Genomic DNA, 144,179 nt, shown 5'->3' on the forward strand with positions numbered 1-144,179 from the left:
TATAGTCGTATCGTCCGCGTGACCACAGTGCAGTGGCCTGAATAAAACTCGAGCTTCCCATCTAGTGCAGGCGACTAATATGTGTACTTCCGCGATCATTTTAAGATATATAACAGTAAATAGACAAATTTTAATATTCATATTTATATACATCTTTTTCTAGAAAGGGTGTGTGTGGCTTAATATGCCGCACATCACCAAATTATATCGTTATATACGTTATAAAGATTCGCATGCAACCCCACCCCTTATAATAATAATTAACAACGACGAATTAAAATTCATTCAGAATGATAAGTATATTAGATTAAATAAGTTATTGCGGCATTTTAACAAAAAATCTGTACCTAAAAGTCAAGATTTGGAATGTTTAGAGTTCAAATGGGTGTGTTACTACAGAATAATAACGAAATATTTATTTATACAAAACATAAATATACATAAATTTAACAAATCGTCCCCAATGTTCCTTATACACACCTCGGGGAGGAAATAATTATTAACTAGGGCACGGGAATGCTAATGGCGAAGGATGATCCCATATTGAATAGCGGATTCCAGCGCTCAGGTAAACACGTGCAGCGCGCCCTCACGTGCACGCCTGGGGCAGAACGCCCTGGGAAACAGGCGCTCGATGACTGGCGATGTAATATTAATGGCGATGATTCAGGGCGTGATTGATAACAACAATGTACGGGAAGCTGGTTTGGCCCTGTCGAGTGAAACAAACACAAGTCAACCGGTCTGTCTTCAAAATCCTATTAAACGGTTAATTACAATATACATAAAATATTTTATGATATGAATTTAACATCTGTTGTACCGTTATGTTATGGAATATAGTGATAATATTGACATTATATATTGAGCATACACCCACAGTTATCATCAACCTTGTTGTATCGGACATTTCATGCGAAAACATGTTATTAAATACATTGTTCGTTTTGGGGGGCCTGTCAAATTCATCGTGGATCTGTTATGAAATACTGTTTGTCTTGTCAAATTCATCGCCCACGTGTTATGAAATATTGCAGTAGATGTGTATCATACAATTATGACATATTCATGGCATGTGAGATTACCTATCATACTTTCTCAGCTTGCTTCGCTATCGTTATGTTTAAATGTGCGTGTCAAAAAATATCCAAGGCACTTTTAGATCAGCATGATGTATACGAACCACCACGAACAATTGATTTCCTGCAAGCGAACGACAACTGCGTAATTAACACCAAGGTGGTTAATCCACTAATGGAGCAGAGTGGTAACTAATTACAATGTGCTAATTACTGTGACCCGTAAACAAAGGTCGTCATCTATCAGTCATAACAGTTATATTAACTCGTGTGTATTCCCATATTTACGATATTGCTTTGGGTATTAAAACGATTTGGTGAGCGGCCATTGGCGGTCAGTTGGAAATGTCATTAACACAATTATCCCATTACACAAAGAGCGTCGCTGTCTCATGCCACGGTTTCCTGTCCAGATACAATTGTTAACTCTTCAAGTGTTAATAAATTTCATGATATGTAAGTTTGAAGAATTACTGTTAAATCTAAGCCCCTGATTAAACCATTTTCAAGGCTGTTAAATTTAATCTGCAGAGATATACACGCATAGATGTGATTGACATAGACGTGGGGTTATTTTCACTTAATGCTGGATATGTTTAATTAACCTTTAAAAGTATGTCTGTCACAAACAAAATGTTTACTGAAGGCTTTTTTTGTGTCACGGGTTATTTATAACGATCTAGTTAAACATTGACTCAAGCGCATCTACTTGTCTTAGGCGGGGAGGTCAGAGTTACCGCTCTTTGACTGCGAGAAACACTCTTATATTTACTTTGGCATTTGCCCGCATTTGATAGCCCCTGATAAAGTAAGATAGGGTCCCTGAACCCTAGTCACGACACGGGTGGGTTGGCTGCGCTGGACCGTAGCAAGGGGGTGGAGGCATTGACATGAATATTCATGAGCTTATGACAAAGGGCCAGTTGGACAGCTTATGAGAAGAAGCCTGCGAACGGCGCTTCACCAGAAGCCGTGTGAGTGTGGTTGAGTGAGTCAGAAAACTCGGGTAATTCTGGATAATTGTCTTCAGCTGCGCTCGCAGGCAGCTCGTTGCCTTTATTCTCGATCTTCGCACAGAGGAGCCTGGTTCGCAGTCAGCCAACGCGTGCAGTGGGTGACGGTAGTTCGCGAGCTCGCCGCACAACTTTTGGAGTAAAAACTTGGTGGCGCGAGTTGGAAAGTACTTGTCGCGCAAGAAGTAACCGTTCACAGCTCAACATGGGGAATATAAGAAATCTTTACGTGACACTTCTTGTGCTTGTTGTGTGTGTGTTTTGTTATGGACAGGAGACTCACCAAAAGTTCAAAGTCAAACTTGCGGCGTTGTCAGCAACGAAGGAACCGATTCAAGCCACCGAAGAACCACGATCGGGCCTTCGGTACCACCACAACCCCCGCACGTGCGGAGAAGCCGATCTATGTTGTAATGGACAGAACAATACATGTTTTGTGTTCGGTCGCCGTCTTGATGGCAACAATAATGAATCCAGGTGCTATTGCGATTCCAACTGTCTTGTGATGGCTGACTGCTGCGTCGACTACCACGAACACTGCAAAGGTATGTGGAAACTTTATTTATCAATTGTGTTTTTTTCATTACCGTTTTTTGTATCGGCGAATCGAGTAACACGTCACATAATCACTCCATCATTCAACAGTGTATGAATTCAACGCACGCATCAAGCATACAACACATGCGACAACATGAATGATAATTTCTAAAGATTACTCCATTCACTCAATATTTGCTGTTATTAACGTGTGTAAATATGACCCAACCATATCAAGAGGTTTTCCTTCAGTGATATAGCACAAGAAACTCTCCATACACTTTTAACAATGTGCAACATAGTTGAACAGCTGAGAAAACGATTAAATATGAAGCCGTATACCACATGTTAGCAACATTAACACATTTTAGCCCCTCCTCACCCATGTAAACTAAAACAAGATCTTAGTGGTGATAACTGTGTGGGAGACCCCCAACGTGGACAGTCTTAGCAGACTAGCTCCCATCCTATAGTAACTGTTTACCATTAGTAAGCACAGCAGTCGTCAGTCTCTCTTCAAATAAGCGCTTGGAGTTAGAATAAATAAATATAGTGAACTTTCTTAACAGGCACAGCTTATGCCATGGAGCAGTTAACTCTGGAAATGCACCCTTCTAATATTCAAAGCATCCTATGCTTATATTCCTTCTTTCATTTTTGATTAAGAGTACCTCAGTTCCCAAATACTGAGGTTAGACTTTTGTTGGTTTCCTGCAAAAAAACATTCAGTATAACATTATTGCCTTGCGACACATCCCTCCACAGCTATAACCCCACCCCCCAATCTCGACCCCCCCCCCTCCCCATCTCCGTGCCTCCTACTCCCATCTCCGTGCCCCCTACTCCCATCCCCAATACTTTTCTCCAATTCCCCAATATTCCTTGACACTCATCTCTCTCGTACACTGATAATCTAACAGCCTCTCCCTTTACCCTCACCCAACACCCATGTACACCCATACAGTGCCATCCTAAATCCTTTAATCTACCCATATCCTATTGTTCCAAACCAGCCAATGTTGTGTCTTATCTCCAAGCTTTGACCCCCATTGATTTCTCAATCTCCCTCCCCCATATTCCACGAACCCCTCCCATAATCTTCCGCCTGGTGAACTGCACAGTATCGTCTGAGACTGCCAACATATGCATGTGTACGTCTGTCTGACTTCTGTCTACCTAGGCCAAGCAGAACGTGGATAAGGCCGACATTTGTTGCTTTTCCCTGACTTTGAGTTCTAAGTGTGTCAAAGCACATGTCCTGCTATAAATAGCTTTAACAGGAGATTGACAGATCGGTTGTTGGCCCCCTGAAAAGGGAGAGATGAGTTCAGTGGTTTGTTTAATCTTACACACTTTCATTGAGCATATTGAGAAATAAGGTGGAGCTATGTCGAAAAAATATGAAATCCACTGACTGAATTATTTGACTCACTCAGTAAAGATCTACAGCAATGTCATTTGAAATGTTTAACTACAGTTTTGAAAATTCTTTAGAATGGGGAATGTTGCTTTAATTCTGAAACTTTCCAAACTTTGGGATAAAGGAATCAGTGTTCAGTCCCAGACGACTGGAACCGTTAACCAACCACAGGAGGAGGACATAAATATACCCCTAAGCTGGAACAATATTTATTACAAAAATCATTGTGTGCACTAGACAGTTAAATGTTTGAGCAAACTCTCTTTATAATACAGAGTTGACACTTCATATTTAATGCTGGGTGGTTATATCGCTTGTGATTTTACAGGATGTTGAAGCTGGTGTATAAAGTATATAAATGTGGAGAGAGAGAGAGAGAGAGAGAGAGACTGTGTATTGAAGAAGACAGTTGTCACAGGAGCAGAGACCAGTTATTCTGAACCAACCATCCTGTGTAGATTAACCCCTTTAACCCCTGTGAAACCTGACATTTGATCTTGGGGGGGGGGGGGGGGGGGGGGGACAGATGATCCTGTGGCTATACGTCTGCCCTCCCCCCCCCTACCACCACCCTTCATACCAAGATGCTAGTTCCTACATAAACACTGCTTCACTAAACGTGAGCACGTATGTTGCTAATCAGCCAGACATGTTTAGTGTTTAGTCAAATAGCTTTTCAAACAAATCTAATGTGACTGTCTATCAGTGAAGCCAACATTACTTATCTGCTCCAGTTGGTGTTTGGTGGACTTGTTGAGAGAATCGTTGAGACTCGCCAAGATAGTACTTAGCCCATTCTGGGTCAATAACATCACAACCTAGGCATATTCACACCATCGAGGTCACAAGGAAACTTAATTTTTTTTAAAGCAAAGATAACACCTTTTTTGTCTATTCAGCAAGTTCTGAGGTCAACCTTGCATTTAAAATCATGGTTATTTATTCCAAAGATTTTCTTTTGCGGATGGCTCTGATTTGTTAAAAAAATTCAATTACACATTATAACTTATTATTCCAGAACATCAAAGAGTCCCATGCTGTTTATTGTAACTGGTCTCAGCTGATTTTGTTTAGTGTCTCATTTTCTTAAAATTCATTAAGGAAACACCAAAGCTGGGCTTGAATTAATGGAGGTTGGATGGTGAATCGGAGAAAATGTTAAAACTACTGATTTCGTGACACTACTTCTGATGAATGAAAAAAAAAGAAGTAGTTTGCAGTAACTGTTTGGGAATGTTAAAAAGTAATAAACGTCAGGATGAAGATACAGTGGCCATGTTTCTATGTTTTGTGGGCCCACAAACAAAATCAGTCTTTATAGAGAGAGTTTTATCTTGAAGCAGATTAATGGGAAACACATGAGAGGGAGGAAGGAGGGACCGTGAGGGGAAGGGGTCACTTAATTGTATTAGGCTAGATTGGTTTTCAATTCCCTTCAAGGGACCACTGGGTCGTTTACATGAGAAACTTCACATTCTTTCTAAAGTTTGTGCAAATAAAGCATGCTTCATTTCAACTGATGACGAAATGAATACCGTCATGTGTTTCACTGGGACTGTTTAGAGATTTAAAAAATATTTCTACCATCTACTGACTCCAGAGTGCTGAATGAAGGATGTCTAAGTGACTGTGATATATCTGTATTGAATGCATATTTGTTTTGCATGCTAAATCACCGATAGATGCGGCTGAAGTTGTTTCAAAGTTTTTAGGAAGCAGGGTTCAACATGCCAAGTCTGTTACTCCCAGAGTCCATTGTTTGTTTCCACTCTTTTTTGGACCAAAAAAAATAATTTTTTTGTCAGGGTTCTTGTTTAATTGGTAGGTAGGGAATGTTATAATTGTGAATTTTAGGTTAAACTATTTGGGGAATCTGAAAAAAATAATGTTTAATTTCAATTAAATATTGCTTTTTTTAGATTCCCAAATAGTTCAACCTAAATTCACAATTTTTTAAAATGACTACAATGAAGGAGAAAGAGTATATATGTGGCCATTTTTGTTGCTGACTGGCAGAATGGGGTTAATAAAAAAGTGCAACTTCGAAATTGAAATGACCAGGAATAGAACATATATACTACTCAATCTGAAAGAATTGGGTGGTCTTTTATTTCTTTTGAGTAGTAGAAACAAAATAGGACCGGATAATGTTTGGGTCGGTCGGTTTGGGAACCAAATCAAAATGTCACGTGGCCTGGCCTACAAATCAAAGATGGTGTAGATGAGCTGGGTCAACTCTTTGGGGGAAGATGGGCTGCCGTGTACTAGTAAAAGGTTCAGGCTTATCTCTGAATGAGCTGCCGCTCCAGGAGATCCTTCTGAATTTGGGCGAGATAAGGTCTTATTCTAGAGCTCTGAAACTAGGTCATCAGTTCCACCCAGTGGCACCAGGAGGATACACAGGTTGCTTTGTTTGAAGTTTGCTACAAGCACTAGATACCATCACACCCTAGAGAAGGTTCATCTGTGTGATGTTGATCCCGAGATGTACAGTGACAAATCATCCCATACCCTTAAAACATTACAGTGAATAGCTCTGTAATGTCCTTTTTAACCCAGTTAACGAACAAGTTTCTTGTGGTGACCTCTGCCGAATACTCAATGTCTGTGGTAATGTTTTTACCGGGTTTATGGTCTTGGAAACCACCTGATTTATTTCATTGAGGAAATCTGAGCTGGGCATCCTATCCAAGAGTAACACCAGATGACCCGTGTATAGTGTCTCTCAGAATCTAGACTAACATCTAGTCTCTGAAATGAACCTATGGTACGGATAAAAAACAGTTGTTAAAATACACTTATGAAATGAAATATAAAGGAGCCTAGAGATTCTTTTCATTCACTGCAGTAATCTAGACTTGCTAAATATTATAGACTTGCATGGGCTGTATTGAATATATTTGTTTCAGGGTCTGTATGACAGACTAAAAATCTACAAGCTTTGTTTGGTAATGTGACCTACTGAGAGATAAAGACAACTTTATTATTTCATGCTAAAATAGATATATCATAATCAGTGTTTAAAATTATGGGGGATCCTGGTTTGCTTCTATGGTATTTGAATGTAGGGATCACTAAATGTTTTAGCATTAGGGCAAAGACAAGGGCACTCTGAGTTTTGTGTATTATTTCTAACCTAGTACATATATACTGTACATACCTGCCATGGTAGGTGTGACTTGTGCTGTTTGTACATTTTGAGATAGACGTGTGGCAAGGGGTTAAAGAAGAGATGTGGAGTACTTGTAATAATTTCTCTCAAAGCTTCACAAGTAGGAACAAGTCGCTTGTAAGAGCCTTCAAGTGGAGTGTTTTATAAATACAGACAGGTGGTCAGACGGACAATAATTTATTTACAGGTTTCAAACCATACAATAGAACCATACAATTCTCATATACATGACGTTTATTTCAACCATCTTAATTAAAAGCATTGCATTCAAGTAGAAACATCAACTACAGTGTTAATTCGAGTTTTTTTTGTAAAGACAGGCTGTCAGACGGATAATCTTTTATTTACAGGTTTCAAAGCACAACAATAGAACCACACAATTCTCCCGTTCATGACTCTAATTTCAACCATCTTAATTAACAGCATTGCATTCCAGCATTAACAACAGTCACAGTGTTAATTGCCTGTGTGACATTTCCGAGGAACAACTTGCAAAGAAGAAATATTTTATGGATAACAACTTCTTTAATATGCTACATAGTGACGTTTCGGTATAGATCCTTATACCATTGTCAAGCGACTTTGTCCCTTTCTAAGAAATGCCTATCAAACAACAACATTGCAGCAAACAATATACAAGCATTGCAACCTAAGGTTAAATTGAAGTGTATGACTGAAGTCAATATACAGGTATGTTTAACATGTGCAATTAACATAAAGATAACACTAGATTCGGTTTACTGCAGGCGAGAGACCAAGGTCTGTCCACCATGGTCACAATAGACGGTAAATCACAGTTTCAGTGTTAATCAAACAGCAAGCCGTTAACATGGTCAAATATTTGTCCGTAGATTGATTAAGTATATTGCCCCTCCATCTATTCCCCCAACCGTTAACAGACCATGTAATTGGTGTTTGTGTTTGGGAGAGAGACTTATCTCGCTCAACAAAACGTTGCTGTACCTATCACCTTTGTGCGGAACTGTTATGGTTGGAGATGCAATCGCCTTTTGACACAAGAGTGTTTGTAGTGGAGGGATTAGGTTATCTCGCTCTGCCTAACTGGGGGATTTCAATCTGTTCTCAGCTGCCTAACTGAGGGATTTTAATCTGTTCTGAACTGCCTAACCGTGTAAGATTACATCAGGTGCCATTGAGATCATTTCGTTGCTGAATCAGCTTTCGACACCTTAGAAATAGTTTTCTGAGAGAGAAATAGTTTACATCTATGTGTTGATGTTTCACGAGGGATGAATACTCAACTGAGGTGGGAAAGAGAAAACATTGTTCTTAATTGTTGATGGTCACATATTTTTGAATGCAAGTAAGGATTCAAGCATCCAGGGCCTATTTTCACAAATGACGTTCGTCATTACTCCAATACTTGAGAATATGCTTATGGTTGTGATGGCTCTCAGGTCGCTTTGTGAAACAAGGCCTTAATTCTTTTGTAATATTCTTGACTACTGAAACTCAAAGCTTTGTTCCCTGAGCAGTGTTAGTGCTGGAGCTGTCCCAGCTCCCATTCTTAAACTCAAGACTTAGGACAGTTGTAGCGCTAAGATTGCTAAGAGCTCTTTGTGAAATGAGGCCTTGGAGGCAGACTGTTTCAGAAATCAGATTAATGCAGTCAGGATGTCGACCCCATCCTCAGAGAGTCTAAGAAAGAAATCCAGCTAAACCAGAATACAAGCTTGTATTAAGTCCCGCCAAGATGTCGACACGTTTTGCGATCTTGTGTCCATCCATCACACAGAGGAGGTGTAAATCTTGGCCACATCTCCCCTTACAGTACTGTTATAGTCTCATTTAGTTGATTTATTCTTTAAATTCAAAATTAATTCATTCACATACATAGATTTCCATCCCATTTTCCAAAATGTTTAAATTCACATGCGACGACTGCGTCCAATAAGGTCCTTCAGCTAAGTGAACTTGTGTATCGTCTTTGCCGTGTTGATGACATCCTGTCTAGGGAATTATATGCTGTTATACACCAGCTATGCTTCGTCCAGGTTCTACTGAGGGTGAACTCCATCAGTTCCATTAAGAAAGATGTAGAAATGTGGTGCTACATGTATCATTCAAATATGCGTGATGCAGATGGATTTTATGGGAGGTGATTCATCAGGCTCTGAAAGAGGGAGATGTATATTTGAAAGAGCCTATTTAGCTAAACATGGGGACTGTGCTTCCCTTAATGCAGAATGGAAGCAAGCCGATGTATCATTATGATGTGTCGGATGTGCTATAGAAATGCTATCACAATCAGCCATCCTTGGATATACTCTGTAATGTGGATGTGATATCTGGTCATGTCTTGAGCTGTAATTGTGTGATGATGTAGTGTTATGTCACAGTCATCCATTGTCCATACAATGAATATATTTATTAGGGCTTTAGCTTTACAATTCCAAACTTTTGGTACATGTTATACAGAAGGAATAATCTACCTGAAGTTTGCCATTGACAAGAGAACAGCCCTGTATTGTGGGTTAGAATAGGACCCAGGAGCCTATGTTTGTCATAAGAGGCAACTATGAGTCCCTGCTAGAGGCAACTTTGGGTCCCTGGCAACATATGCTTGTCCTGAGAGGCAACTTTAGGTCGCTGGCAACTTGTGCTTGTCCTGAGAGGCAACTTTGGGTCGCTGGCAGCTTGTGCTTGTCCTGAGAGGCAACTTGGGTCCCTGGCAACATATGCTTGTCATGAGAGGCAACTTCGGTCGCTGGCAACTTGTGCTTGTCCTGAGAGGCAACTTGGGTCCCTGGCAACTTGTGCTTGTCATAAAAGGCAACTTTGGGTCGCTGGCATCTTGTGCTTGTCCTGAGAGGCAACTTGTGCTTGTCATGAGAGGCAACTTTGGTCGCTGGCAACTTGCGCTTGTCATGAGAGGCAACTTTGGGTCACTGGCAACTTGTGCTTGTCATGAGAGGCAACTTGGGTCCCTGGCAACATATGCTTGTCCTGAGAGGCAACTTTGGTCGCTGGCAACTTGTGCTTGTCCTGAGAAGAAACTTGGGTCGCTGGCAACTTGTGCTTGTCATGAGGGGCAACTTTGGTCGCTGGCAACTTGCGCTTGTCATGAGAGGCAACTTTGGGTCACTGGCAACTTGTGCTTGTCCTGAAAGGCAACTTTGGTCGCTGGCAACTTGTGCTTGTCCTGAGAGGCAACTTTGGGTCACTGGCAACTTGTGCTTGTCATAAGAGGCAACTATAGATCCCCAGCAACCTATGTTTGTCATAAGAGGCAACTAAGGTCCATAAGAGGCAACTGTAGTCGCAGATGGGTTTGGGTTTGGGTCCAGTTGGCCAAGTGTCAGGGTCACAGATAATCCCCCAAGATGTGCCCGAGCTCCTCTCATCTCCCAACCTCAAGTCCTAAAGTCGACAGTCTTCAATTGCCGCATCACAGTTTACCTGACCACCTCATTAACTCACCATGTCCAGGTAGACAGACTATGTGAAGTATGGTTTGCAAGACCAGATCGGGTGTCTCACCCAAATGTGTCTACAGGTGCAACAGTGTCATATAGCGGGCACAGTTGTTTGTTTAATTTAGGAATCCTAAATTAACTGTATTAACTTAGACTGGCGTCCATGTTTGATGTGTTTTCCAGTCTGTAGAGACCAGGTGTAAACAAAGTCGGCTACTCTGGTAAACTTGGAGTAATTACTTGTGCTAACTTCAAAGAAGCTATGATGAGGTTACCTTCATAACTCAAATATAATTCTTTGTGACAGCTTAAGCATATATGATCAATATAATATTCTCTGCCCAAAAATATACACAAAAGTAAAATCGTAAAAACTGACAGAGTGTTACCGATATCCATACAGAATTAATACCAAAAATATATCAGTCATTTCTATTGATTGGGATTGGTTTGTGTGGAAAAATAAGGTACTGCAGAAATTTGGTGAAAAGATGGAAAAATCGCAAACACAACCATGTGAGAGCCTGGCGCCGAACCACACTAACGTGACATGCATGTGCAACATCACTTGTTGGGCTATTAAGACGTTGGGTTTTCATTTGCATTCTATCACAATCTTACACCAAGTAAACATCGAAAACATGCCACGACTGACGGAAGCCAAACGCAACAACACCATCGGCTGACTGCATACAGGCGAATCATCTTCAGCTGTAGCCAGGTTTTTCCACAAGGCACCAAGCACCATTACAAGACTGGAACCATTATAAGACACAAGGGACAACACATGACCTCGCTAGATCGGGTTGACCACGTATCATTACAAGAGCACAGGACAGATTCATACGTCTGCCTCATTTACATGAAAGAACCACCACGGCCACCTCTACAACTACAGCAATACCAGGATATCAGCCCAGACATTGAGGAACTGTTTGCTTGCTAAAGGTATTCGCGCTAGAAGACCAGTTTGAGGGATCGTTTTGACGGACCTTCGTCGTCTGCTGCAACTTCAATGGTGTTGAAGTCATCGAGTATGGCCACAACTGAGATTGGGACAAGTTTAGTTTAATGATGTCACATTTTATGCCTTGCCTTGCGGATGGGATACATCATGTTCACAGGCGTCGCTGGGAATGTTATTCCCGAAACTGCAGGAAAGTTGATTTAGAGGTGGTAGTGTGATGATGTGGGCAGCGATCTCCTACACTGGTAGAACAGACTTAGTGCAAGTTCAAGGAAATTATACGGCACAATGTTACACGGATGAGATTCTTCAGCCATGTGCCCATCCCATTATTCAACAAGTAAACATCATTTTCAAACAAGACAACGCCCTACCTCACACGACAAGACTGACAACAGCCTTTTTCAGGAATCACAACATCAAGGTCCTCCCATGGCCCTTCAGGTCTCCAGATTTAAACCCAATCCAACATTTATGGGATGCACTGGATCAACGACTGGGAGAATGTCAGCAACAAGCACAGAACCTCCGACAGTTGGCACAAGCACTGCAGGCAGAGTTGGTGAACATTACCAAGGGCACAATTCAGGATCTGAGTGCTTCCATGGGATGACAATGCCAGTCAGTTTTGGACTCTAATGGTGGCCATACAAGATATTGAGCACAGATGACCTTCACCTTGAAACATCTACTGTTCAATATGTGCCTTATGGAACCTAGGTCAATGAGAATGATGTGTGCCAATTTTGAAAAATAGATTACCATCTGTTGATTATTTATATGATCTATAAAATATACATCTAAAATCACTTTTGCAGGGTTTTTGCAGAGTATATATTCTAACTTGTTTTGTGTACTCATTTCAATTGAAGGTACAATGTGTGAACAATTTCTGGTGTCCCCTGCCATGATATTGCTGAAATAACATAAAACCATTGCTCACTCATTTCAATTGAATTGTGGGTCTTCAGCAACCCATGCTTGTCGTAAAAGGCGACTATGCTTGTCGAAAGAGGAGACTAACAGGATCGGGTGGTCAGGCTCGCTGGCTTGTTTGATGCAGGTCATCTATCCCAATTGGGTGGATCGATGCTCATGATATCAATCACTGGATTGTCTGGTTCAGACACGATTATTCACAGACCACCTTCATATAGCTGTAATATTGCTGAGTGTGGCATAAAACAACAAACCAACCAATTGAAATGTGAGAAATTGGGATGGAATAAAATCATTTCTTCAGCTGATGTAACCATTATGTTCTCAACAAGCCACACATGCAAAGCAAATCTTAGGACCTTTGTTTGCCTGGCATGAGATGCAGCTACATGCAGAGTTTACATCCAGCCTTCCTTTTCCCAGAGCACACCATGAATACTTGTACACCCAATCACAGGATAGAGACGGCAACAGTTACGTAACTAATGAATGAAATTATTACCCTCCGCAGTGATGGTTAATCTTCCCAGGGTCTTCTCGCTCTTGGAAAGGAAATAGTTTCCTCTCAATCGGAAATAATTTCTCAGAGGTTGAAGTGTCTTCTGTTGAGGACTTGCTGAGTGGGAACTCCTGACCCTGTGTGTGTGACAATGCTAGTGTTATTTACTCCTATCATTAAAGGATAAACTTTAACCCAGGGGTACCGAAAGAAAGATTCACACGTTTGTTTCACTTGGGGACTCGGTGTGAAGTGAAGTAGTGGCCTTTGAAAGTGGTCGTCATTACAAGGCACACAAGGGACCAGTCATTTATTACAGAGGGAGGAGGAGGTTGATGCACCAATGTACTGAAAATAATTTTTGAAAAATAAATGACCCCCCTCATGTCCTGTTTTTGTCCTGTGAAAAGACAAAATCAAAAGCACTTTATATTTTATTATAACATGTCCATATTTTATTACCCTTCCCACACGTATAAATTATTCTTCATGACCCTCCCTTGATTGCCTCTGACCCACCACTATAATAAATGACCGGTCCCTAAATACGGCATGATAGTGTTAAAATAAGATGTTTCTATGGTTTGCCGTATTTTTCCATTGGCCCTATTTTAAAAAATTCCAAAGTTTGATCATTTATTTCATATCCTGAAATATTGCCCCAGTTGACCTTATCATGTATCTGTCTTCTGATTCAGGAATTTTTTTTTAAGGTTTCAGATAGTTCATTTCTGAGTGTGTGAAATCACACAGATGTTCCATCAAGGGTATATTACTCAACTTCGGTGACAGGGGAGATGAAAGTGAGAGAAGAATGGTGAGGGATTAGGATTGATGATGGATGATGATCACATCCCTTCGATCCTGAATCTCCTGAACCGATTCCCATCACTTACAGTCACGGTGGAGATGGGAGATTAACGCCATTTGAAAAAATCGGCCCACTGCAGTGATTTGAGAACAATTCATCATTAGGCCAAATTATTGGATTTATTGTTTTGACGAGCCTTGCATAAATTATGCAAAAGTGAAAAATGGAAAAATTGATTTTTAATTTGAACAAAAACATGCTTATTTGAAACATGTGTCTGTTGGAAGATATGCTGTGTTAAAACAATCTAGCGCTGCCATTTCCATGTTTACAGTAACATTTTCTCAGATTTATGTTTCTCCATTTTTGGTTACATTTTCATTGTTTTATGTTGCCGATTCCATGTGTATTGTAGACATATGTATTTCAGTCTATCAGTTTTCATTGGTTGGTGAGGGGCATGGGTGGCCCAGTCGTCTAAGGTGCCGAGATTCGCTGTGCTGAGTTGCGTCCCTTGGGCACGCCAGAAACCTGTGATCGTGTGTTCGAATCCCAGTTCGCCTCGATTATGTTTCTAGATTTGTCAGCACCATACCCGTGCTTGTGGGTTTCACCGAAGTGGTAAATGTCTAAGACCTGCATCACTTTGGGTTTTCCTCCCACATTAAGCTGACACGCCATGATATAACTGGAATACTGTTAAAAGCAGCGTTAAACCCAACTCGATCACTCACATTGATAGGTGAAACCCTTGATCTGTCCTAGGAAGGGTGAGGTTCCAACTGAAAAGTCCTCTGATAGAAGGACTTGGCTTGTGGTTAGCAGCAGATAAAACTCCACCTCACACCAGATTTAGAGGCATCTTTGTGGTTCCTGGTCTTGGCTTGCTGCTTCATGTTTCTGTCATGGAGTGCCCTGGTTTGTGTAACCATGGCTTTGTGAAGCAGATATAGGGATGAACGGCTATTGTGATATTTGCACTTTAAATATATTTCTTAGATATATTTGTGTCCAGATTTTCAGATTCATTTGGCTGGTATTTGAATCAGAAGGGCACCATTAGACTTGCACAAGTCTCTAAGGCAATATTTATTAGTTTAAACCATAAATTCTAGATTATGTAAATAATAAGATCAAGTTGTCCCTATAAGTGACTGCAGTCCTTACTGTCCACATGTCTAGACTTGCTATTAGGAGGCTAGAGTTACGACATTTCCAAGGACTTTTCTTTCAGTACAGCCTTGGAGCAAGGCTAGGACACCATGAATGAATGCCTTGACATGATCAAGTTCAACTTGCATGGTTTCTATGAAAACAGCCAGTTGTCTAAGGCTCCGCAGTTGTGGGTTTGAATCACAGTTCGCCCTGATTGTGTTTCTAGGTTTGTCAGCAAAATGCCCAATTTTTTATTTTATTTATGTCTTTAATGTTACTCCTTTTTTTAAACTATGGTAAAACATATACTTGATTTTCGTCCAGTCAGCATGCTCAGTGTTACAAGGGATTCTGTGGCATTTGATTGGCTGCCCAAGCAATTGTTTGAGAATTTATGTTTCCATAAACAGAAAATAGGAACTGTTTCCTGATTGGCCGATAATGGTATGGGAGGGGTCATGTTGCATCATTGCCCTGAACGATATCACTGATTTTGTATTGTTCTCTACAGTTTTTTGTTTGATTAAATAATCCGTCTTTGAAGTTGTCTGTTGACATATTTCTTTATGGTTATGTAGTTTTGTGGTCTTGAAGTCCATACTAGCACTCTGATCTATATCTAAACTATCTGTATTTTCAAACTACAGATACGTCTCTACTTTCAATCATACCCAAGACTCCAACACTGGCCCAGTTTACCATATTTCTTCTTCATATTTATCAAGTTTTAATACTAGTTATTTAATCAGTTTTGTTATTTTGTCAGTGTTAGATTGTTTTGTCAAATCAGGATGTTGTTTTCATGGTTGTAAGAGCTGCTATCAAGTTCATCTTTTTGTATATATAAGTATATAATGACAACCCACTTTGTACCAAAATATCAAATAACTACTATCAAAAACTGCACAATTATCCACAGAAGTTAGAGAGATGCTCTTTCGGTATTATACATGATCTTTATACAATAGGCCAAACAAAAACGGAACGTGACATATGGGCATTTTAGTGCACGTTTTGGAATATCCTTTTCATGGATGACAACAGCGATTCTTTTCGACCATCCTTGGTACAGCTATAAAATATACATCGTGACCTGTGGAGTACTTGATCACACTACTTGAACTTAAGTTCCCGCTGAATTGGGCCATCTGTCAGTATTATTGAGTCTTGTAATGTTTCCCTTGTATGTAGGTATAAAGCTATAAAGTTAATCTGTGACAGGATTCTGCAAGTCGGATGTGTTGTTCCTTCATCTGTGGGTTCAGCATCTGGTCCACACTTCTATTGTTACACCCCTCGTAAACAAAAACAACAGCTTCGTCTCATCTGGGAGTCTGCCTGTACCGGAATCCTTTCATATGGAGGCACAAAGACTTCCCTTGATTGAAGTCAGATAGTGGAGAGAGTCAGCCGTAATGCCCCACTTGACGGTGGTTACGACTGTTTAACTCCCAGCTGGAGATGGACCCGGACCTCATGGTAGATGTCACATGATATAACTGTATTGTGGCTCTAATCCCTCACTGGAGCTGTTCTCAAAGGAGGGTCTTAATGAGATTATCTGGTTAACGAAGGACTAGAATTACTATCACAAGCATAAGATTTGTCTTATTTCTTCTGTTTATGTTGAACGTAACATGGAGAAGTGATACTAAAATTTTCGTTGAGAATCAACCATTCACATTCTTCGTCTGTTTTTACACTGCATTATTATTAATAATAGCCCTGAGAGAGAACTTGGTGCAAGTACCAAAAACATGAGTTTCATGAAAAACAATGAAAGCAGAAGAAATGACTGATTATTTAGGACTTTTAAACCCATTTGTGTAGATTTTACTAACAAAATTGATCACTGCCTTCTTTAAGAACAAAAAGGGCATGAATGTGTAATATCAGGTCTGAAATGCTCTATTTGAATTCCTACACACGCCACGCCACGCCACGCCACGCCACGCCACACCACACCCAACACCACACGCCACGCCACAGCCAACACCACACCCAACATCACACCCAACATCACACCCGTCCCCAACACCACACCCAACATCACACCCGCCCCCAAAATAGTCCCACCAGCCATTCAGCCCACTGACACAGGCCCTGAATCTTCCTACCAGCGAACAACTGCTTACCCCCATCTTGAACCTCTCAGAATGTGGGATAAATGTTCACATCGTTTGTTGCGGTGACCTGCAGGGGAAAACTGGGGTTCGTTGTTTATTGTGATTTGGGTGGAATTGTCAGACTTTATGAAACAAGGATCGGGTGAGACTTTCATCCCTCTGGTGTGGATCTGTGAGTTGAATCCTGATGTTGGTAACATGAGGAGAATGGCATTATGCTTTGCAACTGAAGAAGTTATATGTTAGGACTTGGATATCCCTCCATTGTTGTTATGTAATCGATTCTATGATGTTTTGTGATTATTTAAACAGGCTAATGATTCTGTTTATGTCTTCTCAGACAGCTTTAATGGGAGGTTGTTGTATCCTATCGAAGATGTTATTGATGTTATTAAGTAGAAGGTGGAACCTTGGCTTGTTGAGTGAGTGTGTAAGTTAATGTTGTTTTTTTGCCACAACCCCCAATGTTCAAGTGTCCCTGCAGCCTGTGAATATTTAAGTCTGGGTCAGATTAACCAGTAGATGAAGACCTGGACAACAGTCCATGCCACAGTACTGTGTTTGTTATGTGTGACCCCCTCTGTGGTCAAGTGGAACTGTCCATGCCACAGTACTGTGTTTGTTATGTGTGACCCCCTCCGTGGTCAAGTGGAACTGTCCATGCCACAGTACTGTGTTTGTTATGTGTGACCCCCTCCGTGGTCAAGTGGAACCGTCCATGCCACAGTTCTGTGTTTGTTATGTGTGACCCCCTCTGTGGTCAAGTGGAACTGTCCATGCCACAGTACTGTGTTCGTTATGTGTGACCCCCTCCGTGGTCAAGTGGAACCGTCCATGCCACAGTTCTGTGTTCGTTATGTGTGACCCCCTCCGTGGTCAAGTGGATAGAGCACCTGCCCAGTGATTTGAAGGTTTGTGCTTCCATCTCCATCTGCATCATACCTAAAGACGTTAAAAGTGGGTACGTGTTGTTACCCTGCCTGGCATGGCATGGCATTAAGGGGCTAAAACAAGAACTGGTCGGCTCGGAGTCAGTATGTTGTGTCTGAGTAGGGTATCCTTGTTAAACTGTGGCATGGTACCTTGGTGGGCTATCGTTATTCCGGACACGCACGCACACACGCACACACACACACGCACACACTTTTCAACCCAATCCTTATTCTTGCCAGCTCTTGGTGACATATACTCCCTGGAATCTGTGGGGTTCTGTTTTCTGGAACTATTTCCAGGCAGCTGATGTGTGTCATGAATGACTTGGCAACTTTCTGACAGACAGACTTGGCCATGTGTGTACAGCAGCAGGAAGTGCTGTGGTCGGCATATTTGCTCTGTGTCTACCAACATTTGTGTTGAACCTCGATTGAAATTTGTCTTGAGCTTGACTGGGCAGGGAGGGGTGGTGTGCTACACAAGCTGAAGGGTCAGGGTTACTCACCTAGGACAGGTGCACGGAAGTGAATGCACTGCTCAGGATAAGGTCAGTGCATTAGCAAAATAATGTAATTTAAAAAAAATTTTAAAAAAATCCCAAAGCATTTCAAGGAGCAGAGAGTCTGTATTCTCTTAATGAAACTTTTTTTTCTCTTGCTTATGAATTCCTAGTCATAAATAATGTATGCCACTCAAAAAAAGTTAAAGGACACATGACTCTTTTATGCCATGACAGATGAACCATAGTTATATGTAAGAATCAGGTGTTCTTTAACTTTTATTTATATACACTGCCTCATTACATGATGAAGTAGACTGTCGTTTAGGAATAAATGCTTCCCAGGCTACAATTAGATGAATTTTCGGAAATGCCATATATTTTTTGTCTAATTTCAAAGTTGAAGTTAACACAAATTACAAAGTGTTTCCGCCCGAGTAGACGTGCGTACCATGTACTGACTTGCCTGGGAGGAGGTATCCATCGCTCTCTACCAGATGGTGACACACTGCATGGGTTATTGCAGCAGTCAGATGGAAGCAAGTCTCCGATCAAAGTCTCAACACATCAGCCCCCCTGCCTTCAGCACTGGTCGAGACCTTACGTCCCAGCATGCATTGCTTGTACTGCATCTCTTCCTGCATCCCCTTCCACTGCTCCGGATGTATCAATGTCTGTTTGATGTAGAGACACGTTTTAGCCCTGAGATTTGGTGTGATTCCTGACCCACAAATTAGTGAACTCCCTTCATATTGTGGGTCAGATATACAACCATCTGTCTGATGTTCTTCCTGCGGATCCGATTTCACCTATTCAGCAGTTTATTTCAAACTGAAGTGAGTGGCGAATGTTCCTTTTGATGGTAAAGGATATTTACCGTTTTTAAGTAGCAGGAATCGTTTTTAAGTAGCAGGAATCGGGTCTGTCAGATAAAGTAACAGCAACTTCTTTGGATGTTAGTGAATGAGAATGAATGATTACACTGTTATTAAATTTGTTCCTGCTGTTACCAAGGCCTGTAAAGAATTAAGTTTAGGCTAGTGGTTGATAGCATGAGCATTGATCCCCGCCCTCATGTCATGATGACCTCAGTTGGTCCAGGGCCACATTGAGACCACCCAATCCTCATTAGTTGTCTCCCCTTGAAGATCCGGGTTCAAATTGGTCTTCTGCATCCTACGCTTGTTGTAAGAGGCAACTGATGGGATCGGAACAGGGGGTCAGACTCATTCCCTTGCTTGATGCATGTCATCATCCCAATTGCATAGACCGATGCTCATCATGTCAATCACTGGATTGTCACACCCAGACTTGATTATTTACAGATTGCTGTCATATAGCTGGCATATTATAACAACAAACAAACAAACAAACAAATAAATATAAATAGTTGTGTCTGCAGCCAAATGTTGAACATATGCTGCCCAGAACCTGTGGTGGGTCTGTTTTCCATTTATAACCTTCAAGGGTGTTACAGAGTTCTTGTGAGATGACATGCAACTGGCGTGTTAATCTTGTTATCCTGCGTGTTGCAGGGACAGATAGTGCTATCTATGGCATACCAAACACAGACCCTTTCTCACACTCAGTTGATCCCTGAACCACATTGTTGTTCAATGTTGACTCAGTCACACTCAGTCTTAAGCTCACCATAAATACACCTTGAATAATACCCAGCATGCCCTTCTTTGTCCTGTTCATCCCATAATGCACCGGTCAGCTGAAAGCCTGGTCACTTTGTCAGTTTCAGGTGTGATAATTATGTTGAGGACTGCTGGTCAGCTTGAGACCATTATCATCCACAAACATGCCCACGTCTCTCAGGTCAAGTGGGGATGACAGGGGTTTGTTTAACTGGGGGATACGAGACAGGTTATCACACTCTGAAATGGATTTAGGACATGTGGACTTGCATCTGTAACACGACTTTACAGTTGACACAACCTCTGGAACTGTTTTCAGCAACTTTAATCTGAACACATGTGCTTTTTATCAGCTCATCTTTCTGGGTTGAAATATATTTCGGCTGAAGTAGCTACAACAGTTATCATACTCCTAAAGTCAAACTGGTTGGTTGGTTTGTTGTTTAACGCCGCACGCAGCAATATTCCAGCTATATGACGGCGGTCTGTAAATAATCGAGTCTGGACCAGACAATCCAGTGATTGACATCATGAGCATCCATCCACACAGTAGGGATCGATGACATGCATCAACAAAGTCAGCGAGCCTGACCACCCGATGCCATTAGTCGCCTTTTACGACAAGCATAGTCGCCTTTTACGGCAAGCATGGGTTGCTGAAGACCTATTCTACCCCGGAATCTTCACGGGTCTAAAGTCAAACTGAATCTGAATAGGACACTCTATGTGTACCTGGAAGTTAGCAAGACTGAACAGGCTTTTCCTTGGTTGGGGTGGCCAGGGGACACAGCCTTTAGTCGTATGGGTTCCAGATTAGTAAATCTGCAAAATGGGGTGTCACAGAGAAATTTTCAAAACTGAACATGCATACTAATTATCTCTGTCCCTGTGGATGGGCTGTATTTTGTAATCGTAGTAAATTTTTATGCGAATAGGACGCAGCACTTCATGTTCGGTACGTCTCTGATCATGATCCTCAAGGAGTAGAGAAACCTGCTAATACAGTTCAATGCAACTTGAACATCAATATATCTTGGAGCAGTTAATTTAACCACACACTAGATTTTGTCATATATTTACCTTTTGTCTTATACAGTAAACTATGTTTATAATGAACATGCTAATAAGGAACTGACGGAGGTAACAAACTTTCTTTTAGTCCTGTCTATTTGCTGTATATATGCTGTATTTTCTTATAACAAACTATGGTTATTACAAACTAAAATTGGTGGTCCCTTTGAGTTCGTTATAACCGTAGTTAACTGTACTGCTTTTGATGAAAATGTAACTAATAGTCAAGTTAACAATGACAACATTTGCAGTTCAGTGTGAGTGTGGATTCTGTATCCAGTGATTCCTCCGACACAGATGATCTGTTAACAGGACGGGTAGTATGGTCTGCATGTCCCAGCAGGGGAACTGTGTAGCCAGCCTACACTAAGCACTGGTACCCAGCTAATTGGCTAAAGATTCCCATGTGGAGAAACAAAAGTGTGGACCACCTGTGCTAATAACGCCTTCCCCAAACTGTGTGTACCGACACCTGAAGTGAAGGAGGGGAGGGGAGGGGATCTCCGTGGGAGGGGTCAGGGAGAGGCTCGAATGGACATCGGGGTCAGGTTAGAGTAGGGGTTTCGATTGATGAGTTCAGAGAGTGATTGCCTTGTGGGGAGATCAAAGAAAGGTGGTAAATGGTAGTATCCTCCGTTTCGTGATCCTCAAGGCGATCTTACTGCTACAACTACCATATGGATAAGCCTATGTTTAAGAATGGGAGTTACGATTGTCTTAGCACTATGATCGCTTTGTGGAATGTATGGTTAAAAAATTTATTCTTGGAACAAGTTCCCTTGTGCTTTAATAGTAATGACAGTCATTGTCATTTTAGTGAATTGGGATGTGTCAGTCTCTGTCAAGTGAGTGAGTGAGTGAGTGAGTGAGTGAGTATGGTTTTAAGCTGCTTTTAGCAATATTCCAGCAATATCATGGCAGGTGACTCCAGAAATTGGCTTCACACATTGTATCCTTCTGGGAAAATAAACCAGGGTCTTCGGCGTGACAAGCGAATGCTTTAACACTAGTCTACCCCACTAGTCTGTGTCAAATAATTTTGAGTGTGCGAGCTCAAATCTGTCCCATGACATCATGTTCAAGCGATGTTGGTGTTAATTTGGGAGCTATTATTACTGGACGTAACAAATTGTTTCGCGATTTGGGCTAGTGGCTCAAGACTCAGATGACTCCAACCTCAGGTCATGGTTCGAATCCTGCCACAGGACTCAGACATTTTTGGGCCTCTGACATTTTTTTGCCACTATACATGGATGTCTTGATCTACTTGTCTTGATAGCATTCTAGAAACTGACCTTGAACTTGTAAAGAATGGAACAAAGTTAGAAGTCAAGCACCTTTTCTAAAACACAATTCAGGAGTCATCAGCTAAGCTGGGAATGTGCCCTGCATAGGTTCACAAGATGAGGACATGAAACCCTGCTAGATTATAGTGTCTGTGTTATCAGGTCCCAGAGCTGGTTACCCTACACCCAAACAACAATTAGCACATAATGAAACAGGCGTGGAGAGTTGTCAAGGAAGCTTTCAGAGTGGGCTGATATTGGTCAGGTGATTCCAGCCAGCCAGGGAGATAAGAGGTCGTATTCAACAGGTGCATGAGGAGCTACGGCCTTTCTCCACATTCCATATCCCACCTGGACAACTGGCGTTGATTCCCTGGGCAAATATATCTGTCAGCCATTTTGTTTGTGGAATCTGATTCTGATGAGGGAACTGAATGACTTGAGATGTGAACATTCTGGTTGGATGTCCTGGATGAACGTTGGTTAATACTCTTTGAAGAGGGCTTTCCCTCTTCGTCTTATTCTATGAGATACGGATTTTGATACTATTGTAACTTTTATTTTGAAATTTGCCTTCACATCCATACCTGGTCTACATTTAACAAAGCAGTGTTATGACTGTTGCAAGTGTATGTTTTATTATAGGTTTGTCCACAGACAGCACTAAAAACATTTGAGACGGACCAGTTCCACAAATGTTCTTAGCGCTAAGACGATCGATTGTAACTTCCATGTTTTAGAGACTGTTGTAAAGTAAGATTGTCTTTTTGGAACGAGGGCCTTAGTTACAGCTGTACTTGCATCACAGAGGACACAGTCGCTTTTTTACCCTTACCAAAACTCTAATCTAGGCCATCAGTTTAGGTATGTGATAAGGGATTTCATTTCTCAGTCTTGCAAAGGGGACTGAGTGTGTTGCGGTTAACCCATGTCATCACATAATCACGGGGTAATAGATTAGGGCTAGGGGATGTCATGTATCATTGACCGAGCACAGATCAACATTGACAGTCAGGACTCTAACTGGTTCCACAGCCTTTTGATATAAAGAAATAAAACCTTTTTGATGACTGGTGTTTCTGCCTGGCTGGTTTCAATGTACACTAAACACACAGACGACTCTCTGAAATTCAGTCAATTGCCATCAACTCATTTGGGTTTTCGACTGATGCTGATGGGAAGTGAACTTTACCGAACATTTATCATCAGTGTCACGTCTAGAAAGGGCTGCATTGCATGCATTAAACTTTCATTGAAAGAGATAATTAGAAAAGAGAGTTAATATGAATGGCATGCGTTTTATGCTGACTTGACAAATTTTAATTCATGAGTCAATCTGTTGGATAGTTTGTGTCTGGTTTATTTTGTTTGTTTGTTTGTTTGTTTGTTTGTTGTTTAAAGCTGCACTTCAGCTATATGACGGCGCTCTATAAATAATCGAGTTTGGACCAGACAATCCAGTGATTGACATCATGAGCATCGATCCTTGCAATCGGGATATGATGACATGTATCAACCAAGTCAGCGAGCCTGACTACCTGATCCCGTTAGTCACTTCTTACGACAAGCATAGTCGCATCTTATGGCAAGCATGGGCTGCTGAAAACCTATTCTGAGCCGAATCTTCACGGGTGGGATACCTCTATTCACAAAGCTGGTCCAGACTGCCATGCTTGTGCTGTGACAATCAGTAAAAGACAAGGTATGAAAGTGGTCCATTTTGGCCCACGATATATGTATCAGGTACGAAACGAGGACAACCATTAGGTAGCTGAGTGGAGTATCTGGGTTTAAGTCTCACATGAATATGGTATTTGTAGTGCTGAAAGTAGAGTAGAAAATTGTCAGTAATTTGCTAATATTGACAATAGAGACTTATTTCAATAATATGGACCTGTGAAAGGTGCTCTCAAGCTCTTGTTAAGTCAGGTTTCAATGCAAGATTTAGAATGAGGGATGTGATGCTTATGGTCAGCAGGAACATGACTATAAATCTCTCAGGGTACAAGAGGGTACAATTCCTTAAAGCGATCTTAGCATTACACCTGTCATAAGCCTGTGTTAAAGGGGGTCACGGGTGGCCCAGTTGTCAAAGGCGCCGCGATTCGCTATGCAGAGTTGCGTCCTTTGGGCACGCCAGAAACCTACGATTGAGGGTTCGAATCCTGGTTCGCCCCGATTATGTTTCTAGGTTTGTCAGTACCATACCCGTGCTTGTAGGTTTCACCGAAGTGTTAAACGTCTGACACCTTCATCACTTCGGGCTTTCCTCCCACATTAAGCTGACACGCCATGATATTACTGGAATACTGTTAAAAGCGTCGTTAAACCAAACTCACTCACTCACTCACTCTCCTGTGTTAAAGATTAGGAGTTCGAATCATCTTAGTGCTAAGATGGCTTTGTGAAACAGGCCAAGAGGTTAAACCATATAACTCTGTAAAGGAATGTTTTGCAGGATAGGATTAATAATATCAATATTAGTAAGCTGTTATATCTTAGCAAATATTGGCAAGGAATTTATGAAAACAATAAGTTTAGTGTGTGTCAACCATTTTCAGACTACAATTGTATGTAACAAGGTTCAAGTTGTATGACTTCCTGTCACAGCAATCTCGGTTTGTTTGCGGTCTGATATAGATAATACCAAGCAAATATCGGTGTGACAGTGAGTGTATTCCAATATTTCAGCTCTGTCATCTAGAGCTTAACACTTGTCGTATCATGTGGGTTGTGACACCTCGCCAGATTGACTCCTCAAACTGACCCTATTGTCCAGACTCAACTGACCATGCTTCACTGCTCCTCAATGTGGGACCTGCAGTAAATGAAGTGGGCTGTCGCTGCGAGATGACTCTCACGATCACACGTCGCCAAGATTGTATTGAGATGCATGTTCTGCCCTGTCCGATGAGCCGCCCCGAGCAGCCGGTGTGATGGTCAGCTTAGCGGCATGTTGTTATTTCACAGTTGACCAGGCTGACTGACTCATGCAGAGACTTGTTGAGATCTTGTTGCTTGTCATACAACATGTTTGTTTAACACATTCTGCAATATTCCTGCTATTTGACAGCGGTCTGTAAATAATCAATCACCAAACAATCCAGTGATTGACAGCATTAGTGTCAGTCTACACAATTGGGATACAATGTCATGTATCAACCAAGTCAGAGAGCCTGACCACCCAATCATGTTAGTCGCCTCTTACGACAAGCATAGACCCCTTTTACAGCAAGCATGGGTTGCTGAAGACATAAATGGGTATGATTTGATGAGTCTTCATGTGTGGTATCATTTATTGTACTGCTAGCATCTCAGTGCATATTATATTGATAGAGTGTATCGGTGCAGAGCAAGGATCTGCTGCCATGGGTTTGAATCCCAATCCTGGTCTGTCAGCACCATACAGTGCTTGTGGGTTTCAACAAAGTGGTAATGTCTACAACTAGCCTTGCTGCAAGGCAGTACTGAAAGATAAGTCCATAGATGTGTAGTAATTCTATCCTTATAGGCAAGTCTAGATATGTGGACAGTACATCTAAAAACTCAAGTCTGTTATAAGGACAACATGTTATAATTTACATTATCTAGAAATAAGAATTAAAACTAATAATTAGAGACTTGTGCAAGTCAAGTCTACAACCTGCATCAATTCAAGCTTTCCTTTGATATGATGGTGACATATTGTGATATGACTGAAACACAAGACTGTCAAAGCCAGCACACCGCATCACAGAGAGTGTTGGAACATGGATCCCATAGCTGTAGTCATCCATCTGCCACTGCTTTAGACAAGACTCCATTGTAACGTGGTGGTAGATATCTGATTGACTGGTAGATATCTGATTGACTGGTAGATATCTGATTGACGTATTGAGTCTGTCGGTCACTACTTCCTTCAGGATCCCACTTATCAGATACGGAGGAGGAGAGAACCTGATTCTGATCTAGCTCCCCCATCACCATGAGTGCTCCCATGTTTATCTCAGTCTATATCGGGAGTGTCACACTTTCCATATGGCTCTCAACTGTATTTCATATTTGAATACCAGGGGTCATACCAGGAAATTAAGGGGTCCTTGAGTTCGAGAGGTTTTCTGCCATAATATTTTTATCTTGGAACATCAACGACTTAAATTTAATGATCAATCATTCAGGTTATGACAGGTACCTTTTCTTTGAGGGTTATTTTTTTAACATGGTTTTTAATCCAGCATCCATGGCAACATGATTCTTAATTTTCTATTAAACCATAAACTATGAAGCAGTCTGTTATACTATAAACTGGGGGGCACAGGTGGCCAAGTCGTCGAAGGCACTGCGATTCGCTATGCACAGTTGCGTCCCTTTGGCACGCCAGAAACCTATGATTGTGGGTTCGAATCCCGATTCGCCACGATTATGTTTCTAGGTTTGTCAGCACCATACCCGTGCTCGTGGGTTTCACCGAAGTGGTAAACGATTGAAAACTGCATCACTTGGGCGTTCCTCCCACATTAAGCTGACACGTTGTGATATAACTGGAATACTGTTAAAAGCGGCCTTAAACCCAACCCACTCACTATACTTGAACTATGACTGTCTATTGAAGTATCAACTATCATTGCTCCTGCATCATGACTGAAGAATATCTGAGAATTTAATGAGTGTGAAAATGAACCAACATGTGGATTGCTTTGCCTTTTTGCCCCAAAAGATAATGTCCCAGAAAGCATGCTCACATTCATTAGCTCCTAACAGACCCTTCTCATCAAATGATGATATTATTTGAATCTATTTATTGTAAATAACTACAAAATATGTTACTGTGGAGTCTATAGGTACTGTAGAACAGAGCTCCAGATAAGCTTTTGGTATTGTGGGTATTTTACTCATGCGTTTTATAATCATTGGGTATCAGTAATTCTATCTGGGTATTCAAATTTCTGTTACCAACTAGTTTTTACACATGTGGGTATTTAAGTTAAATATTTAAAAACACTAATCATCTAGTCCCTGCAAACTGGTGTCGTGTGGGTTCCAGAGCTTTATAGGACTCAAAAATACCACGATACTTCCACAAGAAATTGTGATGGCAAATGATCATGATGTAACTGTCATCGTGGAGTTTGGCAAGGTTGACGGAATGCCCGTTTATAATTTCAAAATAAGTTGCTGATTTGCTAATCGAATATGCAGGGTTACTTCACAATATTTTGATGATACACATGAGTTTTATTTTTGTAGCGTATCTGTAATGTTTGTTGCATATTTGATACGCTAGGATTTGATTTTACTGCATATTTCTGCATTTCTGATGCGTATTTTATGCAGATACGCAGCTTATCTGGAGCTCCGGTAGAAACTATTATATTCTGCGTTACTGCTGCTTGTTGTGTAGCTGTCAATGTAAAATGTTTATAAGTTGTGAACGAACTGAGAGTGCTGTTTATAGATTTTGTCGTTTGCTATGTTAAAATTCTCCTTGATTGATGTAGAAGTCCCCCTGATACCAATGGCTGAATCTCCCTGTGACCCTCTGACAATTTATCACGTTTACATTTTATTTTATCAAAACCAGTCTTGGCCCCCATTCCACAAAGCGATCTTACTCTTAGCGCCAGCACCATGGTGTATGTAGAATATGGGAGTGATGACATATGTCACTGTAAGATAATTTAGTGGAACTGCAGACAGGTGATAAAAACAGGCAGGTCTCTCTAGTTATACATGACATCAGCAATAGATTTATTCTTTCACAAAGAGAAATTTGTTGTGCTGTAAAAGATTTCATAGACAATTTGTTAGTCTGTCAAATCAAGTGACAGTCATCTGCAGACGCTGGCATCAGGATCTCATCACGTGACCTCCATGGGACCCACAACATGAGTGGCGATGATTAATAGTCTGATAACTCACACTGCTTGATACAATTGCCCATGACACTCAACCGTTCAGCTTGACTGGGCAAAGAGAATATCTGCGCCTGTGGCCATTGATTGTTAATGAAAACTTTTGTCTGGTAAATCCAGATTAATTGTGCGATTCCTTGCCTGTGTCTGTCTCAATCAATACCTGCCTGAGTGATGTACGACATCGGGACAAGGAGTGGCATATGTGACAGCTGAGGACGTTACGAACGTTTCTACACGTGTCGTAGCATTGTTGTAACATGTCATGGTATTTGCTGCTGGTTCTTGATTAACGGAACCAACCGAGAAGCTTTTTTAGACCGTACCCATTAATGATATCTCCGACCTTTTGTCCATGATAATTATTGATGGAAATAATAGCTAGTGTAAAAGATTGTTCATTAGTGACGGGACTGTTTGTTTCTGCTTTGTTTTGATTGGATGTCATTTAGCTGATATAATTTATTTTCGTTTAAGTGGATTCGGATAGGAAAACTACCATCCATCATGCACATGTAAGCGAAAGTCATATTTCATCAATTCTGTGTCAGGGTTTCTCACATTCCAATCAATCTAAGATAGTTTTTGTTGTCACAAATTCTCAAAATCAGATTCAAGTACAAATGGTTTTTGATTTATGGCAATGATCTTTGATCTCGATTCCATTAAACCATGGAAGCATCACTATGTCTTTGAGAGGCTGCCATGATAAACATTATCATATTATTGAACTTGGATCTTTCCCAGAGATCTGAGTTTAAATTTGGCAGCAATGTAAGTAGTTCTGTTATTACCATAGAGAATGTTTATGTGTACCATTTAGGTGTCCAATTCATCACATGCCGTATGAGTGTTTGATACATGGTAGCCATGTGGTTTGGTGATGTGGTGTGAAGTACACGTGTTACATTGACGCGGGGGCATGTAAAGATGGCCATCTCAGGATGAATTACGTAGTTGGTGCACCGAGGCGTCAGATGAGTGCACCATGTAATGGGTTACTCCAGGAACCCAGTTGTCGAAGGCACCACAACTTGATGTGATGTGTAGAGTTGCACCTCTTGTACAGTCTACGATAATGGGTTTGAATGCGAGACAGGCCATGAATTTGTTTCAATGTTTGTCAGTGCACTGCCCTTGTTATTGGTTTCACCAAAGTTTTAAACGCCGCACTCAACAATATTCCAGCTATATGATGGAAGTCTGTAAATAATCGAGCCTGGTCCAGAGAGTGACATCATGAGCATCGATCCACGCATTTGGGATACGATGACGTGCATCAACCAAGTCAGCGAGTTTGACCACCCGATCCCGTTAGTCGCCTCTTACGACAAGCATAGTCGCCATTACGACAAGCATGGGTTGGTGAAGACCTATTCTAACCTAGACTGTTTAAAGATGCATGAAAACTAAACTCACTCACTCACTCTCTCGAAAGTAATAGTGGGTAAACTGGTGGGACAGTGTAACACTTCACCAGCCTTCAATATTCATGCTAGTCCACTAGCCTGAGGCTATTAAATTGTGCTGAGGACAAGTAAATATCCAATGGTGTTAGTTCTCATAGACCAGTATCATTTGAGAGCTGTAATTTTGAACAAGTTCCCATTGCTTCAATTTTGCTACGAATTGGAATAAAACTGTGAACTTAGAAAACAGCAGGCCTAGCAACACATTCGGAGGAATGGTGAAACAAGGTTTACAGTAGTCCTCCGGACTCATCTTAAAAACACAATTTCTAAGGGTGTCCAACAATATTCACTATTTACTTCAAGTGAGTTTGGTTTTACACAACTGTATTCCCTAGCAGATGTACACAGTCCACTCCAATTTTCATGTTTATACCTCCAAAAACGCAAAACATATTCAATTCAATTAAAAAATGTTCAAGCCATATTTTAGCAGGGGAAACCACTAACGAATTTTCAAAAGTGGTACCAGGAATCAAACCCTTGTCTTTGGTTGACGAGCACCCTTGTTTTGGCCATAAGTTTAACAACACGAGTGATCCTATAACCTTATATCATGGGAGACAGGTGCATGGTTCATTTGGTGCGTGGACACATCACAGGAGTTGTCAGTGCAGCTGAGAGTTTCTGATGCAAGCAGTACGTCCTCCCTCATGGTTTAGGCACACAGCCAATCAAATCCATTGTTTGTGAGTGTCGGCCAATCAAATCCTTTGTTTATATTTGTTGCAGTATGACATCAGCTCTCAATGCAGAGTTTGCCTTTGGGTCAGCTGATGAATGATGTTGGAGCGACATGGTTAAATTTGATTATTATAGGAAGAAACATTTTTTGAGCTTGTTAATTTTCTTAGAGGAGCATGCAGGGAGATTGCGAACATAATTTGTCAAGTGGGTGTTTCTGAATGCTGTCATCAGCAGCCGATTATTGGCTTTCATAACTCCGTCTTGAGATGGGAACATGGCCTGGCTCTTGTCGCTGGTACAGAGACTGGTGGTAATTGCGATGACAGAAACATGACATCAGCTTTGAGATTAGATTCATAAAGAGGGCCCTCCATTTCACACAAAGTTGGACAAGGAGTTTGCCATTTAGGATATGCTCCAGAGTGTTGATAGATAGCTGTCATGGTTTATGTTGCATTTTTTTACCAAGTTTTGATTGTTTTGTTTCACAGGATTTCTTTATGGTACAAAGGGGATAAAAGTAGAGACAATATCTGCTGTTTTCACACCATTTGCTGTAACACCATTTTGTTCATTAACTTTTGTAATGAAATGAAATTTGGGCAGTTCAGTTGAATATCTTATTGTGATACACAACTCAACATTGTTTAGGACCACACCTTTGACTAAAGAAATCTATTCTGGAAGATTCCGGATTACGATTGGTCTTCAGCAACCCATGCTTCTTGTAAGAAGCAACTAACGGGATCGGTGGTCAAGCTTGCTTACTTGGTTGATGCATATCATCTTATCCCAATTGCGGAGATCAATGCTCATGATGTCAATCATTGGATTGACTGGTCCAGACAGAACATGATTCTGGCCATATGAGAAGACAAAGTTTAGAGTGATTGGTCAGGCTCTGTGAATGTGTGATTGTACCTTGGCAAGGTGGATTTTACTCATGACGTAAGGTCACAGGTTTGGCTAGTCTAGATTGAGTTATTTTAAGGCTGGTGTGATCTAACTGTAACACTGCTGACAGACGTTTATCAACATCCTCTGAGTGAAGGGCACTTTCCAGTAGCTGTAGATAGACACGCAATGAGACTGGTAATAGGCTGACATTTCACCTGTAAACATGGGCTTAGTTTTAAAGGTTGGCTGTGATGTAACCGTCAACAGTTAGACTGATTCGTAGAATAGTGTTTACCAGCTGTAAAAACATGCAAGCACCTGCTAAAAAATGTCTATTTTGGTGCAACCAGGCAGGTCCGAATCTTATGGCTGTGGGCTCCCATCTTCATCCTGATTGCGATTCTTGGTTTATATTTGTGGTCATGGCGTTACGCAAAATGGGACCCGTGAAGATCCGGGGTAGAATAGGTCTTCAGCAACCCATGCTTGCCGTAAAAGGCGACTTTGCTTGTCGTAAAAGGCGACTAACGGGATTGGGTGGTCAGGCTCGCTGACTTGGTTGATCCATGTCATCGATCCCAATTGCGTGGATTGATGCTCATGATATTAATCACTGGATTGTCTGGTCCAGACTCGATAATTTACAGACTGCCGTCATATAGCTGAAATATTGCTGAGTGCGGCGTTAAACAACAAACCAACCAACCAACCAACCAACCAACGCAAAATGGTAAACCTCCTATACCTGCAGTTTGGACTTCTTCCCACATTACTTTCTTTGTTGTTTAACGCCGCACTCAGCAATATTCCAGCTATATGACTGTAAATAATCAAGTCCAGAACAGACAATCCAGTGATTGACATCATGAGCATCGATGCAATTGGGATATGATGACATTCATCAACCGAGTCACCGAGTCTGACCACCTGATCCCATTAGTCACCTCTTACCACAAGCATGGGTTGCTGAAGATCAATTCTAACCTGGATCTTCATGCATCTCCAGCATTAGGCCAGTAGGTAAAGTGTTTGCTCATCATTTCGAAGACCTGGGTTCAATTCCCACTTGGGTACTATGTGTAACTTTTGAAGAAACATGCACATTGCAGGAACTAAATGTAGCTTATTGGAAAGAAATATGTAGGTAAATTTTGAACCCTGTGTTTCAAGACAATATGCATGGTGAGGTGTGCTGAAATGGGTTAGCATGAATGCGTGTCTGAATAAATTTTGTAGCTGTAACCCATTGAGATACTATGCCACATTTTAACATGGACACCGAGCCAACCAGTCCAGTTTGTTTTATCCCTTTAATGCTGAGTGTCAGGCAGGGTAACAAGAGGTACCATCTTTTATCGACTTTTGGTGTGACGAAATCACGGATCTGCTGCTCTCTGGGCAGACGCTCTATCCACTATATCACGGAGGCAGTTATATGCAAGGTGAAAAATTACAACATGCAAAAGGCATTTCAATTATTCTAAGGTTGTATAATTTTCATAAAGGGTGAATAACCTCAAAATATTTGTTTCCAAAACATCAATACATGCAACAAGAATTTCACGTTCGGCATGAGCGTGAATCCTCTGAGAGCTTTCCTGGAATATTTTCATATGTTGTAAAGAAAATAGTGTCACTGAACATCACAGAATCATGAGACGGAATGTAATGTGGGTTTCTACAAATCCATATTCAAATGTTTTTTGCTGAAGTTTGATGAACTTATTTTGAGTTTAATATGATTGAGGCATTAGTAATTACAAGCGATAGCTATTTAAATTGGAAAACATGTACAAGAAATCAAACTAGATTTCCATATTTGTTGAAGAAAAGTTGAATTCTATAAATATCCGACGTCTTTGCAGACATATTTGTGCGTTAAATTTCCCTAATTTGATCTATGGCAGACAGTGACGGATCAGGCCCTATGTATATTACTATTTCATAAAAATCTATGCTAATTTTGTGGGCGTTTTTGTATCGAAGATTCAGTGTTGATGGTTGCTGGAGCATATGTGATGATTGACGAGGAGAAACATCAGCAAAAGCCCATTGCTTAGACAAATGGTCCTTGACAGGTCTCCTACAATTCTGGCTACTGTGTACACAGTAAATAAAATTAGATAAGGTGTCAGTAGAACATTATTTTACAGAAACTGTTAAGAAAATTAAAACTTTCCAAAAGGATTAGTTCCGCAATTAGTGACTTCATGTTTAGTGGTGAGTGAGTGAGTGTTATTTTGTGTCACAGTCAGCAATATTTCAGCAATTTCACAGCAATAGAGTCTGGACCGGGCAAACCACCATCTTCTTTCAATTTTGAGAAGTAGAAATCGGTGGTACTCATTTGAAATATGGATGACTTACAGTCAAAATGGTCAACATAAGAACAGAATACCTTTTGGCACCATTTAGAACAGCAAATCTGAAAAACTAGCATTCCGGTCTTAAAAACTGTGAGCCATTGTACATCAAAATTTCTCCCTCTGTGAACACACACGTGCATGCATGTCGCTATATAAGTGCAATAATCTTGGATGCGACGTTAAACCCCATTTCACCTCACCACTCCCTCTGTAAAAATTCCATGCTAGAACAGGTCACCAGCAATCTATGCTGATTGTAAGAGATGGTTTATTCTATATCATAGTATTCTCTCAATAAGATCAATAATTCTGAATTTTAATGTTGACAATAAACAAAACAAAGTTTCTCAGCAAGATCAGAACACTTTCCTGCGGCCATTTTGTACAGTGACAGTGATGCTTAGTTTCCAATAGCTATATCTGCTTCATGATGTATGAGAGGCCATTGGTCAGGCTGTCTGACAATCAATCTTTACTGGTTGTTTATGGAGAGTAATTGCCATTGATAGTCTTCAGGACTTGTCATCTGATCCTTATTGATGTCTTGTGACAGACTCATATGTCCCTTCTCCATTAGGAAATATTCAGCCAGTATCACATTCAGTCAGACTCATTTGCTGGGAACAATTGAATGTCATCTTGCTGCTCTTTCATGTTTGTATGAATCTTCAGATTGTTGTAGGATAGAGAGTGGATTGCCCTGGTAGTGATTGACAATGATTGACAATGGCATTGTTGGCTTCATGGCTTGATGGTCTTCAAGACTATCAATCCATGGTTAATGAATCGCTTGTGTTCATTTTATTGTGTTGCCATGACAACTAATGAACTCTTTAGTAATGAATTTGCAGTTATGAATCATCCTGTGAAGTGTATCATTCACAAGATTAGGGCGCACCGTGGAAAAAGACCATTAACTGTGTGTTAAGGATGCTCGTAGGAGAGTTTTATATAAAGACATTTAGCTGAAGAACAAACAGCTGATTCCTCATACATACTACTAAAAAGAAGTTAAAGAACACCAATTCTTCCATATTACTACAGTTAATCTGTCATGCCATGTACCGATTGTATCACAACCAAGGATTTTGTGTAGTTGTAAGGCAAACAGTATAGACGAATGGCAACAAGAGACTGGTTATTGATGCCATGTTTAAGATCCGAACTGTGTGTTATTATATTTTATCTTGACAATAGACCAGGCAGCTCTAGACGGACACTGCTGGGTTAGCCTGTATTACAAGTGATCATGTAAACTGGTACAGACGACACTGTAGCAGCATTGCAAATCACTTCCATTCACTCATCATGATTATTTTTCTCGTTTACACCGAACTGTGAAAAGATTGTGACTGCAAATGAAATTAGTTTACGGCAAGTAGCGTTTGATTTTGTTCCATGTTTCATCCAGCTTCGTGGCCACAATCTGCTTTTGCGTTAAGGATCAAAGACCAGTTATAAATTACATGTAATTTGCTTGGTCAGGGGTATGATCAGGATCGGCCTAGTTCACTGATGGTTTGGGAAAGCTATGCTAGATAAATAGGCTGTATAAAGTGCTATGATTTCATTGATTTAGTACTATGTGATGTCGGTTATTATACATAATATTGATGCTGTATGCCCTGAAAAACACTGAAGAAACACAGTTTCAATTTTAGCTTTTCAGTCAAAGTGAAAATTTTGTCTGCTCCGGTGGGTGTGTTTGATGTTTGTTAAGGTTTATTTAAAGTTTGGAACACAGTGGAGGCAAGCTACAGAACCAAACAGCTCCATGTTTTCATATTTTGATGTTACAATTCTGAAGAGTATTTGATGTTGGGATATCAAATTGGATCCATTCTGGGGAGATGGGTTTGAATGAACCATTTGTACATTGTTATGCATAACCAACAGGTCCAATGCATACGCGTATGTCCAAGCCATTGGTTTAATGAAAAATCTGTTTTATCCAGAAGATTGTTGTCATAAACCTTTGATCATAACCTAACTGTCTAGACCAATGAAAATGAAAGGACAAGTACAATATTATCCATTCCTTGATCATGTTATTTAGGGTAGTTTGGCTGAAGCAGATAACCTTATGCATACCAAATTGAATTTGTGATGGGCCTGCCAGGACTTGACAAATGTCAAAGCCTACAAGTGTAGCCCTGATCCATCCATGATGTGGATATTGGAGAGAAGGACATGATCTGGGTTGTGCTACAGTCTGTGTTTAGCTGTGAGGAGGATTGGCTTTGATAGTTTGACAGAGCGTCTTCTGTCAAGATTGATTAGATAAGCTGATAGTCTCGTACATTCAGATACAATGTTCTGAACACCTCTTCAAAGGAATCTTATCTACTTGCTTGGTTAAATTATGGTATAATCACACCTGAAATAGGAAGTTCTGTCAGAATTTGTATTTGTCGTTCGTGTTGGTTGTAAAGGATGGAAATTAAAGGCTTTGTACTAAATACTGAAACACGACTAGATCTTGTTATTTGCTTGTTTGTTGTTTAACGCCGCACTCAGCAATATTCCAGCTATATGACGGTGGTCTGTAAGTAATCGAGTCTGAACCAGACAGTCCAGTGATTGACATCATGAGCATCGATCCATGCAATTGGGATGCATCAACAGTACCTAGGGTTGGTATGCTTGTATCAGAATTTTACAACCCCATTGGGATTTTTGGTTAGAATTGTTCCACAGCAATCTATGCTGGTTGTAAGAGGCATGGAAGAGCATCGGTTGGTCAGGCTTGGTGACTAGGTTGATAGTGTCAATGGCGTGGATTGTTACTCATAATATCAATCACTGGATTGTCTGGACCAGATTTGATTATTTACAGACCACCATCATATTGCTGGAATATTGTTGACTGCAGCATTAGACAACAAACAAACAAAACAAGACAAGTTTTACAAGACACAATATTGCATCCTTAGCCATGAAAACTAAAAATCGATGGACTATTTGAAGGAAAATAAGCAACTATTAAAATTCTATTCCGACATGTCATAAATTTTATGAGTATGTCAAGAATGGTTTGGATTGGCATCTAATATCAGGATAGTCTGTAATTATATTTATGTCATATGTTCCTTATGCCTCTGTAATTTTACCTATAACGGTCCGGGGTAGAATAGGTCTTCAGCAACCCATGCTCGCCGTAAAAGGCTCCTATGCTTGTCGTAAGAGGCGACTAACGGGATCTGGTGGTCAGGCTTACTGACTGGGTTTATGCATGTCATTGTATCCCAATTGCATGGATCGATGCTCATGATGTCAATCACTGGATTGTCTGGTTCAGACTCAATTATTTACAGACCGCCGCCATTTAGTTAGAATATTGCTGAGTGCAGCAATAAACAACGTGTTTATGGCAGGTTGAAAAGATAATGGCTTTATTGTTTACAGCTGAAAAGTTTCCGAAAACAAGAAACTTCAAACAGATTTTTCAATTTCGATAGAATTGGTTTGGGTCTTGACTATTGAAAGACATATCTAATCATACTGGTGCTATTCTGATATTCTGTGTCTGATGATATAGCACTGGCCAGACATGGTATTGACAGGAGGTATATTACCACCATACGTGATCCACTGGTAATGACAGACAGCAGGAAATGATATCGGTCATCCATGAATAGGTGGTCTTTGTGTTGACCCTGAAGGCCAATACCCTCGGCACTGATCAGCCAGAGCAAGAGTAGCGCTGAGATCAGATTTGTATCTACTGTGTGAAGGCAATGAGGAAATAGTGTGTGTTTTGTTGTGTGAGATAGATCATTCCCGTCTGTCTATCAACTTCATCAAAGTGTATCGACATTTTTGTGTTTGGATTTTGTCTCAGAAATACCTGAGGCCTGGTGAGTCATTGAAACTGGATTGGAAGAGTCCATGGGTTGTAAGACTGACGATGTCCTTGTGGGATCCTGGGCAGAATCAGTCTTCGGTAGCTTGTGTTGTTGTAAGGGTGATTGGGATGGAAATATGGTGTCTCAATGACTGAGCGCTTTGTCCTTGGAAGAACACAAGGGAGGTCACTCTCATGATGACCTGGCTGATAATGTCATCATGCCCTAAGTCCATATGCCAGTCAGTATGGTGGAAGTGGCCATGTGTTTGGGAAGGTGTGGTCAATGGGGAATTCAAGTCAATAAGGCCAGGTCACAACGTCAAAGAGTCCATATATTTGCTGTCTCCTTCCAGAGCAAACCTATAGGCTATTTACCATTCTCGGGTCACAGTTGATCAATTGAATATTTTTCGCCTTCATGTATTCCGATTTCGAAAGAACTTTTGAGAATGCATATCACAAATGTCTGCTAAGAATTGATTTGTTGTATTCTATTATTGGGTGCATTTGTTCGTTAAATTCTAAACGCCTCGCTTATCAATATTCCAGCTATATGGCACCGGCTTTTTAGCTAGACATTACAGTGTCCAGAGTGTATTGTGTAAATTAAAAGAAAGTTTCTGGAAAAAGGCTTATCATGCCCTTAATATAGCATAGGACCAGACAAACATGTGATTGATATTGTGATCACCAGCTCGGGGTGGTTAGTGAAAGGCCGGCTTTGTAGTACTGGTTGGTAAATGAGGATAGTTTTTGTTAATTGAAAGTAGTTTTTTTAAATCGTTCCTGTGTTTTAAAGTTATGCAGAATATTTTTCCATGAATGCTCCTCATATTTATTTATTACCATGAATTCAAAGCAATTTGATAAGCATTTCAGAGCTAGTGATTGCCTTCATAAGTTCGTGCAGGATGTACAAAAATGTATCTTCAGTTTTTATCCTACAAATGTTGAAATGTGAGAGCCTGGAAGCCGTGACAATCTTTAGATGCTGATATAGTTTCACATAAAAATCCAACATCTTCCTGCTACAAAGCAGTCTGTCTGCCAACAAGCTTGTCTTACATAGACATATTTCTGCAACTTGACTGTAAAATCCTTTGTTGCCATGGAAATGTATTTAACAACAAAGGCAATGGGGACAATAGAAGAAGTGTATCAGCAGCTTTTGTTTCAAATACTTTTAGAGAAGAGGAAACAACAATTTGTGGGGATGGTTGCTGTGTTTGCAGTCATAGAGGTCTTAACATAGGGGTGATGACATTTTCTGACGTGACATATCTGGCAGATTGAACGGCAACACAAGAGAAGAAGCTTTGAAATTCCTTGTATTAAATGGCACGGTTTATATCACTACCTAATACCTGAAGTGCACAAATGTTTTGTTGAAAAAAAATATCGTTTTTGATTGAAGCAGTCTTTTTGATTTGATGGCTGTTGGAGTTGTCCCTTTCAGATGGAGATACTTGATGATAGCAGAAGCCAATTTTGTGCATTTACAGCAACAGAAAATAGTCACTTTTGCGCATGCAGAAATATGCTGTCTGTTTGTGTTTTAGGTTCAAATGCTTGGCAAGAATTGTACTTAATTAACGCAAGACCCGAGGTAGAATAGCTCTTTCTGCAACCCATGCTTGCCGTAAAATATGACTATGCTTGTTGTAAGAGGCGAGTAACGGGATCGGGTGGTCAGGCTTTAGCGAGACTTGGTTGATGCATGTCATCGATCCCAATTGCTTGGATCGATGCTCATGATATCAATCACTGGATTGTCTGGTCCAGACTCGATTATTTACAGACCGCTGTCATATAGCTGGAATATTGCTGAGTGCGGCGTTAAACAACTAACCAACAACAACATAATACACGCAAACTGGAAGTGTGTCATACAGGCCATGAAACAAATATATCCAATACAGCCCATGCAAGTCTACAATATTCATGATATTGGCAAGTCTAGATTACTGTAGTATCAGAAAATTAAAAAAGTCTTTTAAAGGGGTGAAAAACCATACTCACTCACTCACTCATTTTAATAAAAAAAAAAATTGAAAATTTTCTGTCCTCCGAGATAGTCATTGTTCTTGCTAGAAGGTGAAGTTCTTGTAATTACGTCTATTGTATGATTGGAACACTTCAATAGATGCCAGCTTGTCTGAAAAAATATTTGCTTTTCAGAAATCTGTATGTTAATACAACCTGTAACCATGCAACATTGTCTTAAAAAAGTCTATAAGGGAGGTTGTGTTATATAAACTTTATGGTATAGAGGTGATAACGGTGTGGGCTAAACTACTTGCCTCCATATAAAGTAGAACTGTATCAATGAAACTGGAAGTGAAGGGTTATGGAGTTTAGCAGAAGGTGATTGTTCAACCTTATGAAGCCTAGGGATAGAGACGGCTTAGATGAGTCTCGGGCTTGATAGGCTTACAATATATAAAATACGTTCAGCTTTTGTTTGCTGAAGGAATCAAGGCCTTGCATTGTCAAGTTAATATTTTCAACTATTGGTGATGCAGTGGTTGTGATATTGGTGCGAGGTTATTTGCTTTTGTCAAGATTGTGTGAGCGAGAATCTCATTGTGGCTGTGCGATATGTCTGAGGACTAGTAGAGTATATCTTCAACCCTAGTGTTGTGATATTCATTAGTATATGATTGGTTTTGTCCAAGTCATCATGACAAACTCACTGTAGCTGTTGGTGTTATGATGTTCATTGTGATGTTTGCTTTGTCCTGATTGTGACTGACAAACTCATTGTTGCTGTGGGATATGTCCAGGAGATAATAGCATCTTGCCCACCCATGTAGGTGAGGGTCTCCACAGGCTTTCATAGAAATACAAAAGTCAGCATGTTGCTTTGGGCATAATTGAGGGTCTTGATGGGGGTGTGAGTGGGAAAAGTAATATGCAGGACCATTATTGTCAGTAGGCAGTAAGACTTAGGACCTTTATTGTCAGTAGGCAGTAATACTGAGGACCTTTTTTGTCAGTAGGCAGTAAGTCTTAGGACTTTTATTGTCAGTAGGCTGTAAGACTTAGGACCTTTATTGTCAGTAGGCAGTAATACTGAGGACCTTTTTTGTCAGTAGGCTGTAAGACTTAGGACCTTTATTGTCAGTAGGCAGTTAGACTTAGGACCTTTATTGTCAATAGGCTGTAAGACTTAGGACCTTTTTTGTCAGTAGGCTGTAAGACTTAGGGCCTTTATTGTCAGTAGGCAGTAATACTGAGGACCTTTTTTGTCAGTAGGCTGTAAGACTTACAACTTTTATTGTCAGTAGGCAGTAAGACTAAGGACCTTTATTGTCAATAGGCAGTAAGACTTAGGACCTTTTTTGTCAGTAGGCAGTAAGACTTAGGACCTTTATTGTCAGTAGGCTGTAAGACTTAGGACCTTTATTGTCAGTAGGCTGTAAGACTTAGGACCTTTATTGTCAGTAGGCAGTAAGACTTAGGACCTTTATTGTCAGTAGGCTGAAAGACTTAGGGCCTTTATTGTCAGTAGGCAGTAAGACTTAGGACCTTTTTTGTCAGTAGGCTGTAAGACTTAGGACCTTTTTTGTCAGTAGGCTGTAAGACTTAGGATCTTTATTGTCAGTAGGCTGTAATACTTAGGACCTTTATTGTCAAGAGGCTGTAAGCCTTAGGACCTTTATTGTCAGTAGGCAGTAAGACTTAGGACCTTTATTGTCAATAGGCTGTAAGACTTAGGACCTTTATTGTCAGTAGGCTGTAAGACTGAGGACCTCTACTGTCAATAGGCAGTAGGTGATAAAACAAAGACTGGAGTCAGTATACTGTATCCATGCTAAAACTGTGGCATAGTATCTCAGTAGCACAATAAAACCGACATCAGTCTGGACCAGTACAAGCAGACACACACACACACATGTGCATGCACATCGCTATGTAAGTGCAATAATCTTGAATGTGATGTTAAGACCCATTTCACATCACATCTTGTACCAGATGAGTCACTGAATGAAGTTTTCTGCTGAATCAACACCACCCGTCACAAGGTTGTTATAAAGATATTACCAACTTAACCTCTGCTGTCTAATACTCGGTGAGCCATTGCTGGTTTGTGTTTGTTCTCTTGGTCATATCATATGATAAATGATAGAAGGACCCCCGAAAAAATTACAAACGCCCTATTCGACATTGTTGCGATTTACCGTTTGACCCAGACAGATTTCAAGTGACTCAATATTGTGATTATTCAACACGGGTTTAGAAAAAGAAAAAAAAAATTCAGATAATAATAAATGTTGTTAGTCATACAGTTCCCAGCGTACACTGTCTTTGTGTCTAACAAGATGGGCATTGTACGGGAATATAGTAATCATGTCGCGAGATTTTGTCTGATATATAATCCATTTGTTGATTAATGGCACTGGTCTACACAGAACAACACACTCTGTTTTTTTCCTAAAGTAAATATACCGGAAATAGATAAAAGAGATTTACTCTCGGGTAGGAAAGCCATTGTACTTTCTCCCTTTGAGTATTCATAGACTTGTGAATGAAAACTAGTGCCCTTGTATTTCGGCTGAAAGGGTTTGTGATCCAGGGTGAGCGGTTCATTCATGGTAAAGAATTGGATAGCTGTTGTAATTTATGAAGGAAATTCATTCAATGGGCTTATGATGTTCTGACAGATGCAGGATTACAGTGAAATAACTCTTATGCATTATCGCTGTTTGATTTCTTGGCCACACCTGGTGATTATTTTTGTAGCAAATTAATGAAATATTGAGAACTGGTGTTGATTTAGAAATACACAAGTCTTTGTTCCAGAAGTAGGAATCAATGTGTGGATCTGTGGTATTGTCACTAAGTACATTAATTCTTGACCTAAATGTGTCACCTTTTTGATGAAGATGGTATGGGAAATCAACCAATCTTTATGTCTCATTTGACAAGTCTTTCTTAACAATTATCTTAAAATTCATTTGGGCAGTAACCGTGGAAAGAAACTGATTATTTGATAGATGTTTTAACCATTGGGACATTCTGCCAATGGAAAATTCTTCATGAAAAATATGGGTTTATGAATGCATTTTGTACTTATTGCCCAAGACTTGGCAATTCAATGCCAGCAAATAAGGGTGTGGCTCCTGGATCTGTATACAGTGCACAGGTCACAAATCAGGTAATGTTGGCCACGGAGAGTAGTTGGATGGGTGACCGCATTCAGCAGCTTGACTCCTGAGAGTTTCTAGGGCTTCGGTCCTGCCCCACACTGAAGCACATGTGCCACATGTGGTGTCTCCTTAGGCAAGAGACTTTTGAAATATGTCTCTGGTTACCCAGCAGTGAGTGGGTACCCGGTGGGATGTGACTCAACTTTCTATCACCTCACAGGCAGCTTGGGTTGTATACTCCCCAGGGAGCTGAAATAACACGGAGTACGCATTGATCCATTGACTAGGGTAATAATAATTTAGAGCACATCTTAGTGTGTGGATTTGGTGCATTATAATCTACACTTTATTATATGTTATAGCACTAAAGGTTCTGTTAGGCCTATTGCCAGCTTGTGATCATGTAAGAGTATGAAAGCCATAAGTTATAGTAGAGAAATACTGTCAATCCCAGCGATCCTCTGTAGTATACATTGAGGTCCACTGTATGCATTAATGAGGTTCACTGTAGTATGCATTTATGAGGTTCACTGTAGTATGCATTTATGAGGTTCACTGTAGTATGCATTAATGAGGTTCACTGTAATATACATTGAAGTTCACTGTATGCATTAATGAGGTTCACTGTAATGTGTATTAAGAAAGTTCCTCTATAGCATTCCTTGATATTCACCTGCATTTCTTGAAAAATTCTAAAAATCTATAAACCGGGAATATATTTATTATCCTAATTGAATGTTTGAAATAGCAAAAAATTTGTTGTATCCAGAAAAACAAGACATCCCTAATCCATCCCCACATCGGCGCAGTTAGCCAACTACAAATGTAGCCTGTCTTGTTTGCTCTTGTCTGTAACATATTGGGAAAGAATCTTCTGCTTGAACTAATACCCGGGCCAGTATTGCTAATTTCAGCTATATCTGTTGCCATGATTACATTCTAAAACAGATTATCTGTCTAAGTTAACATCGTCTCGAACCAGATACGCATTTATTCCCAGCTGTTAATGTGATTGGATGATTGATATGTCTCAGATGATTTGATTGGATGTAGACAAGGCAGGTCCTATGTGATTGGTCCACTGCCAGTGCAAGTGCACCATTGACAAATAGATAAAGGGCACCTGCAACTGTTGAAAGTTTGTGTTTGAAAAACTTTTCTCGTGATATGTCAAGAGAGACGTGTTCAAGTGAGCTGTCTACTGACACTATCAAGGCTTGTTTGTAAGAAATTATCTGTATAATTATATGTGCAGGTGATACTGTTTACCTGGAGACTTTCTTTGAAACTGAGAAGTGATAAATGGTTTCTTTCATGAACGTAGGGCTTATGTTATCATTTGGAATTAAAGCTTGCCAAATACATGTGGCAGACAGCAGATCAGTCTCAGAATAGATGATAAAATGTTATCAATGTTTAAAAGACACAAGATTAGATATTTTTTTCCCTTCTTATTTTTCACTCTTGCAAGTGTTGCTTTGGGTGTTAGGAACAGTTTTGAATTTTTGTTTGATGAATTCTTTACTTGAAATTGTAAATTAATTTAAAATTTGACCACCCAATTTATGAATTTAAGGAGAATTCTGGTTTGTAGGAAGGGGCTGGGGGACTTTTGCTAGTAGTTTAATCATAGGCCCCTCAAACAATATTTCTAGTGACCTTGATATTCTTTTTAGGTTTGAAAACCATGACATCTGTGCTGCAATATTAAAGTCGGACAACTGGTAGTCTAGATCACTTACTTTGTGTACAAGACTCAACCCACAGAAGAACAAGAATCTGTTATCCCAAACATTTGACCACTTTCTAAATGACATTGTGTGTTCATACCTTCTAAGGGGGCAGTCGGGTAGCCTTGTGGTTAAAGCGTTCGCTCGTCACGCCGAAGACCCGGGTTCGATTCCCGACATGGGTACAATGTGTGAAGCCCATTTCTGGTGTCCCCTGCCGTGATATTGCTGGAATATTGCTAAAAGCGGCATAAAACCATACTCACTCACTCACTCACTCACTCACTCATACCTTCAAAGACTTGACTAGCAGACCATCTGGAGATGACTTTGGGCTGACTCTCCAGCAATGCAACAGCATCATCCAGGTATCGCTGCCCCATCACTGCCCCATCACTGTAACACGGACCATGTGCTGGTTTACCTTGTACAGGTGGGAGCCTCGTGTGTGGTGCTGGTGGTATTAATGCAACCTTTGCTTCACAAAGGGAGTGATACCGCTACTGGGATTTGTTTCTGTGGTTCACAATGCTCTCTGGATTCTGGGTACAGAGCTCCAGATAAGCTGCGTATCTGCATAAAATACGCATCAGAAATGCAGAAATACGCAGTAAAATATAATCCAAGCGTATCAAATACGCAACAAACGTTACAGATTCGCTACAATAATAAAACTTGTGAGTATCATCAAATTATTGTGAAGTAACCCTGCATATTCGATTAGCAAATCAGCAACTTATTTTGAAATTATAAACAGGCATTCCGTCAACCTTGCCAAACTCCACGATGACAGTTACATCATGATCATTTGCCATCACACTTTCTTGTGGAAGTATCGTGGTTTTTTTTAATCCTATAAAGCTCTCGAACCCACACGACACCAGTTTGCAGGGACTAGATGAATAGTATTTTTAAATATTTAACTTAAATACCCACATGTGTAAAAACTAGTGGGTAACAGAAATTTGAATACCCAGATAGAATTACTGATACCCAATGATTTTAAAATGCTTGGGTAAAGTACCCACAACACCAAAAGCTTATCTGGAGCTCTGGGGTAAGAGTACAGATCCCCAGTGACCCGAGCTTGTCGTAACAGGCGACATGATTGATCGAGTGGTCAGGCTCAGTGACTTGGTTGATTCTATCCCAATTGCGTGGGGCGATGTTTGTGTTGACAGTCACTGAATTGTTTGGTCCAGACTCAATTATTTACAGACCGCCGCCATGTGCCTTGAATATTGCAGAGTGTGGCAAACAAACAAGCAAATGTCTGTTATCTGAATAGACATTTGTGATATTCAGAATCTTGAGATAAATTTAAATAATCCTTTTAATTATACTTTTGGAAAAAAAATTAACAGATACTAGGAATTGGATGAGTATTTACTTGTTCTTCAAATATTTTGAACCATTCTTGACAATAAACTCCAGTCTATCAGTGGTCAGTCAGAGATATGTTGCGAATCTGAAGCAAAGACATTTTCAGGAGTAAAGCTGTTAAAAAACAAATTCCAATCTGTTAACCGATTCCATTCTTTTGTTTGGAAATTTAACATACAATTATCTTACCCATCATTGAATATAAAGAGGCTCAATAATGGCTTGTACAATTTTGCAAGAATACATTACAGTGATTGCATTATTGATAAAGTAAATACACACATCCCGAGCAAATGTGGAAGCTTAAATATTCATTGCAACTTTTTAGAATTAGTAATTACTTAGCTATCTGATCTTGATTTTCATTTTGCTTCAATAAACAATTTGGAAGTTGCATTTAATTCCTGTAAGTTGTACGATGGAAGATGGTCTCTCGGCACAATCTTTGAGTCTCAATCCCACACTTGGGATCTCCCTCTCATTTCCGCCATGTCTGCAAGATTGAACTGTTTTGTGCAGAGTACCTGGAATTGATTTCCTGAATTTAAAATGTTTTGCAGGAGTCAAATGTTTAGCATGTTTAGTCTGTGCTACAACTGAATCAACATTGAGATTCTTTTAACTAAGTTTAGCTGGGCTTGTGAATACTCTTGGGAGGAGGATAGTGAGAGATTTTGTGTTTTATTTCTGTGCTTTAATGTCCTTGTTAGCTAGAGCCACACTTACAAACATCTTCATCTTCCTCTCACTGGTCATTGCTGGGTCAGGTGGCTCAGGGTCCTGGGGTAGCCTAGTGGTTATGTGTTTGCTCATATTGCCGAAGGCCTGAGTTTGAATGCCCACATGGGTACCATTCCGAAGGCCATTGCTGGTGTTCCCTGCGGTGATTTTGAGGTGGCATAAAATCACTCTCACTCACTCATCTACTCCCTCCCTCACTCACTCATCCACTCTCTCTCTCTCTCTCTCACTCACTCACTCACTCATCCACTCACTCACTCACTCATCCACTCACTCACTCACTCACTCACTCACTCACTCACTCAGGTGGTTTTGGCCCAGTGGCTACTGTGGTCGCTTGTCATCGATTGATTCCAGAACTGTTACATTGTGTGTGAGTAGCGGCATTTTTAAACTGTGTTACCGTGATCTTGCGCCAAAGGTCATTCATACATCTAAATGTGCCCAGACGGTGTTCCTTGGTGTGTCAGCACCATACCTGTGCTTGTTGGTTTCACCAAAGTGGTAAACGACTGTGACATGTGGTACTTTTGGCCTAGGATATAACTGAATAACTGTGTTATAAAGCAGTGTGAAACCTCACTCACTCACACACCTACCACAGAGGCGGTCGGGTAGCCTAGTGGTTAAAGTGTTCGCTCGTCACGCCGAAGACCCGGGTTTGATTCCCGACACGGGTACAATGTGTGAACCCCATTTCTGGTGTCCCCTGCCGTGATATTGCTGGAATATTGCTAAAAGCGGCGTAAAACCATACTCACACCTACCACACATACCAAAACTCATTTCATCCCTACTTCAGTGGAGAATGCCTCCATGGTCTATTGGATTGAGCACTGCCCATACACATACAGCAGAGGGTCGGCGATTCGTTCGGCTGCATCACATCGAAAGACATTAAAAGATAGCACTTGTCTGGCACTCAGCAATAATGAGATAAAACAAGGACAGGGCTCGAGTCAGTGTCCATGTTAAACTGCTGCATGGTATCTCAGTGGGATAGCACTATAAGTGCAATAATCTTGGAACGCGATGTTAAATCCCATTTCACCTCACCTCCACCCATTGAGCCTCTGATGAATGCAAGTGTGCCATCTTGTCCAGAGAACCCCGGGTATGATACGCCGATACACCTCACTTCTTCCAGTGTATATCATCCTAATTCACAACCGGCCTTGGGATCGCACAAGAGCCAGTGTATATGATCATGAGTGTAATTGCTTGATAAAGCCATACTAGCGGTGTGATTTGTAGCCCACAAGGTCGACTTGTTCCATTGACAAAAAAGTTAAGACTCACACTTCGGTGTGCTCTATATCACCTTAATTGTGAGCTGTCGCGCTGACAGGGGAATATTACCGTTTATCCTATAATCAGACCATGATGGTGTCATCAAGCAGCCAATCAGAAGCATCATGTGTGAAATCACATTTGTGAGGACAGCTATGAGTCAGATTGGAAGAGGTGTAATTGAAAAAGCCTCCTCTAGCAGTAGTTGGGTACACTTTTGTCCGGGTATATGTTTAGGCCATCCTTAAGAATATAATGGTTGCCTACCTGTTATTTCAGAACTGGGTAATTATAGAAAATATGATCCAAGTGTCGTTTGGTATCAAATATGCCAACACAAATCAATAAAAGTTTAAAACTCTGAGGTTTGACATCAAAAGGCATGTGGGTGAGAGTCTATTTATCATCTAAAACCCAAGCTTTTTGGCTTGTGGACAAAATAATCACTTTGACACTTGTCTTGAGTGTAGAGAGTGTGGCTAACCTTCTTCAGTGGCAGAAGGATTAGTGATGTCATTTAATTTTGACATCTTGATAACCGATAACTTCACATGCAATTTCATTGTAACGATATCTTCTTGAAGATATTGTTTAATCTCAGGTGCTACTTTAATGGAGCCCTGTGTGGTAGGTGCTACTTCAATGGAGCCCTGTGTGGTAGGTGCTACTTCAACGGAGCCCCTGTGTTGTAGTGCTACACTAATGGAGCCCTGTGTGTGATAAGGGTTCCTTTAATGGAGCCCTGTGTGTGAAAGGTGCTCCTTCAATGGAGCCCTGTGTGTGATAGGTGCTACTTTAATGGAGCCCTGTGTAGTAGGTGCTACTTTAATGGAGCCCCTGTGTGTGATAGGTGCTACTTTAATGGAGCCCTGTGTGTGATAAGGGTTCCTTTAATGGAGCCCTGTGTGTGAAAGGTGCTCCTTCAATGGAGCCCTGTGTGTGAAAGGTGCTCCTTCAATGGAGCCCTGTGTGTGATAGGTGCTACTTTAATGGAGCCCTGTGTAGTAGGTGCTACTTTAATGGAGCCCCTGTGTGTGAAAGGTGCTCCTTCAATGGAGCCCTGTGTGTGATAGGTGCTACTTTAATGGAGCCCTGTGTAGAAGGTGCTACTTTAATGGAGCCCTGTGTGTGGTAGGTGCTACTTTAATGGAGCCCTGTGTGATAGGTGCTACTTTGATGGAGCCCTGTGTGATAGGTGCTACTTTAATGGAGCCCTGTGTAGTAGGTGCTACTTTAATGGAGCCCCTGTGTGTGATAGGTGCTACTTTAATGGAGCCCTGTGTGTGATAGGTGCTACTTTAATGGAGCCCTGTGTGGTAAGTGCTACTTTAATGGAGCCCTGTGTAGTAGGTGCTACTTTAATGGAGCCCTGTGTGTGAAAGGTGCTCCTTCAATGGAGCCCTGTGTGTGATAGGTGCTACTTTAATGGAGCCCTGTGTAGTAGGTGCTACTTTAATGGAGCCCTGTGTGGTAGGTGCTACTTTAATGGAGCCCTGTGTGTGATAGGTGCTAATTTAATGGAGCCCTGTGTGATAGGTGCTACTTTAATGGAGCCCTGTGTGGTAGGTGCTACTTTAATGGAGCCCTGTGTAGTAGGTGCTACTTTAATGGAGCCCTGTGTAGTAGGTGCTACTTTGATGGAGCCCTGTGTGATAGGTGCTACTTTAATGGAGCCCTGTGTGTGATAGGTGCTCCTTCAATGGAGCCCTGTGTGTGATTGGTGCTACTTTAATGGAGCCCTGTGTGTGATAGGTGCTCCTTCAATGGAGCCCTGTGTGTGATAGGTGCTACTTTAATGGAGCCCTGTGTAGTAGGTGCTACTTTAATGGAGCCCTGTGTGGTAGGTGCTACTTTAATGGAGCCCTGTGTAGTAGGTGCTACTTTGATGGAGCCCTGTGTGATAGGTGCTACTTTAATGGAGCCCTGTGTGTGATAGGTGCTCCTTCAATGGAGCCCTGTGTGTGATTGGTGCTACTTTAATGGAGCCCTGTGTGTGATAGGTGCTCCTTCAATGGAGCCCTGTGTGTGATAGGTGCTACTTTAATGGAGCCCTGTGTAGTAGGTGCTACTTTAATGGAGGCCTGTGTGGTAGGTGCTACTTTGATGGAGCCCTGTGTGGTAGGTGCTACTTTAATGGAGCCCTGTGTGAGATAAGTGTTACTTTAATGGAGCCCTGTGTCGTAGATGCTACTTTAATGGAGCCCTGTGTCGTAGATGCTACTTTAATGGAGCCCTGTGTCGTAGATGCTCCTTTAATGGAGCCCAGTGTGTGGTAGGTGCTCCTTTAATGGAGCCCTGTGTCGTAGATGCTCCTTTAATGGAGCCCTGTGTCGTAGATGCTACTTTAATGGAGCCCTGTGTGTGATAAGTGTTACTTTAATGGAGCCCTGTGTGTGATAAGTGTTACTTTAATGGAGCCCTGTGTAGTAGGTGCTCCTCTAATGGAGCCCTGTGTGTGATAGGTGCTACTTTAATGGAGCCCTGTGTCGTAGATGCTCATTTAATGGAGCCCTGTGTCGTAGATGCTACTTTAATGGAGCCCTGTGTGTGATAAGTGTTACTTTAATGGAGCCCTGTGTGTGATAAGTGTTACTTTAATGGAGCCCTGTGTAGTAGGTGCTACTCTTAATGGAGCCCTGTGTGGTAGTTGCTCCTCTAATGGAGCCCTGTGTGTGTGTGTGGTAGTCCTCATTATGAGGTCCGGGATGCTGCCTCTTTCACCAATTTGACCTGGGAACGGGGATCCCTTTATCCTCTGTCTTGATTGTAGGGTTAACTTGATGTGATCAATTTGTGTTACGGGAGAGCTCTTGCCAAGTATTAATGGAGGTCTTTACAAACATTTACAATGAATAAATAAACTAAAGCTGTGTATAATGTTTGACATACTGGTTATCACAAGGTAGGATTCAGGAGGGTTAATCACTTGGTGACACGCACTTTACAACTAGGTGGTGATTAATTGCAGTGATTTTGTAGAGGTCATGAAGCAACTTCATGTTCATGTGAGCACTTATCAGACACTTGACTCTGAATTATTTCAAGGATCAACTCTGGTAGTGACATGACTGTAGTTGTGTCTTTCTGTGAAGGGGGCAGGTTGGCCCAGTCTTCTAAGGAACTCATTTGCAGGAATACTGATGACTGTCATAGCAAGCATTCACTCCACGTTAGAAATTGGCACTTGTCCCGAAGTCCTTGCCAAACTGCCCAATAGTTAAGGTAGCATAAGGACTAGAAGAAATTTGCCATTTTGAAGAGTTTTGCTGTATGTTATCGTTATAAGGATTGGTGGACTAAAAATGTTAGTTTCTACTGCTGTCACTCTTGAATAAGTGTATCATAACCGTCAGGGAGTTTTCAAATTTGGTTCATTGTCCCATGTAACGGTGTATTCCAACTATATTTGGAGTGAGAGATTCAAGGACCTACACCCATCACTTAGGTTATGGTGCTCACACTAGGTGTTTAGCTATGTAAATGTGTGGCACAGATTGGATGACATGGGTTTCAATTAGCCTCATCATACCAGGCAGGGGTGATGGGGAACTCGAGTTGTTAAGGTGTTCACACATCACGCCAAAGGCCTGGGTTCTATTCCCCACATGGGTACAATATGTGAAGCCCATTTCTCATGGCCCCTGCTATGTTATTTCTTGAATATTGTTGGAAGTGGCATAAAAACCACACTCACTCACACACCATCTGTTGTGAGGTGAGGTGAGGTGAGGTGAGGTGAGGTGAGGTGAAATTGGGTTTAACGTCGCGTCCAAGATTATTGCCCTTATATAACGACGTGCATGCACGTGTGTGTGTGTGTGTGTGCGTGTGCGTGTGGCTGCTTGTCCTAGTCCGGACTGATGCCGATTTATAGTGCTAGCCCACTGAGATACCATGCCACAGTTTAACATGAATACCCCACTCGGACACAGCATACTGACTCCGAGCCGACCAGTCTTTGTTTTAGCCCCTTAGTGCCGAGCGCCAGACAGGGTAACAACAAGTACCATCTTTTAACGTCTTTTGGTATGACGCGGCCGGCGATTGAACCCCGGACATTCCACTCTCCGGGCGAACACTCTACCACTAGACCACGGAGGCGGTCTCCAATCTGTTGTGATTAATGACTGTCATTTTTTATTTTCTTTATCGTTGTGGAGATGCATCATGCACCAGACAGATAGGTGTGATGCACATTAGGTAGGCTTCTGTGCTGTGTCTTGGTGCACTCACCCTAACCTGATGGCTGTCACTCCCTTCACAACAGATTCTGGATAATGTGAGATTAAACAAGTCTGGATGAAAGGATGCACTCTTTATTCCCTCATAATTGTGCTTGTTTGTCATTTTTCATCATGTTCAGGATGTTGCTGTGTATCATATTAATCATATGGGTTCATATCAGCAAACCTTTCTTTTGGACCATAATCCAAAGTTTGTCGCTCTCGGGCACTCGCTTGGTGTACTGGGTCTCCAATAGGTCTGCAGTGCACCTAGATTGCCTTCCAATAACTTTCCAGAGCAGAATAGGTCTCCAGTGCACCTAGCTTGTCTTCCAATAACTTTCCAGAGCAGAATAGGTCTCCAGTGCACCTAGCTTGTCTTCCAATAACTTTCCAGAGCAGAATAGGTCTCCAGTGCACCTTGCGTGTCTTCAATTGACATTCCGGAGCAGAATAGGTTGCTAGTACACCTAGCTTGTCTTCAATTGACATTCCGGAGCAGAATAGGTTGCTAGTACACCTAGCTTGACTTCAATTGACATTCCGGAGCAGAATAGGTTGCTAGTACACCTAGCTTGACTTCAATTGACATTCCGGAGCAGAATAGGTTGCTAGTACACCTAGCTTGACTTCAATTGACATTCCGGAGCAGAATAGGTTGCTGGTACACCTAGCTTGACTTCAATTAGCATTCCGGAGCAGAATAGGTTGCTGGTACACCTAGCTTGACTTCAATTGACATTCCGGAGCAGAATAGGTTGCTGGTACACCTAGCTTGACTTCAATTGACATTCCGGAGCAGAATAGGTTGCTAGTACACCTAGCTTGACTTCAATTGACATTCCGGAGCAGAATAGGTTGCTGGTACACCTAGCTTGACTTCAATTGACATTCCGGAGCAGAATAGGTTGCTGGTACACCTAGCTTATCTCCTGTTGGGATTCTGGAATAGATTATTTACAGGTTTTGATGATGTTGCTGGAATATTGCAGACTGTGACTAAGGTAACAGGTAAAACAACATTCTCATTCAGAATTGCATCGAAATTGAAAATGACAAATGTGCAGTCCATGTTAACTCCAGGAAAAACATTCCGACCCGAATCATATGTCATCTTGTATTACTGTACTAATGCTATAACCAATTACACGATATGCCCTGACATTATAGAAGAATATCGGAATGTGACATATGCATTAACGTTGAAATAATGAGACAAAAATCAACCCGGGTCAGCTTGAAGTCAGGGACCACCTAGTTGATGTATTACCTTCTGTGAAGGATGTTGTCAGTGTCATGAGAAAGTCACGAGCTCTGCTCTGCCATTAACAGACATGAGAATACCACAGGCAGATATGGATGTTCCAAACATTTTCATGGAAATCTTTGACCTTGTCGGGAGGTGGAATTTCCTTTAGAGAAGCATTGGAATAATGGTGTCCTTAGATCCCAGTCCTCATTATTTATATGATGTTGTTTCATACAGGTACCGTACAGAGTGCCACATTCCCATAAGCCCCCCCCCCCGACTAACCTTTTAGAATAATTTGTTAGTTATCATTATGAACACCCTGAAAAGTTACATGACAGTCTTTATTTTCTAGTGTAGATTTATGTAATTGATATTTTATAGAAAACACAGCACAGTGGAAAAGGGGAATTCTATTGCATTGTGACTGTTATTATGAATACATAATGCCATTTAGAAAGTGGTCAAATGTAACAAAAACCTTTGTTGGATAACACTTTTTTAGTAAAGTACAGATTTTTGTAACTCTTATAAATGGTTTAGTTTCATCGAAGTTTTAACTAAGTTTATTCTCAGACAGCAAATTTAACTTGTTGTGAATGGTTTTAATCGTGCCCCTCCCCTATTCTCCCTGGTCAGTTTTCTAAGTGCGGGGGCAGTCTCTATGAAAACGTTTGAGTCTATTACCCCAAACTTGTGTTTTTCGGTATTTTTTTCAGTAGATATTAGTCTTAGTAAATGCACTAGTACAACCTGATCTTTCTTGACCAGAAGAATTTTTACCAGACACAGGCTTCGGATAAGTGGCTAAAGTTGCAAACTATTAGTTTTCTGTAATAATTTTATGTGTTAATTCTCATTGAGAAAGGAGAATTTTGCTTTATGCTGTTTCAAAGATTCTAGCTTTTTGTTCAGTTTTCATTGTTTGCGAAGTAATTCATAGCTGTGGGATATAATATTAGTGTGTGGTTTCCATCATTGATGATGATATATACTGTTCAAAACAAGTTAAAGAACACCCACAAATGGGAGGCTGTACGTTGTAATAGCCACCATCTTGACAGATTGACCGCAGTCATATGAAAATAAATCAAGATTTTTTAACTTTTGAGTGGTATATTTTAAACTCTAATCACTGATCGTGCAACAACATCTTGTTAGATGAAACCCTAGCCTTTGAGAATCAGCCGGTCAAGAAGCGTTGACCTATATATGATGACGTCAAACTGTCCTGGTCAGCTCTGGCTTGAGAGTGGTCTTGAGAGTGGTCTTGACTCCCACAATGGGCGAGCGAGAGCTGTCCCCAGTTAGTTTTGTGAGGGTGTGTATGGTGTGCAGTAAATCTCCCTTCATATCTACACGGTGTGTACCCCTGTCGAGATTAATGTCCCGAAAAGACCTTCACCCGCCCTGCAAATAAATCTCTGCCCTGTTAACAGCGACCAGCAATCATCCGTGATTCACAGGTTCTGGGTGGGAATAATTCACAAACATCCCTCCGAGCCTCTTTGGAAAGGCCTATTCTATACGTCCAGAATTTGTAAATAGTGTGGCAATAATAATAATAATAATAACCTAACCAATCTGACTGTGCCAGGATCACCCAAACCCTCTTTGCTGCATTTTTAATTTTAATCTGTAAATAATGATGATAATAATAATAATAATAAAAATAATAATAATAAAAATAATAAAAATGATAATAAAAATTTTAATAATAGCTTTGGAATGTCCCATTCCATATATCTAGAATTTGTAAATGCAATAAAAATAATAGTTTAATTATTATTATTATAATCCGCCAAATCTACACCCGAATGATGCTCTTAGTGCTACATTAGTACCGCAGTCGTTGGATCAGTGTGCACTCGGTCTTCATTCTCAGCTCCCTGGGGAGTACACGAACCCAGTTTCCTGTAAGGCACTAGAAGGTTACCAGTCACATTACCGTCTTATCCTGCCATTCTCACCTGATTTACTGCTTCTTTCAAGTCTTAAACTAGACAAAGGCAAGATCAGTTGGTGGAAGAACTTGCATTTATTTTCAAATTTGTCAACAAGTCAATGAAAACAGAGCCATTATTTCTTATAAGCTGATCTGTTAAGTGCTTCCAAACATTGGTACTGAGTTAATTATCACCTAGTTTGACAAGGCTGTGATATAACACTTTGCTGCAATCGATATTACCGTTGTTACAGCACATATACAGTGGAGACACCGGGCTTTATGAATGTAAGGTGATACATGCCATGACTAATGTCTTGTATTGCAAAACCGTGAAGATCTGGGTTAGAATTGGTCTTCAGCAGCCTATGCTTGCTGCAAAAGTCGACTATACTTGTCATGAGAGGCAACTAACTTGATCGGATGGTGCATGTTGATGCATGTTAACGTATCCCAATTGCGTGGATTGATGCTCATGGTGTCAATCACTGGATTGTCTGATCCAGAATTGATTATTTACAGACCGCCATCATATAGCTGGAATATTGCTGAGTGCTATGTTAAATAAAAAACAAACAAACAAAATCTTGTATCGCAAGGTGATTCATAATGAGATAAGCATGACAAGGAGTGAAATTTTAACTGACTTCTAAAGTTTGGTTTCCTGGGCCCCGTTCCACAAAGCGATCGTAACTACAATCAATCTTAGAGACTTACGTCGATATTAGAATTGTCTCAGCTTAAGTTTACAACCGTTCCACAAAGCGATCTTTGGGCGATTGTAACTTTACAAGTTCTTAAGTAGCCCATCTTAATAAAGATCGGAATCTTTAGCCATGAAGATACGAAAGTTTCCCTAAGGGGTTGCCACCCTTGGTCATGTTTAGCAGACGACGCATTTCCTTGCACACCATAATAAAAGTCGCAATTCTCTTAGTTAAGATTGCTTTGTGGAATGGGCGGCTGATCGTAACAAAAATTTAAGATCACATACTTGGTGAGTTACAATCAACTTTGCCCTAAGATCGCTTTGTGGAACGGGGGGCCCTGGTTCAAGATTTCTCAAAGCACTTTTGTTAAGTCGACTTAAGACTACAAGGTATATCTTGGTCGGGCCTTTGTGAAAGTTATCACTGGATTCCTAGCACTCATCAGCCCCTCTACCTGACCAATGTTGAAGTGATGACACTTGAGGCTCCTCATCCCTATCTGTCATGTTGGTATTTGGGTACATCCCCACTGGCAAACACCACCCCCATTGTTCCGGGGTAAGTGGAAACAATCGACTGTCAAGTATTGCTGAACAGATTCAAATACCTGCTGTCGAGTGCTTCCTAATCAGGAGGTCGTTTCAGGTCATGCAAGGGGTCAGACAGAAGAATGTCCCAATTCTTTCTGATTTCTTAGATATCTGAAAACCATTATTAGAATAGATGGCTCGTGGTCAAGTGGATGGAGCGTTTGTACCAGAGGAAGGTCGGCCTTTCCATCCCCTGACCTCGTCATACCAAAGATGTTAAAATATGCTTCATGTTACCCTGCTTGGCAATGTGCATTAAGGGGATAAAACAAGGACTGGTTGGCTCGTAGTCTGTATACTGTCTCAGTGTTGTATTCATGATAAAGCCCATTTTCCTCACCTATTGATAGAATAATTAGAATATTATTTTCCTTACTGAAATGAAATCTCTGCTTTTGAGGGATATCTTGCTCACACTAATACATAAACAAGGTTAAAGCGTTCGCTCATCACTCTGAAGACCCGGGTTCAATTCCCGACATGGGTACAATGTGTGAAGACCATTTCTGGTGTCCCCCGCCGTGATATTGCTGGAATATTGCTAAAAGTGGCGTAAAACCATACATGCTCACTCACTCACTCACTCACTCACTCAATCACTCACAAATACATAAAAATAATGGCGAACAGTGTGATATCATCCATGTATGACATCAGTTCTAGCAGTGAGATAGGATCTGTTGCAGTCAGATATCACCCACCTATATCAACACTGACAGTGAAATATCATCTGTATATCAACACTATCACTAGATATCATTTGTATATCAACCCTGTACCCTGATATATCCCGTGTTGCAAGTGGCCGGCAGATGTTGCGACCGACCACACCGCCACTGTTGTGTATCAACATCTTCCAGTTGCTTGTTCAGGCGCTGCCACCAATTACCAGAGAATGGAACCCATGACCTTGCCGCTGACAAAATAATGGTCAAAAACTCAAAACATGCGCAGGTCAACACTGTAAGAATATTGTTTGTGTTTCTGGAGGTTCCAACATGTTAGAATGCTGATCAGCACCTGTTTGGAATTATTCTGTAATCTAATATGTAATGAATATTTTGATTTATTTTGACTGTATGCAGCAAATATCTAAAGCACATACTTAAGATTTCCTTTACAGGAATCTTCAATCTGTAATAATAATGTCATACTTCAAATCCATAAAGATGTCACTGACATTTCTCCAGCTCTACAGGATGTTGAAAACATCAGGCTGACTTGGAAACATACATGATGTATTTGAGAAAGAACATAAAATAGAATATATGCAGGATTATGTGGCACTGTGGAAATCGTAATGGCAAAGTTGAAATATGTTCCCAGCAACCTAAAAGAGCAGCACACTTACAAGTCATATTGTGTTTATGATCTGGAGCCAGTGATGCTTTCACACACGTAAGCTGAACAACACGTGGAACGTGACCATGTGAACACATTATTGGACAGGATAATACCCAGTGTATGATGTGGTAGTGGGCAAACTTTGTGAATTGCATCTGCATAGCTCATGAAATGAGTTCAAAGATGGATAAAAATAGTATCCTTGTTGGTGCTGAAATTCCAAAAGGCACACAAAATATGTATTTCTTTCCCTGTAATGTTTTGTTAATTTTAGTTGGTTTGATACTTCTGAATGAGATGCCAATGTTAAGGTGCCATGGTTTGATACCTCTGAATAAGATGCCAATGTTAAGGTGCCCTGCTTTGATACTTCTGAATAAGATGCCAATGTTAAGGTGCCATGGTTTGATACCTCTGAATGAGGTGCCATGGTTTGATACTTCTGAATGAGATGACAACGTTAGGGTTCTATGGTTGATACTTCTGAATGAGATGCTTATGTTAAGGTGCCATGGTTTGATACTTCTGAATGAGATGCCAATGTTAAGGTGCCATGGTTTGATACTTCTGAATGAGATGCTAACGTTAGGGTTCTATGGTTTGATACTTCTGAATGAGATGCCTATGTTAAGGTGCCATGGTTTGATACCTCTGAATAAGATGCCAGTCTTTAGGTGCCCTGCTTTGATACTTCTGATGGAGATGCCAATGTTAAGGTGCCATGGTTTGATACTTCTTGAATGAGATGCCAATGTTAAGGTGCCATGGTTTGATACTTCTGATGGAGATGACAACGTTAGTGTTCTATGGTTTGATACTGATGAATCATATGCCAATGTTAAGGTGCCATGGTTTAATAATTCTGAATGAGATCCTTCTGTTAAGGTGCCCTGGTTTGATACTTCTGAATGAGATCCTTCTGTTAAGGTGCCCTAGTTTGATACTTCTGAATAAGATGTCAATGTTAAGGTGCCCTGGTTTGCTACCTTTAACATAGGCACCTTGTGTAAGAGTTCAGCATGTAAAACGGTTCTCTTTATGACATACCACCCAAGCAGTTCCTTGCTGAGATGCTTTTGATCATGCATTAACTAATATGAATTTTGTAATAACCTGAAAAAAGAATTTCATAATGTGTGGGCTAATAACAGACGCCAAGAAATATTGACGATCACCTATTATATATCACAGTGTGTTTAATGATGATCAGAATGAAAGATAAGACCTGAGATTACAAATGTACTTGAATGATATTAACACTGTCAGAAAAAAATAAATGAAAAGAAAACATAACATGCTGTTAAGATACATCACCTAAATCTCGCCTCTTCTGCAGGTGGTTCAACTTCTAAATACCACTCAGAAAGGGTGGTTAAAGGTTAATGGATGTTTGAGAGGATATAAAGTGTAATACTGGCCTATCTTGCGTCTCAGTTGGGTTGATATGGGTGTTTAATCCCTGGTTCGCACCTGGAAGTATTTGCTGTCTCTGACCCAGGTATGAGCTCGTGCTGATGTGATGGAGGACAATAGATGAAGTGAATTATTCCTCTTTTGGCTTCTTCCTAGTGCTATACCCGTGCTCGTGGGTTTCACCGAAGTGGTAAATGTCTCAGACCTGCATCACTTCGGGCTTTCCTCCCATATTAAGCTGACACGCAGTGATACAACTGGAATAACTGTTAAAAGCGGCGTTAAACCCAACTCACTCTCTCTTCCAAGTGCTGTACCTATCGTCTTGATTTGATGTGCTTAATGTATAAACCTATAGTGTTGTCAATCGAATATAATGAATAATTCTGAGATACGTTTCTGTTGAGGCCAATCCAATTTAATTTTTCCAAATTTCTTGACCAAGAATCAGAAAACACGATGTCAGTTTGACTTTCAATGTAAGTCCAAATTCTAGATTGTTGTTTTGATAATACCAGTTAAAAAGTTACTTATTCATCTGCTTCAAATGATCTGATGAAAATGAAGTTACAATATTTACAAGTATGAATTTCAGGAAGCATACTATTCTATGAAATACAAAAAAGTCAATCTTTTCGAAAATATGTATTCCCATAAAATTCCAAGACAAATTAGCCTGCACTAATAAATATATTATCAAATCAAAGAGCATTGTTAATGTTATCAAAATCTAAAATATAGATATCTTGAAAGTGTCAGTTTTCAGTCATGCATAATGACAAGTACTGTGCACACTAGTATCTTGTCCCCTGTCAGCCACAAGCAACCATTTCAATATTTTGTCTTGCTGCCATGACAGGGACACCAGCAATGTATGAGCTGGGATGTAGATGTCAGTAGACATGTCACCTGTGTGTAGTGTCCTTGCCTGTGTGTGATGTGACTGTTATACACCAGGAGGTGTAGGAAGGTCTATAATGGCCTGGTCAGCCTCAGGTGGCGGCACATCGTCAGACTGATGAGTGACCCCTCGTAGCTCTTCCTCTTCCTTCTGGTTAATGACCCCTCCATGGTCTAGTGGATGGTGCTGCTGCCCAGAGAGTGGAGTGTCGCTGGTTCAATCCCATGGCCATGTCATACCATAAGATTTTTAGAGATGGTACTTGTTGTTGCCCTTATTTGCACTCGGTCCGTTAAGATCCGGGGTAGAATAGGTCTTCAGCAACCCATGCTTGCTGTAAAAGGCAACTATGCTTGTCGTAAAAAGCAACTAACAGGATCAGGTGGTAAGGCTCGCTGATTTGGTTGAAGCATGTCATCAATCCCAATTGCGTGGACTGATGTTCATGATGTCAATCACTGGATTGTCTGGTCCAGACTCGATTATTTACAGACCGCTGTCATATAGCTTGAATATTGTTGAGTGCGGTGTTAAACAACAAAGCAACCAACCAACCTTATTTGCACTTAACATCAAGGCCTGGTGAGCTTGGAGTCAGTATACTGAGTTTAGTATCTGTGTTACCTGGGGCTAGCATAAGTCTGGGGAGTACAAGCAGCCACACACGTCATGCTATTCCTGCACAATGACTGTGGAATATGTGTAGTTGATGGAAACAAAAACAAATCTAGATTTTAGAAAGCAAGCCTAGCCAGCTCCATCAGGATTTCTTTTTAATTTTAGAGGAGAGAAATGTGTTGTGTCATAAAAGATTTCATAACTAAATGGTGGTCTAGCATCATTCATGGTACCAGGTAAGTGTAATAATCTTGAGCGTAACGTTATTTCAACTCTCCTTTTCTGACTTATAAGTGCTTTCCATTAAATTATGAAGTGATTTGTTATATGATGATTCTTTAACATTGCTTTCAAAGAATGTTTCAATTTGACTGCTTCAAAAATGGGAATTGGTTATTTTGTAATATCAAACGACTGGAAGTGATCTTGGCTTCACAGAATGGCTTATACTTGTTTTTTCTTTGTATCCATCAATTGTATTTTTGTTAAACTAAACATTGACACAAAGTGTACCATCTTGCTTTGTATGGAGACTCAGTACAGAGGTATGTTAGCGGTTGCCCTTCCTTTGACCTCCCTCTGACATGTCCCCTCTGTACATCCCAGCTAATCCTTTCACCTCCCCAAACAGCAGGTTCTCACTTCTATGACACTTGACAACCTCTTCTGTGGTTTCATTATATCAAAACATTGCTTCCCATATGTCACTACCTCTCTGTGGAAAGCTCTTTAACAATTGCAGGCCTCTAAACATTGTATTTGCTCAAGTGTGCAAGTCCCACATAGAAAGAGTTGGGATTAGGAATGATACAAAGGTAAAATAAATACTGGACATTGTTGGTTTTCAGAAACAATTTTGAACATGTATCTTTTTGTTAAGAACGACATTCGTTTGAATAACCATTCATGATAGTTTATCAGAATTCTTTGGTGTTTTATTGAAGTACTCTTGTCCATAGATTTGATCCTGTTAACAATCTATATTGTATCGTCAGTGATGAAGGGGGCATTGTGTCTGGGGTTGTGAAGGTCGGTACTGGCCTCGGATTGGTTCACTGATAGAGGACAACAGTGCGGAATGTTGCAATCACATCGGAGGCATCTATTCATAAACTCATTTTGGGTCCAAGGCCAAGTGTAACTTAATGCTACTCATCATACATATTGTTTGATTATTTTCGGGTGGTCTAGTTTAAAAATTTGATCTTCCAGTTTTAAACAATTTAAACAGCATAATAACATATTTTTGGTTGAACTGTTTTGCCGACAATTTTGGATTATCATTTTTTTAACTGAGAGGAAAAAAGACTGGTGACCTGGCCATTTTGGAAAAAACTACTCTAAAAAGGTTAAGGACCGACTCTTTTATCGGAATAATGAAAGAATAACTATAGAAATATGAAAGAATCGGGTGGTCCTTAAACAAAATGTTTCTCATCAGAATGTTATGTCCTTAAATTAGTAAATGATTGTGGTCACTCTTGAGAAGTTATAACACATGTATGTGTATGTATATACCATTCTGTGTGACAGTATCAATGCTTGTTGCACCACGAGGGTGTTTTTCAACTTACAATCTATATTGAGTGATAACGCAGTTTCTGGTGCAGCTTGCAGCCACCAGATGGCAGCACCAGGTTAATGTGTACCATGCACTTGTGGCATTTCCTGTCAGAATATACGTCTGATATTCTGTGGGGAGAGATTCCAACAAATGGGCCATTAACCATGTGATGTAGCACTGGTGGTCAATATGTACCGTTATCTCAGAATTATCTTCTCTCATATCCGTCACATTTCTGTTTCTCCGTGAATAACCATTTCTTGTTTGTATCATTTTTAGGCACCATCAAACATGGGTGTATACTTTCTGTTGCCTTTCAGTTTATGTTGACTGTTTGGGAGACATAGTGTTGACCAATCTGTCCTATGCAAGGTGTTTCTAATTAACCCAAAGTCTTGGAATCCATGTCTGTACGAAAAGTTTGATATTTTTTGTGATACTGATATTTGATAGAAATCATACAAATATTGTATCTTGTATTTATTAATTACTCTGTATGAAATCTTGTAAGTATCAATACAAACCAGCCATCTATTCAGACATCCTGTCCCCATTATTTAATATAACTTTACACTAATGTCACAGTTAAGTTTCTTGCTCAAGATCTAACTCCGTGTAAATGTATTCAATGAAAAGAAATCTTTCTAATGGGTACAAGACCATTCAGCTTGTAAAATCGTGTACTCCCGTTAACGACACTTGCAGCTTCTTTGTTGCCATTAAAACGTTGCGTATGATGGGAAAGTTGGTTGATGAAGCCAAAGAACACACTGCATGTGGCGAGACTCCGTATCTGTTCTCCTTACCCACTGTGCCAGTTGATGACAAGGCTGCTTTCATTAGCTCACTTGCATTCATCGGTCTTCAACATGAATTTTCAATCTCCTAAATCTCAGTTTTTGTCTAAATTCTATTTACCTTAATGGCAAATGAAACTATTAGCTCAGAAAGAAATGTTTATCAAATGGGATAAATTATCAGTTGATATATTCAGACTGAGTTACCTTCAGAAAAAACCCCGTGAAAATCCGGGGTAGAATAGGTCTTCAGCAACCCATGCTTGCTGTAAAAGGCGACTATGTTCGTCGTAAGAGGCGACTAATGGGATCAGGTGGTCAGGCTCGCTGACTTGGTTGATGCATGTCATCAATCCCACTTGCGTGGATCGATGCTCATGATGTCAATCACTGGATTGTCTGGTCCAGACTCGATTATTTACAGACCGCCGTCATAAAGCTGGAATATTGCTGAGTGTGACATTAAACAACAAACCAACCAACCAACAAACCGTTTGAAAAAAATTCAGGCCAAACCAATTAAAAAATACTTGTGTGGGGGTATTTCTTGATCGAATACAACTAAAAGATGGGATAACAAACTTTTCAGTGTATGTGTTCATACCTATTCACATTTTTTAACAAAATGTTTTGAAAATGTAATATGACATCTACAAGGAAGAATAGTCCTGCATCACAACTGTGGAATATATCTATTTTAATGAACCCAAAACCATGTACATTATAAAAAAACAAGTCTAGCCTGCCATGAAATCAGCATCAGGAAAATAACTTAAAGGAGAAAATTGTTTTGTGTAAAAAAAATATTTCATGGACTATATTTGGTCTTAGGGAAGAACTGTTTTGAGAAAAATGTGTCTTGTACATTAAGACTGGGATGTTTGTGAATAAAACCTTTTGTCACTGACGTTACAGTCCTCGATTAAGCAAGTATTGTTCTTAACGCCCTGACTGAACTAGGTGTGGAGGTACTGGGCTGATGTAGAGGGAAAGCTGTGTGATATCACTGGTATTTCCCTCTCGGGCATCTGCTAGAGGTTTCCTTACTGCAAACAAATCAACTTTGATCTTTGGGCATCTCCTGTTCCTAGTGGAAGAATCGCGTGTTACCTCAACCCAGGGCAGCTTGACATTACCATGCGTTTGATCCAAATTATTCTTAAATTGAAAGCAAAATCGATAAATCTGAAACAGATTTTCCTATTCTGACCCCAGCTGGGCCAATGACAATGTTCCTAGCACACTCTCACACAAGAGTTGCTCTAATCACTAAAGTGTATGGATATTGGCAATTATTGTTATTGGGGACCAGTGTGGTTTGTTAGACCGTCCCGGGGAGGGGGAGCTGATGTCACAGTCACAGAGCATACTCCCAGTCCCATCTGGGACATGGCTTGGAACATTGGGACGGTGAGGTGGCTTACTTTGAGGGACTATTAGAAATTGAAAAGAAAATTGAGGATAATAATAATATTAATAATGTTAATAATAATTACAAAGACATAATAATTATATTAATATTAATATTAATATTAATATAAATATTAATAATAATAATAATAATCTGGCAGTGTGGGTTCGAATCCCGAATGGGACTCAACCCAAAAAAGTATGAGATTTTAATCTGTACTTTACTAAGAAAGTGTTGTCCCAAATATAACATTTGTTATAAATATTATTGATAATGATAATAAGAATATGTGTCTAGTTACATGGTTACTGGATATGGTAGCCCATGTGTGTCCCCCATTCATGCAAGACAGAGAATAACTATTGAGTATAGGAATAATGGATAATATGTCCGAGTGATTCTATGGTGCAAGCCCCAAGCCTTTGTGAGAGACAGTACTCATTCACGAAGGACAGATAGTCCATAGGTTTGAGTTTCAACTAGGTTATTCAATATATATATTGTTCACTGGCATTTTAAGAAAGAAGAAATTAAGAAAAAACATATAAAACACTACAAAAAAAACTTGACCAAAGTCAGCCTTTTATTCTGATGACATGTTTACAGTTTGTGATATTGTGGACAATGGATGATGTCAAACTGTATTGTTCGTTCTCAACAATGAAGCACTATGATGTCATATTGCTTTGACTGACCACTGGTGCAGTCGGGTAGCCAAGTGGTTAAAGCGTTCGCTCGTCATGCCAAAGACCCGGGTTCGATTCCCCACATGGGTACAATGTGTGAAGCCCATTTCTGGTGTCCCCCGCCGTGATATTGCTGGAATATTGCTAAAAGTGGCGTAAAACCATACTCACTCAACTGACCGTTTTTCATTGAGAATCACTCAAATGCACATGGTAGTTAGCCGAACGTTTTACAACACCCGGTCTTTCCACCCTTGTTAATATTACACAGAGCAGCTTGGCCTAATGTTGCAAGTTTCAGGGAGACAGATTCTATATGTCAAGTCAAGTGACAGCCCCAGTCTTGATAAGGTTGTCCCGCTTCTACTGTGGAAGGAGTTGTATGAACTGGGTATGAAATTGGGTCCTGTCAATACAGTCTATGCACATTACATTGTGTTCATCCCATTAAGATCCGGGTTAGAACTGATCTTCTGGAACCCATGCTTGTCGAAAGAGGCAGCTAACAGGATCAGGTGGTGAGCCTCGCTAAGTTGGTTGATGCATGTCATTGTATTCCAACTGCATAGATTGATGCTCATAATGTCAGTCACTGGATTGTCTGGCCCAGACTCTCATTTTAACACACCACCGTCATATAGCTGGAATATTTCTGAGTTCGGCGTTAAACAACATACAAATAACCAAATTTTGTGTAAGTATTCTTTTGGATATGACAGCCTCCATGGTCATGTGGTAGAGCGTCCGCCCGGAGAGCGGAAGGTACAGGTTTCAATCCCCAACCGCATCATACCAAAAGATGGTACTTGTTGTTACCCTGTCTGGCGCTCGGCATTAAGGGTCTAAAACAAGGACTGGTCGGCTCGGAGTCAGTTTAGTGAGTCTGAGTGGGGTATTCATGTTAAACTGCGGCATGGTTTTCTCAGTGAGCTAGCACTATAAATCGGCATCAGTCCAGACTAGTACAAGCAGCCGCACACATGTCGCTATATAAGTGCAATAATCTTGGACACGATGTTGAACCTAATTTCAACTCACCTCAGACTTGTGGCTAGTGGCTAGATTGACTAGATTCTGGGAGATCACAACTAGTCCTTCTAGATTTTCGCTTGTCACGGAATAAAGGCCTAGTGTTACATTTGTTAGAACCAAGATCAATTTTGCCTTTTTCAGTTATTCTGTGTTTCCTTACTTGCTGTAGTGAAATATTATGTTGTCAGTTCTTCAAAAAGAAAGGAATGGCTGTTAGAATATTCTCAATATGTTTAAAACACCCACAATGATGTGAATGTTAGGAGCAAGCGAACGTCCCCTTTTTCTTGAACACATGGCGCCAGCATTGTACATATGCAGTGATTCATGAGTGTTGAACTTCATTCAGTTAATTTACCCTTTATATTTCACCATTTCTTGTCATGTGACACACATTCGAGTATGAATGCCCTTATTGATCAGTTGATCTGATTTTTAAAGATGTTATCGCAGAATTTTCACATGTTGCCAAATTAATGATTTTTCCAACGTAAATGACAATGTGTAATTTTATCGAAAATGGAAACTTGTCATTGAGATACAGTTGGGAAAGTTTTATTGTCCAACAGCTGTGAACACAATCAGATTAACATCCCGTAATGACACGCTTCTTATTGCTACAGACCTTTCTGATGAGGTTTAGGTGAGTGATATGATATTGTTGTCGGAACCCTTGTTACCGATCCTCACACAGCGAAAACTCTGAGTTAGCGCTTGTGTTTGGCAGCTGGGAATTACATTCGACTACCTCGGACAAATGTTTCCTGTAATATAGCAGAGAAACTGGAGCTTAAGTTTAGTGGAAATCAAGCCGAAGCTTCTTAAATCTGATTTATCGCGTAGCCTTACATGATAAAAACGTAATCTTTCCGATAAATCTGTCTGTGATGGATAGGAGGGAGACTATTGTAATACTACCCAGCTGAACCTTTGGGGGGATTATGTAACTCTGTCTATAGTCAAGTCTGGGATTTCAAACACTTCTGTCGTTTCCCATCCAGAAGAGTTCCCAGGAGCCCAGTTCTTGATATTAAACAGCAAAACATGGAGCAAGAGAGTGGCCAGTTTGTCTGTGTACAGTTGAACCTTGATAATGTGGATATATTCACAAATAGCGTTTAATGTGTATTATGTTCGTGTAGTAATATTTAGATTTTTTCGACTGTAATCGTCCGATTGCTGACGTTCTGGGCTAAAAGGAGTTCCCTGCATAACCATATTGGCGAGCTGGTCGTTCTGGTGCAAGTTTGAGTCCTTGTGGTCAGTGACCTGCATTGAACAGTGGTCAATCACTGATTTGACCAGTCCTGAAGTTGACTTGAGGTTTGACTGTTTCAGCTGTAGTTAGGGGCAGTCAGATAGCCTAGTGGATAACGCGTTCGCTCGTCACGCCAAAGACCCGGGTTTGATTCCCGACATGGGAACAATGTGTCAAGCCCGTTTCTAGTGTCCCCCGCCGTGATATTGCTGCAATATTGCTAAAAGAGGCGTAAAACCATACTCACTCACTCACTCAACTATGGTTCAAACCTATTTCGGATATATTGTAACCATCAAATACTATTTTAGTAGGCTTAAAATTTACAGTGTTTGAAATTATGCCTTGACGTCGAGGGTTCCTGTGTCATGACCCTAATTTTAAAAGTTACATGTTTTGGGGGTCACTATAATAAAGTCCTGTAGCAGCGAGCCCCAGGGACCCCAGGACATCCCCATCATTTCCAACACTGCTATTACAACAACCATAGGTACCGGGGATAGTTTCCTCCCCGGATGTAGAGCAGGACAGTACAGTGTCTGATTGGCTGTAATCACGACATTGACTGAAGTACCCACTAATGGCGGTGCTTACTGGGAACTTTTAGTGTCAAGAACCAAGAAAAACTTGTCTGGTTTCCATGGCAACGTCTTCCTACCTGTCCAGTACGTATGTCTGAGTTTAGTGAAAATTGCATTTGTGGACTTACAGTGCCCAGGACCTGAGACACTATCCTTGAGCTTAGCGGCAGTTTGGTTATCACGAGACTTGAGGGGGTGATGACCTACATCGGGAACAGTCTGGGGAGGGGTAGAGTCTACCCTTGTTATATGGGGATCCGGAAACAGGAGGGTGAGGGGAAGAGTCTATCCGTGTTATATTGATCCCAGGGGGTGGGGTGAGTCTGTCCGTGTTATATGGGGACCTGAAAACAGGAGGGTGAGGGGAAGAGTCTATCCGTGTTATATTGATCCCAGTGGGTGGGTGAGTCTGTCCATGTTATATTGATCCCAGTGGGTGGGTGAGTCTGTCCGTGTTATATTGATCCCAGGGGGTGGGTGAGTCTGTCCGTGTTATATTGATCCCAGAGTGCGGGGTGAGTCTACCCTTGTGGTATAAAACACCAGAAGGGAGAGGGCAAGGAGAGGGAAGTCTCCCCATGTTATATGGAACTCGGGGTGGAGGGGGGGATGAGTCTACCTGCATGATTTTGAGCCCGGAGGGAAAATGAGGGATGGTGAATCTACCTTCAAGATATATGACCGAAGGTTGATAAGTTGTCAAGATAGGAAACCACTTGCTCAAGAGAGATACACAAGTGATATATCGCCCGACACAAGATTGTAAATCATGATACAGACATTGGCAACAAATGAATTTTTTCAGATCAGTGAATGAAATATTCCCTTAATGTATGTGCATATGTTAATGGATATATGATAAGAGGAAGTGAAGCTCTGCCTTGAGATTTACCTTAACCTTTTGATCGACTTACGTTAGCGTATAAGCACAATGTTTGTTATCAGTGATCTAGTTGAGTATATATGTCAAGTAGTGCTGGGTTAACAGCCTGGATTGGCATCCAGCGCTTTCACGTATTATTGTACGTGTGTGGAGGAAAAATTTGAATCACATGAATTTTATAACAATATCTTAAATGCCCCAGTTGTTGAACTGTTCTTGTCTGGGACCAGGAAACCCTAGCTAGCCACCCATGCCCCATTATGAGATTGATGGGCTGACATGATCTGAATACCAGACAATTTAAAAGGAGCCCAACTCAAGTCCAGAATGATTTGGCAAGTCTAGATTGCCTCAGCTCTAGGGTATGTGCAAATCTGCAGGACTTATGATCATGGGTTCGAATCCCGGTTCTCCCTGATTATGTTTCTAGTGGTAAATACCTGCGGCCTGCATCACTTGGCGCTTTCTGCCCGTTTATGGTAACCAATCATTTGTCTCCATATCATACTAACTGGTCAGTTGTCTTGGACATCTAATTGTACAGTTGGAGTGACACATAGACTAACGCTTTAAAATATCTAAAAGTCTCTAAAAATACATAATTTGAAAGAAACAAGCAACTACATTTTAATTGAAAAGGAACATTAGAAATTCAGAACCTGTGGAAAATCTAGACTTGCTTCATTTTGGGCTATGGCATTACAGTCAGGGCTGGTTGAAGGGCAGCCTTGCTCCAAGGCTGTACTAAAAGATACATCCATTGATGTTTAGTAACTCTTTCCTTCTGATAGGCAAGCCTAGATATGTGGAAGGACACCAGTCTCTTAAAGGGACAACTTGTTCACATTTTTTACATAATGTAGAACTTATGATTTAAACTAATAATTATTGCCTTAGAGACTTGTGTAAGTCTAGTGGAAGGGACTATAATGGTTAAGGGACTGTGAGACAGACTAGAGTGACCCAGTATTGGAAATACGACAACACTGATGTCACAGGACAAAGCTCTGTGTTCTGTCGCTGCTGGTGAAGGTTATGGAGGCCATTAAGACTGCTTTACTGCTGGTTCTGCTTCAGCATCTGATCTACTCTCATCCCCAGATGCTCAGCCAGGCTTCTGTATGTATCTCTCAGGAGCTCTGACCTTCTCTCAGATGGACCCAGATCCTGTCTGTAAGCTGATTCCTGTTACACAAAGGAAATGTTTACAGTTGTGTTGGTATCTGTGTGAGAGTGGGACTTCCTGCAAGTGACAACAGATGGATGTTTATGGTATCCAGTTGGCCCTGGAAGAGCTTTCATGGGCCAGTTTTCTCTCATAAAGTTCTAGGGAGGCTGGTAGCTGAGTGGTGAAAGCATTTGTCAGCAAACTGAAGACCTGGTTTTGGATTTATTCCCAATGGTCACAGTTGGGATATATTTGTGTCTCCTGCTCAGAACATGCTACAAAACTGACTAGTTTCTGTTTTATCTGTTATGTACCATACACATTCACGGTCAACTACCCATACATATTCAAGGTCAACCACCATACACATTCAAGGTCAACTACCATACAAATTCAAGGTAAACTACCATACACATTCAAGGTCAAATACCTTACACATTCACGGTCAACTGCCATACATATTCAAGGTCAACCACCATGCACATTCAAGGTCAACCACCATACACATTCAAAGTCAACCACCATACACATTCAAGGTCAAATACCTTACACATTCAAGGTCAACTGCCATACATATTCAAGGTCAACCACCATACACATTCAAGGTCAACCACCATACACATTCAAGGTCAACCACCATACATATTCAAGGTCAACTACCATCCAGATCAACTAACATAAACATTCAAGGTATACTACCATAAACATTCAAAAAGTGTATACTGTACACATTAAAAAGTCTAGTGCCATACATTTTCAGAAATCCTATTTTGTACGCATTCAAAGTCAGATGCCTTATATATCCTTTGCATCACAATATAAACAATGTTTCACTTTGCATGTATCATCATGATGTTAATCATTAAATATCTCGTATTGTGTATAATGTAATTTGATGTGCAGAGTCACTTCCTTTACGCATGCCAGAATCCCATGATCGAGGGTATGACTATGGTTCTGGGTTTGTCAGCTCTTGCCAAAGTGATAAGTCTATTATCTACATCACTTCGGGCTTTGCTTTCAAATTCGGAGGCACGGGTGGCCCAGCCTTCCAAGGGACTCCAATTCACTGTGCAGAGTTGCCTCCCTTGGACATGCCAGAAACTTTTCATTATGGGTTCAAATCCCAGATTCCCCCAATTATGTTTCTAGGTTTGTCAGCACCATACCTGTGTTTAACCAAAGTGGTAAACATCTGCACTTTGGGCTTTCCTCCTACATTAAGCTGACGCTGTGATATAACTGGAATACTGTTGGCAATCAAGCTAACTCACTCACTCACTCCTCTCAAGTTTAGCTTACACGCTGAGATATAACTGAAATTAGTTTTTAAACCCAACTCATTCCCTATTGATCTGTGAAGATCAGGGTAGAAAATAGCAACCCATGCTTGCCGTAAGAGGTGTCAGAGCTGGTCGTCCGAGGCGACGAATGAGATTGGGTGGTCAATGCTCATGATGTCAGTCACTGGATTGTCTGGTCCAGACTCGATTATTTACAGACCGCCGCCATATAGCTGGACTATTGCTGAGTGTGGCATTAAACAAGAAACAAACAAACATCACTCCCTATCACAAGTCATTGATCATGATGTACCACTGTAACGCTATCTGTCCCCTTGCTTAACCATGTTTCTGCCTTGTGTTTTAGCCATAGACTGCGAGGTCTCGGATTGGACTGACTGGGGCGAGTGCGATGATCCTTGTGGACTTGGCAGTCGCAGGAGAACAAGAAAAGTTAAAAGATACCCGGAAAATGGTGGTAAAAATTGCCCGACAATGAAACAGCGCCGAGTGTGTGTCGGAGACGGAAAAGCCGAGGAGTGTCTACAACAGAGTGTGGAGCACCATGCAGAGGAGCTTCAAGGTGGGAACAGTGTAGAGAGCTTAGTCAAGGCCATTAACAAACATTTGAATAAATTATTTGTTCTGCACAGAATTTAGTGAATTCTGTTGGGTTTGTTTTTTTCCATGCATGCTTTTACTTGTCAGAGGCAGTTGGGTAGTGTAGTGGTTAGTGCATAACCTTGACACTGAAGAACTGGGGTCGCTCCTGGGTGTGAAGTACGTTCTAAGTGTCACGGCCAGGATGTGGTGGGAATATTGCTTGAAGCAGTGTGTCAAATACTTGCACACTCACTCTTCATCTTACATATAAATTGAAAGACTTTGTTTTCTGTGTGATTAGGAATTGAAAGATCTTTTTTTTGTATATATTTAGGATATAAACTTAATAGACTTTTTTCTGTAACATTAGGACTTGAAAAATATTTTACTTACCATATTTGACGTAATAAGCGCCCAGGGCGCTCTCAAAATTAGAAATAGGGGGCTCTTATTAGAATATTATTTGGGGAAAAAACAGAGTTGAAAGATCAGAAATTTTGTGGTTTATGCTGACAGCCTGAAATGATACAAAAGAAAAGTCTGTGTGTATTATACACGACAGATATATTTTTCCAGAAATTAATTGCCCATAATGAAGAGTGCATATAACACATGAGTGCATATTATACACAAATAAATAAGTCTTGTGTACATTGATCAATCGACAGGGGTGCTAATTGGGATTGTTCACCAGCCAATATATTAGCAAATATCGTTGTGGGCGCTTATTAGAGCGGGGGCGCTTATTACGACGAATACAGTATGTATCATTAGGACTGGAAACAGTTTTGTGTAACCGGACTTAAAAGATATTTTCTGTATCATTCGGACTTGAAAGACTTTTCCTGTGACATTAATACTTAAAGACTTTTTACTTCTGTATCATTAGGTGTATAATAAGTCGAGACCTTTCCATACTCATGATGATATTTTTTCTATAAAAACAAAAAAACTGCAAGTGATTCCCTTGAGCTTCCTGGGAAACTTTAAGTGTGCTCGCCTAAAAAAAACTTCTGTGACAAAGATTGTGGATCTAGTTTACAAGTTCGGTGCATTTGTCTGACAATTGACAGCTGGATGACAGATAAGCATCCGATAGGCAGTGATATACACGCCATTAACATGGCAGCTCAACATCATCGGCTAAATGTCATCTTTTATTACCCAGGTTAATATCCAGCCTAACGTGTTCCTATCTTGGCTGCTTTTTTCCCATTTAGAACTGATTACAGGATTAATGCACATATACACTGAACATTGTTGCAGTGTGGGGAGTCAAGACGTTTACTGCAACATTGTTATCAGTGAAGAATATCATATTTAAAATACCTAACATGAAACGGATGATGACTATCTACAAGATTTTCATCCTATTTGGGATTGTAATCATTTTGTACTTGTATAAAAAGAGTTAAACAGTTTTACATGGCTTAACTTTGAAAAGATGCGTTCTTCTCAGTACTGTATTCTTATGAAGCAGGATTTTCCATAGTGCTTTGATAAAATTATGGGTGTGTGCTTGCTCCATTGGGTTCGGTTTCTTTTCAATCTGTCTAGCTGTGAGTCACAAGTTAATAACCATCATCACGAACAGTAGAAATTCATAAGGTGAAATGTTCAGAATAAACTGTCTCATTTCGGGGGGAACCTGATCGGTGTATGAATGTTTTCAAGGTGATGGATTTTATGATGGGAATTGATATTCAGCTTTTGTGATGGGAGCGTGCGGGTTTACGCATTGAAACTTGAAATCAGGTTGGGGAATAATGTTTAGAAAGGAGCCAGTGTATGATGGTGGTATGTGAAGATTCTGTGCGTTCGGGACTCAAGTGGAAGACACTGTTTAACCTGTTCTGTTATTTGACGTTAAATGACAGATGGGCATTTGTGATTGCTGTTCAGCCTCCATTTCAAACACTTCTGAAAAGCTTCAATTTACTGACATGCCAGAATGATTTCATTTCGTTTCTGTTTTTTGGCCATACACTTGTATGTCAACTGCTGCCGTGGTGATATTGCCCCGTGACGCTACATATATGACAAATATTGACTGAAATTGTTCGGTAATCGGCTGTTGCATTGATTGACAGCCAGGAAACACTTATTTCCTTTTTAAAATAATGATTTCCATCTATCATCATTACAACCGGCAGACGCAGACGGCCTCCATGATCTTGTGGACAGAGAATCTGCTTTGAGAGCAGAAGGCTTGTGGTTCAATTCCAGACAAAGAGATGTTAAAACATAGTACTTGTTACCCTGCCTCACTCAGCTTTAATTTGGTAAAACAAGGAATGTGTGGCTAGGAGGCAGTATATTGTGTCTGAGCAGTGGGCTGGAACAATAAAACCCGCACTAGTCTGGACTAAAAGTAGACACACACAAACAACACACACACACACACACACACACACACACACACACACACACACACACACACACACACACACACACACACACACACACACACACACACACACACTGAAATAGACACCCTCCATTGTTGAGTTGGTTTGACTTTCTGTAAAGTTTATCAAAACAAAATCAGAATGGATGTTGAATGTAGGATTTGCTTGACCTCATCAAATTTTTTGTTTTTCCGCCCACATGTCCCTTGTTCAAATCACCCCTGGTCTTGAAATGTCACAAGTTGCTCTGCAGAGTTGTGTCCCTTTTTTCATGGCTAATCTGATAGCCATGGGTTTAAATCCTACCCTGATTCCAGTCTGCTGTCACTGTGCCAAATACAAGCCAAACATTTAGTCTCTAAAATTGAAAATATTCATTTTTTTGTTTTTTTAAGTTGTCTTTTGATGTTCATAAAAAGAAGCTCAGAGTATCCCTTCATTTTGGCGTGACTTGTCTAACTAGTATAGACTAGTTTTGTTTTAGGCTCTGTGTGAGAGACTAAAGCCCTATATCTCGGCTTTTAGGGTTCTCCAAGGTGGAAGACGTCTGTTTTTCGACCATAGTTAAAAAAACCATGAAAGAACTGAAACATGGTTCATGTCTATAAAACCAACCTCATTAAACCATACTCACTCACTCACTCATTCAGTTAATGTCATGCTTGGAACCAATAAACCTTGTTTTTTTATATTTTTATTTAATTCAGTAATTGGTATTTTTTCCTCATAATACTATGTTCAAAATATTTTTGTCAACATTTTAACATATTTTTACAAAACACCATCTTAATGTTTCTACAAGCATTTGTTAAAAGTTGAGGGGTTATCTTTAGATTTTGTTTAATATTCTGTTTTCTGTTGAAATCTTTTGCTCATAAAACGTAAAAATATAAAAGCAATTGGCCTTGGCTGTAACCATTGCTGAGTATAATAACTTGAAGTTAAGCTTGTAACACAAGTCGTTGGCTGTTCAATGAGATGGCATTTTAACCAGTACGTGTTGAGAGTTGAAAGTAGCTTAAATATTCCTGTTATGGGCTAGAATCCCATCTCATTCAGATAAATACGGCTTTGTTGACAAAGAGTTTTACCTGTTAACGATTGGGTCATACCTGGTGTTGACATTGTCTGACCCCTGAATTATTAACGATGTTATGTGGTTTTACCTATCTAACCCCACCCACTTGGAGAGCCCTCTCGAACATTGTATGGCCACTGCTCAGATAAGACATCACTGACACTGACGACCTTGCACTTTCCTTGGAATTCTAAGGGCAAACTGTCAAGGGTACGTGTGGAGAAAAATATCTTCTAAATATTTGCAAAATATAGGAAAGACTGTTCATGTATGCCTTTTTCACAGAATCCATATGTATCGTCAATCTGGAAAAATATTGACCCTACAGATGTGATGGTGGTTATTGTAAATGATTGTGTGTGTAGGATAATTGAAGTATAACAGAAATATTTATGTATACTACTCAATAGAAGTTCAAGAACACCCAGGGTTTTTTTCATCTGAGATAGTTAGTCTGTCGTGGCTAGTGGGTATTGCAACACAGCCTTCTAATTGTGGGTGTTCTTTCACTTGTTAGTGGCTATGTTGTAGGGGTGGGACGGGTAACTCGGGTACCCGGGTCAGGTGCTTCCTGAGTAGGACCAGGGTCCCCACAGGACTACCCGGACCCATGGTTAGTCACGTGATATATTGTTTAATGACAAAAACTCACTTTAGCTCAGTGGTTACACTACAAGTTGCTAATGTTCGGATTTCTTTCTGACTATGCTCACATTCCCTTTGACTTGTATATGTTAGAGTAAAGATAAAGCTTTAGTCAACTTCAGTGTACCATGACCTGATTGTTTGATACATATACCTATAAGTTTTCGCCAGGGCTGCAGTAAAACAATTCCCAATCAGACGTTTTGTTCCCAACTCTTGAGACCTACAGTGAGTACTTGGGTAGGATCGGATAATAGGGGGTCGGGTACTCATCCCAGCCCAGCCCTACTTTGTTGAGACTTTGATCATCATCATCACCATCATCATCACCAGCAGCAGCAGCAGCAGCAGCATTATGTGGCTGTACTATTAGCGAGTGGAATAATAAAGAACATGCTCATTTCACAATATTGATAAAACATTAATGAATATATATGTTCTTGTTTAATAATTGCATAACTCTTAGGATATATCTATATGTGTTGCTGTGATAACTCTTGCCCAGAAAAACAATTAACTTTAGGATTAGTCTTTGCTGGATCAAACAGGGGAAATGAAAAAGTCAAAATGTTGATATAACTGCAGATGAAAGGTCACTTGACACGATTATATCCCAATGCAGACTTTGTGTTTATGCCAAATGGCGGAAAAATGACAGGGAGGTCTGTAAAATGAGTAATTAAATTTGTCTGGCCTTTTCGTGAAAAAAACGTATTATTTATTTTATTTGCAATAATTATAGTCGCTTGGTAGATATGCCCACGAAGTAGTATAATGGAATATCATGCTCGATGGTGCCTGCAGGTACATCACCTAAATCCTGGCTGGAATGTCAGGTGCAGACTCTCCTGTATCACAACATTTGTTTTTGGCTGATGTCCATCACTGGGAAAGGTTATGACTGCAGAGAGGCATGGTGTTACGACCTTTTCTGCTCAGCCAGACATGATGTTATGGTTATTACATCACAAAAAAACACAACTGTTGAGACGGAAAGGTCATAAATAATCAGGTAGTGTGGTTTTACAATGGAGGTCGCTGGTTCAATCCCGCTGACATTCTCTACTTTGGAAAGAAGTTTATGATAAATGAGCTGAAAATAGAAATAATATTTCCCCTTGTAAAGTTCACAAACTAGAAAAAACCTATAAATGTTGTGTAAAATTATTCCATAGATATCCATCTCCCGCACACTGTGCATACTTTTTAGCTCACCTTACCCAAAGGTTTGTGTAGCATATTCAATGAATTGTTGTCCCGCATCTTTCACTTATAAGTTTTTCTGAAAGTACAAACTTTGTGTCTGATCTCATAAAATGTTACTAAAGGAATTTAAGAATTCTGTTCCTGAATCAAGTATGGCTGCCCTGGCAGCCATATTGAAATTGCCCTATCTGCCATTACGCAACTTTGTTTTCATATATTATTGTGATATCCTCTAATGATGTAAATATAAAGTGAAATATATAATTGGTTGGTTTAGGGTTATTTTTTAATTTTTCTGTGAATTTTGACTCTCCTGCTTATGCATACATTAAGTGATATAGCATTTTCAAAATAATTTACATCACTAAGTTGATGGAGGGATATTTGCTAATATTACAAAAATTCAGGTGAGCTTCATTGACCGATAGCTTGTTCTGACAATACACTTTGATATTTTTATGAATGTATTCCCAAAGAAAGAAATCAGTGGAAAGCTATCATTTAGGTCCACCTTTAATTTAAAGTGCAATTTTAACTCGCTCACTCATAGTTGGGCAAGAGGTATGGAACATGTTTGGAAAAGAACATAGAGCTTATCGACCCACATTTTGACTTGGGTTGTTGCCATAATGTGCTCTTTTTGATTGACAGGTTTGAGTGACAGGTGACCCATTTCCTTGCAATACATCTGGTTTGATTCAGGGAATACTAAACAATGGCATGATGTCCACCAGACTAGGGCTTGTTAATGATAATGAGAGAGATGTCTAGGCTATGTGACTTCATTATTCAGAGTTTTCTTCCAAGTGTGTTCTGCCTGGACGGTAGGGCTGGGACGCGTAACTTGGGTACTCGGGTTGGTGGGTACTGAGAAGGACCCGGGTACCCACAGAACTACCCAGACCCGTGGTTGGTCGTGTGACATATTGTTTATTGTTTATTGGTCGGGCAATAGGTGGGTGGGTACCCGGGTAGGGTCGGGCAATAGGTGGATGGGTATCCGGGTAGGGTCGGGCAATAGGCGGATGGGTACCCGGGTAGGGTCGGGCAATAGGTGGATGGGTACCTGGGTAGGGTCGGGCAATAGGCGGATGGGTACTCGGGTAGGGTCGGGCAATAGGTGGGTGGGTACCCGGGTAGGGTCGGGCAATAGGTGGATGGGTATCCGGGTAGGGTCGGGCAATAGGTGGATGGGTACCCGGGTAGGGTCGAGCAACATGTGGATGGGTACTCGGGTAGGGTCGGGCAATAGGTGGGTGGGTACCCGGGTAGGGTCGGGCAATAGGTGGGTGGGTACCCGGATAGGGTCGGGCAATAGGTGGGTGGGTACCCGGGTAGGGTCGGGCAATAGGTGGATGGGTACCCGGGTAGGGTCGGGCAATAGGTGGTTGGGTACCCAGGTAATATATGTGGACTCATCCCAGCCCTACTGTTTGAATCTGCATACATTGATTCAGCTCGGGATAAACTGGAATATGTTCCTGATTTTTGACACGCACATTCTTCTATGGAATTACCAATTTTGAAAAATATCGTATTGACATTTGGTATGACAACCAGTGTCCTTTGAGAAAATGAACTCATTTGAAACTCTAGCTTTGAATAAACGTTAAAATTTGATCAAATACAAATTTGAATGGGACAGTTTTGTTTCTACTGTAAAATAAATGTTACAATTTTTTTTTCTCGAACGTCTCTTTTATATGTGATGGCATCTGGTAGCAAAAGATTAATCTGTAACCTGATGGACAAATAGTACTTTAAATACTCGTTTCACTCGTTTTCAATTTCACCTCACCCAGCCTCACGTTTTGTAATATATTCATGTAGACAAATGTTTGGAGTTCATTTGGTTTAAAGTTACTTTGACATACCGGTACATACTCCGTAAAACTGCTGGTGTGATATTTTGCAAGAGAACTGACTTATTAAGACGTGTATGACCATATGCTGAAATACTCGTAGCCAGAATGGAAAAACATTTTAAGGAGCTAAGTATTTACGTGTCAGATGTCACCTTTTGATAACCAAGAAGATTTTGAGCTAAGGATATTTAGAGCTCACAGAAAAGCCATGTGAGAAAGTAAAGAACACGGCATCAATCTACAAAGCAGAGTATGAAATATTTTGAACAACTCTGCTTCATGAAGCGGTGTGTGGTTTAGCCTCATTTTACTTATGAATGAAACCGAGCGTTGCGTAACCTAGTGCACTCGGTAGGAGGTCAGAATATACCTGTATTCTCTGTGTTGAACATTTCATAAATATTTGCTGAGTGTACTTTTGTTAAGTTTGATAATAACCAAGGGCTTTTCATCGTTTTCAGGTTATGTAATGAATAATGTGGGGGGGAATAGAACCCCAAGGAATGCTGAGGTGCGGAGATTTGGGACATGACATGCAGGCCTCAGTGTCTGAATACGTGTCTTAGGCCAAACTTTTTTAATCTTATGTTTCATGGATTTATTCCCACTTTTCCACACAAGGTCGGTCGAAAAAAAATACATAGGTATGTCAGTCATTTATTTTTATGAAAGTTATTCTGACGTGGAGTTAAAGCTGCAGCTGGCTTCTTGATGGCAACGTGATGTAGACATTGAACTTATATGTAACATTTTATATTGTATAAGAGGATCTATAGTACAAGCGGGAGACATAATTAAAATAAATATATTTATGTTTGATATATTTCTTTTCCAGCTGCTTTTCAGTTGGTTCGGTGGGCCTGTGAAACGAAAAATAAAAAATGTGTGGCCTTAATATAAAGGGCATTGGTTGGTTTGTTTGGTTTGGTTAAAAGTGATGGCTGTCTTCACGTTTTGTTTTAAAGAACAATATGTTCATCATGGATGTTTATTAAAGCCAAATTTCTAAAATTGCATAAAAATAAAAGCAACAAAACATTTTCATAATCATAGAAATCATTGTAAAATTTTGACTGTCATAGGTATGTGTTTATCAATCACTATCAAATAGCAATGATACCAGTGTTGGCGAAAAGGTGAGCGTATCCTGCCCACTGTGGCACCCATCACAAACACATGCAAAGGCAGAGTCAGCTATTGTCCGGGAACCATTTTATAAGGCATTCTACATGAATCAACAGTGAACGTTTTTATGTTTAGCTTAGTTAATGGTTTTGAAACTAAGGAGGTAAATTTGTAGCAATCACTAAGCTAAATTTTTGTATATTTAGAATGTTCGAAATAGCTGCCTGCCCGCTAGCAAATGCTAGTTTTAGATTGGGCTGGTGACATTTCTGTCAAGCTGGCCCAATAAATTCTAGTGAATACATATTTATTTCAGTTATTTTCTACGAATCATCAAGTAAGTAAAGGCTACATTTAATGTCAAAGACTGTTGTCATTTTGTAGTTTGTCGGAAACGGGTTTTTTGTACATGCGCTATTACCTATAAGTGTAAGAACCACTACAATCGTCAGACAAATGTGCAGTACCAAGCAACTTATCAGCTTCGTCGTTGTTTAGCATAATAATCGCAAGACAATTTTATTACATATTGCGAATGGCAGCCTCCATGAAGTTTTGTTTGGTTTGTATGTTGTTTAACGCTGCACTCAGCAACCCAGCTATATGACGGCGGTCTATAAATAATTGAGTCTGGGTCAAACAATCCAGTGATTGTCATCATGAGTACCGGTATCCATGAAGTAGGGCCAGTAAATATGATGAGGGCTTTCAACGTTGATGGTTAACAAATCCTCCTGGCCATTGAACTTTGGAAACTAATTAGTACACTGTACATTTGACTTGCTGTTTCATTCTTGAAATGCTCGCTTTTATTACAGTTTGTTTTGGTCAAATAGATTAGATTGATATTCTGTTACAAATAGCCATTCAATGTTGATTCAGAGGATGTCATTGCCCTATAAACTAATCATGAGTAATGAATTCAGCAAACATTTGATGCTGATGATGGATCTCTATGACTACTGCAACCATCAACTTATTCCAATTTCGTATCAAGTCTGAGCACAATGCCTTTCCTAAATGATCATGTCTATTTTACGGTAATAAAAATCCTTCTATTAGTTGGTAAACAGTCATCTCTGAGTATATCATTCACATTAGTTGTTAGGATACCATTATTCAAAATGTCAGACTGTCTAGCCAGGGTTCACCCCTGTGATACAATAACAAGTTAGGTGTATCGTGCTGTCATTGTATGTAAGGAGACGACTTAATTAGCAACATACATAAGCTTGATGTATTGCAGAGCCTGGGCAGAGAGAAGAGCCGGAATCTTACAAATAATTGCCTCTTTTCAACGAACTGACAACTCCATTCTACCCCATTGCCCCCCAGATACCATTGATGTCCAGACAGATACTTGGCTTTTGCAGCTTAATTCTTTATGAATTGTCATACCTGAGTTAAGAATTTATTAAATAGCAGTCATAATCAGGCAACCTAGATTACTGCTAAGGAGGTGGGGCAGTTGCGTATCCCTACATAGCACAAAAAGCACGTGCTTACTCATCAAAATCATTGCAAAAAGAAGATAAAATAGAATATGATAAAAGAGCACTTCGATGTGGTTTTCTTTCAGCTGGTTGTTATAGTTACGTAATCTTTGGTTAATTTACAGATTGACCTGGCTACCAGTGTAGAACTTGTTGATGAGTTGGTTTGATATTGTTGTTTGCTTGCTTTAGTTTTTGAGGATATCTGGGTTTGATCACAATGATCAAACTGTTCTACACACACTGTGCTATGTCCAGAACATGGGAGGGATATGTTAGTAATACCTGTCTTTAATATATTGTACAGTAGGTGCTGATATGACAATAGGTATTGAGAGAAATGGTACAGATAATTGAAGTGAGGATTATGAGAATATGCAGGAAATACCAAACTTAACCCACCTGTTCGTATGATGGCGACTTTGAAAATCCAGTTTCCATCCTTGTCGAACAAGGCTGGAATTTCCAACCTCGATCGTAGCGCCACCAGTGGCTATTTCAAGTTACGTCCCTGCTATGCCCCTCCTATTGACCAATCAGATTCCACCTCTCATATTACTTTCACTTACTTCAAGCAAAATGGCGTCGCCCAGTCAAGCCGATCTGATCGATAATCAAGATCCGTATTGTAATAAAACGGGTCTTACCCCGCGAAGTGCATCAAATCAATTGAGCACCTTGATTAAAAACATGAAATGATTTGCAAAAAATCTGTTGATACCCAGTCAAGCGAAATCTGCATGTTGTTCAAAATCCATATTGTTTACCAACCGGATGTCTAGGTTGATTTCGATTGGACTATGCATAGACTCATTCGTCCAGCCAAAGTGTAACTCCGGAATACCAGCCTAGTTCGGCAAGGGTGGAAACTGGACTTTCCGAGGTGGTGTTCTATTCAGGGGACTGCCTCCGTGGTCTAATGGTAGAGCGTCCGCCCGGAGAGCGGAAGGTCCAGGGTTCGATCCCAAGCCACGTCATACCAAAAGACGTTAAAAGATGGTACTTGTTGTTACCCTGTCTGGCGCTCGGCATTAAGGGGCTAAAACAAGGACTGGTCGGCTCGGAGTCAGTATACTGTGTCTGAGTGGGGTATTCATGTTAAACTGCCGCATGGTATCTCAGTGGGCTAGCACTATAAATCGGCATCAGTCCAGACTAGTACAAGCAGCCGCACGCACGCACGCACGCACGCACGCACACGCACACGCACACACACATGCACGTCGCTATATAAGTGCAATAATCTTGGATGCGACGTTAAACCCCATTTCACCTCACCTCACCTCTATTCAGGGAGTCCTCATTAATGGTAAATATTTTTAAAGCTTGTGCATTTTATCAACATACTTGAAGAGCCTGTACATAATGTTGATATCTCATATAAGAAGTAAACAACGAGGGGGATTGTTTATCATGTTTATCATACAATCAAACACTGCAGGGAGAATAAACCATGAGAAGCGCATACTGGCTCTCTTTGAAATAATGGCAACGCTACATGGTCCCAGGCCATTACCAGTGTAGATCTGGTTCTTGCAGTTCATGATGGATGTCAAACTGAGACATGTACATGTCATTTGGGTAATGTCTAACTGCTAAGTTGATTTACGTAATAAGATTTAAATTTATGGACAAAGTTGCACTTGAAATCAAATTTGTTACGACTGCTGATTGATCAAGTTTTGCCCGCCTTAAAACTCCAAAGATTTTCAGTTTTGTGGTAGAATATTAACCTTAGTTTGCATTTTGTGGGAAAGAAACATGAGAAAGGTCAGGTCTTTGCATCAGCTTTGATTAAACCGAACTGGTTGTTTTTGTCTATGGGGATGTATGGGTGTCGTCTATGGCATTGCAGCTGGTTTTAAGTTTCATCCTTTAGCTGTCTGGCGCCAATGGTTCAGATACCAGGTTCATGTGATTACCATGCTATGAGCGAATTGATTTCAATATTTTTTTGCGATTTTGGACGTATAAATGTGAAGCCAGTGTTCACACGATGTAAATTCGTGTTGAGGATTTAAGCAAAGTATGACACCCTTTTGTACGTTGATAACTCCATAAGCATAAAAACATGTTGAATTTAATTCTTATGAATTAATAAGGCAACAAATATAACTTCATATTTAGTCATTAACACAAAGTAAACTCAATCGGTGTCATCTTTCAGTGCAATAATGCAACTCAAGCCCCTCCCATTCTATCATCAGCCAATCAGGCCAGTCCATTAGTAGACTTGGCCTAAATGTTTCAGTTATAGAAACATAAATGCAAAACAATTGCTTGGATAGCTAATCCATTGCCACAGATTCACAAGGGTACTTCTAATGACCATGCTGGTCGCTATCACCACAGCGGTAACCACAGCAACAGGACACACTTTAGGTTTCATGCCCCAGAAAGCCGACCAACAATGATATAACTGAAATAATCTTCAAAGTGACATAAAACCCAACTCACTCACTCATTCTGTTTTCCAGTAGACAGTAGTGTGATTGATTTCAAGATTTATAGCACTTTGTTGCCTGAATGTTTTACAAATGGCCTCATGAATTTCTGTCACTGCTGTGGGATCGCCTGGACAACGTAAGCACTTGGGCAGTTAGGAATACTAAAAGAATTCTGTGAACATCAATCAGCACAAGTGGGTTTAACCCTTTCAGTGCCACCCTATATTTGATAGATATGGAAACATCCGTAGCCAATGAGCCTCTGCATCATCCTGTCCTGAGATCCCCATCCTAAGTGATTAATGGTTTCAGGACACAGTGCATTGACCTTCAACAAATGACTTGCCAGACATTTTTTTTTTTTTCATCTATAAGTCTTTTCTATTTTGGCCGTGAAAAAACGTTTCTCATCAGAGCGTCTTTTTCAAAATGATTAGGTCACTGCCTCTTTTCTTTTCAGTACGAAAAGAAAGTCACTTACAAAATTGTTACAGTTTTAGAATGTCTTAAGCAAGGAAAGATAGCTTGTCCTTCAGAATATGGACAATTTTGGACTAATAGTAAAAAGGTATTTTACTGGCCTATAAAAAATATTGATCAAGAAAAAAAATCGTTCATACACCAACTTGATGACTTCAGTGATGAGAAACATTTTTTTAGCCATTTTATCCTGACCTTTGAGTTTTTTATGTGTGTGAAAGTGGCATGTGATATTGCCGCAGACTTTTCATTGTGCGTTTATATTTGAAAGGGTATTACATGTCAGCAGCACAAAGTGCACTAAAAGCTTTGAGAACTCTGGAGTAATGAAACGACAATGCAGTGACAGTCTTTCCTCAAAATGGTATATCAATATAAAAAAACACATCAACAAATAAGACACCATTATGTTGGGATCTATGATGTACTGTGGGAAGGAACTCCAGATATTGAAACATGGTAAGTGATGCAGTCGTATTCCTCTTCTCAAACAGTCCAGACACATCCATCATCGACTGACAACCATGTTGTCTTGTCTCTCAGTCCTGGAGATAGCCACAAACTTTACCTCATCGGGGCTTTCAGACGCACTTGCCCAGACAAGAAAAAATGTCATCAGTCATTTGTTGTATTTTGTTATGGTGTTGTAATCCTCGTGTTAATCCCCACGGGCAAATGTTATCTGAATGGTGTTTGACAATCGGAAAGCTCTGTATGAAAACATGCAGACCAGATCCACAGTTCGATTTCTTGAAAATAAAGTATAATGCTTCTTTTTGTGGAAGATGAAGTTTGTGGGGAATTTCTCAATATGTGGAATTGCTCAAAAATTGTATTTCTCGTAAGAAAAAAACGTTGGAGTGGAATTATGATATATTTTTTCCATGTTTGACTGATTTCCTGGCAGGAGATTTTCACCAGGGGATAGACCGGCATCCGGTCAGCTATCTAGCCTTGCTCCTGGCCAGGATGAAATAAACCAAACTAGACACGTGAAGATCCGGGGTAGAATATGTCTTCAGCAACCCATGCTTGCCGTAACAGGCAACTATGCTTGTCGTAACAGGCGACTAACGGGATCAGGCTTGTTGACTTGGTTGATGCATGTCATCAATCCAAATTGCGTGGATCGATGCTCATGATGTCAATCACAGGATTATCTGGTCCAGACTCGATTATTTCAGACCGGGGCTAAAATAAGTACTGGTCAGCTCGGAGTCAGTATACTGTATCTGAGTGGGGTATTCATGTTAAACTGTGGCATGGTATCTCAGAGTGCTAGCACTATAAATAGGCATCAGTCCGGACTAGTACAAGCAGCCACACACACACACACACACACACACACACACACACACACACACACACACACACACACACATGCATGCATGCACATCGCAATAAAAGAGCAATAATCTTGGACGGGACGTTAAACCCCATTTCACCTCACCTTCACCTAAGGGATTAAATAAGGACTGGTCGCTTCAGAGTCAGTGTACTGTATTTGAGTGGGGTATTCATGTTAAACTGTGGCATGGTATCTCAGATGGCACGCAAGCACAAACACACACACACACATACACACACACACACACACACACACACACACATACACACACACTGGAGAACTGAAGTACCAATAATCGATAATAATGAACATCCCAGGCGGGTCTACCAGCTTTTTGGTAGCAGAAAGGAAATATGTATGTCTGAAGTCTCTCTTTGGAAGTGGGAATAATGCAACTAAATTTCTCTGAATGAGCTTTTGTGTTGTTGTGGAAGCAAGTATATGATTCATATGGGACAGTGAAATACTTGTGTGCAGGTAGCGTGAATAATGCCACATTTTTTCTCATTTATGTTTCATCAGTTTTGTTGTTTTGGTTCAACACCCTTGGGCGTCGTGATATTTTGAGTGCGGCATTGTGGTTTCAGATGCTCAACAATGTGAGACACCAAGATATATTTCAGCTTCCAATAGCGACAGTTTTTATGTTTCATCGCCCTTATCCAATAAAGTGTCTAGTTATGGCAAGTCCTATTTGAAGATATTTCTTCATTACTGTCACCGACTTGTTGAGATGTGAGAATGGAAAACAACTGAAAATACCCTTGGCAACTAAAACATTGTATAGTTACAGTATGTACTACTCAAAAGAAGTTAAGGACACCCGATTGTTTCATACTGATATAGATAATCTGTCATAATTTGAAAGAGACCTGAGATGATCCGGGGCTAGAATAGGTCTTCAGCAACCCATGCTTGCTGTAAAAGGCAACTATGCTTGTCGTAAGAGGCAACTAACGGGATCGGGTGGTCAGGCTCCCTGACTTGGTTGATGTATGTCATCGTATCCTAATTGCGTAGATTGATGCTCATGATGTCAATCACTGGATTGTCTGGTCCAGACTCGATTATTTACAGACCACCATTATATAGCTGGAATATTGCTGAGTGGGGCATTAAACAACAAACAAACAAAATAATATGAAAGAATATTTATGTATAGGTTCTTTATATTTATATATATACAGGTCAATATGTATTGCAAACAGAATCAGTATTCTTTAAGTCTGTTTCTGAGCTCTTATTGTCTCAACTCTTTTAAATGTTTAGAAATGAAAATGAATCTTTGCCATTTTGTTTAAACATAACCAGCTAAGTTAAGTGGCCGCATGACATGACAAAAACATGCCGGTCACAAGCATTTGGCAACTGTACCAAAGATTACCTTTTTGCCAATTAAAGTATGTCAATCTTCCACTCCGGGGTGGCTGAAATATCAAATTTGTTTCAAGATGCATGGACTTTTGATGTCTAAATGTTTAGGTCAGCATATGGTGTCATGAATTTCCTCCACATTACTGACTACTATATGACCAACAGATTGCCTGAAAAGGGGTTACCGTATTTTTCATAATAAGTGCCCAGGGTGCTCTCAAAATTAGAAATTGGGGGCTCTTATTAGAATATTATTTTGGTGAAAAAAAACAGAGTTGAAAGATCATAAATTTCGTGGTTTATGACAGGCTGAATTGTTTATGTATGACAGATATATTTTTCCAGAATTTAATTGCCCATGATTAAGGGTGCATATAAAACACTAGTGCGTATTATACACAAATAAATAAGTCTTGTGTCCAACTAGCAAATACATTTGCAAATTTCGCCGTGGGCGCTTTTTACGTCGAATACGGTAAACCCAGCTCACCACTAGCCACAGGCATGTGACTTGCTCTGAACATTTGTTGTACAACACTATCAAAGTAACGCCATCCGAGTCCTGTCAATTATAATTTACCTCAACCTGAATGCTTTCCAAAACTTATTTCAAGTCACTGATGACACTTGAAGCAATATGTCCTCATCAAAGTCCCTTCCTTAGCAGGTTTGCTTTGCTGAAAATGAATTCTGATATGAACTTCTTTGAACTAGAAGAAGCCATGCATTCAGCTCCGTCGCCTGTTTCAAAGCTGTCAGAAAGTGTTGACAGTGCTAGCGTCCTCAAAGAACTGAGTTATTCATAAGTCATGAAACATTGGTCTTTGATTTCCTGCAGCATAAGTAACAAGCACCTGCCTGTCAGTTGAGTTTGACCTTGACCTTGACCTTTGGTGTCACCTGCCATTGCTTCCTGTTGACCTTGAGTGGATCACAAGAAATATGCCCTCCATCGTTACATCTAAAATTACAGTGTCAGGCAATTGCCATGCAGAGTTTGATCAAACCACCCACAAAGAAAGTTTTCTCAAAATTGAAATGTCGCATGGCGTTTTTCTGATTCTACAAAGGATGGATTCTCCCCCCATCCCCCCCGCACAGTTTTTGTCAAGAGACTTTCATTTTGAATTAAACACTGAATGTAGGTTTGAGATGAAACGGAAATATCCTGTTAACAGAGTCTGTCCATTAGTATTTCTATATTTCTTGTATTTGAGATTATTTTTGGGGTGATCACAGAGATGACTGTGATTCAATTATTTGCTGTTTGTGAAATATTCTTCATGAGGATTTCAGGTCCCGATCTCATTAAAATATGATCTTATTTCTCACTACCGCTAAACAAAGATCTGAGGACATCCTATTACGGGTCACGTCAGACCGGCCTTGCGCGAAGTTTGACCGACCAATGGAATGACCAATCAGAAGGCAGCTTTCTCGTTCTTTATGGGACTATTTTAAAATTGGCGACAACTCTTCGAAACATATTTTGACAAATTCTCGATTAAAAATTTGAAACCTGAACAAAAAAACATTCTGGAATCACTAATAGATGGTCTAGATTGTATTGATTCAGTCGTTAAACCTGTAACTATCATTTCGGACTACCCCGTGTTAAAGTTTTCGAGGATGCATGATAAGAAATCACACCCCGACTGTCACTTTCATGATCTGTTAAGCGACACTCTGATTGGTCGGATGAAAGGTCGTTCTGACGTGACCTCAACTGGGATGTCCTCAGATCTTTGTTTAGGGGTAGCGAGAACTAAGGTCTGATTTTAATGAGATTGATTAGGTCCCGAACACACTCTGGCAGAAAGATTTGTTGTTTCTTGTTAACACAACACCCAGCAATATTCCAGCTTTGTGACAGCGGTCCATATATAATTGAGCCTGGACCAGACAATCCAGAGATTGATATCATGAGCATCGATCCATGCAGTTGGGATATGATGACATGCATAAACCCATGGTCGTAGGTTTCTGCACATGGGACAGAACTCTCCACAGCGAGGTTTGTAAGGGACATTCACTCACACTCTAACTGGAAAATATAATATTACACTTAATCCTAGAACTGCTTTCAGTCTGCCTCAATGACTCGTTTTCAGAGTAAGATAAGTAAGAAAAAATACAATTATCATAAAATTTTGTCTATAACTTGCTAAATGTTTATCTTGTGACCCGGCAATGTTGACATTCACCACTCAATAAAATGTCAACTATGTTAGGTCTCTGTGTGAGATAAGCTTGTTATTTCAGAAGCTAAGACAAATTTCTAAAATCCAAAACTATTTGTACATGACAGTGAGGATTGAAGATGTTCACGCCAAGTCATAAACTTTCATGATCGGGCTTCCCTTGTATCTTCAAACTGTTTTGTCAGCCCATGCAATGATATCAGTCGTGCATCTGCCTATGTAATGGGGCATTTCATGTGTACTCATTTCAAATACTTTTGTGTGAGGCTGTTTAATGTCCCGTCCTGTAGGCCAGGGATGTTCCTCCCAAGTTATCACTCGTCATATCATAGGACACCTGGCATCGCAGGTACATCATGAATGGAGGCAGTCTCCATGTTCAGTCATATGAGGAGGATGCACCCGGTCACCTCTCGGCTTGCTGGCGTGAATACTGACATCTGCATCATGTTATACAAAATTTGTACCACCTCTGTGGTCTAGTGGTAGAGCGTCCGCCGGAAGGTCGGGGGTTCTATCCCCGGCCACGTCATACCAAAAGACGTTAAAAGATGGTACTTGTTGTTACCTTGCCTGGAACTCGGCATTAAGGGGCTAAAACAAGGACTGGTCGGCTCGGAGTCAGTATACTGTGTCTGAGTGGGATATCTCAGTGTGCTAGCACTATAAATTGGTATCAGTCCGGACTAGTACAAGCAGCCACACACACACATACACGTGCATGCACGTCGCTATATAAGTGCAATAATCTTGGATGCGACGTTAAACCCCATTTCACCTCACCTATACTTGATTTGTACCACCTCTGTGGTCTAGTGGTAGAGCGTCCACCTGAAGAACGGAAGGTCCGGGGTTATATCCCTGGCCGCGTCATACCAAAAGATGTTAAAAGATGGTACTCGTTGTTACCTTGCCTGGCACTCGGCATTAAGGGGCTAAAACAAGGACTGGTTGGCTTGAAGTCTGAATACTGTGTCTGTGTGGGATATTTATGCTAAACTGCGGCATGGTATCTCAGTGGGCTAGCACTATAAATTGACATCAGTCTGGACTAGTACAAGAAGGCACACACAAACAAACACGTGTATGCACTTCGGTATATAAGTGCAATAATCTTGGACACGACATCAAACCCCATTTCACCTCACCATAATGTGCAAAATTATTTGTCTGCAGGAGCACCCAGACATTGGGAAACCTCTATCGAAACATACTTTGAATGTTAATCAATAATTTATTGAGGAAGCAGAAATTGCATTGATGCAGCTTTAAAAATTGTTCCTGACAGGTGACATCATTTGCATAGTTATCAGATTGTGATATCAAGTTTTAGATTGGGTTATCACATCAATAACACTATACATTATATGATAAAAATATGATTACAGCCGTAACTTATTTACTTCAACTTGTAAAAAAGTTGATTTTCAGACCTCAGACACCCACTCTCAATATGAAAGTGATTAGTTTTATCTTCCTTCCAGCCGTTGAACTGCCCACAGTCATATCATAACTTGTTTTGGATTAGTGGCACATACAGATATATTGACATTTCCATGTGCACTTTTGAGGGGTCCTGAAAACCGGTCCTGACCTCCGCCATCTCGGTGTCATGTGCATGTTGCATGAATATGATCGTTGTTGCACATTTAATGCCTGTTAGTTATCGGTGCTCATGCTCAGTAAGTATGTCTGACAGAGTTCAGCACTTTCTGTGTGGTTTGTTGAGTGAGTGTGTGTGTGGATGACAGAGCGCTTGTGTCACGAGATAAGCATCAGTCTGTATCGATAACACAGGTCGGAGACATTCATTTGGGTGACTTGAATCGTTGAGTTCTGAATGGTGTGTTCAACAATGTCCCCTTGTTGGTGAAGACAGGTGAATGACAGGTTTTACACCTTCTGAAAGGGTTCCGTAGCTTTTAATAGCTTTTAGCAGCAGTGCAAAACAACTCGTGTCATTTGAATTTCTTTTGAGAGAAATATTTATTGTAAGGAACTACATTTTTTATTTTTCATTTCACGGGCCCACCGCCCCTACTGAAAAAGCAGCTGGAAAAGAAATAAATTAAATATAAAATATATATAAATTCCATGTCTACATCACTATCAGTGATTCAAGAAGCCAGCTGCAGCTTTAACTCCACAGCAGAATGACTTTCATATAAATAAATGACTGACATAGCTATTTATTTTTACTTTTATTTCGACCGACCTTGTGTGGAAAAGCTGGAATAAATCTGTGAAACATAAAATTAAAAAAGTGTGGCCTAAGGCGTTAGACATTATGAACATATGCTAGGTGTAGTGAGGTCCACACTTGGAGGGATGTGACTGTACGAAGCTGGTCTAGACTAGAACTGGTCCCGCTGTGCTAGGTGTAGTGAGGTCCACACTTGGAGGGATGTGACTGTACGAAGCTGGTCTAGACTAGAACTGGTCCCGCTGTGCTAGGTGTAGTGAGGTCCATACTTGGAGGGATGTGACTGTACGAAGCTGGTCTAGACTAGAACTGGTCCCGCTGTGCTAGGTGTAGTGAGGTCCACACTTGGAGGGATATGACTGTACGAAGCTGGTCTAGACTAGAACTGGTCCCGCTGTGCTAGGTGTAGTGAGGTCCACACTTGGAGGGATGTGACTGTACGAAGCTGGTCTAGACTAGAACTGGTCCCGCTGTGCTAGGTGTAGTGAGGTCCACACTTGGAGGGATGTGACTGTACGAAGCTGGTCTAGACTAGAACTGGTCCCGCTGTTCTAGGTGTAGTGAGGTCCACACTTGGAGGGATGTGACTGTACGAAGCTGGTCTAGACTTGAACTGGTCCCGCTGTGCTAGGTGTAGTGAGGTCCACACTTGGAGGGATGTGACTGTACGAAGCTGGTCTAGACTAGAACTGGTCCCGCTGTGCTAGTTGTAGTGAGGTCTACTGTATGCTGGTCTTCTGGGCTGACATCACTAAGCCTGTGTACTGGGTGTAGTTTATAAAGAAAAAAGAAACATTGAAATATCCATAGTTTGTAAGATGTTTGTGAGCTGTGGTTATGACAGAATCTGCAGCTTAGACTGCTGCTGAAACATGGCAGAAAACTCTTTGCACTTCATTGGTTCCACAATACCAACAGGACAAAAAGGCAAACAGGAACGAAATCAATATTGAAATGCCTCTAGTTGTGTTTAAGATGTGTCAGAGTCAGTGTTACACTATGGGAGGTACACCAGTCTAAGGCACTGCAATTCCCTGTGCAGAGTTGCAGCCCTTGGGCACACCAGAAACCTAAGATTGGGGGTTTGTATCGCCCTGATTATGTTTCTAGGTTTGTCAGCACCATACTCGTGCTCATGGTTTTCACCAAAGTAGTAAAAATCTGAGACCTGCATCACCCACCCACTTACATTGCTGATGACATATAGCAGAGAAAATTGTAAGCTGTCGAGTTATGCAGCTGAGATCGCTATCTGCAGCAAGCCAAGGTATAAGGTCATATGAAACCTCTTCCATCCTTAGAGAAAAGGCTGCTTGACGTGTTCATTGTGTAGAGCTAATGACCTTGTAAATACACCCCAACCTTTGCTTCTCAGGTGCTGATGTGTGTAATATAGCCACACACCTGATAAACCACAAGTGTTGTCATTCCTGGAGGACTTTGTTTCTCATTTTTCTTCCGGACGAGGGGACACGGGCGGCCTAGTCGTCTAAGGCGCTGCGATTCGCTATGCAGAGTTGCGTCCCTTGGGCACGCCAGAAACCTATGATTGTTGGTTCGGATCCCAGTTCACCCCCGATTATGTTTTTAGGTTTGTCAGCACCATACCCGTGCTCGTGGGTTTCACCAAAGTGGTAAATGTCTGAGACCTTCATCACTTCAGGCTTTCCTCCCTCATTAAGCTGACATGCCGTGATATAACTGGAATACTGTTAAAAGCGGCATTAAACCCAACTCACTCACTCACTTCCGTACGATGAACAGATTAGCCTTATCCTCCGTCAATCTTTGATCCAGGATGGATACGAGTTTGGCAGGTGTGGCTGTCTGTGGATTTCTTCTTATTTTTGTAACTGATACAATATTCACTTAATCTTTGTCCCTTTGCTGGTTTTATGGGTGATTTAATTGTTTGACTTGTTGTAAGGGATAGTGGGTGGCGATTGTTGTCTGACTGGCTGGCTACAGCCTGGATGTGTGCTAGCGGCCACCTTAGCGATAGACTTCATGTGTATTCAATTCTCCCTCACCTGAGAAAGTTAATGAAATATTGTCACACGATTTAACCCCCACGTACAAAAATGTAGTACATTGTTTGACAAGTTTGACCCTGGTATTACAAAGGTCATCGCCAGATGGGGACCATCTCAAAATGTAGTAATCAATTAAACAGACCTTGCTTCTCGGATAATATTGAACGGATTGTTTGTTTTGTTTGTTAAAGTTTGATAAATAATACTTTCGTGGTGAAATTGCACCAGATAGTTTTCATCGGAATGGGAGATAGGAGTAATGTTTTTAGAAGCTTTGAGACGATGTCTCTGGGGAAATACTGAAATGTGTCGATTGGCTGCTGTTGGATCTGTCATCAATGAGGTATACCAAGCATGTTTGTTCACAGATTTTCACGTTGATAATAGAAGCATGAATGTGAGGGATTCTGTCGCCATGTTTGACCACCAGGGGCACCGAGTGCACGAATCGGCTGACAAATGTGACCAATTGTAGCCATTCAAGCTATCACCATGTCAAACAGTCGGTCATGCCACCACAATGATGGGTTGGATTCACAGTGAGGCAGAATGACATTCACTGTTTGGGACAGATCGCACAATCACTCCAATCATTATCACCAAGACACAAATATGAGAATTATTCGTCCATATAGGAATGACCTAATGTTGTTGTTACTGACACGATAATTGTTTTATACTTTCAAGATTGACAAAGTTTGAAGGGTGGTGAAATTAGTTATTTAAGGCTGCAATAAATTAAGGGTCCAACTTAGACTGTTTGAGAACGTTTTTGTGTTTATGGAGGTGGACACAGCAGATTTGAGTGTACACCCCACTTTATATGTTTATACCTTCATTCAAACAAAAACATATTGAGTGAGTGAGTTTGTTTTTTCTACTTTTAGCAATATTCGAGCAATAACATGGCAGAAGACACCAAAAATGGGCTTCAGCCATTGTACCCATGTGGAAAATCAAACCTTGGCAATCCATTTTAACCACAAGGTTGCCCCCACTGTCTCTTCCTCCCTTTCCCCCCCCCCCCCAAAAAAAAAACAACAACAACAATATATTGAAGTCAATTCGTATAAATATATATAACAATAATAAATCAACAATAATAACGTCAGAAAAAAAAACTAATCTGTAACCAACAAAAAGAAGTCAATGACATTGCCCAGTGCAATAATGGCAACACAAGGTCCGACCACTCTTGTTATCCGCAATTCAGGAAATACTGTATTCGACGTAATTAGAAAAAGGGGGCTCTTATTAGAATATAACTTTGGTGAAAGAGTTGAAAGATCGTAAATTTCGTGGTTTATGCTGACAGCCTGAAATGATACAAAAGAAAAGTCTGTGCGTATTATACACGACAGATATATTTTTCCAGAATTTAATTGCCCGTAATTAAGGGTGCATATAACACATGAGTGGGTATTATACACGAATAAATAAGTATTGTGTACATTGATCAATCGGTAGGGTGCTTATTGGGATTGCCAATATATTAGCGCTTATTAGAGCAGGGCGCTTATTACGTCGAATACGGTAGTAGTCTCTAAGTGGGCATGGCCTAAAGTTTTTCTGTTTATTGAAACATAAACGCCAAAATAATTGGTGGTTAGTGCTTCTATTGACATGGAATCGATTGCAATTTATTTATTAGAGCTTGGGCAGAACCAATATGATTTCAAGGATAGCCAACAAGTCGCCATGTATATTATGAGTGTATAATGAATTTGTGTCTTCGGTGCATTTATTTCTTCATTTTGTTTTCAGAAACTGGCCGTATTTTGCCTGCTGCTTATGGAATATTCAGAACAAGTTCTAAGTATGACCCATGGAAGGGAATCCTTAAAAATTTATATGGAAGAAACTTCAACGAAATTCTTACCAGAGCAACGTAAGTAGAATGGAGTGAACATATGGTTAATAATGTGTTTTGTTTGTTTGTTTGTTGTTTAACGCCACACTCAGCAATATTCCAGCTGTATCATGGTGTTATTGTATTGTCATACAACAATTAAATTTTTCGAAAAATATCAAGTTTCTCAATCTCTGTTACCAAATGCAGAAGTATGTGTTCATAACATGATTGTGTGAAACTATGCTAGGTGTCTCCGGGAATGATATCACAGAAATATTACTAAAGGCAGCGTAAGATATTTACATTTTCTAAATAACACCCCAGTTGGGAAGAATAGCGCCTCAATATCTCATCTTATTGCAGACAAAGAGGTGGCGGGGTAGCCTAGTGGTTAAAGCATTCGCTTGTTACGATTGAGACCCAGGTTCATTTCCCACATGGGTACAATGTGTGAAGTCAGTTCCGGCATCCCCTGCTGTGATATTGCTGGAATGCTGCATAGTCATTCACTTACTCACTCACTCACTTCAACTCGTGAAGATTCGGGTTAGAAGAGGTCTTCAGCAACCCATGCTTGCTGTAAGAGGCGACTATGTCAGTCTCGCTGACTTGGTTAATGCATGTTATCATATCCCAATTGCATGGATCGATGCTCATAATATCAATCGGGCCGGTCGGGTAGCCTAGTGGTTAAAGCGTTCAATCGTCGAAAAGACCCGGGTTCAAATCCCGACATGGGTACAATGTGTGAAGCCCATTTCTGGTGTGCCCCGCCGTGATATTGCTGGAATATTGCTCAAAGCTGCGTAAAACCAAACTCACTCGCTCACAATATCAATCACTGGATTAACCAGTCCAGACTTGATTCTTTACAGACCACCATCAATAGAGCTGGAATATTGCTGAGTGCGGCATTAAACAACAAACATAATTTTCGCAGTAATACTTGAACCAGTTTACTGAGACCACGTAGGGAGATGTCGTGTAAACATTATTCAAGCTGACATCCCTGGAGGAAGCGAAGCAACCTCTGTAATGTTTTGTTCTAAAGTACACACCACTATTACGATGCCATATAGTTCTACAGATGGGAGAACCGTGAAGATCCGGGGTAGAATTGGTCTTCAGCAACCCATGCTTGCCATAAAAGGTGACTATGCTTGTCGTAAAAGGCGACTAACGGGATCGGGTGGTCAGGCTCGCTGACTTGTTTGATGCATGTCATTGATCCCAAATGCATGGATTGATGCTCATGATATCAATCACTGGATTGTCTGGTCCAGACTCGATTATTTACAGACTGCAGTCATATATCTGGAATATTGCTGAGTGCGGTGTTAAACAACAAACCAACAAACTACAGATGGGAAGTCTGAGAATTGAGACGCGTAGACATGATTTCTCAGTATGTGATAGAGTAGCGCCAAAAGTCAAGATGAATGTGACTGAATATTACAATAGACCCCCTAAATAATTGTTCGTTAAGAGTTCCACCTGAAATATATTGCCACCAGTAAGTACAGAACCACAACGCATTTAGAAATGTTAATCAGTATTTGAACTTGAGAAACTGTCAGGTTTGTGAAAGAAGTGCTCGTGTATAATTATTTCCTTTCGCGGTAATGCGGTCATCAGCAAAATCATGGTCTAACATATATTTTGTACTGCTGGCAGACCTATCAGACTGCAGGATTACAAAGATGTCATGATAGATATAAAAAAACAGGTAGACAATCAACAAAGCAGGTAGAAAACACAGGTAGACAATAGACAGATAACCGCTAAACCATCCTCAACATGACACTGATAAGATGACATTAGAAATTGACACTAGTCCTTGTCAAACTGTTCAATAGTTAAGGTATGAGAATCATCAGGAATAGTAGAAATTTGCCGTTTTTAAGGGTTTTGCAAAATCTTATCATCATAAGGACTAGTGGACTAAATTGTTCGTTTCTAGCACTGTGAGATGACATAGGTTCTTTCACATCAAAATGTTAAGCTGAGAAGAAACGAAAAACACTGAAAAATTATCATCCCTTTCTGTATGGAAATAGCAGGCTTGTTTGATGTTTGCAACAATGTACATCATTTCACATAAACATAGTGTTTGCTGTAGCCAGTTGAAACTGAGGGTTGCTCCGAAAAAAGGTTAAAAAACAACACACCAGCTGTTGGTACATCCTAAACTTAGACAATGCCGGTATGGCTTTCACCTTTGTACGAAACACAGTAAGTCTGGCTCAAGGACTAAATCTGGTTAACTTCCCTTTCTTGTGGAGTGTCCGTGTTTGTGTGTCAAGTGAGTTTCCAGAATAGCGACCGTCATCTCCTATAGGACACTGACCGAATAGGCTTCTCACACCAACCTTGTAAGACCAAAAAAGCAGATGGGGATAAAACGGGGCAAACTTAAATATTTGTTCTCACAAGGCTGTGGTTTCCTTCGTGTTTATCTTGAGAAGCCCATCATTGTCATGTACAGCGATGAAGGCATGTCCTTTTAATATTGGCGAAGACAGGCATGTTCCAATGCTTAGGTTATTCTGCAGGCTTTTGTATCATTCGTCATGTCTGCCTATTACGCGGTTAGCAAAAATTTAAATGGGCGTCTATTGGATTAATTTTGTTTGAAATATCTGAATGGTGCCTGTCTGTTGATGTGTTGCACGGTTGCTGAAAGTAAACACAGAAATGTGGTTTGTGTAATCATGTGTGCAGCAGTGAAAGGTTTGTGCTTGTCATAACAGCTTGAACAGGGAAAGGGCAGCAATTATGGATGGCACTGTTCATGCACACACCCTGTTGGTAACTGTCACACGTGCATTTAAGGGGGACTGCTCTCTAAGTAATTGGCTGTACCAGGAAGAGTTGTTATTACTGTACTGTACTGTACTGTCGACTGTATTGCCAACTGTAATGAAAAGAGGACTGAATTTGAGAGGAATGGGCTGCACCAGCAAGATTATACATGCTGGTGAAAAGGTTGCAAGACTGCAATGGGTTTAACTGTGAGATGATAGGCTGCAATACATTAAACTGCAAGACAATAGGCTGCAATACATTAAACTGCAAGACAGTAGGCTGCAATACATTAAACTGCAAGACAATAAATAGGCTGCAATACATTAAACTGCAAGACAATAGGCTGCAATACATTAAACTGCAAGACAATAGGCTGCAATACATTAAACTGCAAGACAATAGGCTGCAATACATTAAACTGCAAGACAATAGGCTGCAATACATTAAACTGCAAGACAATAGGCTGCAATACATTAAACTGCAAGACAATAGGCTGCAATACATTAAACTGCAAGACAATAGGCTGCAATACATTAAACTGCAAGACAGTAGGCTGCAATAAATTAAACTGCAAGACAGTAGGCTGCAATAAATTAAACTGCAAGACAATAGGCTGCAATACATTAAACTGCAAGACAATAGGCTGCAATACATTAAACTGCAAGACAATAGGCTGCAATACATTAATCTGCAAGACAATAGGCTGCAATAAATTAAACCGCAAGACAGTAGGCTGCAATACATTAATCTGCAAGACAGTAGGCTGCAATAAATTAAACTGCAAGACAGTAGGCTGCAATAAATTAAACTGCAAGACAGTAGGCTGCAATAAATTAAACTGCAAGACAGTAGGCTGCAATAAATTAAACTGCAAGACAGTAGGCTGCAATACATTAAACTGCAAGACAGTAGGCTGCAATAAATTAAACTGCAAGACAGTAGGCTGCAATAAATTAAACTGCAAGACAGTAGGCTGCAATACATTAAACTGCAAGACAATGGGTTCCAAACTGTAAGACAAAAAATGCAACAGGTTAAACTATTAAGACAATAGACAGCAATCAGTATATCAGTCTGTGCGGTTGTAATCATTGAATGGTTGGATGAAAATCTTTAAAAGAATCGATGACTACCTAACTTCATTTACCTGGATGTGTTGCCAATAACACAGATATAAATATTGATATTTTTTTATCATATTGTGGCCTTGTATCTACAATGTCGTGGCCTTTCAAGTTTACATGTTTCATGGTATTCCATTTATTCATCTGACGCCTTGCATTGCAGCTACTGTGCCCACTTCCTGGTGACAAGCTCACGCGCGGCTTGCAACAGCACTGAGAAGACCCAGAAATGGGCCAGGTCACTCAACAAGGGAGCCGAGGTTTGCGTGGAGTGTCAACCGACAGCCATGGACCGAGAACGCGGCACCCGTTGCATCGGCCACGGAGTGATGAACAAGCTGACTCGATGGACCGCCATCAACGTACCTCACTGCAAGGGAGAATGGACCATGACCGTGGAACACAAGCCCTGCACCTGCGACCGTGACGAGGACCCCGATGATGACCCCGCAGACAGAGATGGACCCACAAAAAACTTCATCTTTATTTAGACATCGCGGAAACAATGTCTTAAAACCAACCACCATCATCAGACTAGATCTGATCATCTGCCACCAGATGGCGTTGTCTTATCTCAAGGGAGACAAGTCTGCTCGCATTTCACACCTTCCCATAATTCCTGTATGCAGGAAGTACAGACAGAATGAATGCTATACCACTTGGTGTCTTTGAGCACTGTAGATTGTTTGTATAGAACTGTGGACTGTCTAGTGTAGCACGCTCTAGTGATTCACACACTATCATGTATAATACATTATTTTAAACAGGGACATACTATTGTAATCATTGTACAGCATACGTTGTAGCATCTGTCCTTCAGGGCAAACTTTGAGACCTTGCACCAGCCTCCCTGGAAGAAGCGTGATGAAGATCAGTATCAGTTGTCTCATGCAATAACTCCACCTAGACTGGTGCCATGTTGTCGACCATTTGGGCCCATGGACCTAGCTTTTCTTTGAAATTCATGCTTTAATGGAGACAACCATCTTCTATCAAGAACACAGAATTTGCAACCATGAAGCAGATTTCCTACAGAACAGGTCCTTTTAGCTACAATCTAGGATTATTGGCCAGTATTTGACATAATGGTACAGTACTTTTTGGTCCCCTGTAAACATGCTTTTCAATAGTTTGTCCATTATAATAAGGTGCCAAAGCTGCGAATTTCATCCCACAGTATGGTTGCATAGTTAATGTTGCGAAACATTTCTGTTGCTTCCTTCCTAGCTTCCATTCATGCATAAATCCAGGTCTCCTTGTTTGCCTCAGGAGTCTTTGTGTTGAACAACATAAGATTACATACTGAACACTTAGTTTCTAGTTTACAGCTATATACCTTCATACTGTATGGTCCGTAGCAACCTGTTGCACTGTGTGATTATTGACACTACTAGCACCTATTTGTTAAAGTTTGTGAAATTCAATTCGACGCTGATCTTTCCTTTGGATCTCAAGTCAAATAGTTCATTTTAGTCTACTAACAAGTGAAAGTGCACATCCCCAAATTGTTCCATTGGTTCAGTGTGTAAGATTGCTGGATTCCTATTGATGACGTATTAGACAAGCCAGGCTCCCATCGGTCTGTTCACATATATATGATATTCATATCTTTACATTTGGTCCAAATTGTTTACTGATACACTAACAGTATGAATATTAGGGAATGTGGAATATGTAAGAACTGTCACAGCCAGCTTGACCTAGGATTCCAGGAATCGGTGTGTACCATCTTGTACCACCCATTGCACCCAGCTTGTACCACCTGTGTGTGTGATGTATTTGGTAATGATGTGTTACAATGTACTCATTGCAGCTATTTATTGTTTAACATGTTTAACATATTAATCAACCCCGTCATTCTAGTGCTGTATGTACAAAAGCCGACTTTCTAATTTTCTACAGGAAAATGTGTTGTCATTGTGTTGTTCTTAGAATACACGTTGGTGTGCTTACGATGTCAGGATATTTGAATGCATTTGGGAATATGTGAGCGTAATGGTCTAGAAAATGCTGTTATTGTCACCAATTATATTGTAATAAGCCCTATTTTCAAATATTTCAAACTTTGTTCTATGAACACTCTAATTGTATTGAAGCCTCAGAAAAGGACTTAATTGAAAATATGAATGCGGTGAACTGCTTAATCACGGTATAGGTCATTTTGTTAAGCAATCATGTCTGTGTATTGTTAACATACATTGTCGTCCACTCTAAGGAGCATTATCATATAGTATTAGTCATCCTGTCATATTAGCTCTGTGTGGTATACGCAATATACACGTCAAGCTACAATCTATTGTAAATATGCACAGCTGCTAAAGGAATGGTCTCTGAAATTTATCTTGCAAGTGCATAAATACCTTTGTGAAAGATACTGGTTATACTCAGGAAAGATGGAAGAGAATACTGTTCCCTTTTGATTTGTTCACGGCATCAGGTCCATCGCTATGTCCCAGAAATCCTTCAAAAGCTCCTTTCCAGGCTACTGATACTCATCAGCTGAAAGTGTACGTAGGTTTTGATGTGTGATTGGTCTTACATGTGGTGGAACACTTTTAGTTTATACATTTTCAGATAGTGGGAGACGTTGAAAAAGATGCATGAAAGCATGAAAGAGTATGGCACAGGAGTCAGCCCTGTCTAACACCTATTAGTTTGTCAGTATTAGCATGATATTGAGCTTAATTTTCGGCATTGTCAGTTAGATCTGTACAAATGCTTCAGCATTGCACGCTAGTGTATTATCAGGCAACATTTTATTATTTATATCTGTTACAGAAAATTATAATTTTCACCTCAAAGTGAACACTGATCAAAATGGTGCTGAAAGGTCATGGCAACATTTAAGTTGCTATGGTGACCAGCCAGTCACATGATTGTTTCCATGGTTGCCATGGTCATGTGACTTCCATGTTTACATGTCCAGTCTTTGATGAAGTCATGTGTCCAGTGGCAGATTGAGGGGTCATCAGTCATGTGATTGGGTTTTCCATATTTGGTAGTCCACATTCGTATTGCAGTGGGGCCAAAATCTTTTAAATGTGCTTCAAAAATCTCTGTAAAGTCATATTTTCGTAAAGGAAATGTAGAAAATGATTAAGTATCATTTGCATTCTAAGATTTAATTAACATTCATAATTATAGCAGTTAATTGAGTGCTTTAAACTGAGTAGAAGCCCATATTCAAATGCATCAAACTAGTTACTGTTGGTCAGATTAAACCTATTGACCATTGTGTAACCAATGTTCAAGGAAATCTCCTAGGTTAATAACATAATTATCCTACATTAGATGCCCTTGTAGCCCTTTGTACCTCTTGTATATAATATTATCTACGCATTTCCGTTCATTACAATTATATGTCAGCATTCATAAGTTTTAACTGTACAAATTATTTTTAAACATAGATCAACATCATCATGTGTTGATAAGTAATGAATTTTTAGACTCTTTTTATGGCTGTTGCAAAGTTTTGTATTTCACAGCATTTTAGGCCAGTGTATACACAAGGTTTACATGTGGAGTTTGCCTAAAATAAACACTTTCTTTGCCTGTGTGAGCCATGTTGTTTTTCACCATTGCTTTTTAAACTGTGAGGATTCCTGGACAGAATATTATTATTATTATTATTAATATTATTATTATTATTATTATTAACTTGGTATTTATATAGCGCTAGTTTCCAGACTGACTGCTCAAAAGCGCTCTTGAAGCTCGCATAGTTGGTATGGCTGTATATATTTTGCTGAACAAGTGTGTCTTCAGATGTTTTTTGAAACTGTTAAGTTCACTGAGCATTCTGAGTTCTTTGGGCAGGGCGTTCCAAAGAAGAGGACCAGCCCTTGCAAAGCAGCGATCCCCGTAGGAGATTGTTCTTGATGGTGGCACTTCAAGCAATGATTGATCACAAGATCGCAGGGTTCTTGTTGGCTGGTATTGTATGATGAGATCCTCCAGGTAGCTGTGCCTTGAACACAAGAACGAGAACCTTGAACCGTATTCTCTGTTCTACTTTAAGCCAGTGTAGACCTTTGAGAATCGGTGTGATGTCCTCACAGCGTTTTGCTCTTGTGATCAGTCTTGCAGCAGAGTTTTGTACCCGCTGAAGCTTTTGGATCAGGTGTTTTGGTAATCCCACCAGGAGGGCATTGCAGTAGTCAAGGTGTGATAGCACGCACGCTTGTACAATAGTAGTGGCTGTCTTGGTGTTAAGAATAGTCACCAGGAACCAAAAGGTGTTGTTAGAGGCAACTAATTAGATATTATTTTTCCTTCTTTATTCATCTCAGCAGCATTTTTATCAAATTGTGGTACATGGTATTTAAGAAATGTACATCTTTTCATACATATAAATTCAAACTTTATAGTTTGGATGGTTGGATTTGTTGACCTGGTTGAATGTGTGTCATAGTATCCTGACAGCATGGCTCGTTGCTCATAATATCAATCACTGGTTTGTCTGGTCCAGACTCCATTATTTACAGACTCAGTGCGGTGTTAAACAACAAACAAACAAACACCATGCAGCGGGATACACTTCATATATTCTCATTGTAACTGTCAAAAGAATTGCAGAAGCATCTTAATCTACAAATTCAAATAGGCAGATTGGGTAGGTTAACTGTTGGTTTCCTGCTGAAGACCTGTTACAATGTTACTTGATACCTCATGTCACAATGTGGAAAGTCCATTCTCCTTGTCCCTTGTAAAAGCAGTACATCCCCATCCACCTCACCAACCCCTTATCTGGGAGTAATAATCCTATTTTGCCATAGAAGCAGGGATGTCGGTGAAATAATAGAGGATGCTGATTGGCTACCTCACCCAAATTGTCCAATTGTTTTCTTTGTTTGTGAGGCAGCAAGTAGCAGTGTGACATCAAACATTGTCTGAAATAATTGAACATTCATTGTTCATGACACGTCTCTTTACTGAGCTGATGTCTTCACTGCATGAGCTTGGGTAGGGTGCAGAAAAACTCAGTAACAAACGGGATTCGAAAACTCCATCATTGGTTTCTGGTGAACCCAAGGGATGCAACTCTGCACATCGAATTTCGGCGACTGGGCTGCTGGTGTCGTTTAAAGTAGGTACTTATTGTTTCCCTGCCTGGCGCGTGGCATTAAGGGGATAAAACAAGTACTGGTAGGTCAGTATTCTGTGTCTGAGTGGGGTATCCGTGTCAAAACCGACATTAGTCAAGACACACAAACCTCACTAGAAAAGAAGTTAATTGACTTTTGCTTGCTCCTAACATTCCCTATCTCCCCGAGGCAAGAGAGTTAACTGATTATAAAAGTCCAGTTTCCACCCTTGCCGAACCTGGCTTGAATTTTCAGGCTCGTTCATAGCGCCACCAGTGGCTATTACGAGTTATGTCCCATGCCCCTGCTATTGACCAATCAGACTCCACCTCTCATGTCACTTGCAAGTGCTGCAAAGAAAATGGCGGCGTCCAGTCAAGACAATCTGATCAATAATCAAGATCTATATTGTAATAAAACGAGCCTTACCTCGCTAAGTGCATCAAATCGCTTGAACACCTTGATCACCTTGATCAAAAGCATGAAAATATATGCATAATATTTGTGGACGCACAGTTGGCGGTATAATGCTTTGCAAATCCTTCAGTCGACCGAAATCCATGTTGTTTACGAACCGAATGTCTAGTTCGTTACGCGATTTTTATTTGACTATGCACCTTGATTTATGACATGAAAAGATTTGCAAAAGTTATGTCGACGCCCAGTTAGCGTTACACATGCTTTGCTAATCCTTCATTCGACCGAAATCTGCACGTTGAAATCCATTTTGTTCGGCAAGGGTGGAAACTGGACTTTTATAGTCAGTTAACGCCCTTGCATCGGGAAGATGGGACACACACAAACATCCATGCACGTTGCTATGTAAGTGCAATAATCTTGAACGCGATGGTTAAAGCTCACCTACACGTATTGTTTCGCAACGTGAATTCTCTGCACCAAAACAAGGCGTCATTGCAGGTTCTTCACTGACGTGAAAGACTTCCAACTAGGGCGTAAACCTTGATCGGGCATAGGGCAATAGTGTTTGTCAACGAAACATGTAACACAATCCATATTCGTCCTTGTAAGTACATGTATTATGTTTATGCTGACAAAAGCAGGAAACACGGGAAACAAAGTGTCACGTACTCCCGATACTTCACCCTTCCATTCCCATCAAGGGTGACGTCCATTCTTGGTGTCCCGCGCTCGAATATTGTTCAAAGCGACATTCAATATGGCAAACCCGCTCACCCAACCACTCTCTCACTCGCACTTAACGGCTCCAGCACTAGACTGTGATTTGATGCAATCTATTCAAGAACAAATAAGTTTGAAATAAACGACCTTCGAAAAAACAAAACAAAAATTAAAAAATAGACGTTCAATACACGGACAGATAATGATGACAAACGTCATTATAACAAGAAATAAGGCCGCAAGAGAACAAATGCGCCCTTTCTATATACTTCAGCCAAGCGCACTTTGCAAGTTTGGTCATTACTCTTGGTTGTATTCCCTATCGGCGGAATGGCTTGTTTTTACTTCATAAGTATTACACATGCAGCTTTATTCGTTGATTAATCATCGCTATTCTTCGTGATTCTACTTAAAGTGACGAGCACGATAAGACACTAGCTACGTATGGGACACCTGGTAACTTTTTATTTACAATGTCGGCTAACTAAGCTTTTATTACTGCCAAACGCCGTCGGTTCCAAATTAAATTTCCGAATATCGAATTTTTAATTACAATAGACAAATACGTAATGTTTTTTCTCCGAAATATATAGAAATTGGAATTACGGCCTCGCCAAAGGCCTCAGATTTTGCACCATGCCGGAACTAATAATCTTCTTCGTAGTTCGTTGGTTATTTCCTAATCAATTTTCAAGTAAAAATCAAAATCAGTTCAGTTGAATATTTTCATATCTCACCAACTGTTCTAAAATGTATTTGTAAGCTTAAATTGGACTATTGTAAATACGTTTGGAAGATCTCGCTAGGGTCACCTTCTGGAACAGGTCCACGGCAACCTATGCTTGTTGTATGAGACGACTGACGGCGTCGGGTGGTGACTTCCGATCCTGCGTTTCGCGTTCATCATAATATCAGTCACTGGTTTGTCGGGTCCAGGATGGATTATTTGGAGTCAAATTAAAAACTTCACATTTTTAAAAGTAATCCCATACATGATATACAACGGACAAATGTATCAGAGAAGGTAATTTTTAATCATTAATGTCCAAAGAAGGATTTTAATTAACGGTAGTAACCATAATTTGGTATTCGGTAATAACATCAACAGTTTAAATAAAATAAGTCCCAAGCACGAGAATCTGATGGCACACAAGTTCAGTAGCTTGTATGGCCACCATGTGCGTTGACAACTGCCACACAACGCCTACGCATGGACCATGTGATGCTTGTGAACACATGATTGGGAAGACGACGCCATTGTTGCTGCAAAATGGTGCCAAGATCTTGCAAATTCTGTGGTTGGTTCTGGAGAGTGCGCAGACTTCTGCCAAGAGCATCCAGACGTGTTCGATGGGATTGGGGTCGGGAGACCTTGATGGCCAGTCCATGACAAAATTGCTGTGTGGGGTCTGGCATTGTCGTGTTGGAAGATCAAACCGGGTCCATGTGCTGCCATAAAAGGCAGAAGTTCTGGTGCCCGTACCTGGTCGCGGTAAGCAGCAGCGTTGAGGTTGCCACGGATGACAAGAAGCATTGCCACAGAAAGCACCCCACACCATGACACTTCCGCCTCGAAATCTGTCAACTTCCTGTACACAACACTGAGCGTAACGTTCATGACGGCGCCTCCACACCCTCGCCCTACCATCAGCAAATCGAAGATTAAATCGGGATTCATCCCTGAAGATGACTTGATTCCAATTCCTCTGAGTCCATCGTAAGTGTCGCTGTGCCCACAATTGACGTTGACGTCTGTGTAATTGAGTCAGAATCGGCCCGCAGTATGGCCGTCGTGCTTGAAGGTGAGCAGTTCTCAGACGGTTTCGAACAGTTTGCGCACTCAGTCTACCCCTAAACATTTCATTTCTGGTTGATGTAGCCGTCAAAAATCGGTTATGGAGGTGACGTAAGACAACCTGACGATCCTCTGCATGTGACGTCAGACGTGGTCGACCCGGCCGAGGGCGATCAGCGGTGGTACCCGTTTGCTGTAGACGCGTCTGTAAATCATAAACAGTCCGTCGACTACAACCCATCGTCCTTGCGACTTCAGCTACGGACGTTCCCGTCTTCAACATGCCGATGGCACGTTCACGTTGCACATTTGAAAGACGTGGCATGACAAATGACTGCTAACAAGTATGGCTGAAAACACGTGCGGTATTATGGCCACGTGACTAGTTGCACGTGAAAAACCACTTTTGCCACTTTAGTGCTGTGCACATGATTTTGATCGATTCACCTGCACAAAAACGGGTCTTATCTGAAGACAATACGTGGCAATTACTGTTTAAATACACAATAAGGGCCCACAATAACTGCTCAAAATGTTAAAATTTTAGGATTGTGAAGTTTTTAATTTGGTTCAGTATATATTTAACACACCAAAAAAAAACATATTTGCAATTTGTATAAACATTATACTGCCAATATGTTCAATGTTTTGACATGATACATATTTTATATCAACAGATTGGTTTCGGAAATGATACCGACAACATGTGGATTTTATGTCTAATTCAACGTACACGTCAAGTCAGCCAAAGCTTGTCTGGGACCTAGCCAATCAAGTGCCTCGTCTGTCACATTCATCTGTCGTCTGCGCCAACTGTCTCGCCCTTGCAACCCCACTTCCGGTCTGCGTGCTTCGACTGTATTTCCATCCCGGAATTAATTACATCGTCAACACCAAACAGAAATAATGCATATTTTGGGTCGCAACCGCAAACATTTCTAAAGTTCATATATGCATGAGGATGTTTGGATACCAGGCCCAGCCCGCTGACTTGTCTACTATTTCACCTCCCAGACTCGGTTTTCCACGAATTTAGCAACACGTGCACTTATAGGGCAGTTTGGGGGTAATTGCAGTTATGATTAATCACATGTGGAGACTTGGGCTATTAATCACACAAAGCTGCAGTAATTCTTTAGGCACAAATTGTTCAGTTCCACTTGATATGTGATCTATCAGGATCTATCAGGATTCTTCCTAACCGTTTTCAGTCTTAATCTGGAACGAACCTATGAATGATGTAATTGGGTAAAGTAAGTAATATCAATGGCGGTGTCGAAAGTTAAAGGATGGGCACAGATGACCCCGTCGTCAAAGGTGCTGCAATTCGCCCAGCGGAGATGTGCCCATGCGTCCTTTAGGGACACCGAACTCTATTATAAGGCAAAGAAAATAGTCTTGGTTCTCAGGCACCCCCGCATCATCAGAAAGTCCACCGCACGTTTCGTTTCTTTTTTCATTTTCTTTCAAAGAAAAAGAAGTTGATAGTACACAACTGTTTATTTGATTAGATGCTAGTTTGAACAAGCGAAAAAAACACCGCCCACCCGCACTAAATTTTCAAAAGTCATTGCCTGAGAACCAATTCTGTTCTCTTTTTTTAAGCCTAAGGGTTCTCAAAAACCAGATTCGCCCTGATTATGTTTCTTGGCATCTTCCCGAGGCAAGAGAGTTAACTGTCTATAAAAGTCCAGTTTCCACCCTTGCCGAACTAGGCTGGTATTATGGAGTTATATTTTGGCTTGACTAACGAGTCTATGCATAGTCCAATCAAAATCGCGCACCGAAATCGAAATCCGGCTCGTAAATTGTCATGCAGAGTTCGGTCGATTGCAGGATTTGCAAAGCATGTGCACCGCCAACTCGTTGTCAACAGATATTTTTCAAATCTTTTCAAGTTTTTAATCAAGGTGCTCACATGACTTGATGCACTTCGCGATGTAAGGCCCGTTTTATCGCAATATAGATTTTGATTGTCAATCAGATCGTCTTGTCTGGGCGCCGCCATTTTGTTTGAGACAAATGCAAGTGATACGAGAGGTGGAATCTGATTGGTCCATAGGAGGGCATAGAAGGGACATAACTCATAACAGCCACTGGTGGCGCTACGATCGAGCCCAGTAATTCCAGCCTAGTTCGGCATGTTAACTTTCTTGCCTCGGGAAGATGGTTTCTTAATTTCTTAACCATACCCGTGGTTGCAACAAAATGTAACAACCGCATACTCATTGTCCAGCACCCTCAGCAACCTGTGCTTGTCGTGAGATGTGACAAAATGGATCGGGTGGTCAGGCCCGGTTTGTTGATTTATTGCGTGTCTTCGTCCCCAGACGGCATGGGAACAACATACCAACCAGCCAATATAACCTCGATCGGCCAGCATTTGCTGGCATCCATATTGGATGTAGTTTCGTGCACGTGACTATCACATGACACTGTACATCCTGGTGGATCTCATTTAACTATTCCCGTTTTCATTGTCGCCAAATCAAAATGGATACGAGAACCTGATTTGTAATCAGCAAAAATGGACGCCATCTTTTGGGAACCATATGTGGTTGGATCTGGGGTTTACAGTGAATTTATTTCAACACCATTACATATCCAAGGAATTATGTATGTAGGTAGCGAAAGAAGCCGAGTGAATCCGAATGTGTTATATGCTAATGTTCCAATGGGAATTGCGGAGCAAGTGGGTTCCAAGCATCCTAAGCATATGGTTTGTTTGTTTTTTAAGGCCACGGGTAACAATATCTCATCAATATGTGCATTATCGAGTTTGGACCACACAACCTAGTGGTTGAGGTGAGGTGAGGTGAAATTGGGTTTAACGTCACGTCCAAGATTATTGCACTTATATAGTGACGTGCATGCACGTGTATGTGTGTGTGTGGCTGCTTGTACTAGTCCGGACTGATGCCGATTTATAGTGCTAGCTCACTGAGATACCATGCCGCAGTTTAACATGAATACCCCACTCAGACACAGTATACTGACTCCGCGCCGACCAGTCCTTGTTTTAGCCCCTTAATGCCGAGCGCCAGACAGGGTAACAACAAGTACAATCTTTTAACGTCTTTTTGTATGACGCGGCCCGGGATCGAACCCTGGACCTTCCGCTCTCCGGGCGGACGCTCTACCACAAGACCACGGAGGCGGTCCCTAGTGGTTGAAATTATGAGTTTGTTTGTTGTTTAACGCCGCACTCAGAAATATTCCAGCTATATGACGGCGGTCTTTAAATAATAGAGCCTGGACCAGACAATCCAGTGATTGATATCATGCGCATCGATCCACGCAATTGGGATCGATGACATGCATCAACCAAGTCAGCGAGCCTGACCATCCGATCCCGTTAGTCGCCTCTTTCGACAAGCACAGTCGCCTTTTACGACAAGCATGGGTTGCTGAAGACCTATTCTACCCCGGATCTTCATGGGCCGGTTCTATTGGTACCGAGTGTAGCGTGTAAGTACCCTGGTTCCTGGAACTTGGCCATGTAACCCTGATAAGCAAAGCACATGTCCCAGACATGCAATGTAACACTGACAAATCTAAAGCAATTCATCGGTACCTCGGCTACACCAATACCAGATGAACGCCATTTAACACTACAGTGATAGTTGGTCTGGAAGACGCTGGAAGACGTGTAAAGTTAGTCACAGTGGTATCATTATCAGCGGACAGGAGCAGAAAAAAATAGAAAAATACAAAAAGGTCGCCCACATCGACAGCGCACTGCACACTCAGACAGGCAAATTGTTTTCTTGCCAAGAGAAATTGCTGAAAAGAGTAAGTAAATGCGAAAAAAGTCATAATTTCCCAATGATAATTTCCCAAGTGACCGCCATTGACTTTCATCACCGTATGGAATGGCTATTTTTTCAAAGACACGTGCAATTTGAGGACATGCTATTGTCTGATGTATGTTTTGGTCAGACAGAAACAAGTTATGGGTTTCATTGCTTGGTGATGTGTGGGAAAAGGCAACAAACAAATATTTCAGTGGCTAATGGGTTTAACTTTGAAACTCTGTGTTGGGTCAGCCATGGTATAGGTGAGGTGAGGTGAAATGGGGTTTAACGTCGCGTCCAAGATTATTGCACTTATATAGCGACGTGCATGTACGTGTGTGTGTTTGTGTGGCTGCTTGTACTAGTCCGGTTTATAGTGCTAGCCCACTGAGATACCATGCCGCAGTTTAACATGAATACCCCACTCAGACACAGTATACTGACTCCGAGCCGACCAGTCCTTGTTTTAGCCCCTGAATGCCGAGCGCCAGACAGGGTAACAATAAGTACCATCTTTTAACGTCTTTTGGTATGACGCAGCCGGGGCATGGTATAGAACATGTATTCATTACACTTCCGTGCCCTAGAAACGGATATCGTGTTGGCATCCCGATTTATTTGTTAATATTGTTGGTCCCGATATTCTTTTAATGGATAGTGTCCAGAGATAAGCATCACCAATATACTTTAAGCAAAGGTGATGGTCACCCTGTTCACGATGAGTGAGTGAGTGAGTTGGGTTTAACGCCGCTTTTAACAGTATTCCAGTTATATCACGGCGTGCCAGCTTAATGTGGGAGGAAAGCCCGAAGTGATGCAGGTCTCAGACGTTTACCACTTCGGTGAAACCCACGAGCACGGGTATGGTGCTGACAAACCTAGAAATATAATTTGGGCGAACCGGGATTCGAACCCACAATCATAGGTTTCTGGCTTGCCCAAGGGACGCAACTCTGCACAGCGAATCGCGGCGTTTTAGACGACTGGGCCATTCCTTTTTCCAGGAAATTGCTGCAAATTAAAAACGGTACTGTTCAATGAAATCAAATATTAAGACACAGTATACTGACTCCGAGCCGACCAGTCCTTGTTTTAGCCCCTTAATGCCGAGCGCCAGACAGGGTAACCATCTTTTAACGTCTCTCCGGGCGGATGCTCTACCACTAGACCACGGAGGCGGTCGGAGATATAGAGAATACTACACGAGTGGCTGTCAGATAGAATCTTACAAGTTGTTTCAAAAGTTAAGAAGATAATTGCTCACCCACAGGTGTGTAAGAAGATAGTTTCTGACACACCTGTGCATAAGAAACCCATTTGAGATAACCGGATTCAAACATATGAATTCCAGGTCAGTGATTGGCTACTCCATGGTGATGACCTAGGTCAGGTTGTGACGGACTACTACTGATTGTAATTCATTGATAACTTCATCGCGCTTCAATCGATTTCACCTACGTCTGTGCCCTAGAAACGGATATCGTGTTGGCATCCCGATTTATTTGTTAATATTGTTGGTCCCGATAATCTTTTAATGGATAGTGTCCAGAGATAAGCATCACCAATATACTTCAAGCAAAGGTGATGGTCACCCTGTTCACGATGAGTGAGTGAGTGAGTTGGGTTTAACGCCGCTTTTAACAGTATTCCAGTTATATCACGGCGTGTCAGCTTAATGTGGGAGGAAAGCCCGAAGTGATGCAGGTCTCAGACGTTTACCACTTCGGTGAAACCCACGAGCACGGGTATGGTGCTGACAAACCTAGAAACATAATTGGGGAGAACCGGGATTCGAACCCACAATCATAGGTTTCTGGCTTGCCCAAGGGACGCAACTCTGCACAGCGAATCGCGGCGCCTTAGACGACTGGGCCACCCGTGCCCCCTGTTCACGATGAGCATGCCGGAACTTGGTACATCATATTCTATCCTAGTGTTTTATTTGTTGAGTGAGTGAGTGAGTTTTAACAACGATTTTAGCAATATTCCAGCTTTGTTACGGCGGGGACACCAGAAATTGGCCTCACACATTTCAACTAAGTGGAGAATCGAACCCAGGTCTTCAGCGTGACGAGCGAACGCTCTAACCACCGGGCTATCACTCCGCCCCCTTAAACTGAGCGAGTGAGTTTGGTTTCACACCGCTTTGAACAGTATTCCAGCAATATCACGGCGTGTCAGTTTAATGTGGGAGGAAAGCCCGAATTAAAGCAGGTTTCAGACCTTTACCACTTTGGTGAAACCAACTCTCAAGGGTTTGACGCTGACAAACCAAGAAACTATCAGGGATTTGAACCCACGATCAGAGGTTTCTGTCACTCATTAGGGACGAATCCTTAACATCCAATAGCGGCGTCTTTACGATTTGGCCACCGCACCCCTGCAGCTGATATAGCGGCCCTACACTGTATATTTAAGGCTCCATATCACCGATACAGTGTTTGGTTGGTTGGTTTGTTGTTAAAGGCCTCACTCAGAAATATTCCAGCTATATGAGGGCGGTCTGTAAATAATCGAGTCTGGATCAGACAATCCAGTGATTGATATCATGAGCATCGATCCACGCAATTGGCATCGATGACATGCATCAACCAAGTCAGAGAGTCTGACCACCCAATCCCGTTAGTCGCCTTTTGCAACAAGCATAGTCACCTTTTACGGCAAGCATGGGTTGCTGAAGACCTATTCTATCCCGGAATCTTCAAGGGTCGATACAGTGTGTGGACACAGCGCCGCAATACGATGTGCTGTATTGGTACCTCAGACGTGGTTAGGTCATATGACCATTGGTTCGAATCCCAGATTCGCCATAATAAGGATCGTTGATATGCCAGCACCATACCTGTGCTCGCGGTTTTCACCAAAGTGGTAAACGTCTATAACCTGCATCCCTTTTGGAACTTTAACTTTAATTTGAAACCCCCTCCCTCTCAATGCAGCAAACATCTTCCCGAGGCAAGAGCGTTAACTGCCAATAAATCCAGTTTCCAACCTTCCCGAACTAGGCGGAAATTCCGGAATAACATTTTGGCTGGACTAAGGAGTCAATCAAAATCGCGTAACGAACTAGACATCCGGTTCGTAAACAACATGAATTTCGACGTGCAGATTTCGGTCGACTAAAGGATTTGCAAAGCATGTATACCGCCAAATGGGCGTCCACAAATATTATGCGGATATTTTCATGCTTTTGATTAAGGTGCACAAGCGATTTGATGCACTTCGCGAAGTAAAGCCCGTTTTATAACACTATAGATCTTGATTATCGATTACGAGGATCGTCTTGACTGGGCGCCGCCATTTTGTTTGATATTAGAGATGGAATCTGATTGGTCAATGGGAGGGGCATAGAAGGGACATAACTCGTAGTAGCCACTGGTGGCGCTACGATCGGGCCTAGAAATTTCAGCCTTTTAAACTTTTAGGGTCAGTGAACGCACTTGCCTCGGGAAGATGTGCAGCAAATGATGTGATCCTTGAGTTCCGAAAAGTTGCCACGCCTTTATCATACAGTGTGCATTTTATTCAGTTAGCGTCGGTAGGTGGTTCCACAGATGTTCTGTTGGAGACATGTCAGGAGATCATGCCGGCCAAGGAAGCAGGTTCACGTTGTTGGCGTTGAAAAATGCTTTGGTAACACACGGGTTGTATGAGGCGTGACGTTATCTTGCTGGAATAACGTTTGCGGGTGACGTTGAAGAAATGGCAGTGCAACTGGCCTTAACACTTCATTGACGTAGCATGCAGCGGTAAGATTGTAATCAATAACAACCAGATCCGTCCTCATGTCTCCACAAATCCCACCCCAGACCATCACACTGCCACCGCCGTACGGTTCAATTTCCTGCACGCAACAACGTGCTGTGCGTTCACCTGGCCGCCGATAAATACGCACCCTGCCATCTGCTTTGAAGAGTGGGGGCGGTCGGGTAGCCTAGTGGTTAAAGCGTTCGGTCGTCATGCCGAAGACCCGGGTTCGATTCCCGACATGGGTACAATGTGTGAAGCCCATTTCTGGTGTCCCCCGCCGTGATATTGCTGGAATATTGCTAAAAGCGGCGTAAAACCATACTCACTCACTCACTTTGAAGAGTAGGAACCTGCTCACATCACTAAACGGTACTTTGCGTCATTCCTCTGCTGCCGGCGCTCGACATTACTCGTCCACGTCATTCTCTGACGTCGATGTTCACGCGTTAACGTCATGCCCTTGAACGGTCAGTAGGCTCTCGGACTATAGTGACGGAGTCGTCTGGACACAGTCTTTCTGCTGATTGGATGACCAAGAGCATGTCGTCCCGATGACGTCACTGTGAGGTATCTGTTCCTGAGATGAAGCAGCCGTAAAGGGCGGTCTTCCTGAGGGGAGGTAACTCTGGGTGTACCGCTCCTTGGCTGTCTGCTGTTCCACTTGTCTGCCTAAACCGGCTGACTAAAATCAGTATAGTCCTTCTGGAACAACCCATTATCCCAGCAACAAGGGCCTGAGTTGCCCCCATATACAAAATTCCCATTGCCCTTTCTCTCTGTTACAATGTTTATCGAGGCATGACCACTTTTGGCTACTGGATGTGCCAATACCAAAGAACATTTTCGCAGCCGTTTTATATCAGATTTGCATACGGGTATTTATTATGGGTTTATGCCCATTTCCGAGAAAAAAGGGCATTTTCACACCCAGCATGTGCATTTTGCTCATGTCAGTGACAGGAACGAATAAGATGTGTTTAGGCGATACGTTTTAACCTATATTAAAAGGCATTTTGACATTGTTTAAAAATATATTGAAAAAATATTAGAGGTGACGTTTCTTATGTCCTTGAATTTATAATTGTGGGTTCGAATCCGGTTCGCCCCGATTATTTTTCCAGGTTTGTCCGCAAAAGTCTGAAACCTACATCAGTTCAGGCCTTGCCCCTAATTGAAGCTGACACGCCGTGATATAACTGGAATACTGTTTCAAGCGGCGTTAAAACCAATTCACTCACTCTAAAAGTAGTCATTGTTTTAGTTTAGTGCCAGCAAACGTCGACATGGAAGGGGGGCACGGGTGGCCCAGTCGTCTAAGGCGCGGCAATTCGCTGTGCAGAGTTGCGTCCCTTGGACACGCCAGAAACCTATGATTGTGGGTTCGAATCCCGGTTCGCCCCGATTATGTTTCTAGGTTTGTCAGCACCATACCCGTGCTCGTGGGTTTCACAAAAATGGTAAACATCTAAGACCTCCATCACTTCGGGCTTTCCTCCCACATTGAGCTGACACGCCGGGATATAACTGAAATACTGTTAAAAGCGGCGTTAGACCCAACTCACTCACTCACTCATCACACACTAGACATGAGTGGAAGCGTAATGCCAATCAACTTTGAGTTATTCTTGCTTTTTCTGTGACAAAATCGTGGAATGTCACTGTTTTCATAAAATAATACCAGAGGGTATTGGTGCCATTGGAGATGAGACACTATCAAAGATGATTCTCATTTTGGGCTTATTCTATAAACAAGTAGAAGTCTAAATTGTGAATACTTTCAAAACTTTTCATCATTATTTTTTTGTTTTTAACTGAAACAATGGATCCTTCAAAGATATATGGAGCAGCATCATCATTACGTTTTCAAATAGCGTGTCAGTAAAGATTTTGCATCATGGAAATTATTCATTGACAATTTTCCAGGAGCTAAACGCCGGACCTGTTTGCTGCTAAAAGATGAATTGACCCTATTTCTACCTTATCTGCCAAAAAACGAAGGTATAAAAAAATCTGAAGTTGAATTCGTGTCACTTAATTTTAACGTTTTGCATACAAAAAACTTGCCATGTGCGTGTTTAGCGGTTGCCTTCCGACACACCATCGAGGGAAATATGGCGGGACTGGTCAACGAGACACAAACCTACTTTGAAAACGGGAAATTGTTTTCCGTGTCTTTGGAATGAAAAAAATATGGAACCAATTTTTTAATCCATGATGCTTTTTTCTACAATTTACGTATTTTGACCTTAATGCTGATTTGGCATAATGGTCGCATTGGCAACCTCGTTAAGACTCCTCGTTGCCAAGGGATAAGTAGAAATGAATATATGCCATTCGGCTCTAACGGGGGACCATGCATCATTGTCCAATTGGACACCATTATCGAGAAAGGGATGTAACTCTAATTACAATCTGGAGCTGTCTACGTTGTTTTCGTAAATGCGAAGAATGGCGTTGCAGGTTGTCGTTGGTTAATATATTAATTCGCTCTCTATCCCTGGACTAAATTGTATCCTTAATCAAATGGTGAGTGAGTTTTGGTTTAACGCCGCTTTTAACATTATTCCAGTAATATCGCGGCGTGTCAGCTTAATGTGGGAGGAAAGCCCGAAGTGATGCAGGTCTCAGACGTTTACCACTTCGGTGAAACCCACGAGCACGGGTATGGTGCTGACAAACCTAGAAACATAATCGGGGCGAACCGGGATTCGAACCCACAATCATAGGTTTCTGGCGTGCCCAAGGGACGCAACTCTGCACAGCGAATCGCGGCGCTTTAGACTAATACCGATTTATATAGCTAGCTCACTGAGATACCATGCCGCAGTTTAACATGAGTACCCCACTCAGACACAGTACACTGACTCCGAGCCGACCAGTCCTTGTTTTAGCCCCTTAATGCCGAGCGCCAGACAGGGTAACCATCTTTTAACGTCTCTCCGGGCGGACGCTCTACCACTAGACCACGGAGGCGGTCGGAGATATAGAGAATACTACACGAGTGTCTGTCAGATACAATCTTACAAGTTGTTTCAAAAGTTAAGAAGATAATTGCTCACCCACAGGTGTGTAAGAAGATAGTTTCTGACACACCTGTGCATGAGAAACCCATTTGAGATAACCGGATTCAAACATATGAATTCCAGGTCAGTGATTGGCTACTCCATGGTGATGACCTAGGTCAGGTTATGACGGACTATTTCTGATTGTAATTCATTGATAACTTCATCGCGCTTCAATCGATTTCACCTACGTCTGTGTCGAAGCATTATGGTTTTAGATTGTTTAATTTGTTTTCCTTGATCTTATCTTGTTTACATTATCGGGGGGCACGGGTGGCCCAGTCGTCTAAGGCGCCGCGATTCTGTCACCCTCCTCCCCCAACCCTATGATTGTGGGTTCGAATCCCGGTTCGCCCCGATTATGTTTCTTGGTTTGTCAGCACCATACCCGTGCTCGTGGGTTTCACCGAAGTGGTAAACGTCTGAGACCTGCATCACTTCGGGCTTTCCTCCCGCATTAAGCTGGCACGCCGTGATATAACTGGAATACTGTTAAAAGCGGCGTTAAACACAACTCGCTCACTCACTCATCACAAACTAGACATGAGTAGTAAGCAGTAAACTGGGTCACGTCACTTATGAATGGTGTTTTATGTATTAATGCGCTGTACTGCGATCATGAGAATAGACAAAATATGCCTCGATTCGATGTTAAGTGATATACTCGTGTCAGTCTTATACTCGTTTAGTAATATCTCTATATAATATATTGTTGTTTGTCTAAGATATTTTCCTGATGCTGATTTCATGGCAGGCTAGACTTGTTTTTTTATAATGTACATGGTTTTGGGTTCATTTAAATAGATATATTCCACAGTTGTGATGCAGGACTATTCTTCCTTGTAAATGTCATATTACATTTTCAAAACATTTTGTTAAAAAATGTGAATAGGTATGAACACATACACTGAAAAGTTTGTTATCCCATCTTTTAGTTGTATTCGATCAAGAACTGCACACACACAAGTTTTTTTAAAGGTTGGTTGGTTGGTTGGTTGGTTGTTTAACGCCGCACTCAACAATATTCCAACTATATGACGGCGGTCTGTAAATAATCGAATCTGGACCAGATAATCCAGTGTTAAATATCATGAGCATCGATCCACACAACTGGGATCGATGACATGCATCAACCAAGTCAGTGAGCCTGACCATCCGACCCCGTCAGTCGCCTCTTACGACAAGCATGGGTTGCTGAAGACCAATTTTAACCCGAATCTTCAGGGACTCTATAGTATATATCATAACATTAAGCAGACAAATTGAATTTTGAAAGAAACTTACTGGACCTGCCTAGTTCCCCTTTAAACACTGCCAGACAAATCTTCCGCAATGTTCATGATGAAGACCATACGACTCTGGGTGCTGTCAGTATTCTGTGGTCGGTCCGGGTTCGATTCTCAATAGGTAAAATGTGTCCTATTGTACCATTGTCGTTTTGTTGCTACCTGTAAAGCACAAAAAAAATGTTTTTCAACCTTTTTTTTCAATTCATATTCATTGTATTGGCGTGAGTGAGTGAGTGAGTTGGGTTTAACGCCGCTTTTAACAGTATTCCAGTTATATCGCGGCGTGTCAGCTTAATGTGGGAGGAAAGCCCGAAGTGATGCAGGTCTCAGACGTTTATTACTTCGGTGAAACCCACGAGCACGGGTATGGTGCTGACAAACCTAGAAACATAATGGGGGCGAACCGGGATTCGAACCCACAATCATAGGTTTCTGGCTTGCCCAAGGGACGCAACTCTGCACAGCGAATCGCGGCGCCTTAGACGACTGGGCCACCCGTGCCCCCTTGTATCGGCGTGAGTAATATAGTCAGGTTTTAGGCCGCTATAGCAATATTTCAGCCATATTGCGGCCGGAGACACCAGAAACCGGTTTTACATATTATGTCTATGTTGCGAATCGAACAGGATCTTAGGCGTGACGAGCCAATGCTTTAACAGCTAGACCACCACACCGCCACCTATTCTTATTAAGTAAGTACAACATACAAAAGAGTTTGCTAACAACGTATTTTTTCTTGTCCATGGATATGTCTGAATGCCTAAGTTTCAAGTCGACTGTTTTCGCAACAAGCCCTAAATAAAAGGTCGAAAAAGGACGTTTGCTAATTAGCATTATATCAAATAACCAACATGAAAGTGGGGTCGCAGTTGTCGGACAATCACGACAAAAATGTCCCTTCTCCGATGACTAGCCACTACGTGCAAGATGAAACGTAACAAGTCAATTTCAGGACGAGTTGTGGGTATATTATTTATCCGTTTGCATGTGGACCTTCAATTGTCGACCATCCCGCTGAGAAGAAGATTAACAACCTGACCCGTGTTGACAAAACTAGTACAGGTTTAAATAGATAAACAATGGGTTTCGTGATAACGTCTGTCTCGCTACTTAAGAACCCGGGTAGAATTCCACCCGTACCTGTATCAAGAGAGGGCATTGGGGGAGGAGGGTGACAGACGGGAGTCCCCGGGGACATTCTTTGACACCTGTATGGGTAACCTTAAATGACGACAATGTTTGTATTGCCCAAACGTCAACTGTGTCGGTTACATTGCCTCGATCACGTCAACGAAATGCTGACTTAGCAATTTTTATGTAGACGCCTTGGTTAGTTTTTCGGTCTGGATTCGAAATATCCGGTGTTACAATGTAAAAGAGCTCGCTTTCACATTCCGGCGACTGGGTTCAGGCAAGGTCTAGACTGGTTTGATTGGAAAGTCGCGCATAGTTTATCCGCAGGGTATCCCGTATACAGTGACCCACGTGAACTCGAAATCTGTGGGATTATCGAATATGTGTCGGGTTATCCGAAGGTGAGGCGAACGGGGAAGTGTAGTTTGACATAAAAACATTGACACTGATGTGTCGAGGGAATCTCGTAGCTGGGGATGCTCAGATCACCGTTTCAGGACATTTAATAAAATATACACACCGCCAAAGGAGACGCGAATACCATACATGTTGGTTAATATCTGAAGAATTACTCACACTCAAGAGATATTAGATTGGTTCGATGCACAAACGAACATACTGGTATGTTGCGTGAACCGACGGTCGTGAACGCATCACATGTGACGTCATAGATCCCTGACTCGAGATGTACCATTTGCCTCGTGCAGGATAAGCGTGTAAAGTTTGGAAATCACGTGCAGCATATCGTGATAAGAATAAAGACACAGTGGTAGCACTTGACTGATTGTTAGTTTTGTCATTAAGTGGTACACATTGGAAGCATGTCTAAACGTACATACTTCTCAAAATGTTTCTTTGGCGGTGAGTATATATTTAAACAATAAAACAACACAACCACAATGAGCGGAATACAGGCTTTGGCATAACAAACACAACGCTGAGCGTTACATGGCATACATGACCTGAGCGGAGTTTCCAGCTCAGATATACATGAGGTGAGCGGAGTTTCCAGCTCAGATATACATGAGGTAAGCGGAGTTTCCAGCTCAGATATACATGAGGTAAGCGGAGTTTCCAGCTCAGATATACATGAGGTTAGGAGAGTTTCCAGCTCAGATATACATGAGGTGAGCGGAGTTTCCAGTTCAGATATACATGAGGTAAGCGGAGTTTCCAGCTCAGATATACATGAGGTGAGCGGAGTTTCAAGCTCAGATATACACGAGGTGAGCGGAGTTTCCAGCTCAGATATACACGAGGTGAGCGGAGTTTCCAGCTCAGATATACACGAGGTGAGCGGAGTTTCCAGCTCAGATATACATGAGGTGAGCGGAGTTTCTAGCTCAGATATACACGAGGTGAGCGGAGTTTCCAGCTCAGATATACATGACCTGAGCGGAGTTTCCAGCTCAGATATACATGAGGTGAGCGGAGTTTCCAGCTCAGATATACATGAGGTGAGGGAACTTTCCAGCTCAGATATACACGAGGTGAGGGGAGTTTCCAGCTCAGATATACATGAGGTGAGCGGAGTTTCCAGCTCAGATATACACGAGGTGAGCGGAGTTTCCAGCTCAGATATACACGAGGTGAGCGGAGTTTCCAGCTCAGATATACACGAGGTGAGCGGAGTTTCCAGCTCAGATATACATGAGGTGAGCGGAGTTTCCAGCTCAGATATACATGAGGTAAGTTTCCAGCTCAGATATACATGAGGTAAGTTTCCAGCTCAGATATACATGAGGTAAGTTTCCAGCTCAGATATACATGAGGTAAGTTTCCAGTTCAGATATACATGAGGTGAGCGGAGTTTCCAGCTCAGATATACATGAGGTGAGCGGAGTTTCCAGCTCAGATATACACGAGGTGAGCGGAGTTTCCAGCTCAGATATACATGAGGTGAGCGGAGTTTCCAGCTCAGATATACATGAGGTAAGTTTCCAGCTCAGATATACATGAGGTAAGTTTCCAGCTCAGATATACATGAGGTAAGTTTCCAGCTCAGATATACATGAGGTAAGTTTCCAGTTCAGATATACATGAGGTGAGCGGAGTTTCCAGCTCAGATATACATGAGGTGAGTGGAGTTTCCAGCTCAGACACACATGACCTGAGCGGAGTTTCAAGCTCAGATATACATGAGGTGAGCGGAGTTTCCAGCTCAGATATGCACGAGGTGAGCGGAGTTTCCAGCTCAGATATACATGAGGTGAGCGGAGTTTCCAGCTCAGATATACATGACCTGAGCGGAGTTTCAAGCTCAGATATACACGAGGTGAGGGGAGTTTCCAGCTCAGATATACTTGAGGTGAGCGGAGTTTCCAGCTCAGATATACATGAGGTGAGCGGAGTTTCAAGCTCAGATATACACGAGGTGAGGGGAGTTTCCAGCTCAGATATACATGAGGTGAGCGGAGTTTCCAGCTCAGATATACATGAGGTGAGCGGAGTTTCCAGCTCAGATATACATGAGGTGAGCGGAGTTTCCAGCTCAGATATACACGAGGTGAGCGGAGTTTCCAGCTCAGATATACATGAGGTGAGCGGTTTCCAGCTCAGATATACACGAGGTGAGCGGAGTTTCCAGCTCAGATATACACGAGGTGAGCGGAGTTTCCAGCTCAGATATACACGAGGTGAGCGGAGTTTCCAGCTCAGATATACATGAGGTGAGCGGAGTTTCCAGCTCAGATATACACGAGGTGAGCGGAGTTTCCAGCTCAGATATACATGAGGTGAGCGGAGTTTCCAGCTCAGATATACATGAGGTTAGGAGAGTTTCCAGCTCAGATATACACGAGGTGAGGGGAGTTTCCAGCTCAGATATACATGAGGTGAGCGGAGTTTCCAGCTCAGATATACATGAGGTGAGCGGAGTTTCCAGCTCAGATATACACGAGGTTAGGAGAGTTTCCAGCTCAGATATACATGAGGTGAGCGGAGTGTCCAGCTCAGATATACATGAGGTGAGCGGAGTTTCCAGCTCAGATATACATGAGGTGAGCGGAGTTTCCAGCTCAGATATACACGAGGTGAGCGGTTTCCAGCTCAGATATACACGAGGTGAGCGGAGTTTCCAGCTCAGATATACATGAGGTAAGTTTCCAGCTCAGACACACATGAGATAGGTTTCCAGCTCAGATATACATGAGGTGAGCGGAGTTTCAAATTCAGATATACATGAGGTAAGTTTCCAGCTCAGATATACATGAGGTAAGTTTCCAGCTCAGATATACATGAGGTGAGCGGAGTTTCCAGCTCAGACATACATGAGACATGTGAGAGGCGACCAAATGGATCGAGTGGTCAGGCTCGCTGACTTGATTGGTGTTTGTCATCGTTACCCATTTGCGTGGATCGATGCTCATGATGTCAATCACTAGATTGTCTGTTCTAGACGCGACTATTTACAAACCGTCGTCAAATAGCAAGAACATTGCTGAGTGCGGCGTTAAACAAAGAAACAAAGCAGTGTGTGGTTCCAGCGTCCTAGGCGCCGCAATTAGAGTTATGCCCCTCGCAAACACGAACCAGTCGGAATGTGTATATAAGTTTGTTTGTTTGCTGTTAAACGCCGCACTCAGCAATATTCCAGCTATATGACGGCGGTCTGTAAATAATCGAGTCTGGACCAGACAATCCGGTGATTGAAAACATGCGCATCGATCCACGCAATTGGGAACGATGACATGCATAAACCAAGTCAGCGAGCCTGACCACCCGATCCCGTACGATATACTATACTATATATGTTACAAGTACTTTGGTCAAAGAATCGTTCCTAAATTTATTTTCTTTTAGATATAGTGTGTACCAAAGTGACAGTAACAATTGTATCACCCTACTAAATAACAAGTGGTTGTCAATGGCAACCTTGTTACAGTTACAAAATACCCATGTAAGCTTATAAGGCAATGGCGGAATGTGGTTTAACAAGTTGACTAGTTTTTTTGCTGTGCACGTTTACGCAAAGACAAACCAAGTTGATAGCCGCAAGAGGAACATGAGTCTCCATTACGCTTGTCCCAGATTGACACGACTTGTCACGAATGGTTGTAATTAGTGCCCTGTGTGACACCCAGACGTGTCTCTGGGTAAATTGGGTAACCATTGCCTCTTACATATATGCCTCCTGATATACATTACACAATTTTAGTCAGCAGGCACACGAGATGATAAATTGAATAAAACTTGCAAGGGCCTAGATCGCCTGAACCTCGATCCCCTAGCACTGTTGAGGTGTCCTTCCCGTAATTCATCAGTATAATGTATCACTACGCTGGTATACGGTGATATGCCCCGATGACATCGTTCGCCCTATCCTCCCAAGATCCTCACAGCGATAGCTTCATATCCTCCATCATTCGTGACCAACTCGTGTTATTCCGGGACATGCCGAATAGCGACTCCATTCGTGACCAACTCGTGTTATTCCGGGACAAGCAGGTTACGGAAAGGGGCGAGTGGTGACGAATGTAGCGACTCGTGCCCCTTATCGTGGCCATTTTTGTGTCTAAGCGCAAACGGGCATAGCTAAAAGAATTGTCAACTCGTTGCGTAATCATTCATGTATATTTCTCCCATATGTCATATATATTCCAGATGCGATTGAAAACACATCGGGACTTACAGTATTATACACTATGATTGAACGCATGTGTCTTGGGTATATGTTTAAATGCAAGATATATATGCAACATCACAAATTAATCCTGAGGGATTCTTTGACCGAAGTACTTGAAGTCATACGAGCATTCCGATTGGTTTGTCTTATTTTCGTCCACATCATTCATCGACAGGGGGACGAGTCTTCTTGCAGGTTACGGAAAGGGGCGAGTGGTGACGAATGATCCTCCATAATAAGCGCATAAAGATCTATCATTCGTCACCATTCGCCCCTTTCCGTAACCTACAAGAAGACTGCAAACCAATCAGAATGCGCGAATGATTTCAAGCATGGTTGACACCAACGCACACGCCAGCTTTCGGATTATCTACTCGGCTTATTCCGGTACTTACATAATAAGACCTCGAACAGCACCCTCATTCGTCACCGCTCGCCCCTTTCCGTAACCTGAAAGAAGACTCGTCCCCCTATCGATGAATGTTATGTGCGAAAAAACGACAAACCAATCAGAGTGCGCGTATGATTTCAAGTTCTTCGTCAAAGAATCCTTTAGAAATAATTTTTGACTTTTCATATCTCTTGCATCTAAAAATATACCCAACATACAGTTAACTGTGTTCAAACATGCTGCATAATACCGTAAGTAGTGATCTGGAAAATATATATATATATGGGGGAAATATACGGGAATCATTACGCAACGAGTTCCGTTTGCGCTTAGACGGAACCCAGTTGCAAAAAATGGCCACTAGAGGGGCACGAGTCGCTATTCGGCTTATCCCGGAATAACACGAGTTGGTCACGAATGCCAGATCTATCTTCAAAAGTTGTCTCCCTTTCCACGTTCGGATTCTCTCTGGGGTAATGTCATTTTCGTCTCATCGCTGGTAAATTGTGTAATGGTTCATGCAAGCCCCGTTCATCAAAGAACCAGTTCCATTAATGGCTTCCTAACTAGTGACTGGAATAGGATTACATTGCCATTTGAGACTATCTCACCGAAAACTGAACCTGTCTTGACGATGGATTTGATTGATGTTGGTCAAATTTGCTTAGCCATTATCGTAAGAAATCATTTCACAAATGGTTATATAATGTTGGAGTATGCAGGTTTACGATAGCCGTGGATATTAATTCCGACTTGATTTGTCATGAGTCGAACTGAGACTGTGAACCACGGTTATCTATACTCACCGTCGAAAGAAACGCGAACCATAGAAACATATAGAGAAGTATGTACGTCAAGAAGAGATGTTTCCAATGTGAACCACTTAATGACAAAATTAACAATCAGTCAAGTGTTACCACAGAGTGTCTTTATTCTCATCACGATATGCTGCACGTGATTTCCAAACTTTACAAGCTAATCCTGCACGAATCAAATGGTGCATCTTGCGTCATTGATCTATGACGTCACATGTGATACATTCATGAGCATTCGGTTCACACAACACACGGGCGGGCGAGTGGCCTAGTGGTTAAAGCGTTTGCTCGTCACGCCGAAGACCCGGGTTCGATTCCCGACATGGGTACAATGTGTGAAGCCCATTTCTGGTGTTCCCCCGCCGTGATATTGCTGGAATATTGCCAAAAGCGGCGTGAAACCATACTCACTCAGTCACACAACACACAGGTATGTTCGTTTGTACATTGAACCCATCTGATGTCTCTTGAATATGAGCAATTTTACATATGTTAAACAACATGTATGATATTCGCGTTTCTTTTGTCGATGAGTATATATGTAAAGGAGATATTGGGTTAGCCTAACACTTTACTTTACGACATCCTCGGTTATCAAAAATAGTATAGCTCCATTATTTATTGTTAAATTATGAATCATGTACTGGTTAATCTAGGATGATATATCTGTATCTCCATTAAGACAGATCTTATATGTCCCTTCTATGTTATCAACGTACAGGGGGTACGGGTGGCCCAGTCGTCTAAGGCGCCGCAATTCGCTGTGATCCGTTGCGTCCCTTAGGCACGCCAGAAACCTATGATTGTGGGTTCGAATCCCGGTTCGCCCCCATCATGTTTCTAGGTTTGTCAGCACCATACCCGTGCTCGTGGGTTTCACCGAAGTGGTAAACGTCTGAGACCTGCATCACTTCGGGCTTTCCTCACACATTAAGCTGCCACGCCGTGATATAACTGAAATACTGTTAAAAGCGGCGTTAAACCCAACTCACTCACTATTAATGTACAAGTAGCATACAGATAATTGGATGAAGCCAAATGTACAGTAAGAAAAACAAATAGCACACAGGTAATGAAACACACAGGTAATGAAGCCAGATGTACAGTAAGAATAACAAATAGCACACAGGTAATGAAGCCAGATGTACAGTAAGAATAACAAATAGCACACAGGTAATGAAGCCAGATGTACAGTAAGAATAACAAATAGCACACGGGTATGAAACACACAGGTAATGAAGCCAGATGTACAGTAAGAATAACAAATAGCACACAGGTAATGAAACACACAGGTAATGAAGCCAGATGTACAGTAAGAAAAACAAATAGCACACAGAGTAATGAAGCACACAGAGTAATGAAGCCAGATGTACAGTAAGAATAACAAATAGCACACAGGTATGAAACACACAGGTAATGAAGCCAGATGTACAGTAAGAATAACAAATAGCACACAGGTATGAAACACACAGGTAATGAAGCCAGATGTACAGTAAGAATAACAAATAGCACACAGGTAATGAAACACACAGGTAATGAAGCCAGATGTACAGTAAGGAAAAGGAAAAGCTGATGGAGTCCTTATCAAAATAGTCTATTGCTTTATTAGATCTTCATAGGCAGACAGGATGTAATACCCTCCAATTATATGTATGCTACTTGTTAGCCATTACCTGTTAATGTTATTCTGATGCTTATCGACCAGTGAAGATCCGGAGTAGAATAGGTCTTCAGCAACCCATACTTGCCGTAAAAGGCGACTATGCTTGTTGTAAGAGGCGACTAACGGGATCGGGTGGTTTGGCCCGCTAACTTGGTTGATGCATGTCATCGATCCCAATTACGTGGATCGATGCTCATGATATTAATCACTGAATTGTCTGGTCCAGACTCGATTATATACACACCACCATCATATAGCTGGAATGTTGCTGAGTGCGGCGTTAAACAACAAACCAACCAACCAACTGATGCTTAGCACAACATGTCATGTATAACACCTCTCATCACTTGGTTGTTGTCACTCCAGTTTGATAACGTTGAAAGAATCTACATCGAAACGTCGCTATATGCAATAAACCAGAAGTTGTTAAACCATAAGTGAGTGAGTGAGTATGGTTTTACGCCGCTTTTAGCAATATTCCAGCAATATCACGGCGGGGGACACCAGAAATGGGCTTCACACATTGTACCCATGTCGGGAATCGAACCCGGTTCTTCGGCGTGACGAGCAAACGCTTTAACCACTAGGCTACCCGACCGCCCCTGTTATCCATAAAGTTGTACGTTTTCTTACTTACTCACCAACTCCTAGAATGCCAATCAAACAGTGTGTATCCCTTCCATGTTGATGAGGGGGCACGGGTGGCCCAGTCGTCTAAGGCGCCGCGATTCGTTGTGCAGAGTTGCGTCCCTTTGGCACGCCAGGAACCTATGATTGTGGGTTCGAATCCCGGTTCGCCCCAATTATGTTTCTAGGTTTGTCAGCACCATACCCGTGGTCGTGGGTTTCAGCGAAGTGGTAAAGGTCTCAGACCTGCATCACATCGGGCTTTCCTCCCACATTAAGCTGACACGCCGCGATATAACCGGAATACTGTTAAAAGCGGCGTTAATCCCAACTCACTCACTCCATGTTGATGAAAACCGGATGGGGATGCCGGGTTTGAATTAATCACCAGCAACCTATGCTTGTGAAACAAGGCGGTTTAGTGGATCGTGTGTTCAAGATGGATGCCTTGGCTGATTGACTGTCAACGTACCCAAACGGCGTTGATCTTTGCCCATACGTCAATCACTGGTTTGCTTGGCCCAGATTCGATTATAACTCGCCGTCATAAAGCTTGAATATTCCGTGCGACGTTAAATAAAAAACAGATAGCCTGGACCCACAGCTTCGTTTTGTGCCCGAATCAAATTACAGGACGCTAAATATAGCCATCCAATCAAATTACTGCTATCAGCGAGTTTAATAGATAGGCATGTTAAAGAAACGATTAAGCACGGCATCTCTCTATGAATAAACCTTGGAAAACGTTCTTTATATAGCTCTATCCGAACGTTTTTGTATTTGTTTGGTTCGATCCCAAGAGACGTTAAACGATGGTACTTGTTACTCTGCTTGGACCTCGGTATTAAGGGGCTTAAACAAGGACTGGTCGGCTCGGAGTCAGTATACTGTGTCTGAGTGGGGTATTTATGATAAACTGCAGCACGGTATCTCAGTAGGCTAGCACTATAAAACAGACATAAGTCCGGACTAATGCAAGCACAAACAGGCATACGCAGGCAGGCACGCACGCAGGCACGCACGCAGGCACGCAGGCACGCAGGCACGCAGGCAGGCACGCACGCACGCACGCACGCACGCACGCACGAACACACAGCTATATAAATGCAATACTATTGAACGTGACCACACCATTTCACCTCACATCAGCTCCGTGTATCTTTTGGAAATATCTATAGTGAGTGGGTGAGTTGGGTTTAACGGCTTTTTAAACAGTATACAGTTACATCACGGTGTGTCAGTTTAATGTTGGTAGAAAGCCCGAACTGATGCAGGTCTCAGACGTTTACCACTTCGGTGGTATGTGATGCAGGTCTCAGACGTTTACCACTTCGGTGAAACCCACGAGCACGGGTATGGTGCTGACAAACCTAGAAACATAATCGGGGCGAACCGGGATTCGAACCCACAGTCATAGATTTCTGGCCCGCCCAAGGGACAACTCTGCGCAGCGATTGCAACGCCTTCGACGACTGGACCTTGTTCCTATAATGAGTCTGAACGAATTTACCACCTATATAATAGCTAACGACAGAAAGGGTTATTTTTTCACAAATAATATTGAAATGTTCCAATTTGTATATGTGCGCCGACTCGAAACCTGTACATCTCAACCACACACTTCGCCATCACAACATGCGTGTACGAGAAGTTTCATACCATATTTCTAGGTTACCTATTTTATCCTAACTGCGCATCAGCTTCATATGAAAGATACAGTGTATAATACGTTGTCCTTGACCGCATCCTCTCAACAGCTCGTCAAGCATGATAAACAAACAGGAAGCTTCAGCCTGTTTGCCCTCGCGAGAACCTCCGTTTCAAATGACAACACTGTGTGTTCAAAAAATGATGTTCCTGTATGGTCAAGGGACAAGAAGAGGTCAGTCTGAGGTCAAACGTATACTCAGTGACGTCCCCCACCAGCAACGTCCCCCACCTGCAACGTTGCCTACCACGTCTTCTTTCGCAGTACAAAGCCGATCGCCTCCCTTCTGAAGTAACCGTATGATCGCTGTGTACATAAACATGTCGTTTGGCTTATCGCGGGCTGATTGCCCTGATTTGCTGGGGGGTTTAGGGAATAAACTTATTTATTGTTAGAATCTGGTGCCTCTACAATCCGCCCCTTCACATTCTAGGCACGGACGATACAATGTCCACCGTTCTTGAGGGTTAATTTGTTTTTCCGCCATTCTTCCTCTTGATAGGGACGTGCTAATGTGGATAGCGCAAACAATTGTCATTCAAGGCGATGGCGTCCATTTTCTTTACGTGGCTGGCCTATGGATTTTGTGTCGGTATACAGTAATTATATACTATAACGTTGTCGGGACAATGATGTAGGGACGATGTGGAACATATTACCATTCTCCTGAATAGTGAGGCATGAGTGACATGCGTGTTGTGGTGTTCGCTTCAATGGGTGAGTGGGTGAGTGAGTGAGTGAGTGAGTGAGTTGGGTTTAACGCCGCTTTTAACAGTATTCCAGTTATATCACGGCGTGTCAGCTAAATGTGGGAGGAAAGCCCGAAGTGATGCAGGTCTCAGACGTTTACCACTTCGGTGAAACCCACGAGCACGGGTATGGTGCTGACAAACCTAGAAACATAATGGGGGCGAACTGGGATTCGAACCCACAATCATAGGTTTCTGGCGTGCCTAAGGGACACAACTCTGCACAGCGAATCGCGGCGCCTTAGACGACTGGGCCACCCGTACCCCCGAGTGGGTGAGTGAATGAGTTAGTGTTTAACGCTGCTTTTGACCGTATTCTGGTTATATCACGGCGTGTCAACGTAATTTGTAATGAAAGCCGTGATGCAGGTCAGACGTTTACCACTTTGGTGAAACCCACAAGCACGGGGAGAAACAAACACCGAGAAACAGATTCGTGGCGAACCGGGATTCGAACCCACAGGAGTTTGGTAAGTCGCGCACGAAGTTATATTGTCCTCCAGTTTACACCGGATCTGACTTCTGCTACAATTTCAGCTTCCGGTTACTATGCGCATCGAAGCAGCCACGCCACTGACAACCGGAAGCAGACTTGTACAGAGCTCGAGCCACTTCCAGGAGTTTGCCAACGACTTCTTTAAAGTGGATATCAAGAAACCATATGTTAGCATTGGTCCCCGGACACCTATGCTGGCCTTGACAGGCGACTTAAAGGATCGGGTGGTCAGGCTCGTTGACTTGGATGATAGTGTGTCATCTTACCTTGATGCTCACAATATAAATCACTGGATTGTCTGGTCCAGACTCGGTTCTTTGCAGACCACCATCAAATAGCTGGAATATTGCTGAGTTTGCTGATTGACCATCATCGACGGCGTCAACTGATATTGTAAGCCTTTGCTAATGGTTTCTTGCACTCCATTGCCTTGTCCAGATTCGATAATTTGCCGGCCGCCATGACATAGCTAAAATAGGTCTGATTACGTCGTAAAACAGTAGAAACACCTTTGAAAACTGGCAAATGAACATACTCTCTGGGAGAGCAAAGCAGAATTATCAAAATGTCACACAACCAAACTATACTCACCGCCAAAAGAAACGCGGACCTTAGAAACACATAGAGAAGTATGTACGTTAAGAAGAGATGTTTCCAATGTGTACCACTTAATGACAAAACATCGTCACGATATGGTTGAAATATTGCCGATGTGACGTAAAGCTTTAACTCACTCACTGATGACAAAACTAACAAAGTGTTACCACTGTGTCTTTATTCTTATCACGATATGTTGCACGTGATTTCCAAACTTTACAAGCTTATCCTGCACGAGACAAATGGTGCATCTCGAGTCATGGATCTATGACGTCACATGTGATGCGTTCATGAGTGTCGGTTCACACAACATACCAGTATTTTCCTTTGTGCATCATACCAATCTAATATCTCTTGAATATGAGTAATTCGTCATATTAACCAACATGTATGGTATTTGCGTTTCTTTTGTCGGTAAGTATATATTTTCACTCGGTCTCCCAATCAAATGAACCCTTTAAAAACCTTGTAAAAAAGTGCTGGTTGTGTTCATGACATGTTCACTGCCAGAAAAAAATTGTCAAAGTTGTGTTTATGAGATCTGTTCAACATTGAACATAAGTATGATACCCGAAAATCATATGGTAGAGTGTACAAAAAATAAAACAATAAAACAACAAAACAAACTGGCTGATTGTTTGACTCTAACAAACACACTCTAACGTTCTTAACGTGTGAAGACAAAAGTGGTGTTACACATGTTTTATTTGGGCAAATTCACAGCCACCGAATCAGCAAAATTACTGAAAAATTCATTCCCGGCCAACTCGCAATTGTAACTGATGCGAAAAGTATGCACTTGCCAGGCAAACGTCGCCAGTCGGGGGCACAAGCATAAATCCAGTAACGGTGTGGAAATATATTAGCTGATAAAGTGTAATCTCTGTCGAGGAAACACATCACTCCGTGTCAACACCCAGATTAAAGAGTCAGTTTGCACGAACATGACAAACACGTGGATCACACCAGCACGAGATTCCAAGTGGCCAATCACCTGTCTGGGAATGTGAAGGTCAAAGGTCATCAAGGCGAGACAGATCGATAAATGGTGATCTGTGTAGACAGATAGCAGTACTTTTATCTTAACCTCTTAATAGCTGTATTGGTCTGCGACTGCGTCCTTCGCGACCTGTGAGTCGTCAGGTTAGGCGTATCGACAGATACAGTGCACACACAACGTTTCATATTTCTTTTTGTTCACTCTATCGGGCTCGTGAATGCCTTAATCAATTATCAGCCCATAAGACATATTCCGTTATATACTGAAGCATTGCAACACGCGTAATGTGGTTCTTGCGTTGCGTCATTTCATGATTCCCTCGACATTCAAAATACCCGTTTTTCATTCTGCGCAGACACGTGTTTAGAGTCCTATATAATCCCTGTACTCAATTTAGAAACGACTTTTTAAAATGGCGTTTACGAGGATATCATTGTAAAACCGGTGTGCATGCTTTGTAATTCCGCGTTGGGGATCTGTGCAAAGTGTGCACGTCCGTGAAATCAATTCTTATAAATAAATTGGTTACAAAAATAACTTCAGACTGCTTATTTAATCATTAACATATAAAACGGTAGACAACAATACAATTTGTTTGTTTAACGCCGCACTCAGCAATATTCCAGCTGTGTGACGGCGGTCTGTAAATAATCGAGTCTGAACCAAACAATCCAGTGTTTGACATCATGAGCACCAATCCACTCAATTGGGATACGATGACATGCATCAACCAAGTCAGCGAGCTAGATCACGCGATTCGTTAGACGCCTCTTACGAAAAGCATAGTCGCCTTTTACGACAAGCATGGGTTGCTGAAGACCTACTCTACCCCGGATCTTCACGGGTCACAACAATACGAAATCAATGACATCGATCAGCGCAATAATACAACACAAACCCGTTCACTTTAAGGGAACAATTATAGTTCGTCAGTGGGCGTGGTATATGATACATAAACGCAAAAACAGTTGCCTGGTTAGCCAATCAAAACTCATGGAATCACATGCAGTTATTGATTGAAGGATGATGGGATTGGGACTGTGGTCACACCACCTTGACCCTGACGGTACGGGTCTTAACATTTCACTCGCGATTACAGACGCGATTCACTAGTTCGAAAATACCCATACTCACTCCCTTAACTAAGTAAAACATGCATATACTCACTCGCTCGTTTACATCTGTCATTCGCTAACATTTCCGTCCGTCACTCGCTAACATATCCGTCCGTCACTTGCTAACATTTCCGCCTGTCACTCGCTAACGTATCCGTTACACGCTAACATATCCGTCCGTCACTCGCTAATACATCCGTCCGTCACTCTCTAACATTTCCGCCCGTCACTCGCTAGCATATCCGTCCGTTACACGCTAACATATTCAAAAGTTCGTCACTTGCTAACATTTCCGCCCGTCACTCTCTAACATATCCGCCCGTCACTCGCTAACATATCCGTCCGTCACTCGCTAACATATCCGTCACTCGCTAACACATCCGTCCGTCACTCGCCCAACACATCCGTCCGTCACTCGCTAACATATCCGCCTGTCATTCGCTAACATATCTGTCCGTCACTTGCTAATGATTCCGCCCATCACTCTTTAACATATCGGTCACACGCTAACATATCCGTCACTCACTAACATATCCGACGGTCATACGCTAACATATCCGTCCGTCACACGCTAACACATCCGTCCGTCACTTGCTAACGATTCCGCCCGTCACTTGCTAACATATCCGTGACTCGCTTACATATCCGTCCGTCACACGCTAACACATCCGTCCGTCACTTGCTAACGATTCCGCCCGTCACTTGCTAACATATCCGCCACTCGCTAACATATCCGCCCGTCACACACTAACATATCTGTCCGTCACTTGCTAACATTTCCGTCCGTCACTCGCTAACATATCGTCATTCGCTAACACATCCGTCCGTCACTCGCTAACACATCCGTCCGTCACTCGTTAACACATCCGCCCGTCACTCGCTAACATATCCATCCGTCACTCGTTAACATATCCACCCATCACTTAGCCACAAATCCACCCTATGAGGACCCTGGGTAGAATGTGTCCCCAACACCCCATTGCCGATCGTACGACGAATTTGGCTACCTATACTGAACAACAAAAGTTCCTGTGACATTGAATAAGATTTAATGCAAAGTAATGTTTTTTACCAAATCTGAAACAATTTCGGTTTGCAACAGATAAAAGACTCATGTAAGTGTTCAAATGGTTTAATTTGCCATACTGACTTGAAAATGCGTGATTTCATAAATAAAAACATGAACATGCCAAAATGTCAATTTAAAAATCAATAGCGTGTGTGTCCACCTCTGGTTGCGATGCAAGCAACACATCTTGGTCTCATGGAATGGACCAGGCGTCGCACAAAGTCCTGGGGGATATCTGTCCATATCTGCTGGAGCATGTTGACGTCGAAGGCGCCGATCCATCTCATTCCACATGTGCTCGATTGGTGAGTGATCAGGGGAGCCAGCCGGCCAGGGGATGACATTCACGTTGTTTTGTTGAAGAGAATCCTGAACAAGTCGAGCAATATGAGGCCGGGCGTTGTCATGTTGAAAGGTAATGCCTGGGCCATGACGACGCAAAAACTGTAGAACAACAGGGCCGATGATCTCTTCGCGGTAGCGCTGTCCATTGAGATTTCCCTCTACCATCAAACAGGTCCTCTGTCTTGCTGTAAACCCACCCCATACCATACGGTTTGTGACGATATTCGTCGAAGACCAGGGATGCTTCTTGCAGTCACTGTTGCTGGCTTGAATCGATTTCGTATGTGTGTTGTTCGAATCCAGTTGTCTTGTCGATTATTGGTTACGCGTGGCCTGCCACTCCGAGGATGGTCTTTGACTGCATTCGTCTGTTGCCAACGTTGCCATAAACACCAAATGGTGTTTCTGTGGACGTTAAATTGTCTTGCAACATAACGTTGACTCGATCCTGCTTCAAGCATACCAATGGCTCGGAGACGCTCGTTTTCGGACAGGCGTGGCATTTCGTAATATTGAATAATTGCATAATTTTTTTGTTTTGTTTTTCTGAGTGGTTGTTGTCAGCACGATGCTAAACAATGCATATGGAATCCCGTTAACGCACATGTTTTTATACCCACTCTTGGGTAGTGAAATGCATGGGGATTGCATAAAAGTCAACTTTTGCATGGAATGCATGCTTTTCTGTAGCAGTTGCGTTTTTGTGACTTGATTCCATACATGTACTACAATATTGAAAACCAAACTCTACTTGTTTGAAAAATACACTAAAATATTGGTGTCACAGGAACTTTTGTTGTTGAGTATATGAAGATCCGGGTTATAATTCGTCTCCATCAACTTATGCTCGTCGTAGGGGGCGACTAACGGGATCCGGTGGTCAGGCTCGCAGACTTGGTTGGTGCATGTCATCGTATTCCCAATGCTCATGGTGTCAATCACTGGATTGTATGGTCCAGACTCGATTCTTTACAGATCGCCCTCATACAGCTGGAATATTGCAGAATGCGGCGTTGAACAACAAACAAACATATCCGTCAGTCAGACTGCTTCCTTTCCGTCACTCACCTACACATTCGTCATCGTAGATCGATGCTCATGATGTCAATCACTGGATTGTTGTGCAGAATCTATTATTTACAGATCGCCTTCACACAGCTTGAATATTTCTGAATACGGCGTTAAACTACAAACAAAAAGACAAACAAGTCCGCCAGTCACTCACCTACATATCAGTACACATCTGTCAGTTGCCATGCCTACAGTGTATCGGTATACAGTTAACCAATGGTTGATAGCATGAACGTCTGCAGATTTAGTCCCGAGTACCCCATGGTTGTAGAAACAACTGATTCCTGGGGATTGGATGGTCACAATGAGTGACTCGACCGGCGAAGTGGATCGTTGCTCATTAAGTAACCACAGATTAGCCTGATCCAGACTCGATTGCTTCCACGGCACAGTCAAATACATGTAACAGGAACGTTGCTGACGCCGGCATTAAACAACATTCATTCACTCACTCGGTTGCCATGACGACGTGAAGACGATGGCAGAAGTCATCGGCAGTTTCCGACGGGTCTCGTAAGCGACATAGCTACAATTTGTGACTCTGCTTATTGTGTGTCAATAAGTACGGCAGATATGCTCATGCTATTAACCACTTTTTAATCTAGTCCAGACTCGACCCTTTCAGGCCACCGTGATCTAACTGATATTTTTCTGACTGAAAAAATCACTTAAGCACCCAATCACCTATCGGAGAGTTGCAGTGGGCTAGCCTAGTGGTTAAAGCGTTCCTCGTCTCGCCGAAGACCCCGGTTCGGTTCTCCGGGGGCACGGGTGGCCCAGTCGTCTAAGGCGCCGCGATTCGCTGTGCAGAGTTGCGATCCTTGGGCACGCCAGAAACCTATGATTGTGGGTTCGAATCCCGGTTCGCCCCGACTATGTTTCTAGGTTTGTCAGCACCATACCCGTGCTCGTGGGTTTCACCGAAGTGGTAAACGTCTGAGACATGCATCACTTCGTTCTTTCCTCCCACATTATGCTGACACGCCGCGATATAACTGGAATACTGTTAAAAGCGGCGTTAAACCCAACTCACTCACACAGTTCGGTTCTCCAGATGGTTACAATGTGGTGAGGCCATTTCTGGTATATATTGCTTGAATATTGCTAAAAGCGGCGTAAAACCACACTCACTCGGAGAACGGTCATGCCGTGAAGCCATTATGACCACACAATCCCCGTGAAGTCGTACTTCATAGTGACCAATGACATGTATGGATGACGCATTCAGATCCGAATCCCCAAAGAGATATAATATTCAAAAATGGCAATATAATTACGCGCTTGATGAAACACTATCGAGTTTTTATTTCGTCAAATACATGCTATTGATTCAACAGGGCTGTTGAATCCAATATTTTTAAAAATCCCGATAAAGTCATTTCCAAGAAGAAATTACCTATTTGTGGCATGTTCAACCCCCCACAGCTGTTCTGATGATAACTCAATTTTAGATTACAAAATTCTCCCAAGCTGAATATTACATTTATTGCTAAATTAGAATTGATGAAATGATAATCTTATGTTTCATGACTCACGCAGGCCAGCGTCTGAGTGTGCCTGAGAGTGCCTGAGTGTGTCTGAGTGTGTCTTGTAAAGTCCAAGCTCTCACGAGGTTCTGACGTATAATGTAGGAAACGGATGATTGTGACTCACGTAGCCCCGAGTCTAACGGTTTCTTATAAAGTCCAAACTCTCACTAGATTCTGTGTGTTTGTTTGTTGTTTAAGGTCGCACTCAGCAATATTCCAGCTATATGACGTCGGTCTGTTCATAAACGAGTCTGGACCAGACAATCCAGTGATTAATATCATGAGCATCGATCCACGCAATTGGGATCGATGACATGCATCAACCAAGTCAGCGAGACTGACCACCCGATCCGGTAGTCGCCTCTTAAGACAAGCATCGTCGCCTTTTACGGCAAGCATGGGTTGCTGAAGACCTATTCTACCCCGGATCTTCACGGGTCACTAGATTCTCACATAGTACGCAGGGAAGGATAGAACTTTTGACTGTTTTCAACCGAATACTTATTGAGGTCGGCATGTTTTCAACTCGGTTCAAACAGCTCTAAACCAAAATCACTAAATCACTCAAAACTTATTTGTCAATATAGGTTGTTCTTGAGGAGCAAATTTTTGTTTTTTTTGTTTGTTGTTTAACGCCGCACTCAGCAATATTCCTGCTATATGACCTCGGCCTGTAAATAACAGAGTCTGGACTAGGCAATCCAGTGACTGACATCATGAGCATCGATCTTCAACATTGGGATACGATGACATGCATCAACCAAGTCAGCGAGCCTGACCACCCGATCCCGTTAGTCGCCTCTTACGACAAGCATGGGTTGCTGAACACCTATTCTACCCCGGATCTTCACGGGACTCTATATTATATATCATAATATTCAGCAAACAAAGTGGATTCTGAATGAAACTTGCATCCCCTTCATCTCCAGGGCTTGCATTTCGCTAAATTTACTACCCCCTGTATCTATTCCCGTGGTTTTCGCGATCTCAAATTATCCGCCCTTGATTTACCGACCAATCAAACGTCGAGCTGAGGAAAAAGGAAAGGGGACAGGGACTTGCCACCGCAAGCTTGAATGAACATGAAGATATCCTTTGCATCAAAAAGAGTTTTGAAGGCTTTGTTTTGCGTGTCGGTTTTTCATAGTTGACTTTCCCGCAAAGGACTGGCATCCATGTTGTTGATATCGCCACCCAAAAATTGTCGCTTGTTTGAAACTCGCCATCTGATTGGTCCATCTGATTGGTCCGTTAGACTGAGAAGGGTAGCAAATCAAATTGGCTAATGAAAATCCAGGGCGGGTAATTTGAGATCCCTACAGAACCACGGGGATGGATCCAGGGGTTATTGCGAGTTCGATTTCCCACAGGGGTGCAAAGTGTGAAGTCCATTTCTGGTGTCCCCCGCCGTGATATCGCTGGAATGTTGCTAAAACGGCGTAAAACCACACTCACTTGAAAATCCTGTGTAGTTTATTCTCATGTTATAATGGTAAATACCATACACACATTAGCCACCAGTGACGTCACCATCTCTTTTAACAGCAGAGTATCACACAAGTTCTCATGAAGCGAAGATGGAACGATCTCTGAATGACGTCATGCCGACTTTTAACAACCATTGATATTTCGAGTGAGTGGTTATGGTTTAACATCCCTTAAAATACGATATTCTAGACATATAATGGCGGGGGAAATCGACAATTGGTATTAAACATTGTGTCCACAAGAGGAATCAAACCCGGATCATCTGTGCGATGAGCGAGTGTTTCAACCACTAGGCTAGCCCGCCCGTATGTTGATATTGGTGTTATTTTGGCGGGATTTTTGTTTGGGATCAGAATTTGTTCTAAATGTCAGGGAGCTCAATTATTTTCCCCATTATAAACAGATGCTCAGATATTATCTTTTAAAATATTTTTTTTAAAATGAAATGTATTTTTTAGACACTTGTCTGCAAGAATAAGTACAAATTATATATATTCCTACAATGCGAGTCATATGTAATAAAAACTCAGTATAACAGGGCTTGAGTATTTGTCCGTAACATTCGTCACCACACACCCCTTTCCGTAACCTGCAAGAAGACTCGTGCCCTCGTCGATGACTGTTACGGACGAAAATACGACAAACCAATTAGACTGCGCGTATGACTTCAAGTACTTCGGTCAAAGAATACCACAGGAATATTTTTTGACTTTACATATCTCTTGCATCTAAAATTATACCCAACATACAGTTAAATGTGTTCAAACATGCTGTATAATACCACAAGTCGCGATGTGTTTTAAATAGCATCTGGAAAATATTTATATATGGGGGAAATTTACGTGAATCATTACTCAAGAAGTTCCGTTTGTGCTTGCAAAAAATGGTCACGAGAGGGACACGAGTCGCTAATCGGCTTGTCCCGGAATAACACGAGTTGGTCACGAATGAGTCGGTAATAGTCCTATATGCGGAGATATCGGTGTAGTGCGGGTTACAGTGACGCCATGCAGTCTACTTCTCCATTGCTGTTCGCGCATCCTCTTCGTCTCTAGGGGGGCACGGGTGGCCCAGTCGTCTAAGGCGCCGCGATTCGCTGTGCAGAGCTGCGTCCCTTGGGCACGCCAGAAACCTGTGGGTTTGAATCCCGGTTCGCCCCGATTATGTTTTTAGGTTTGTCAGCACCATACCCGTGGTCGTGGATTTCGCCGAAGTGGTAAACGTCTGAGACCTGCATAACTGCGGGCTTTCCTCCCAAATTAAGCTGACACGCCGTGATATAACTGGAATAATGTTTAAAAGCGGCGTTAAAACCAAACTCACTCACTCTTCGCCTTCCGTGCTTGCATTCCAGCAAACCTACACAAATACCTAGGTCCATTCCTGTGGTCCCTGCGATCTAAAATTAAGCTAATTTGATTTGCTACCCAGTTTAACGGACCAATATCAGCGAGCCCTGGAGACAGAGGGTGCTGTTCCATTCGTGACCAACTCGTTATTCCGGGACAAGCGGAATAGCGACTCGTGCCACTCTCGGGGCCATTTTTGCGACCGGGTTCCGTCTAAGCGCAAACGGGCATACCTAAAACAATTGTCAACTCGTTGCGTAATGGTTCAGATATATTTCCCCATATATCATATATATTTCAGATGCAATTTAAAGCACATTCGGATATGCCGAATTATACAGTATGATTGAAACACATTTAACTGTGTCTTGGGTATATTTTTCGATGCCAGACGTGTAAAAAAATATTTCTGAGGGATTCTTTGACATAGAACTTGGAATCATACGCGAATTCTGATTGGTTTGTCGTATTTTCGCACATAACATTCATCGATAGGGGTCGAGTCTTCTTGCAGGTTACGGAAAGGGGCGAGTGGTGACGAATGCTGTTCGAGGTGTTATGAAAGTACCGGAATAAGCCGAGTAGATAATTCGACAGCTGGCGTTTGCGTTAGTATCAACCATGCTTTAATTTACGTTCAAATGTCATGGTGTGACTGTACCAGACTCGATATCTTCTCCCGGACACCTCACGTGATGTGCTAATCTATATTAAATCATATATATGAGACAAAACCTTTGAACGACATACACAATCAGGATATCATCAACTTCCACTGCCACTGCACGTGCACAAGACGGCAAGACAATGATCGCGTCTGACACACATATATTAGGCTTATCGCTACCATCACCGGAAATGCTGCAAATTCCCGCCTGTTGAGGTCAGCTATAAGTGTGGTCGCGGGCCTGGGGAGGGTTATTAATGGTCATTGTATCGCGGCGTTGTGAGAAGAGGAATGGTGTCGTCATTTCAAGTTCAGCTCCGTCGCGACAACTACGAGATAACGCAACAATGGTGTGTGTTGTCGCCACGGGTGCCTCTGCTGCTTCTCCGATGGGTCACCGTGTTAATTGATTATCTCTTATACCGACATGCCGTCGGGATCGGTGGTCGGTGACAGCAACCAGAGTTTTAATCAGGACTTGTTGTCTGGTGTTCTCGTGTTTGTTGAACAATCTCACATGCGGAGACCGAATTCGATGAAACTATTTCGCTGCCTCATAAATAGCTAACAACATTTGATTTGTAAATACAACTTTCAATGTGTTTGCACCCAGAATGGTATGCACATACAAACCTTTACTCATAAAACGAGGACCTGTGAAGGTACCGTTAGATTTGGTCTTCAGCAACTGATGCATGTCGTAAGAGGTGACTAACGGGATCGAGTGGTCAGGCTCGTTGACTTGGTTGATGCATGTTATCGTATCCCTATGTTGAATATCGATGCTCATGATGTCAGTCACAAGTCCAGACTATATTATTTACAGGCCGCCGTCATATAGCAGGAATATTGCTGAGTGCGGCGTTAAACAACAAACAAACAAAACATCATACTATCCTCGACTGGTTTGTCTGGCCCAGACTTTAGAGTATAGTTGAAATACTGCACGGCTAAACAACATTCACCGTTACATCGGGAGAAATTGGTTCTGAACTAACATTCATTCCTAACTATAAACATGAGCCAAGATAATGTGTTTGACTGGTCATGTGTCTCTGTACGATAATGTGTTTGACTGGCAACGTGAAGCTGTGCAAGATAATGTGTTTGACTGACAACGTGAAGCTGTGCAAGATAATGTGTTGGACTGGTAATGTGTCACTGTACGGTAATGTGTTTGACTGGCAACGTGAAGCTGTACGATAATGTGTTTGACTGGCAATGTGTCACTGTGCAAAATAATGTTTGACAATGTGTTACTGTAATAGATACTGTTTTGACTAACGAGGTGCCGCCGTACAAAATAATATGTTTGACTTACAATGTGTAAGTGGACAAGATAATGTGATAGACTGATAATGTGTTACTGTACACGATAATGTGTTTGACTGACAATGTGTTGCTGTACAAGATACTGTGTTGACTGGCAACGTGTCGTTGTACAAGATACTGTGTTTGACAGGCAACGTGTCGCTTTACTAGACAATGTGTTTGACAATGTGACACTGTACTAGATACTGTGTTTGACTGGCAACGTGTCGTTGTACGAGATATTGTGTTTGACAGGCAACGTGTCGCTTTACAAGACAATGTGTTTGACAATGTGACACTGTACTAGATGCTGTGTTTGACTGACAATGTGTCGTTGTACGAGATATTGTGTTTGACAGGCAACGTGTCGCTTTACTAGACAATGTGTTTGACAATGTGACACTGTACTAGATGCTGTGTTTGACTGACAATGTGTCGTTGTACGAGATATTGTGTTTGACAGGCAACGTGTCGCTTTAGTAGACACTGTGTTTGACAATGTGACACTGTACTAGATACTGTGTTTGACTGAC

General features: G+C 41.5%; 1 protein-coding gene across 1 annotated transcript; it reads left to right on the top strand.

The window, feature by feature from the left end:
* The first annotated feature begins 2,024 nt into the window (after positions 1-2,024).
* LOC124137796 (somatomedin-B and thrombospondin type-1 domain-containing protein-like) lies at positions 2,025-103,536 on the top strand. The gene is made up of 4 exons (XM_046504238.2): positions 2,025-2,637; positions 72,062-72,277; positions 95,968-96,091; positions 100,148-103,536. Exons 1-4 carry the CDS (start codon positions 2,298-2,300, stop codon positions 100,473-100,475), a joined length of 1,008 nt encoding a protein of 335 aa, XP_046360194.1. The 5' UTR covers positions 2,025-2,297; the 3' UTR covers positions 100,476-103,536.
* Positions 103,537-144,179: the final 40,643 nt, after the last annotated feature.

Source organism: Haliotis rufescens, unplaced genomic scaffold (assembly GCF_023055435.1).
Source record: "Haliotis rufescens isolate VD_foot unplaced genomic scaffold, xgHalRufe1.0.p SCAF_57, whole genome shotgun sequence".
Classification (NCBI taxonomy): domain Eukaryota; kingdom Metazoa; phylum Mollusca; class Gastropoda; order Lepetellida; family Haliotidae; genus Haliotis; species Haliotis rufescens.

What these genes read in the sequence shown, in the direction of transcription:
- LOC124137796 (XM_046504238.2), top strand. Translation starts at nt 2,298, where the DNA reads ATGGGGAATATAAGAAATCTTTACGTGACACTTCTTGTGCTTGTTGTG. An exon ending in CTACCACGAACACTGCAAAG is followed by an intron (nt 2,638 to 72,061) that starts GTATGTGGAAAC and finishes CTTGTGTTTTAG; the next exon opens with CCATAGACTGCGAGGTCTCG. An exon ending in GAAATTCTTACCAGAGCAAC is followed by an intron (nt 96,092 to 100,147) that starts GTAAGTAGAATG and finishes CTTGCATTGCAG; the next exon opens with CTACTGTGCCCACTTCCTGG.